This window comes from Pimephales promelas, chromosome 20 (genome assembly GCF_988280905.1).
Source record: "Pimephales promelas chromosome 20, fPimPro1.hap1.1, whole genome shotgun sequence".
In the NCBI taxonomy this organism is placed as follows: Eukaryota; Metazoa; Chordata; class Actinopteri; order Cypriniformes; family Leuciscidae; genus Pimephales; species Pimephales promelas.
The window spans coordinates 12,043,949-12,188,127 of record NC_142788.1 but is presented as its reverse complement, the minus strand read 5'-3'; the positions used below and the strand labels follow the sequence as shown (position 1 = coordinate 12,188,127).

The 144,179-nt window shown below is 39.0% G+C and overlaps 4 protein-coding genes across 14 annotated transcripts in view; all 4 read left to right on the top strand.

The window, feature by feature from the left end:
- The window catches only part of arhgap46b (Rho GTPase activating protein 46b), a 92,938-nt gene extending 70,743 nt beyond the window's left edge, over positions 1–22,195 (top strand). For all 4 annotated transcript variants that reach the window (XM_039658335.2, XM_089124171.1, XM_089124170.1 and 1 more), the window contains 7 exons: positions 689–1,319; positions 3,860–3,958; positions 11,658–11,731; positions 15,067–15,266; positions 16,257–16,348; positions 17,834–18,003; positions 18,091–22,195. In XM_039658335.2, coding sequence (XP_039514269.2) covers positions 689–1,319; positions 3,860–3,958; positions 11,658–11,731; positions 15,067–15,266; positions 16,257–16,348; positions 17,834–18,003; positions 18,091–18,285 — 1,461 coding nt within the window. In that variant the 3' untranslated portion in view covers positions 18,286–22,195. The remainder of the gene's footprint in view (positions 1–688; positions 1,320–3,859; positions 3,959–11,657; positions 11,732–15,066; positions 15,267–16,256; positions 16,349–17,833; positions 18,004–18,090) is intronic.
- Positions 22,196–26,714: 4,519 nt separating this feature from the next.
- phf20b (PHD finger protein 20, b) lies at positions 26,715–47,646 on the top strand. Of its 2 annotated transcripts, XM_039658317.2 has the most exons (19): positions 26,715–26,871; positions 31,355–31,460; positions 31,902–32,073; positions 32,182–32,266; positions 35,000–35,076; positions 35,165–35,636; positions 36,435–36,536; positions 36,980–37,114; positions 37,362–37,421; positions 37,516–37,764; positions 39,170–39,340; positions 39,460–39,555; positions 40,270–40,401; positions 40,651–40,829; positions 43,208–43,307; positions 43,489–43,684; positions 43,795–44,203; positions 45,668–45,887; positions 45,972–47,646. In XM_039658317.2, exons 2-19 carry the CDS (start codon positions 31,378–31,380, stop codon positions 46,115–46,117), a joined length of 3,084 nt encoding a protein of 1,027 aa, XP_039514251.2. In that variant the 5' UTR covers positions 26,715–26,871; positions 31,355–31,377; the 3' UTR covers positions 46,118–47,646. The 2 variants fall into 2 exon arrangements, with proteins under 2 accessions (XP_039514251.2, XP_039514260.2); XM_039658326.2 differs by lacking the exon at positions 40,270–40,401.
- A 659-nt stretch (positions 47,647–48,305) lies between these two features.
- Positions 48,306–107,759, top strand: ndrg3b (ndrg family member 3b). 6 transcript variants are annotated; one of them, XM_089124708.1, is made up of 18 exons: positions 48,306–48,503; positions 71,272–71,353; positions 73,188–73,220; positions 88,524–88,629; positions 89,418–89,538; positions 90,007–90,069; positions 90,202–90,262; positions 95,263–95,349; positions 96,027–96,083; positions 96,167–96,270; positions 96,368–96,433; positions 96,523–96,574; positions 97,038–97,085; positions 98,426–98,461; positions 98,554–98,605; positions 99,002–99,019; positions 103,307–103,345; positions 106,985–107,210. In XM_089124708.1, exons 2-18 carry the CDS (start codon positions 71,297–71,299, stop codon positions 107,158–107,160), a joined length of 1,176 nt encoding a protein of 391 aa, XP_088980834.1. In that variant the 5' UTR covers positions 48,306–48,503; positions 71,272–71,296; the 3' UTR covers positions 107,161–107,210. The 6 variants fall into 6 exon arrangements, with proteins under 6 accessions (XP_088980834.1, XP_039514215.1, XP_088980835.1 ...); XM_039658281.2 differs by lacking the exon at positions 99,002–99,019; XM_089124709.1 differs by lacking the exon at positions 103,307–103,345.
- A 3,486-nt stretch (positions 107,760–111,245) lies between these two features.
- On the top strand, positions 111,246–123,616 carry sla2b (Src like adaptor 2b). Of its 2 annotated transcripts, none has more exons than XM_039658264.2 (8): positions 111,246–112,183; positions 114,242–114,375; positions 119,089–119,191; positions 119,281–119,367; positions 119,640–119,743; positions 119,872–120,021; positions 122,119–122,251; positions 122,629–123,616. In XM_039658264.2, the coding sequence occupies exons 2-8, from the start codon at positions 114,288–114,290 to the stop codon at positions 122,759–122,761; spliced, it is 798 nt and encodes a 265-aa protein (XP_039514198.1). In that variant the 5' UTR covers positions 111,246–112,183; positions 114,242–114,287; the 3' UTR covers positions 122,762–123,616. The 2 variants fall into 2 exon arrangements, with proteins under 2 accessions (XP_039514198.1, XP_039514205.1); XM_039658271.2 differs by having other exon boundaries at positions 111,448–112,183; positions 122,122–122,251.
- The last annotated feature ends 20,563 nt before the right edge of the window (positions 123,617–144,179 follow it).

The following is a 144,179-nucleotide window of genomic DNA, read 5'->3' as shown; positions in this document are numbered from 1 at the left end:
TGTCCTAACCAGGGACAACAGAACAAGTGCCCCGTGACAAACAATTGTGCCAAAGTGACTGTAAAACTGCAGCGCAATGTGATATGATCACATTCACAATCTTTCGCAGTCAGCCATGATCAGTTTATTTAGTATCCCATTATTGGTCGGATATCAGTTATCACGATTTATTGAGTAGTATTTGGCCCTGTCCCAAAGCACTTGCGGTCTTCTTATGAGTCCACACTTCTACAAAATCCTTTACACTTGGATGTACTTAATATGGAAGAAAAGATCTGTCGCTACTTCCGTTTCATCTTGACTTTAAAGACATTTTGAAATGAGAGAAAAATACTTAGTCGTTCGTTAAAATCATTTTCTTCAGTGTAGGGGATGGCTTTTTGGAGCATTAATGAGTTAGGAGAGAGGGAGAAAAGAAGAGAGAGAAGAGGGGAGGCAGTCATTTTTTTGATGTTTGGATGTGATTTCCATATTGGGTCACCTATTTAGGGAGCGAGCGTAATCCATGACAAAAAGCGTTTCCAGGTTTCTGCAGGGGAGAGTGAGTAAGCCAATCGGCTTCTGCCTACGCAACACATGCACTCAGATTCAAGTTCCTGCGGCAGTCGTGATGATACAAATAAGTGCCAGAACAGCTGCATCCGTGCTGATATCTTCTTGTTTCTCAATCTCTTATTTTTGTCTCCAGACAGGAACACTGGAATCCAAAACTCAGCAGGACGTCTCGCCCCAGGATGACCATGACGGAGAGGGTCGTGGAACTGCCCACCTCACCTATAAAAACAACAACAACAATCCCCCTCCTCCTCATGCCAGCACGGGTTCGGGTTACCAGTACCCGTACACCACCCTCTGCAAACCTACTCCCGACGCCAACATGGAGGACTGGGCCAGCAAGAACCTTAACCAACACACTCAAGGCCTGTTTCGCCGGCGCGTCTCCATCGCTAATATGCTGTCGTGGAACCGAGGCTCCATTAAGAAACCAATGCTGATCACCAGCGACCGCACTGTCAAGAAGGAAGCCTGCGAGATGTTCAAGCTAGTCCAGGCCTACATGGGCGACAGGCCGGCCAGATTGGACAAACGCCACGTGGCCCTTCAGGTGGTCACGAAGTGCTGGGGGATGCAAGGGTTGAGGGACGAGCTGTACGTGCAGCTGGTGCGACAGACCACCGATAACTTGAGCTTGAGGAGCTTGGAGGCAGGCTGGGAGTTGATGGCCATCAGCTTAGCGTTCTTCTCGCCATCCCCCAAATTTAGACGCTATTTGGAAGGGTACATCCAACGACACCTTGAACCCAGTAACGATAAGAAAAGTAAGTTTCAAATATTTAGTTTTTAGATAAATCCCACTTTTTGAGATTGTGTATCTAATGTAATGAAATTCGTACAAGTGTGGCTTAAAGGTGCATTGCGCAACATTTCATTTTAAAAATAGCCGTTTTTCTAACCCATACATGCTTAAACAATCGCCTGATGGGCTGAATGAGCCCTTCTCTGATCACTGCGATTGCTTCTATAATTCTGTACAGTAAAATAAATAAGAGGGATTCGGGGCGGAGTTTGAGACTGGGCGTGACCTCATGCATGTTCACACTCGTCTGGCTATGTCTGGCAGTTTTGTGTATTCGCCGTCATTCTCCGTATCAGCAATGACAACTCGAGCGAAAAAACTTTAGTCAACTTTCGAAAAAAGTAGAAGACGGATTCAAAGAGACCGGCTTGTAGTTCATTCCAAACCCCAACGCAAACTCCACGTTAGACATTTTTTCTAGTGCCAGGCGACGGAATAAGATGAGAGTCAACATCGGGAAGGCTTTCAACGAATGGAGAGATCTCCGGTCGGCTCTAGGGCTCAAACAGGATCCTATACAACGTAATAACTTATATTGTTCATGAACGTGTTTCCATAATAGTACAATCATAAGTGGATACAGTAAACACATAAAACAGTTCAACATGGAGATAGATGGAAAGAAATACCGAACTTTTCTACTTCCGCCGTTTCCGCTAAAGCCAGACCATGTATCATTGAGAATGAGACGTGGTCTGGAAACTGCATGTTCATTTTTTCGTATTTGAGGCGTGGTTTACGAATGCCCAGAGCCGTATAATTGGGTGCTACGAATGTCTATCAAATGCGCCTGTATGTAGCTCATAGCCAATCGGTTCAATAATGCCAGATGACGGATGGAAAGCGACAGAAAATTAGACGACGAAGACGCCGATGGGTCAGAGATTTAGGAGATTTATGTATACACAAAACGTGTTTCTCAATGTCTAGGATACTTACTTGGCAGGACGGATCTTTCCAAGTACTTTTCTTCAGAGGCTAGACGAGGCTCCTCTTTAGCATTCGGAAAACACGTAAATGGAACCGTCTAGCAAGCGCACGTCATTGTGGCATTACATCAGTGAAAGCTCAGTTTCGGAGCTGCAAAAATGGTAGCGCTACTGGTTTGGTTGCTGTATCGCACTGTTTAAACACACTTGACAGTGCTTATTTCGTCTTGTCAGCCGTCATAGAAATAAATAAATAAATAAAAGTAAGGGATAATGTATAGCGAGGCGGTTGTTATAGCGAATACAACCCTGCGAACTCTTAACGCGAAGCGGAGGGGTTTTGAATAAGCCTGGGGTGCGTTTCCCGAAAGCATCGTTAGCCAACTGTGGTCGCAAGTTCCGTCGTTTTCAAATAGAGTTCAATGGAAATTGCGACCAACTTGCGACCATAGTTGGCTAACGATGCTTTCAGGAAACGCACCCCTGAAGGGGTTGTATTCGCTGTAACAACCGCCTCGCTATACATTTTCCCACTTATAACATGGCTACCTCCCAAAAAATCAATAATTTGACACAAAATATTGATTTAAAAAGGAGTTTATAAATTTAAAAACGATTATATTGCCGGAGTGAACAGAACTACCTCCATAGCAACATAATCTAGCTATTAAAACACGAAAAGGTAAAATATGTTATCAACAAAAAAGGCTAACGCTATTTGAAGTAAAAATTTAAAAAGTGAATCACCAGGGAACAGTTTTAAATCCCCCCTCTGCAAATCAGTTGAGCTGACATGTTTAATGTCAAACATTAGGCTGTATCAAAAGTTAACTTTGCGTCCGCTGCCATGATGGGTCCATAGATATAAACAAACTGCTTCGGTGTGTTGCATATACGTCATCATCGTCTTGCTGCTCCCTCCCCGTTCTGTGTTTTGTTCCCTATCACAGGGGGAAATATGGTTCATGGTGTCCAGGCTGCCTAGCAGCTTGAATAAATTCGCGCTGTGGCAAAGCACCATGGGGAAACCCAGGCTACCTGAAGACATTATGACTGTAACAAAAGATTTGTGCGGCTGATGCTCCTTTGGTTATGAACACCTCGTGCAAGCGTGCGTGTGTTTGTGGTCCATGAGCGTGGTCGCCAGAGGGGGCATAGTTGTGCAAAAACTTAGAGACTTGCGCAATGCACCTTTAAGTGTCCAAATACTTATTTGGACATACTTTTTGGGGCCAGTGTATGTCTTGGATAGTCCAGTGTTTTTGTTTATAGGACAGGGAAAGGACACACACAGGGGAGTGTTTATGTTTTAGGATGTCCCATATGGATTCAAACCTGAAACACTCATATACATACAAACAGAGCAGGCCAATATTGGTTACACTGCTAAAATTATTATGGCATTGTGCCTACCCAAACAGGATATAACGCTGTGGACGAGGGAAAAATAAAACGCTGGGGTTACAGCAGGTTAAACATCACACAGGTCATGGAACAATAAAGTCGAGTATTGTTCAGACAGACTGTTGGAGTGTATGAGTGTTCAACATTAACAGTTTGTTGTATCTGACAGTACTTCAGCACATCATGGATCAGCAGGACATAAAAAACAAGAAGATTTCCAAGTCCAGAAAAAAGAGGAGACAGAACAATGAAGAAGAAGATGATGAAGGTGAGTTCATGGGGAAATTAGTCATTTTGCACACACACAAGCATACACATGAAATTATATTTTGACGGATTGGGCAACATTTTTAAATTTAGAACCTTTTTCATAATTTGGATTTTTGATTTTAAGTTGAATGGGCAATACCAAACAGGAACTTGAACATCCATCCATCCATCCATCCATCAAACGTTCTATCAATATCTATTTCCAGGGTTTGAAATTAGCTCCTGCCAATCCGCCAAATGCTGGAGAAAATTCAGTGTGGCGGGTAACACACTAGCCAATTTGCCGGGCTATAATTAATAAATGATGTTTTATCACTTTGCATGGCATCGTTATCAGAGTTCTTCCTCTAAAAGGAGCCTCAAACATAAGCAGAACAATTTGTAAAGAGGGTCACACAAAGTCTGAGAGAAATGCCACATCTTTGAAATTCGAACACATTGTTTTCTATGACTCAAGCTGTTCAAAATCATGCCACTCCACACTCACATAGTTTTACATCAAAATACAATGCTAGTAGAAGTTCTGTAAGGCTGGTAACTTGGCTGGTGAGTAAAAAGTTGATTACAAACCCGGTCTATATCAGACACATATACCTTCAAACATGACTATATATTTACAACAATGCATAGCCACATATATCTACTGTAGCTGATTAAATGGGTTGGGTTGGGTTAGGGTTGGGTTAGGTTGGGTTGGATTGGGTTATTTTGGCTTAGGTTGGATTGGATGGGTTAGGTTAAGTTGGGTTAGGTTGGACTAGGTTGGTTTGAGTTAAGTTGGGTTGGGTTAGGTTAGTTTAGGTTAGGTTGGGTTGGGATAGGTTGGGCTAGGTTGGCTTAGGTTGGGTTGGGTTAGGTTAGGTTGGGTTGAGTTAGATTAGGTTGGCTTAGGTTGGGTAGGTTGGGTTGGGTTAGGTTGGGTTGAGTTAGGTTGGGTTGAGTTAGATTAATTTGGGTTAGGTTGGGTTAGGTTGGACTAGTTTGGGTTGGGTTAGGTTGGGTTGAGTTAGGTTGGGTTGGGTTAGGTTGGCTTAGGTTGGGTTAGGTTGGGTTAGATTAGATTAGTTTGGGTTGGGTTAGGTTAGTTTGGATTAGGTTGGGTTGGGTTGGGTTAGGTTAGGTTGAGTTGGGTTGGGTTGGGTTAGGTTGGCTTAGGTTAGGTTGGGTTGGGTTGGGTTAGGTTGGGTTATATTGGGTTAGGTTGGGTTGGGTTTGGTTAGGTTAAGTTAGGTTAGGTTATTAATGCATAAACCCTGATGGATGAGTTACAATACATTACAGAAGTTATGTTGTGAATGACGTTGGATGTTGTTTTTCATGTGCTGTAAGGGAAGCCAAAGCATTTTTATCTTTAACGGAAAGACAGGCTCCCAAACACACCCACTCGCATACAGTGTCAAGGGGATTTGGCGTACAATAAGGGAATCTTCCTGGTAACAGGTTTGGCTGAGGGAGAGTGTTAATGATGCTTTGGGTCCGCTAGCGGAGGAGGACGACTCAGAGAAAGAGCAGCTGGCCCGGCACAGAAGAGGAGTTTCCCCCTCCTCTCTCCCATTCTCACTCTCTCTTTTAGAGGCAAGATTAAAGCTTTAAGCAACAAGACATACTACAACTCCCACGCTTCCCTGGCCCGCTTCCAGACTTCTCAGGCAGAGAGAGAGAGAGAGTTTGATGCTGGAAAGGCAACAAAGATCCTGAGAATGTCTTTCAGTCTTGAAGCGAGTGTGATAGGAGATGGAAAGAGAAAGAGGAACAGACAAAAAGCGGAGAGTGGGACATTTTTATCAGGTTACACCCTCAGTGGCTGGCATCCAACTTAACTCTGTTCTTTTATACCTCTTTTATACTCCTCACACACACACTCCAAAACAAAGACAGCTCTGCGTGGGCTTTTAATGGTGCAGATCCAGCCCGGCCTTGGTTAATTACACTGTGTGTTGTCTTCACGGGGCAGTGCTACACGAGACAAGTGCTCATTGCTAGTAATGGCCACTGTCATTGTTTGAGGTGGGAGTGCAAGGCTAAAATATAATCATTACCAAGATATTATTTAGTTCTGAACGCCTATTATAGGGACAATCCACCAGGAGCAACATGAAGTATCTTGCTTCATGAGATAGTGATGAGTTCATGGATCAACTTTTGGTGGATTTGAACAAACTTTGCCACCAGAACAGCTCTGTTCTCTAGTTCTTTAACTTTTGTTTCACATGTGACTCTTTAGCGCTGGACTTTTCTTTCCAGTCTATTTCGTCATTTTTTTGCTACTCTAAAACTGACTTTCAAATCATTGCACTGCCTGATGCATGACAGTGTGAAACTCAGCGGGGAGTTCAGAAACACTCATTGGTCGACAGTTAGCAGACTGCATTTTATATCTGGCTCTGGTGTCCACTTAAGTGATTTTAAAAGCAATTTTTAATCATTCAGGGACAGGGTATGTTATATCCAAACCACCATGGTTGATAATCGTTGACCCTTACTCAACATTTTATGACTTTCCTCTGTTTATGTCATTGTGTTATTTATAACATCACAAATTATAATGACTGATGAAGCTTTACTGTAGATCAGATATGCTAGAATATTCGATTGCACATGTCCCAGAGCTCATAACCTTAGCTTAAATGGTAAAGGAGTAGTTCACTTTTAAAAAAAAATAAAATTGCTGATAATTTACTCACCCCCATGTCATCCAAGATGTCCACGTCTTTCTTTCTTCAGTCGAAAAGAAATTAAGGTTTTTGATGAAAACATCCCAGGATTTTCTCCATATAATGGACTTCATTGGGAACCAAATGGTTCAAGGTCCAAATGAGAGTTTCAGTGCAGCTTCAAAGGGCTTTAAACGACAGCAGACGATGAATAAGGGTCTTATCTAGGACCCTTCGAGTCATGACTCGAAAAAAATATTTGTTCATTTTGATGAACGAGTTCATTTTGATGAACAGGAAAGTCACGAACGGTCGTCACAGAACAGAGCAAGGCGTGCATTTGTGCTTTTAAACTTAAACTTTGTTATTTATTTTTTAAATGACCGATCATTTTGCTTGATAATTCATCGTCTGGAATCGTTTAAAGCCCTTTGAAGCTGCACTGAAACTCTCATTTGGACTTTGAACCGTTTGGTTCCCAATGAAGTCCATTGGTTGTCCTTTGGTTTCAATGTTGGTTTTCTGTTGGTTTGCAACAGACTTGGTTTTATGTGTCACTGCCCTACAATAAACAAGATCACAGTCTTTCACAAGGATACAGGATTTGTGGGAGGACTTATGGTGGCATCAGTGAATGTAAGAGTGATAAGCTACGATTAAGCCAGAAAACAATGGATTTTCTAATTCCTGTAGAGTTTAGCTCCAACTCCAATTAAACACACCTGAACCAGCTAATCTAGGTCTTTTTAGAAATTTCCAGACAAGTATTTCGAGTCAAGTTGGAGATAAACCATACAGAACAGTAGCCCTCCACGGCCGAATTTGGACGCCCCTGTTCTGGTGTATGGAAAGAACATAGGAAACAACTATGGAAAGTACAAAGGAAACAACTTAACACTTCTCACGAACTGACTAATGTGTTGTTGCCGGTTTACTTTAGTAATCCGAAGAATTGTTTCGGCTGGATTGGAACATTCCAAGTGACACCTTTGCACCTTCCTGCTCTCGGACTGTGGCTCGCTCAGATGCATGCTGGGAATGTTATAGTGTGGCAGAAAGAATATATAACATTCATGGAACCTTTTCACTGCTCTAAAGGTTCTTTATATTGGGGATAAAATGGTTCTTTTAAGAACCGTTCACTGAGTGGTTCTTCTGTGGCAAAACCCTTTTATTTTTGAGAGCGTTGCAGGGCCTCACCAGCTATGTACCAGCACCGTGTCCCCCAGGAGATGGCATTGTGGGAAGGGCCGTAGTTCAGGGGCCCTTTTGAAAGAGAATAGACACTCTCAGAGGACTTTATTATATGATGTGGCACTGTTTTTCTATTTTAGTAATGCCCTTTTACCCTCTCACTGTTGTTTCAGGATGTGGGGTGTGGCCTCCTCCTGCCTCTTGTGGGAAGGGGGAAAAAAACGCCCTTTATTTGCTCAAAGAAGCGCCGTTGCAACATTGGCACTGTTCGTATGCAAAACAGTCCTCATATCAGCACGTTTCCTTTCTAATGGGTTTTGTTGAAGTGTTCAAACTGCCGTTCTTTATCTACACGAGGCTGATGATAAAAGTGTGTTTAACTGAAGGATTAGATGCAGTACACATTCACAAAATGACACTCATAATGGAGAGAATGAGAGGATGTGAAGAGCAGAGTGATCAAAAGAAAGAGGAATAACCCTGACAAATAGAGATCCGGCTGTATATACCTTAGGAGTATATATGATGAGGCAGGTTATCTTTATGTTATTTACACAAGTATGACAAAGAAACATGGAGGAATGTGAAAATATACTGTGGGACGTGTCCCAAACAAGAGGAAGAACTTGTTATTAAGAGTGTTGTAGGGCTCAACGTAAGACGTTAGCTGTTAGTACTTCCCACATTAATATGTTCTTTTTTTATTGCATTTTATTAAAAAATATTAAATGTGGCTCATCCAATCAGAATTTAAAGTCAGAACTATGTGTATATATACTTTTCAAAGTTTGGGGTCATTTGTTTTTATTTAAAAAGTGGCAGTATTCAAATTTATAATGTTACAAAAAAAATGCTATTTATAACTAACTTTCTTTCTATTCATCAAAAGATCCTGAAGTTTTTTTTATTTATTTATTTTTTTGTATCTGTTAAAGGAGCTGTATGTAAGATTGTGGCCAAAACTGGTACTGCAATCAGTTTCAAATTGCTGTAGAGCGGTGTATCCCCTCCCCCTCCCCCCTGACTCGAGGTTGCCAGATAGTCTGCAGGATCCAACATTTTTTTTTTATCCCACACGTTTCTATCGGCAGCTGTGGTAAACTAGAGCAGAGCTGGCAACCCGAATGCTGCAACACTACTGACTTCGTGATTGGTAGATCGGCGGAGGGTGGAGCATCAGACTAAAACCCAACATGACAGTTGAGGCCTGCAACTTCACTTTTTAAATGAAAATATCCTGGCTGGACTACTGTTGTCAGTGATATAAGTATTTGAAATGAACATGATTTCTAAATGTCTAGTGACATATCAGGGCCATTTTTTTGATTATTTGAAATAAATTTCTTACATACAGCTCCTTTAACATTAGCCTACAAGTTCGAATAAACCATCAAAATAAGGAATATATATATATATATATATATATATATTAGAGCTATCAAACGATTAATCGCGATTAATCGCATCCAGAATAAAAGTTTGTGTTTACATAATATGTGTGGGTGCACTGCACTGTGTATAATTATTTAAAATAAATAAATACACACACATGCTTGTATATATTTAAGAAATATTTTCATGTATATACTGTATATAGATTGAAATATTATTTATGTTATATACAAATATACATATTTTATATATAAATAATATTAGTTTCTTAAATATACATGCATGTGTGTGTATTTATATATATACAAAATAATTATACACGGTGCACCAACATATATTATGTAAACACAAACTTTTATTTTGGATGCGATTAATCGCGATTATTCGCGATTATTCGACAGCTCTAATAGATATATATATATATATATTAGAGCTGTTGAATAATCGCGATTATATATCTATAAAAAATATGAGGGAACAACAAAACACTAAGATTAAGGTATTTATCTGAGAAAATAATTTTGTAAAAATAGCTATGTTTTATTTTACTATGCAAAGGAAAATGCATTGAAAACAAAAAGTTCACAAGAAAAAGCCTACACTGACAAAAATTACACATTTTTAAGTCTTCTGAATGAGTACTGAATCTCCAGGGTAATAAGCAGCAGAAACAAGCGATAGAAGCACTGCTGATTACGCACATGTAAAATAATATGATCATCAGACATTAAACATCATATAAATCAAAACTGCCTAACATCACCGACTGAAATGTCGACCCAGGAAGAGGATAGGACTGAGAAACTTTGGCGGTGTTGATGGACTCGATCTACTCCATGCTTTGATCACCGTTCTAAATGTGATTCGGATGTCGTCTTTTACAAGAATGCAGGTTTTTGTTCAAAATGTTGCTTAAAAAAAACAATATGAAAGAATAAAAATTGTTGAAGGTGGAGAAGGGTCACAGAGAGGTGAGACAGATTCTTGACCTGCTTGTTTAACATGAGTTTACAGCTTCATACACACACACACGAGTCAAGAGCTGTAAATCTCACCGTCTTTGTGATTCACAGGTTGTGCATGATGGCAGACCCACCTGCTCCTGTCAAGTCTGATATCAGGAAACGTTGACTTTTACAACATTCTCACACGTTTTGTGAAGAAGCCTCTTTCCCCTTAAACCTCAAGATTTTAGTAAAAAGTGCTAAAAACCTTATTTTCTCCATGTTTGATGATGAGTTTGGACAAGACGCGTTCAGACCGTTTCTCCTGCACACATGCAAATATTATATCTTTCCTTGTTTCATTTGACAGCATAATCCATCAACTGTCCTATCACAGGGCATGTCAAATGTGTGAGTGTTAAACTTTGCATAGAGGTCATAGTTATTACGTTATTTCAGCTGATAACTTGAACATAGAATGCACGTTTTGTTTTCATATAACGAGCATTTTGTCTTTTTCCCATATACAACTGTTTCTCCCTTGTCTCCTCTGTGTGTTTCTGTGAGTAATGGCTGTGAAGAGCCCTGAAGCCTCTCTGCGTCTACCGTCAGCACAGGCAAACCTCAGTCACCTGTTCGCTGTAAATCTTTTTCAGACCCACATAACCTCCTAAGGTTGTTCAGCCAAAGAATGAGTCACGTTCCAAGGAGAAACAAGGGAGGGAACCGCGGTGTGAGAGTTTAATGAAACCGATAGCACCTAACTCTGTTGTGTAAATCATAAAGATCAGTACATATTAGCCAGCATCACTAGTAGCTGTATCGGTTTCACGTTAATATCAGTGTGAGTGATATTTCATCTGGCTTGGCGTGGATGGCAGATTCCATTAGTACATTAAAGGCCGGTTTCCTGTAACAGTTAAACTTCACGCCTCATGTACCTTGTAGCTGCGAGGAAACGTTCTTATCTCACTCAAAACGTTCACAGTCATGTTTAGCCAGAATGAGGGTTTCAGTTTTTAGCTGCTGGAAAACACTTATCTGCATATGAGTCACTGAAGCTGATCTTCACTGTTAGACTCCGTCAGGTTCTGGATCGACTAGCTGACACTTGCACGGCACTTATGCCTCATTCGTTGTCTCTGTCTCTCTTTGTCAAGTCACCTTTATCTATATAGCGCTTAATAGAATAGAGATTGTTTCAAAGCAGCATTACGGGGTTAAGCTGGAAAACGGTCCTAGTACCGAGCCTTGTGGTACTCTATATTGAACTTGTGATTAATATGATACCTCTTCATTTACTGCTACAAAAACCTATAATGGTCAGATAATTTGATGATTTCATGATTGAAAAGCCATATGAAAGCCTTTCTCGGCCTTTTGGAAAGAATTTTATGCTCAGGACTTTGATACAAGTCTTACAAGAGGATTCGTTCACAAGCCAAACTGCACAAAAACAACAACTTGCATTTGTCACTGGTCAGTAATATTGTATATTGATTTTCTTTGACAGGTCTTCCTATCAGCATTTACGCCAAGTACTGCTACCGTAAGCTGCAAAAGGTGGCCATTACTGGGGGCAAGAAGGTAAGAGGTTTTTTTTATTATTATTATTAGTTAGTTTTTTAATTAATGAATTATTTTATTGATATCAATAGATGTTGGATTTATTTGCTCATTTCCCTATTTTTAGATTTAAATGACCATAAATTTATACATTTTTCATTCAATACATTATAATGTTGTGATGCTTACATTCACTTTTATAATGATTGATTTTTAGTGTTTTGTTTTAACTTTATATTTAGACAAAATAGTATTGAATTTTAATATTAGCCATGCTATCGCTTATCGACCACATGATCAGTTAGGAGTAGTTTACTTTAAAAAAAAAAACTTTTGCTGATAATTTACTCACCCCCATGTCATCCAAGATGTCCATGTCTTTCTTTCTTCAGTCGAAAAGAAATTAAGGTTTTTGATGAAAACATTCCAGGATTTTTTTTCCATATAATGGACTTCATTGGGAACCAAACGGTTCAAGGTCCAAATGAGAGTTTCGGTGCAGCTTCAAAGGGCTTTAAACGACAGCAGGCGATGAATAAGGGTCTTATCAAGCGAAACGATCAGTCAATTTTTAAAAAAAATATCAAAGTTTAATTTTTATAAGCTCAAATGCTCGCCTTGCTCTGCTCTGTGATGCTCGTTCGTGACTCTCCTGTTCGAACTCGTTCATCAAAATGAACAAATCTTTTTCCGAGTCATTTCATTCATTTTGTTCGTTGAATGAACCAAATGACTCGAAAAAAGATTTGTTCATTTTGATGAACGAGTTCGAACAGGACACAGATCACAGAACAGAGCAAGGTGAGCATTTGAGCTTATAAAACTTAAACTTTGATATTTTTTTAAAAAAATGACTGATCGTTTCGCTAGATAAGACCCTTATTCATCGTCTGGAATCATTTAAAGCCCTCTGAAGCTCCACTGAAACTCTCATTTGGACCTTGAACCGTTTGGTTCCCATTGAAGTCCATTATATGGAGAAAATCCTGGAATGCTTTCATCAAAAACCTTAATTTCTTTTCGACTGAAGAAAGAAAGACATGGAGATCTTGGATGAAATGGGGGTGAGTAAATTATCAGCAAAAGTTTTTTTAAAAGTGAACTACTCCTTTAACATAACGGCCCAAATTGTAAATCTACCAAAAATTGCCATCCGCCCTGATCTGCATCCAACGTCAAACATAATTTCAATAGGCAGGCAATGGTTCTTAATCAGTTCTTGATTGCAGCTTTGACTCACTGACTTCTAATATGGTCACACCAGACACATGTGATGTCGAATGATAATTGCAAACAGTTTTTCCTGGGAGTTTTGTTTATTTGTAGATGCCAGCACTGCTGTTAGATCGAAACCATGAGTCTCCAAGTGGTCAAAAGAAGCAGTATATGGCACAGCCGTCTAAAATTGGTCACATCTGTGAGCAATCAAATCACCCGGCCTTAAGGAGCACACCATGAGAATTACTAATCCACTAACCCAAACTACGAAGAAAAGGTTACAACAACCCCCCCAGGCCCTGCTGTAAGCCTCGTCCACGCACACGTTTCACTGGTACTGGCACTAGCAGAAGTTGTTTCCTCCTTGGCCTATTTGTCCTTTCACCAGTCCCACCCTGTAATCAGCCGTCCCACCTCAGTCTCCAACGCTTTTACTGGGTGGGCTATTTTTAACACCGCTACACATTATCCCACTCGCCGCTGTTGTTCCATATTGTGTTACGGTTGAGATAGTGTCCGTCTGTCCCACATAGTCATGAGGGAAACACACAGTCTGATCCACAGATGCTTTGTGTCAGTGGCTGGTTGACATTCAAAACCTGATGCTGTTTTGTACTGGAATAATTCAGCCAGTAAGGAAGATTCAGTCATCATTAATCCCCATGCTGTTTCCCACACTTTCTTCCTTTTTTTTTTCATGCAGTGAAAGCTTATAGTGACCACAGACTGCCAAGTTCCAAAAATTACACAAAAGTACAGCAAAAGCACTATAAATTAGTTTATATTAAGGATGCACTGATATTGAAATTTTACCCATGTCCAATAACCAATAAATTACCTATATTAAAATGATGAGATGTCGTAAATAAATAAAAAAAATACAAAATATTTAAATCGTTTGATTTTATTTTTTTTTCAAATAAAAATGATATTAAAATTATTAAAAAAAAAAAAAAACATTTAATGCATTAAAAAAAAATGAGATGTACTAAAGATTACATTTAATGGTGTTATTAAATTATCACTGTTTTCAGAGATTAACTTTAAGTGAGAATTAGATGATGGATTTAAAAAATACAAAATATTTAAATCGCTTGATTTTTTTTTTTTCAAATAAAAATGATATTAAAAAGTCGTAAAAACATTTAATGCATAGAAAAATTGAGATGTAATAAAGATTATATTTAACGGTGTAATTAAATTATCGCTGTTTTCAGAGATTAGAATTAGATGATGTATTTCAAAAATACAAAATATTTAAATCATTTGATCATTTTTTTCAGAATAAAAATGATATTAAAATTATAAAAAAAACATTTAATGCATTAAAAAAATTGTGATGTACTAAAGATTACATTTTAATGGTGTAATTAAATTATTACTGTTTTCAGAGATTAACTTTAAGTGAGAATTAGATGATGGATTTAAAAAAAATACAAAATATTTAAATCGTTTGATTTTTTTTTTTTCAAATAAAAATGATATTAAAAAGTCGTAAAAAAACATTTAATGCATAAAAATGGAGATGTAATAAAGATTACATTTAACGGTGTAATTAAATTATCACTGTTTACAGAGATTAATTTGAAGTGAGAATTAGATGATGGATTTAAAAAAATACAAAATATTTAAATCATTTGATATTTTTTTTCAAATAAAAATGATATTAAAAAGTCATAAAAACATTTAATACATAAAAAAATTGAGATGTAATAAAGATTTTTACATTTTACATGTAATAAAGTGATAATTAAATTATCACTGTTTTCAGAGATTAACTTGAAGTGAGAATTAGATGATGTATTTAGATTTAAATGGAAAAAATGAGCATTAAGATTAAATATACAGTATTGGCTGATAATTAGAATATTGTTTTAAATCTCTAATATCTGTACTCCAGTTCAAAAGTTTGGGGTCAGTAAGTTTTTTTTAAGCAAGAAATTGTTATTTTTATTCAGCAAGGATGCAAACTGATCAAATGTGACAAGACTTTTACGTGGTTACAACAAAAAAAATCCCATTTCAAATAAATGCTGTTCTTTTGAACTATTTATTAATCAGAGAAGACTGATTTCAATTTAGTCAGATTGCAATATATTGTACCTGTGATTGAAGCGTGTGCCTTGTTCTGTCTGTAGGGTCTGAGGAAGCCCACTCTGGAGGAGCTCGACCACGGCCGGAACGCCATCGTGACCCCGTCTCTTTTCGGCAGCGCTCTGGAGGAGATCATGGAGAGGCAGAGCGAGCTGTTCCCCGACAGGAGACTGCCCTGGGTGCAGGTCCAGCTCTCCCAGTATGTGCTGGCCCTGAGTGGAGCCCAGACCGAGGGCATCTTTAGGTGAGACCAGGAAACGGGGCTTATCATGCTCTCAGGTGTCTCGTATATTGCAAAGTCCGTTCTTCTTGGTCTAATTACTAAACTACATGGCCATATCTCATTCCTTCAATATCCCTCTTCATCAGTGATGGAAGTCTATTCCTGATGTTTTTCTTTTCTTCCCCCTGTAGCCATTATGTGTTCCTTGTTCAATAGGGCTTTCTTCTTATGAATATGAGACCTCTACTGTGCACACTTCAATTGTCTTATTCCCTATCAAGTGCGAGGGTACTTCAGAGGAAAAGTGTGTGCACAGTACACACTCACTGTAATGGGGACATGCTTTCATTAAAGGAGTAGTTCACTTTTAAAAAAAACCTTTGCTGATAATTTACTCACCCCAATGTCATCCAAGATGTCCATGTCTTTCTTTCATCAGTCGAAAAAAAAAATTAAGGTTTTTGATGAAAACATTCCAGGATTTTTCTCCATATAATGGACTTCAATGGGAACCAAACGGTTCAAGGTCCAAATGAGAATTTCAGTGCAAACTGCAAACTGTTGAAAGGGCTTTAAACAAGTCCAGACGATGAATAAGGGTCTTATCAAGCGAAATGATCACTCATTTAAAAAACAACAACAAAAAACTAAGTTTAAGTTTTATAAGCTCAAATGGTCCCTTTGGCTGACATTGGGGTGAGTAAATTATCAGCAAAAGTTTTTTTTTAAAGTGACCTACTCCTTTAAATCCTGTATGTGACAGCACTGTTATAAAATCATAAGTGTCAAATTGGCTCCACCTTGTGGTCTAGTGTTACAAGTTACTCAAACAACCTGGTCCCTGATGGTTCACTTGATGCGTCTTTTATTGTGTGCGTGTCCATAAGGTCCTCAGGATTTGAGGCTGTTCCATTTGTCATATATATGATTTAGAAGGTCACATGGCAGAATTTAGGGTAATATTAAGATGAATAAGTGTATCAATCAGCTGTTGTGGTCTTCATCTTGTAGAGTTCCTGGGGATATTGATGAGGTGAACGCTCTCAAGCTGCAGGTGGAGCAGTGGAGAATTCCCGAAAGCCTCTCAGATCCCAATGTCCCAGGTGAGAACATATGGAAACGTTCACATGTGTGTGTCAATAACTCAGCATTTACTTGGAGAAAGTGAGTCTGTCCAACTCGTTCTCATCCTAGGGCACTTTTGAAATTTCTTCTAAATCCAACGCGCATGGCACCCTTTAGCTTTGTTCGGTTATGGGTAGGTTTAGGTCTGGGGTAGTGTTAGGGTTAGACCACTAGGAGGCGCCTTCTGGCCCATATATATCTGTGTCTCATATTGATGCTAAAGGGTGCAATCAATGTGCGTTGGATGTAGACGAAATGTCAAAAGCGTCAGTATATGAAGCCTTGGGATGAGAATGGGGCTGGTCTGTCAGACCTTTATAATGATATATTGAATTAATTAGCCATGATTCATTTGGTGATTCCATTGGGTCAAAACAAAACAAAATACCCTGTTAGAGAGAGAATAGACACAATATTCAATGTGTTTATTTTGGTTAGTTTTCGATTTTCAGTTTCTGTCAGACTGTTGTCACTGGGAAATTCAGCCTACAAAAAGTATGTCTTTCGGCACACTTTTAGTCGATAATACACTATCGGCTGTTTAGTCCTTAGTAGAGCCCAACCGATAAAGGATTTTGAAGGCTGATACTGATACAAATATTTGTTGGTTTTAAAATCCGATATTCCGATATATCGGCCGATATTTTTTTTTTAAACATTTTTTCGAGAAACGCGCAAAAAAATACTAGCAGATTTCACTAACATTAGTTATTTAATGTAGTTATTTATGAGTTTTAACTGAAATAATATGATAATGCATTTTAAAAAGAAACTTGTTTCTTTTATTGTCACAACAGAACATCAAAATATATTAAAGTTCTGATAAATAAAATAATAATTAGTCCCTACATTGCTATACATGTGTGGCGCGTTACCAACAGGGACCAGCAGTGTTGCCAACAGGGACGGTGTAGAGTGCCCTCTGGTGGACAAACTATACAACTCCAACACTCATGACATGGTTGAAGTGTTTCGTCCGTTTTTAATTTCTTTTTGAAATAGTCATTTATCGGCCATTATAACTGCCGATACCGATAGATTGGAAAATGCCTAATATCGGCCGATAATATCGGCCGTCCGATAAATTGGTCTGGCTCTAGTCCTTAGTATCTACTGTAAATGCTAATGTTCTGCTAAAAGTTGTCTAAATACATTTTTTGTAGATAAAAAAAATTGAGTTATCTCGAAAAACAAACCAAAAATATTAAACAAATTTTTGTCCAATGAAACAAGTGTTGGGAGTAATGGGCAGGACGAACTAGCAATTAGCAAATTATGTTTCTGTAACAGTTAGGAAATCAAATCGTTCCTCATTTCATTGTGTTTTAAAGGCAGGCCAACATGTCCAGTAACCCGCTTGTTAACTGAATGGTCTATCCACTATAAAATTGCGCATGTGTTTTAATGTGAGTGTGAATATGTCTGAAGGCAGCACATAGATGTTAAATCTCTCCCTCTGCCAGCGTCTCTGCTGAAGTTGTGGTACAGGGAGCTGGAGGAGCCGGTGATTCCTCAGAGCTTCTATAAGCAGTGCATCAGTCACTATGAAGACCCCGATGCAGCCATCCGTGTGGTTCAGTCCCTCCCAGAGCTCAACAGACTCGTGCTCTGCTACTTCATCAACTTCTTACAGGTACCGTCCTGCTACATGAGCACACCCCCGTCCTGTTCTGCACAATAACAGTAGATGTTTCAACGCCACGTCTTTCTCTCGTCGCAGGTCTTCGCTCAGCCGGTGAATGTGAGTAGGACTAAGATGGATGTGAATAACCTGGCGATGGTCATGGCTCCAAACTGCCTGCGCTGCCAGTCTGACGATCCTCGAATCATCTTTGAAAACACGCGGAAAGAGATGTCCTTCCTCCGCATACTCATCGTCCACTTGGACACCAGCTTCATCAAGGGCTTAATCTGACACTCACTATTGTGGCATTGCTCAGAATTGAGTGGATCATCCGGGAGATATCAGGACGTCCTTCTGCTAAGAGATCGCTCTCATCTTCAAACGTCACAATCACAAAAATCACAGCTTTGGTTCAATGTGAATCATCCGACTCTTCTTGAAGCCAGACTCACTTTAAACTGAATTTGATGCCACGTCACAAAGTTCACAAACAGGGTTGTGTTGTCACACGTTGAAACTAAACAAATGCATGATCATCGTCTTCTCGGGTTTGATATTTCTTCTATATTGATTAGCGGAGGAATGCATCCTTTGGACAATCTTAATCGTAATAACACACAAGCAATATGATCTGCAGTGTATTTTCTTAATTTAATATGGTATGAGTGTTCTGATTATTTAATATCATACAATTGTAAGCTCAAGTATGAGCGCAGGGAGAATTGCTGGCTTCGGTTTTGTGTTTAAGGCTAAGCGCTAGCAAGAAGAGGTCAATTAATATTGCCGAGCTGAGGACCACAAAGACAGCTCTTAAATACTTTGCAACTCTTGAGGTCTGGTGCCTTAAATGGAGAATGTTCACTGATGGATAAGATGCACAAGTGCCCATGGACAAAAACACACCCTTCATCCTTCAGCGTTATCAGAGGCTCCAAATCAATGGGTTTCTCAGTAGTTTTCCCAGTTGTGAAAATAGAAAAATATATATATCCAGATGTGGGTTGGCTACATCAGTGATGATTAAGGAAAACTAAACCATAGCAAACTCAACCAGGAACCAGATCTAATGCAGGTCTGGCAACTCTCACAAAATAACTGCTGCTCATTGGTTTCACTTGATCCAGCCGCTCCAAAATCATCGGATGGCCAGAAATATTGAGTTCAGAATTGGATTGCCCAGGTTGAATAAATGGTTTTCTAAGAGGTTTAGGTCAGGATCATACTCTCGGGAAGCATGGTCAACACCAGTCATGTCCTTCACGCAGTTCTTAAAGCTGAAGTGCCACTAACATCACCAAATGCAGTTAGAAAAATACGTATAACTGTATTATCAGTCACTTTTCCCATAAACACTTCTCAGAATCAGAAAGAGCTTCATTTACACATACAAGGAACCTATCTGCCATTGGTCAAACTAACAGATAGATAGTAGTCATAATGTTTACACTTTTCAGGAGAATCCATCTACAAATGGCTGAGGAGCGCCATATTTCATTTTTGGACAGGAATGAAAACAAGGTTGTGAGGCATGGAAGTAAAGTTAAATAGACAAAATCTTACATACACTACTACCTTTACAGTAAGGTATACTGTAAGTCTTTAAATTCAACATGGCGCCTACCCTTGACTAAGGTCTCTGCTCTCATTCTCCCTACATTAGTCCACTTAAAGGAGTGAATGGAAAAATTTAGCAAAGTACTGAACAAAGTACTACAGATTCCATCTTCTGGTGAAACGCGAGAAATCATTTGGTGCGACACTCGTGTCTATGGTTTCAGGCTATGTTTACACGGAAACGATTCTGAAGAGAAAACGCAAAAGTGGCGTCGCGTTATCACTTTTTATTCTGCGTTTAGACGAGCGTTTTTGGTAAGAAATCCGCGTGCATATGGTGATGCAAAAGAGTGTGAAATTCAATGTAGTATGCACTCCAGACAGCTAGGTGGCAACGTGAAGCACTGCCACACAACAACACCAAGTCCGCGCGCCTGTGTACAACCTTCACTGTCACGCAGACTTTTGTGTTTTTACCGTTTACCGTTTACACGGGAACGCGGTGGTGGAGCGTTTTTAAGGCCACGTTTACACAAAGCCGGCTATTTAGCGAAACGAATATTTTCCCCCTCTCCGTTTTCAAAAATGACATCGTTCACACACCCGCATAAATACACCGTCGAGCGCCATCATAACTATGCCAAACCTATTGGCGGCAGTGTAGGGAGAAGGATAAAGCCATGCATGCCAATCAGAATCCTCAGAATCGACAACAGAGAACCTAAAACGCCGTTTCTCCCAGTTCACACGACAACACATAATCGGCGTTTTCAGAAATCTCCACTTTGGCCGGAGTTTTTCGAAATAATCGTTTTCTGTGATTAAAAACGGTGTTTTCGTGTAAACGAGAGGCCAATCCGCAGGGAAATATCTGCGTTTTCTCTCCGTGTAAACAGGGCCTCAGACACCACTGCAAATGCTGTCCCCTCAAATATGTACACTACAAGGATAAAGAGGGCGATTCCGGACACAGCCAGATGCCACCTTTATGTACGCAGCCTTCACCTTATGCTATTAAACTGAGATACTCAGAATCTCCTCAAACTTTCTGCCATAACTTTTGTTTACCTGACAGAGAAAACTGACCATAGAAGAAGACAGTTAATGCACATTTTGGCTATAGCCTGTAGTGCCCCTTGTGGCAACGCTGAGAATGCAACGAGTATTTGTGTGAAATAAAAATCAAGCTTGCTTAGATAGCAGCATTTATGTACGTTTTAGGCCTTGGCGTCATCTCTGGTAAAGCCTAGTTCACACACTACATGATTTTAAAACGTCGGGCTGAACTGTGCGGTTCACACTACATGCCTTTCTCTCAGTGAAATCAGGAGTGTTCAAGTTGTTGAGCTGTTCACTCCACGCGACACAACGTGATTGATCCGCAACAGGAGGTAACGCACTACACCAGTTGACAACAACTCACCCAATGATTCTATCTTGTCTAAAAACCACGTTTTGTCACGAAAAATTGCGCGATAACTGTAAATGACGCAAAACAAGAAAACTGACCTCAACCCATGCCTTGCTCTGATTGGCTGTAGCTCATGACATCACTGAGGTTGAATCATGTGAGTTTTGGATATCTAGCATGCTAGATATTTTTCTGCGCTCAGCGACGCGTCTGTGAGACGTCTGCGAGCGACTTTGATGCGTTGTTGGCTCTTTCATACTTAAAGATTGGCGAGTGTTCATCGCCCACTAATCCCCCCGCGATTTGCATGCGATAACACCCTGATCTGTCGGCGAGCTCAACTATTTTCAAATCGGGCTTAAAATCATGTAGTGTGAACTAGGTTTAACATCTAAACGTGCAAATTGCAGTCCGTTCTTGATCGTTTACTTAAAATTGGAGTTCCATGATTCATCTCCGATTTACGAAAAACAATCACATTTGTTATTGATATAATGTGGAATCTGCCATCAACTTTGCCTGTGCTTATATAGACCCTTCATCTGATGAATAGTTTTATAAAGCTGAATAGTGAAAGTAAGTGATCCCCTGACTTGTTGCACTTCCCCCTCAGTTCATGTCCCGTGGGTCTGGGAGAACCCGGAAACTCATCCTGCACTCTACTCGCTCCTTAAAGCTACACTGTGTAACTCTTTTAGTTTATTCTTAGATAAAAACACTTAGTTCTTTCAAAAATATATGTGCTCATTAATGTATATTTACTTCGTTCAAGTGATAAAGTATTCTCGTGAGTGAATAATATGCCATTGAAAATACATACGGGTAAGGGGTTCTAATGTCGGTCTCCATGTTGCCCCTCCATCTTGAAAGTACATTAACCAAAGAGGGACATACCCGTTAATTCAAGCTTCGCCTTTCGCGTTTACGTTTGAGTTAACACTCATGGACGAGGTCGAACTGGAAGCCATGCTAATCTTGGACTACATTGGCCACCGTAGGAATTAAAACGAAATCGAAATATTCACTGGATGGTCATATACCTTTTCACCACTAGATGGGGGTAAAAATCACACAGTGTAGCTTTAAGGATTTGTGTCTTCTTTTGTTCTATCTGTGTGAGGGTGTGTGTAAGAGACAGCAGTGAATAATGACATGGATGATGTGTGTTTAAATTTGCGTAGTTTCATAAAGAACTCCGAAATAAAATTTGTAAATTTGTATAATTGTACAAAAATGGCTCTCTGAGTTTCACTTCCTTGATTTGTCTCTGGCTCTCCAAAGCAATATAGGCCTTGAGAATTCTGTGCCGTCAAGATCTTTTTTTCAGGTCAACCCCAAATCAACGATTGGCTCATCTGCCGCTCAGTTTTGAGTATAATAAAAATGGAGGGATATGCACTAGTTTTACCTACACTGTCACTTTATTACACAAAAAAATAATTAGATGAATAATACATTCAAGAACATTTATAAACCTTTCAAACAAAGGTATAGAAAAAAACTCTCTCTCATGACCAGGAGTCAGGTTAATCGACTATTCGGAGGCGGCATTCGAAGGTTGAATGCTTCACAGCGGTGTGACTAAGGTTGTCCCAATTCGAAGGCTCCTTGTGTCCTACAAATGCGTCCTTCGTTTCCCAAGGATAGAATGAGCGGATCCTTTGCAGTCACCTATCCCAAGATTCATTGCGCACCAGTGAACAATCCTCTGTATGCTAGATCGTCACAGATTTAACAACGCTGTCTGACCTTCACAGACTGCATCTGAGTTGGGACACAGCTTATGAGTGCACTTTTGGCCTCGTCCCAAATGGCGCCATAAACACATGCAGTCTTCCTTCTATTCCGCAATTGTGTGACAATGGCGCTATGACTGTGGGGTCAAAGTCTTGAGTGAGGGCTAGGCTAAAGTATGTATTGATATGGCGCACATCGACTTCAAATGGGGCATTCATGACATGAGACAACTTCGACACCCTGGGTGCTTCTCATTTCTTATTTGTGCATCCTGGTTTCCTACCCTTGTTTCCTTTCCTTGTGTCTTAGGAGGACTCCCTTAGGGTGTGAGGGAAGGACATGTGCACCTCACTCATGATTCCTCAGGAAGCTTCCTCTCTCCTCACAGTGCAAATAGAGAATTGAGATGACCTTCGAATTGAGAAGAGGCCATTGGAGACCATTGTACAGTAAGTCCACAAGGACAGCAAGTGTATATTACTATAAAGTGTGCCATTTGGGACAGGGCCTTAGTTATGTTGATATGGCAGGTGTCTTATGACATCTAGTGGTGTAAATGCACCCCCACAGGCAGCAAAAGTTTGAGTTACTGTCTGATGCCTTTGCAGATATGCTCTATTCTCAGTCCGTGTAGGTCATGAGTGAAAGTGTCCAATAATGGGGATTATTGGGATAAAGTGATTAGTATTTAGCTGATCATTGATCTCAAAATGTCTTAACATGATGACTGGCTTTATAAGAATAATTAAAACTGAACCCAGAGGAGCTAGTGAGTTAATGCAGTTAATCATAAAAATGTGAAATTATGTCAATTAAAAACTTTCAGAATAAAACAGCCTAAGTTTGTTATGTATATATATATATATATATATACACCACTCACCTAAAGGATTATTAGGAACACCATACTAATCCGAGCCCGTTCTCATCCTTTAGCGTCAAATGTGACGCTATATGACAAAACGGCGAAATACTATGCACATGGCACCCTTTATCGTTAATATAACACTTAATTAAAAAAATGAGGAAAATTACAGCTTTTAAGGACACCAATTTTTTTTATGAATGAATAATGTATCATAAATAAATAAATGTTATTCCTTAAAATACAGAGGGCATACAGTAAGTCAGGACACCCCTATATGTTAAATTCCCATAGAGCAAGCAGATTTTTATTTTTTATTTTCTATTTTACATATTTCATGGATCCAGGGCACTCTGCATCCTGATAAAGTTCCCTTGGCATGTTCTTTTTGTTTATTAGAGGTTGAATTCATATCAAAATCAGCCAAACTTCCCTCACTACTTCTGAATAGGATGTCTATTTCATAAATTGTGGAATTAATGGTTCAGATCACTCAAACCACATATGGAAATGGAGCAGACCTTATATGGGAAGTAATAGAGTCTGGTTGTCATCTAGTGAAAAAGTTTGGTACTGCGCCCAAACAAAATGAAAGCTTCTTTCTTTCTTTCTTTCTTTCTAGATTTTTTTTTTTTAATTCCTTTTTTTAGTCAACTTTAGCATGGGTGTGTTCATTTATGCTAAGCACTGTATAAGCTTAACATATGTATGTATGTATGTGTGTATGGATCTTGTAATTTTCATTTTTTAAAAATAAGGTAATAATTATAAATAGTGTGCATATTTTCATATATTCAGTGTTGTATAGAAAATATTGAGTAGGCTACATTTCACTAATAAAACCAAGAGATACAGTTTCCTTTTCTTTTTTTAAGGAAACTTATGTTTTGAGGCTTGAATTGATGAACCGATTAAGCTGATAAAATGACCTGTTTATTTTAAAAGAAATAGTTCAATTATTTGGTTTTATTTAGACACCCATTCCCATGCTTTGCAAAGCCCCAGTTTGCCATTGACCACACTAATGAACAAATTGGATATTCACATCCACCAAGTGTAAATAAGAAGTGAGAATAAGAGGGGAGCTCAAAGAGGACATGAAGGAGGTAGAGGAGGAGGAAGAGGATGAGGCGAAGGGGGTAGAGGATGAAGAACAGGAGAAGGAGGTAGAGGAAGAGGTAGAGATTGAAAGAAGACAAGGACCAAATCTGACTCAAGAAGTCCACGCAACATGACCCTGTTATTATGTTATCAACAATGGACTGACACTGATGGAAGCTGGACAAAGAGATCAACCAAATCTCTGGTTGATACTGTAACTGAATAGTTACAATATTCTTGTTACTTTTACAGTAGTTTTTCTTCAGAGTCAAACTGTATGTACTTCATGCAGTAATTGTAATTCGTCTACAGATTTTATTTGTTACATTGATTTTATTGTTGGTTGATTGCTGTAACTGATTATGGTAAGAAATACTGTAAGTATTGAAATACTGTAAATACTTGAAATATTCAGTCTGCAGCATCAGTGTTGTGCAGTGCTTGGTAAGTTTATATATTTGTGTACATTCTCCCTATATATCTCAAACTAATCATGATGAATTTTTTATTTTTTTTTTCATCTATTTATCCCTTACCAATATTTGGCCCAATAGCCTATCTGGCCAAAAATCTAGCACATGCTATTTCCTAAGAAAAAAAAAAAGATATATATATATATATATATATATATATATATATATATATATATATATATATATAATATATATTTACAAATGTGTTTTTATTTATCACAGCAGTGTGAAACTGGCTGCAATAGTGTCTGATCATTGAGGACTGTGTTGGTTAAATGAAAACTAATAGCGTCTTCACAAATATGTGTATATCGTTTGACTGAAGTGTGTATGTGTTGACAGAAGTGTGTCATTTTGCAAATTATGCAAATTGAGTGTGGTGTCTGGATAATTGTCATTATATTTTGAAAAAAATAACCTGATTTTCAAAATAGCGTGTAAACAATTGGAAAAAAAAACTGTAAGGGTATTTTTTTTCTAATGACAGTCAGTTTAAACATGAGCTCTATGAATGTGTTATAATGTCATTTGAGTTTAATTTCCCTTTAAATTTCTTAAAATTGCACAAAGAATCAGATCCTCCATTTAAGTAAATGGAAAGACTTATGTTTAATGTTCAGTATTATTTTTACTCCGAGATGTCCATGTGAAAAAATGTCCATGCCAAAAAACTGTCAACAAAATTTGAAGATTATGTTTGGTCTCATTTCAAAGAAGACCCTTGGCTGATTTCTGGTTAAAGTAAAAAACGGTGGTTTATGATTTATATTATTTTATATAAAACATATAATTAATAAAACATGTTGAATTTAAAAACTGCTAGTAAATCAAATCTATTAGGCCAAACCTGAGAAAATTGCACCATCTGGTAAAAATAAATAAATAAATAAATAAATAAAATTAAAATTTTGAAGCCTTGCCAACAGAATGAACATTCTTCAGTTTTTAGTTAAATGTCCCTGGGGATAAAAATTACAGCTTTAATTCATTTCAATAGGGACATTTTTGTGGAACTATTTTGTGTATCTATAGTGCAAAATAAACGTATTAAGGGAGGTAATAAAATTCCAATAAAAACTTGTTGGGCAAAATGTATGCAGTTGCCATAAACAGAGGCAAAATTATTTTTTTTTAAAAACCCTGAAAAAGGTAAAAACATGTCCATAAGAGTAAGCAAGGGAGATATAGTCTTTTTCAGTATGTAGACCTTTTACATTGCGTTTTTAAGCAATTTACTACTTTTATTGGCTATGTTCCATCTCCACTATTTAAAAAACCCGTAGTTTCTTGAATTTCGTACACTATAATTCATAATCAGTGTTACAAACAAATGAATCGCATCATTCACTCGTTGAGTCAGGGAGGACTCCTGCTTCTGTCTAGTCTAATAATTACATAAATATAGCGCTAAAATGCTCTGAACTAAACATCACTAACAATAATGCGCCTTGTGTGCTGCAGGCTTAAACAATTACAGTCGTTTACAGATGGGAAGCGTGAGAAACGAAATGAAGGCGCAAAAAAATAAATCTCCACGAAATGAGGAAACAAACAGCAGGAATAATTCGCTTCGCGCATGCGCACACAGGCTCCACCTCGCGGACACCGGCCTTGCTGCTCGTGCCGGAGAAAACAAACTGCGTGGATGCGCTCGCTCTCGAAGCATGCGACTTACAGCACTCCATGCATTTGGACTTGCTTTCTTTGCTGTCGGAGTACATTTATCAGCAATTAAGGTAAACGGCACTGTGGTTATTTATCGCAAAACAATGAGCAGCTGTCTTGGTCGTTTATTCGATGTAATTGTATATTTTATCATTTGTATGCGGTGGTGATGATGCTGTTGTGTTAAAACGAAACTTGCCTCCATGCAATGCATGTTCCCCTGTTTGATGCTTATGGGACCCATGGAATTGATTTTGTCAAATAGTGCATTGATAAACATTGTCGGCGGTTACAGTCACAGTCGTTATGTAGATTGGGATAAATGTACATTTAGGGCTTCTTAAATAGCTGGAAGACTTTTGTTCGACTCATACTTGAGGTAGTCCCATGCTGCAAGGAAGGAGTAGGCCGAGCGGAGGCCGCTGAGCGTAAGCGTTTGAATGACAGATGTGCGGTCCAATCAGAACGCCGGAGTCCGCGTCAGTCAGCGCTCCCAACCAATCAAATGGATTGCTGTTGTTGCGCATCATTCTAAACAACGGAACAATGTAATGTCAATATAGCCATTTAAAATGCTAAGGTAAATACTTAAACTTTATTTTGAGGGCTTGACTCGTTTTTGTGACGCGCAGATAACACCGCAGAGCATTTTCTGTTCGCCTGCTATCTTAAACTAACGTTACACACAGCAGAGAGCGTCAAGTTCGCAGACAACGTTGCACCCACGTTTTCCTCGAATGAGAAGTAGAGGAAGAGTCAAATGCATGAATCATCTGATATTTCCGTTCATGTTTACCTATTTCTACCATAAAAACGTTTATCTTCCGTCTCTATCGTTTGAGGTACTGATTGCGACTTGTTATGACAGGCGTGTAAAGACGAGCCGCTTGTCTGACAATGTAAACAACGTGGAGGAAAGGTTTTGCGCGCCATATGCGTCACGCGCCTCTCGATGTTAGCGGCCGTTCACTGGGAGAGCTTAGGAGTTTGTGAAAGCATTTGATTTAACATAAAGTGCCGGTTTCCCGCGATTATGACGTATTGAAAATGTATGCAATCTGTTGGAACGTGTCTGTCCACGAGGACGGGCACGAGCCCGGCGGTTGCGCGCGCAGCACTGGCGGGTTGGATAAGCACGCGAGTCAGTTACGAAACTTATCCGAAACCTTTGATGACGCGCTTTCATGTGATTTATGATGATGATGATGATGATGATGATGATGATGATGAAGAGCTTTTTTGATAAAGGACGGTGGGTTTCAGTGTGAATGATGTCAGTCTTTCCTATTTGATTTAATAAGGCTAATAATGCATGGTGCTCAATGTTTTCTTTCCTTTCCCACTCTTCATCCCTTTGAAAATATATCTCAAATTTTAATGTTTCCCTACACTCTAACTTACCAGCCTAGGGACACCCACAAATGAGAATTATGTCATAATTTTACCACAGTTTTTCCCCTGTGTATAAACCATAACCATCAATGTCCAGTACACTGCACATATGATCTGATGTTATTTTCATACATCTTTATCTTGCATTGTAAGATGAGCACAGGGCAAGCACACGTCCCTGTGTTTTATCAGACACATTAATAAAATATTATGCAGGGGTTTTTGTACATTAATGTTGTTGTAGAATTATGTAATTACTTTTTTGAGCTGTTTGTACGTTATTCTAATTTAGGGGTTGGACAATGAAATTTTAAAACCGCAATCATTTATTAGTATGGTGTGGTAGGGCCTCCTTTTGTGGCCAATCCATCATCAACGTGTCCTGGGAACAACAGATACAAGTCCTTCACAGTGGCCAGAGGGATTTTGAGCCATTCCTTTTCCAGAACATGCTGGTGGAGGAAAACATTTCGCTCCTCCAAAACACCCCAAAGTGACTCAAACATACTTAGATCTGGTGACTGTGCTGGCCATGGGCGATGTTCAACTTTGATGTTCAAATCATTCTGCTTTCAAGTCTTGCTGTGTGAATTATTGCATTGTCATGACTCATGCTGACAGACACACGGCAGGGCTAGGGTTGGCTATCATTTCCAATTCTGCAATATCAATTCTGATTCTTATCAATTCCTAATTTCAATTCCAATGAGGTAAAAAAACAACAACAACAACCTAGATATCATTCACATTCATTCTAAGTCTTATTGTAAAATAATATTTCATTGTAGCTGAAGGCCACAAACAAAAATCAACAGAACACTTAACAAGGAACTTTAGCATATGGTTTAAAAATACCATTGCAAAAACAGCTAGCCTAACTAATATAAATTAAGCATTATTAAAGACAAGTAAACAAATTAGTAATCGCTTAAATAAATACACCTGAACAGAGATGCTGTTGAAATAAACAGTATTTTAAGATTCTCAAGAATTCCGGTACAGACACTGATGAAATGTAACGTAACACTGCACTTTTTAAATAAAATATACATTACAAATATAATTACAAAAGTTATTCAGTCAAGGACAGCGAGTATAGTTTCTCTTTGTCTTGTTTTTTGATTAATGTTACTATAGAGATGGCAGCATTAGGCTGATGATTTTTAGGTTGATGTCACTTTAAGAGCTGCACAGATCCATATTGATACACACATGTCCAGTCAAATCAAATATATTTTATATAGCGCTTTTTCACAATACAGATTGTATCAAAGCTTGACTTGACTTGACTTGACTTGACATGATTATGCTTTGTCAACTGTTTACGCTCACTTAAAGGGATAGTTCACTTTGAAATTAATTTTTGATATGTTTTAGCTTACCTCAAGGGTATCAAAGATGTAGGTGTTTTTCTTTCCTCAGTATTTTCAATTTTGATATTTTTAGGTCAAACCGTTCTTGTCTGTCAGTCATATAATGCAGGTATAGGGGGTCCACCTCAAAGAGTATGCACAGAGAAGTCCAAATTAAACACGATTTAATGACTCGTAAACGTAAGTACACATTGATGGCCTAAGACACGAAACGAGCGGTTTGTGTGAGAAAACTAACAGTATTTATATTGTTTTTACCTCTTGTAATCACAGCCATGTCCAAGTGATCTGAGGGCGAGGGTCGCTTCGGTCTGCGCAAGCGCGCCGGAAAACGATCTTGCACGCGTGTACGTCACTCACTGTTTACACAGAGATTTCGGAAGTGTTATATTTCCTGTGAAAGTCTAAACATATTTAAATATACAGGAAATTGCAATGGAAGATGATTTCAAAATATATCAACGGACAAAAGTTATATCATTTTATAACTTTAAATTTCAAGAGTTTCTTTAACGCTTACTTTTTATCTTAATATAAGAAATAAAGATATTTTTGTTTACATTTTATTTCTGACTGCTAAAACGGATATAATTTGTTGTTTGCCTAAATAAAAACTGTGGTTTAAATTCACACTTTTCTACTACATTGCACATCCCTAATTTGTCCTAAAAAATGCAGTAGAGAACTGTTCAGTATCACACACTATATAGTATGACATGCGTCTTTCTGTGCGCATGTTTTGATGTGTGCGCAACACAGAAAACAGCACTCGTCGAGTTAGGGCTGCATGATGGCCGATACCGTCGAAACATTGTGATGTCTCATCCAACCCTAACTGATAATCATGATTATTTTTCTCAAATTTCAAATTAGCTGCAATTCGGGGGCAATTTTTGCTTGAATAGTGGGTTTATTAATATTCTTAATGAAAAACAACTAACCCTTTGCAGGTTCCCTTTTAGCATTGGAGTTAAATATAAAATAATGCCAAATAGGTGCTTTTGCATTATGCTTTGAAACAAAATCTTGTCGTCTTGTCAGTCAGTTAGTTCCTAACTATTTTTTTTTCTAACTTTAAAAAAATAGTTAGCTATTATGGGACCAAGCACAAAAGAAGTAATACGAGGATCGAAACAATCATGGCAGGGAGCAATAGAACATGGTCATGACTTGGCAGTAAGCAGTAGAGTTGCATTTAAGACATTTGCTTAAAATATCTGACTCCTTTAAATGAAATGTAAGGATTAGCCCAGCGCTAATAATAAAGGATTAAATATTTTAGTCTTTATCAAGATATTGGTTGATTCATCTGTATCGGCTGTAAAAGCATAAATAATAAAACTCATCAATTAGAGAATAATAAAGCTCTGCCTAGTATGCAACTAGGAAATTCGATATCAATTACAATGACCAATTTTTCAATCAATTGACAAATGAGCCAATATCTATTACAATGACCAATATAATTGATACCAATATCACTAAACTGTGCTGTCTTTTACTGTTATACCAACCTTTTGGAAATGACAGCACCAATCATCCAAAAGTTTAGTAAATCACTGAAATTGCATTTTTAGGACATTAGAAAAGATTTAATAACCACTGGACAACCAAAATGGAAATATTGGAGAACATATAAGCCCTGATATTGTAGCAAATCGTTTAAAAAGTGCTATTTGATATGTTGTAGTAATGCTGTTCGTTTATGAGCACCTTGATTCAGTTGTGCCACCCATGACTGAAACATCCATTACCTCTGACCTCATGATATGTTTTTCTGGTTTCATAGGTTGGTGACTGTGTGTGACCAGCATGACAAAGAGCCCTCCTCACAGGCGTGGGATTGCATTCGAGGTGGGAGCGCAGCTGGAGGCGAGGGACAGTCTGAAGAACTGGTCAGTGTCTCCCCTCTGCTTCCGTTCTTACATCCGTTCATTCACTCGGCCTGATTGAAATTCAGATGCTTCACTGGTGCTGATGCCACTAGTTCTGTTGCGTTCAAAGGTTTTTTAAAAAAAATGCTAAATTTGCCAACTGGAGAATCTAAAAATAAGTATTTTAAGTCATAGTGCACACATATTGAGCTGTACTATTTGAGATAGGAAGACACTAGGAAGCCAGGGGTTGCTACTACTATAAATCACAAACTGAGGATCTCAAACTCTTCCATGCATTATATTTAAAAGGTGCTATATTAAAAGGTGCTATATAACTTGCTTATTGACCCTAAAAATAAAACCCATTCAAACGTCTTTTTCAACCTTTATAAACCCACATGTAATCGGTCAGCAATCTGAAGTAGGTCATTTAAAGTGAACATGTTTGTGTGTTCACAGGTATGCAGCTAGCATTGAGAAGATCGACTATGAGGACGAGAAGGTTCTGATCCACTACAGACAGTGGAGTCATCGTTATGATGAATGGTTTGACTGGAGCAGTCCGTACCTTAGACCTGTGGAACGAATCCAGCTTAGGAAACAAGGTCTCAATGAACGGCAGAGCGCTCCAGTGAGTACTTCCTGTCAAACTGCTGAATCACTCAGGGTCTGCATGGGCAAAGTTACACTCTGACTCATAATGTTGCATCATTATATATAGATGTGTTTCTTTTCTCAGGGCTTTCATGTCAACCAGAAAGTTCTCGCCAGCTGGTCAGACTGCCGGTACTACCCTGCTAAGATCCTGTCCCGGGACAAAGATGGTGTGTACTCAAACCTTCCCAATGTTAATCCTCAGCACATCATCTGACTGGTCCAGGTTCAAACACTATCTTAGTTAGGTTTTTACCAACTGAGAAATGAAACCGTATTGTACCATATAATGTGGCTGATATGAAGTTTAAAAAAAATAACAATAAAAATTTATAAATGTTTAGTATTTGTTCATGTAATTATTAAAAAGTTGTTAGAAATCGATTGATGTTGTGATATCTAAATTCACATAGTGTTTAAAACGATTGATGTATTTAGACAGAATATTATCCATTTTTGGGTCCATACCAGATCTCAGAGAATGGTCGACTAGGTACCGTTGTTTTAAGGTACCAAAAGTTCATTTTGCACCGGGGTTCTCCTTTAACCCCTAGTGTGTGACCTCTGACATACTGTATATAGCAATTGTTGCTATATAAGTTGGATGAGCAGGCTCATTCTAGCCCAATGGCAGGACACTTGGGGAAGGAAAGACGATAGCACATCTCACGGCCTGATTTATTTGGCCGGGCATTCACAACAACTTCCGCCGATGGTGTGTGGCTTGTCGTATCACCACTCATGGAGGTCCCCTTCCATTGAATTGGTATGGACCTCATCCGACCAAAAGAACGTCCAGCACATGGCCATCGTTAGCATTAGTTCTGGTGGACTATGCAACACGATATCCGGAAGCGGTGTCGTTATGCACCATCTCTGGGAAGAGTGGTGGACGAGCGGTTTCGTATGATCTCCCGTGTGGGAATCCCCAAAGAGATTCTCACTGATTAAGACACGGGTATTTATGTCAAGCACATTTAACAAACTGTACAAAATTTTTGCCATTGAATCCATTCGCACTATTTATCACCCAAAAATGGATGGACTGGTGAAACAGTTTAAAAAACGTGGGACAAATTGGGATAAATAGATCAAGCCCCTGTTATTCACGTTGCTGGATGTCCCACAAGGCTTCACAGGGTTTTCCCCATTCAAGCTTCTCTATGGACGGCAGCCCTGTGGGGTGCTTGACGCCATTAGAGAGACTTTGGAGGAGCCTTCAAACAGCTGCAGTGAAATTCAGTATGTCCTGGACCTCAACACGTTTGGGTGGCTCTCCATGGAGAATTTTCTCCAGACTCAGGACAAACAAAGTCGGTTTTACAACAGGGGTATGCGGCAGCATCAATTTACACCGGGAGATAAAGCACTTTTATTATTTACAACACCCAGTTCTAAATTACAAGTGGCAATGAGCTGTTGTGGTTACACGCCGTGTCGGGACCTTGATTATGAGGTATGGCAAACAGTCAACCCGCTTGCCCTGGTCCCTGAGGGAGATCACCTCGGCTGACTTCGCTCACCGCTGTAGCCAAATTGCTGTCAGATTTTGTAGTTGTGTCCTCGCCCCTGCCTGGTCGCACGGACCTCGCACAGCACCATATTGAAACGATCAAAGGGGTGGTGGTGCGCAGCCGACCCTATCGTTTACTTTAACACAAGAAAAAGGTGGTACAGGATGAGTTAAAGCAATGCTAGAGTTGGGAGTACTCTGTGGAACAGAAGACTGGGCGAGCCGGATAGGTTTGGTCCGTTTCTGTGTCTATTACAGAAAGGTGAAGGCCTAAGGTGTCCAAGTTCGACACTTATCCAATGCCTCGAGTTGACGGGCTGCATGATTGGTTAAGTTCGGCTCACGTTTATTCCACACTGGATTTAACAAAAGCTTATTGGCAGATCCCCTTGTCACCATAACCCAAAGAAAAAAACAGCCTTCACAGTGCCGCTCGGATTACACCAATTTATTACCCTTCCATTTGGGTTGTTTGGGCTCCCGGTACCTTCCAGCTTCATCCAGACTAAATCCTCTGGCCACATTCCACACATGTCGCTGCCTATCTGGATGCCATCATTATCCAATTGGGCGTGTGGAGCTATGTTATCTAGGCTTCCACTTAGGACAATTCGTGACTGCAACCTTTCCTAAGTCCTAAAACCAAAAAGAAGGTGAGACGGTTCCTGGTATTGTGCCTAATTATTCTGAGCTCACCAGCTCACTGACTAATCTCACTAAAAAAGGAAGCTCTAGATCCGGTTCAGATCGTCTGGTCGGAGCTGTGTCAAGTGAAGGCTGCCCTGTGTGGGGGGGCCGCTCTTGCAATTTCCTAAATACATCAACTGTCTTTATAAAGTATCTTCTTATTAAACGGTCTGTACACTTACAAAGTTCTCAATGCTTTGTTTTGCATGTATGGACCCTCATTATGTTACTGTGTTAGTGTTGGGCTATTTTGAGCCTTGTTAGTGGTATAAACTAGCAATTTCTTTTTACTTACTCAATGCCCCCATTACGAGCATTATATGCTAAACAGTTTTTAGAGATAAAACGCCTACATTCGATTATCATGAAAAAAAATCTCAGAGAACGGTTGACTAGGTATCGATGTTTTATTAGACCAAAGCTTCATTTTGCGCTGGAGTTCTCCTTTAAATGTCTTACTCAGGGACACATTGGTGTCTCACAGTGGATTCGAACCAGGGTTTCTCACACCAAAGGCATGTGTCACCACCCCTGTTAGTCAACATGCACTTGGTCTACTTCTTACCATTCATCTCTACACTCGCTCTCCAGTTGCAGAGTTCGCTTTACCACGCCCCCTCACCACAGATATTGTTAGATTATGAAAGTGTTGGGCTTTACATTATGATAGGTTCATTATGAAACCTGTTCTTCTGTGTCTCAGGTGTCTACACAGTTAAGTTTTTTGATGGAGTCATAAAGACAGTGAAGGGGATTAAGGTGAAGCCGTTCCACAAGCAGGTGAGAAGTTTCTCCCTCAGCTCTAATATGTATTAAAGCAGGCCATTCATGAAAGAAACCACTTTAATGAGTTGGTCTTTATCTACAGAGCTCTGATGACAAGACCAATCGGCAAGCTCGAAAGCGGAGAGATCAGAACGGGAAAGAATGGAAGACTAAGGAGAACAGCAGAAGTAACAGCTCGAGACACAGCACTTCTGACCAGGACGAAGAGAGCGGTTCAGAGGGGGATGAAGAAGACGCCACCGTGATGGATGAGTCCAGAGATCTCCAGAATGGTGGAGAGAGCGAAAGCACAGCAACCAAGATAGTTGACGAATCAGAGCCGAGACCTGCTGAGCACAGCGATAAACAGCCCAGCGAAGACGACAAGACAGAAATGCTTGAGAATGAAGAAGGAGCGAACAAACCTGACGAAAAAGAGATGAATGGAGAACAGGAGGAGACCAAAGAACTTCAAAATGGCATTGAAAAGAACAAAGAGGACAATAAAGAGAAGGAAGAAGCGTCAGATGAAAGTCCCATCCTGCCCAGAAGGACACGGAGTAGGATGGCAGATGGTGAGTTTGGTTTGGGGGAACATGCTTGTGTTACATCTGAATATTTGATTTGATTATGATTCAGTTCCAAGAGCCAGATTCAGCCTCACACACCCGCCAATCAGCATTTGTTAAGTTGCAAAGAGAGAGAAACATTATAAGGAGAGAAGACAAACCACTCAAATAAAAATGAATGGAAGAAATTGTAATGCTCAAAATGGCATATGTGGGACAGGAAGTCCTGCATTTCAGTTAAAAGAGCCAATTGCGTTTTTTTGATATATATTGTCATTTATTTACTCTAGAACCGGCATGTCTTTTAGTTGGAACAATGACTTGAGCTACAAAAGCACTTTTCTGTTTATCAAAGATTCCTGAAAAATGATTACAGTTTTCACAAAAATATTAAGCAGCACTAAGAAGAAATGTTTCCTGAGCAGCAAATCAACATATAAGAATGGTTTTTGAAGAATCATGTGACCCTGACGACTGAAGTACTGATACTGAAAATCCGTCTTTGTCATCATAGGAATAAATTACATTTTAAAATACATTCAAATTATAATAATATTTACAATATTCACAATGTTACTGTATTTTTGATCAGATAAATGCAGCCTTGGTAAGTAGCCTTTAATGTTTCAAAAACGGGAGTAGAAATAACAGAGAAAATACCTCCAAGATGGTCGCCGAGTGAAGTCATTTAGGGAATATTACTGATCGTGATGCAATTTTAACCATGTCTAGTGATTGTTGGGTGATTTACTAATATATTTTACTCAGGCTTGATGATTGAAATTATTGGCTTGTCATTTTCAGCAAAAGATGTGGAAAGGCCCAATGGACCAGAACTGAGGAAGAGACGTGCCTCAACAGGACAGATACCACCGTCCAAAAGAAGCAGAGCCAATTCAAGCACAGGTTAGGTCTTCATCTCATATCACAAGGGCTTTCAACCGGAGAAACAATTTCATAGTTCCTATAACTATTGTTCCTATTACTATTAGTGGAAGTACCTGCATTTTGGTGTGTTCGCACTACAGGAATGGTTATGATTTTACTTATAGGAACTCCTTTTGAGTGATCTAAATTAGCTCCCACTTCAGAGTAGGGTTTAACCCAGCACTATTAGGAACTACCAGTGACCAAAGTGTATGCTGATTGGCCGAAAGCATGCTATACAAAACGTTGACCAATGCCATTTTTTTTAAAACACACAGTTTACTTCTTAACTCCACAAAGCTAATGTTAACTGCATTTACCTGTCATGATGTTGTGTTATGTAACCCTGCAAGTTGTCATAGGAGTTAGATTAGATTAATTAAACCATCTGACACCACATTGTGTCTCTGATCCCCTCATAGATAAAAACAGTCCATCTCAAATCAAACCGATTAAAACAGACTCTGTCCCAGAGACTTCAGAGAGTAAGGATGACCCAACCAGTCCTGCAGGAAATGCAGCATCCGCAGAAGAGGCAGGATCTACACCTGAGCATGGTATACATCCTTCAGAGCTGTTTGTTAAGACTGCATCATTAATACTATTTATGATAAAATAATAAAATCTTACTGACCCCAAACACCCTTATTGGTTTTAAGAAAATGATGATACCCTGGCTATTGCAGGAGTGAATTTTGCACAAACAGACACCTCTCACATTGTCTTCAGAATATGCACACAAATGTTGTTGACTAAACGTATGAAGGTATATGATGTGCTAACTGACACATTTCACTTCCTCAGCTGCAGCGCTCAAACGGCAAGTCCACCTTCCAACCACAAACAAGTACAGCAGAGAACCATGTGAGTACCCAACCCCTCAGTTTCACTCTCTCTCTCTCCCCAGTCCAATATAAACCTGTTCTTATGTGACCCCATTGCCCTTTTCCTCCCTCAGTGTACAGGGTCATCAAAAACCAGCCTCCTCCTATCCTGTCCATTGAGCTGGACCATAACCTCTTCAAATGCAAGATCGCAGGCTGCCTGAAGTCTTTCCGCAAGGCGTCTCTGCTGCACTACCACATGAAGTATTATCACGCACAGAGCGACCCAAGCCCCCCTAGCGGCGTCCAGAAGCGCTCCTCAGACAAGCAGAGCCACAGCCAGGAGACCCCTCGCAGGCGCCGCACGGTCTCCGCCTCCCACCGTTAGTGCACACTTTGTCTATTAGCTGTTTGTTTGGGTTGATTTGTTCAGATGCGTGTGCGTTTGGCCTCGTGATATTTAAAACATTATTGAAGTGCCATATGACATCATAATTCTTTCTTCAAGAATACATTTACTTGATTTAAAGTTCAAAAAAACATTTTTCTTATATTGCGCGTTTCTTCAGCACTTCTTTTTACCCGCTGCCTGTTTTATTTCCTTCTTTAAAACACGCTTTTATGATAAGCCCAGTCTCCGGCTGATTGATCAGATGCCCAGTTTGTTGTGGTTGGTCTATTCTGCTCTGATTGGTCAGATGCCCCATTCTGTTGTGATTGGTCAACTGCTTAGAGCATATGTCGGAAATGTAATGCCTCTTATCGTAATTGTGTTTTCGTTCCCGGTGCCTAATGAGCCGTTGTAAGAATCTATGGTAGCTATGGCGTCTGTATAGATTGCAACATTTCTCGACAACTTTTTGGAGCACTGGTTCCAAAAGTGTTTATTTTTCCTATATGGATTTGAAGATCACCCCTTGACTTCCATAGTATTTTAGTAGTATTTTCCGTACTATGGAAGTCAATGGAGCCCATTAACTGTTTGTTTACCCATAAACAGTAAATGATGACGGAATTTTAATTTCTGGGTGGATTATCCCTTTAATGGTTTTAGTGAGGGAAAGAACTACAATCCCATGATGCATTGTGAACAGCATAATCAAATTTAAAATGATGTTGAAGTCAAGAACATAGAGAGATTAGTTCATTTGCAGTGCTTCATGGGAGTGGGTGGAAAGAGGGTTGGTTGTAATTTGATGTAATTGTCGTAATTCTTTCCGCACAGCATCGTGGGTAATGTAGTTTATCACCAGGAATTCCACTGTTAAACACTATTATTTTATTTTACTATTGCATGTTTGTTATTTTAGCATGAAAACATGCTGAAATGACGTGGACTGGCGGCTTTAGCAGATGCAAATACCATAGATTAACAACCTCGTAGCTCACAGTATGTCTTTAAAGGTTTATAAGTTATTTAAAAACTATTTCCTTAAGGAGAAAATGTAGTTTTTACTTCCAGAACTGACTGTTGCACTCTATTAGAAGTCTTAAAAATGTTGTACCAAAAACAGCGTCTCTTCAAGACAGCGAAATCACTTACCCAACTGTTCTTTGAGGATGGGACAAAGAAGCCAGATTATGTGTCACATGGTGACATGGCTAAGTAACAGAAATAATAGCAGGACTACAAACGAGGTGTTTTCTGTTCAAGAGATTCACTCCCTTTGGCGTGGATTTGTGCTTTGTAACTTAACAGATTGTTAACATGCACAAACAGCTAATATTAAATACTAAAGAAAAGGTCAAATCAAAAAGCATAATAGGTGCCCTTTAAATCTCCCACAGATACTCCCTCTCCTCTGAGCGACAGTAAGTCGGGTCACACTCTGTCGCCCCCTGCGGTTGGCAGCATGCACCGGCAGCGCTCGGCCACACTGGGCGCAGAAAGGAGCAAAGAGAACCAACACATCAACCGCTCGCTGCATGACGACAGAGACTGGGTTGCCAAGGAAACAGGTATTTGAGAGCATCGTGATCATTCCGTCTATTTCTGTCATCATGCTCTCGCTGATTCCTCTGCATATGACCACAATCAGGCCATGACAGTAACGGAGATGTATTTTTCTCATCTGAAGGGGTGAAAGAACGGGAAAGGCTGAGAGAGAAGCGGCAGAGGGATTTCTTCCGCATCAAACTGAAGAAAAGGAAGAAGAAAAGGAAGTCTAAGTCAGGTGAGACGTCCGTTTTAGTGCAGCGGTGGCTCGCTCTTCGGCTCTCTGCTGTCCCCTCTGTGTGTCTGCTGTTGCTACAACTTTTCTCTAAATAGGCAGTTTCACTAAACTAAGCATATTAAATTAGTTTGGACCCGGCGATATATTTTAGCAGGATATGATGTCACGATTGCATAATAAATCATGCAAATCCATACATAATCTATATAGAGTTATACATTTAAAATGTGAAAATTAGGTGAGTTTCATTCTCAGTTGGGTACGTTTAGATCTTCATAAAATTCATATATCTTGAGACAGTTGATAAACAGTGCTGTCATGGGGTGGGCGATATGGCAAAAATATCAGATCACATTTTTTTTTTCCAGGAAAATTACGATTTTATCACGATTCTTTGAAGTGGTTGCAAGATGATGGTACAAATTGTCTTTTAAATGATATAAGCGTTCAATTCACTTATTGCTAGATTTTGAATACTGAAATTCTCAACCATTTTCTTTCTGCATTGGGACACCAAGTCTATGTGTCATTCGTCTCGAGTTATTAATAGACTCTGAAAGTGCACAGCCACCCACAAAAGGAGCGTTTCAGTTGCCAGTTCCTCTTGACAGCTTGAAGAACCCACTGAATCAGATCTACAAGCCGCCTCGTCGGCGAGGAACTGCTCGGTCTGTGTTTAACCCTGTGTGGCGTCTGCTCTTCCTCCTCTGACAGACTGTTACAGCACTGAGGAGAGCATTGGCCTAAAGCCTTTCCCCTGCAATCTGAACTCAGCCCACAAATTGCCCCTCTCCCTCACACACCGATCCTACACGGGACACTGCCCCGAAAAGATGCTCAGCCAGGGTGGGTACCAGAGAACGCAGGTCCTCCGAACTCACAGCTGCCTGCTTTGTGTTCCTCTTCTGCATTGTTGTCTTTCAGTGTCTTGGCTAGCTGTGTTTAGTCACTGCCGCTGTGTAGATGTATCTCTAGAACTGTTTTGAACGTGCGTGTGCATGTGTGATTGGAGTAGCTGATTATCGTGCATGGATGACTAGTATAAACGTGGAGATTAAGTCTTCTGCTTAATTGTGTGGGCCTTGTTTCCGCCAGGTGAAGACAGCAGCAGTGATTTGTCTTCAGACAGTCCTGTATGGAGTGAGGACGAGTCCGAGGCTGAGCTGGATCTGAACATGCCCCTCTCAGAGCAGGGGGTGGAAACCGTCTCTCACGGCTCGGAGATCGTACGCTGTATTTGTGAAGTGCAGGAGGAGAACGACTTCATGATACAGGTACACTACCACCCTCTGAAACTGCTTCTGACAAGCCTCTGAATTTTATTTTATTTTATTTATTTTATCGAATGAAAGCAACGCGCTGCTCCATAGAAAAGGTGGTCTATTATTTTATTTATTTATTTAGCATTAACACTCAGACTAAGGCACAAAAATGGTTATCACTGTCAGTCGGATTCAATCGCACATTCAGACACTTGGCAATGTGTAGTTAGCAGCATTAAAAAAATGATGTCTCTTCTCTTATTATATTTTATTGACAACATTGTTTATACATTGTTGGTTCTAATAAAAATATTTGTTGCTTGGATTCTGACTTACTTGAACACATCTGATTGGGCGTTGCGTTCACACACTCAACAGATATTTCGGTAACACTTAATTTTACATGTCGTTGTTGTTGTTGAGTCCTTGTTACATGTATGTTATATGTATGCATAATTACATGCAACAAACTAGGGCTGAAGGATTATGGAAAATAATCAATTTTTTTTTTTTTAACCAGTATTGCGATTTAATATGCAAGTTCTTTACCTTCTGTATTAGTCGACAAAGACAAGCAATAAATCATTGTACAGTAGGGATGGGAGTCTTTAGGCAGCTCATGATCTGATTTACTTTTTTTAACCCTATAACCGTATTCTGGACAAATGTGGGCAAAATAGTTTTGATTTATTTTTAAAAAATACTTCCCTTGATCTGAGCGGTACAAGACTTGGCTATTTTTCCTAAGTTTGCCTCCTGAACACACAATTTTTTTTGATTCAATTCTACAATGTTAAGTGGGTGAAAAATAAAAACTTCTTAATCTTGTATTTGGGTCAAAAATGGGCACCCATAGAAATGAATGGGAAAAACTGTAATTTAGAGCACTCTAAAATAAGCCAAAATAAGACACCAGGTGACAGCAAAGTCACTTCATCTTTAGGTTTTAGCTCTAAATAACTTATTGGAATGATATTTTAATGTAGTTAAAAAATTTAAAAAATAAAGCACAAAAATAAGCATAATTTACGTAGAAAATATGGTACTTTTTGAAGTAAATCAATTCAGAAATACCCCCAAAATAAAAAATAAAAAAAACACCATAAATGGATAGACAAAACTTTATCAAAGACAGTGATGTAACATTTATAAGAAATAAAAATTAGGATCACACCTGAGTCCCCTGTGCCCACATTGGTCCACAATTACAGGATTAAGGGCTTCAAGTTTCAAGTTTATTGTATTTATAAAGCACATTTAAAACAACCTAGGTTGACCAACGTGCTGTACAAAATATATCTATTAAAATCCATATAAAATAAGAAAACAAAAACATAAATCAAACACATAAAAACAACTTTCACAAAACATTGAACGCACAGGAATACAGATAGGTTTTTTAAGGGCTATAAAGTTAATACGGTTTGAGGGTTAATAACACTTAAAATATGTATGTACGTAATTACATGTTTAAAAATATATTCTCTCTCTCTCTCTCTCTGTCTCTATATATATATATATATATATATATAGAATGTATATCACGCATCAGTGTTTAAAAACTAAGCTCAGATTCGATTATGAAATTCTCTGAATCGATCCAGAATTGTAGAAGAGAGAATAAATAACACAATATCACATACATTAAAGATAAACTGTTCTTTGCTGTATGCCAGACCTATATGCGTAGCGTGCAAAGTTGATGCTTGGTCTTGCAGACTGCTTATCTCTCACGTGCCAAGTGAACAGTGTAATTGCAGCTTTTGCGGTTACAAAATCACGTTTCATCATATCGCGATATTATCGCAAATGCGTTTAATCGTTCAGCCCTACAACAAACGCTAATCCTCTTAACTCAGTACTTAAATGTAGTAAAATTACACTGAAACATGGACGCCTTAAAGTAAAGTGTAACAGATATATCTGTGATTGGCTACTACAAAGCCAAGAGTGTTTGAAAGCAGCCGGCTATCCGTGGGTACCGTTACTGCAGAACGCCCGGTATCGTCACATTAACTGATCAAGTAAATCTTTGGCGGGACAAAGAGTCATTTTGACGGCTACCAAAACAATTTCAATGCAGGAAAAACCCTGATCATAAATCATTTATTTATAGTGGAGTAAATATTTATTGTAAAATTGATGCAAATAATTATATATCTATAAAATCAGCTATAAAAATATGAGTATATCTGACATACTTCAAGTTGTTTTTTTTAAAATAAAATTGGAACGAGGAATTTGAACAATTGAACAAATTATGCACTGGCACATTTACTTGAATTGTTTTATGAATGATTTGTTTTTGTGAAACAATGATTATTAAACATTTATATGCATGTTCAGTAATTTTCTGAGAGAATGAAGGATGTTTCCTGCGCTCTCTGCAGTGTGATGAGTGTTTGTGCTGGCAGCATGGGACGTGTATGGGTCTGTACGAGGACAGTGTCCCAGACAGCTACAGCTGCTACGTCTGCAGAGACCCACCAGGTGAGAGACTTGAACTTCCCCCAAAATCACCTCAGTTTAGTGTTTATTAACTTTCATTTTGAAATTGGTCTTTCTGGACTGTGTGTGTTGGTAAAACAAGGATTACGATCAAAATATAACAACTACATCAATACATTTTGTCGTCTTGCTTTTTTGTACATGTGCTTTTGTGTGTATGCAGCCCAGAGACAGAGTCAAAGGTTCTGGTATGATAAAGACTGGCTGAGCAGCGGTCACATGTATGGCTTGTCTTTCCTGGAGGAGAACTACTCCCACCAGAACAGTAAGAAAGTGACAGCCGCCCATCAGCTTCTAGGGGACGTCCACCGTGTGTTTGAGGTCCTGAACGGCCTTCAGCTCAAGATGAGCATCCTACAGTAAGTAATTCCTTCTGTCTAATGCTCTTAATGTGTAAACGACTATTAGGTAAATCTGTGAAAGTGCAGTAGGAGCTTCAGTTATAAATCAAAGCTGCCCTCTGTTTTAGGACACAAGCCCATCCAGACCTGAAACTCTGGCAGCAGCCTTGGAAAACTGTAGACGGCCTACGGAGGAAGGCGGCAGGTGATTCTGGCATTACTACTCCTTTCCCCCCCTCACCTCCTGAAATGGGATTGAGCGAATTTGAGACAATGAAAAGCGAAGTCCCGTCGCCTGTGGAGACGCATGTCTCTTTCCAAGACTCGTACATTAGCAGCGAGCACTGCTACCAGAAGCCCCGTACGTACTACCCAGCGGTGGAGAGAAGGCTTGTGGTGGAGACGCGGGGCGGTTCTGAGCTGGAGGACAGTCTCAGGAGCACTGAGGACCTACTAGAGATGGCCGAGCAGAGGTACAGCATGCCTCTGGACCACGACCAGCACAAGCTTCAGCTGGCCGACCGCTCTTTTAGTAAGGTAAGTTGCAAGCAACTTATTACCTATTTGGCCAAGTGCACACTATAAGACCAAAAGCTTGTCGGCCAATGCACATTTGACATGGCACATCGGTTTCCAAACCAGTTTGAGATCGGTTTCCAAACCAGTTTTAAATCTGTTTCCAAACCAGTTTTAAATCTGTTTCCAAACCAGTTTGAGATCTGTTTCCAAACCAGTTTGAGATCTGTTTCCAAACCAGTTTAAGATCTGTTTCCAAACCTGTTTGAGACCAGTTCCCAAACCCGTTTAAGATCAGTTCCCAAACCCGTTTGAGATCAGTTCCCAAACCCGTTTGAGATCAGTTCCCAAACCCGTTTGAGATCAGTTCCCAAACCCGTTTGAAATCAGTTCCCAAACCCTTTTGAGATCTGTTTCCAAACCCGTTTGAGATCTGTTTCCAAACCCGTTTGAGATCTGTTTCCCAACCAGTTTGAGATCTGTTTCCCAACCAGTTTCATATTTGTTTCCGTACCAGTTTGAGATCTGTTTCCAAACCCGTTTGAGATCAGTTTCCAAACCCGTTTGAGATCAGTTTCCAAACCCGTTTGAGATCAGTTTCCAAACCCGTTTGAGATCAGTTTCCAAACCCGTTTGAGATCAGTTTCCAAACCCGTTTGAGATCAGTTTCCAAACCCGTTTGAGATCAGTTTCCAAACCCGTTTGAGATCAGTTTCCAAACCCGTTTGAGATCGGTTCTGTTTCCAAACCAGTTTGAGATCTGTTCTGTTTCCAAACCAGTTTCATATTTGTTTCCAAACCAGTTTCATATTTTTTTCCAAACCAGTTCCATATTTGTTTCCGAACCCGTTTGAGATCTGTTTACAAACCCGTTTGAGATCTGTTTACAAACAAGTTTGAGATGTTTCCAAACCAGTTCGAGATCTGTTTCCTGTTTCCAAACCAGTTCGAGATTTGTTTCCGAACCAGTTTGAGATCTGTTTACAAACCCGTTTGAGATCTGTTTCCAAACCTGTTTGAGATCTTAGATCTGTTCTGTTTCCAAACCAGTTTGAGATCTGTTCTGTTTCCAAACCAGTTCGATGTCTTTTGCCAAACCAGTTCAAAGTCTTGTTTTATGAAACGGTTCACTTCACAATCTATTTCCAAACCAGTTTGAGATCTGTTATTTAAACCAGTTTATCTGTTGTCAAATCAGTTCAAACAGGTCAGAATTAGTTTTCAAACTAATTTGAAATCTGTTTTCAAATCAGTTCTATCTGCAAATAGTCACAGCATGTCTTACATTTGCGTACACTTGAAATCATCACTGGATACCATGCATTTTGTTATGCTGTGCAATGTGCATAAAACCTGAACTAATTAGATTGGCGGTGAGAGATTTGGGATGCTAGGATGAGCAATCATCTGATTTATTTCACATTATTAATAATGAGAGAGAACCAGTACACGCCAAAGATGCGACTCATTGGTTTCTGTTTTCAGGAGCTGGAGTGCCGTATGAAGCGGCTGGTTTCCGCTGAGCAGGAAAAGAGCTGTGTGGTGGAAATCAAGGAAGAGGAGCCTGACCCTGTGACCCCTGAGCCTAAGCCTGACCCTGATCTTGTGCTGCACCAGCAGTGGCAGCTGAACCTGCTGGAGCACATCGAAGCAGTGCAGGACGAAGTCACACACAGAATGGACCTTATTGAGAGAGAACTAGACGGTGAGGCTCTACAATATCTTTTTAAACAATTAATGTCATTTCAGATGGGTGTGGTTAATTTAACATGTTGAAATCACTATGCAGTGCTGGAGAGTTGGCTAGACTTCACAGGTGAGCTGGAGCCTCCAGATCCGCTGGCGCGCCTCCCTCAGCTGAAACATCGCATCAGACAACTCCTGACTGACCTGGGAACAGTCCAGCAGATCGCACTCTGCTCCTCGTCCTCTTGAGGGCGCCAGAGGACACACAAATGGCTCAAACTGATCCAATGCACAATGGAGTCCCTTAAAGTCTGGAAAGAAACTGCGGAAATGATTATGTGTGCTGGTTTTTGAGAGAAAACCCCTAAACGAATCAAGCTAACGTTGATGTGACGGATTCTGTGGCACATGCATGTTGGAGTGACTGGTTTGGTCAACGGTTAGAAAAGACTGAGACGAAAGATATTGATGCAAACAACAGTTTATTATTATTTTTTTTTTTGTATTTGTGGAATTTAATGCTTCATCGTAGCACTTGGCTGTGTCTGTCATAGACTTAGGATTTTTTTTTTTTTTAATGTAATTTCCTCTGTATTCTTGACATGCTAAAAGTCAGTTTATGTTAATTCATAAGTGATCGTTTTGGACTCTCACGGCGCTCGTTGCTCTGTGTAAAGAGCTTAAGGACTTGGATGGTATTTTGCTGTAGTTAAAAGAGAAAATGTTAAATATGACTATAACAATATGAAAATATATTTTAATCTGAAAATACTTGCATTTTACTTCTATATTTGTACTTAAAAGTCAAGTAATCTTGTAAATAACCCAAACACTTGCTTATTCATTTTTTTTTCTTTTTTTTTCTGATTTAAACTTGTATTTACAGTAAAGACTTTCTGTAATCTTTCATCTGTTGTGGATACTGTAGTTTTGGGCTTTCTGCCTATAACCTTTTGGTTTTTGACACAATTGATGTTGCTTTCATTTCACAACAGTGGGTCTTTGTTTCCACTGGTACATTAAACAAGCACAGAATGTCGAAATCTTGCATACGGAATTTTTGTATGTATATACATCTTTATTTGTATTTCTTGTTTTCCCAATGATTCTGAACTTGTTTCTGATTCTGTTTTTTTTTTTTTCCGTCTGTTGCTTTCAAGTCTACAAGATTGTTTTTGATTAAGACATTAGATGCCTTTAAGTTATTGTAATTGTTAATTTAAGTTATTGATTCTGCCACCTTTTTACTTCTGTCCATTGGTTTTCTTTTATACAGTGCGAGGCTGAGTATTGAATGGTCAGAGAGAGAACGAGTGAAAAGCTGGGGTCTTTTTAGTGTTCTTGCCCTTTGGTGTTAGTTTTTTTTTCCCCCCATAGACCCTAAAAAAAACTGCCTGATATATTATTTCAGGCCAATGTGAGTGTCATTTACCCTCAAATACACAAACTACATTTGATATAAATCTGAATTTATAAAATCCTGCCGTTGGGTATTTGAAGGGTTTGTGTTTCTCTGTACAGTTGGTGAGCAGTCTATTGACTGTTACTCAGTATTGTCTCTTGTATTTTATATATATCTGTCCTGTTGCTTTCAAGGCACTGGAAATTTAGTTACGGATTAAGTATTGCATTTTTTTTTTTTTTTTTTTACATAATAATTTTCCGTTGTTGCCATCTTTTTTTGCATTGGGGTGTCCCCTGGGAATCTGTAAATTCTACAAAATATTGACACATAATCCAAAGGCCAGAAAATAAATGCAAACATTTAAACTTAAAAAGTTTGTTTTCACTTTGTCTAAAATTCCTGGAAGATGATGGAAATATTTCTTAAATGTTGTTTTGTTGCAAGATGGTAAAGAACTTACCAAATGTTTAATGTTAATAGTTTTGATAGCACTTTACAATACGGTTTTATTGTAGTTAACTAACTTATTTAACATAAGTTAGTTAACTACATTGAACAATACTACATTAATCTTACTTAATGTTGATTTCAACATTTGCTAATACATAATTAAAATGAAATGTATTTGTTAACATAAGTTAATGCCCTTAACTAACATTAGTAAAGATTAATAAATACTGTAGGAAATGTGTTGCTCATTATAAGTTTGTTAGTTAACAGAATAAACGATTGAACCTTATTGTAAAGCGGTACTATTATTTTAAACACTATACTCTCTAAAATACATGGTTAGATTTAATCAAATCCAGCCAATGTTAAATATTTGGATATGGATTTATTTTATTCAAATAAATTGAAAATAAATGAAATTTATTTAGGCTCTTTATCCCACGTTTGATGATTACTGGTGTGTGTGGTAGAAGAATATTTTTCAATTTCTTTAATGTTTTAGCAACACACTTCTATATATTTTTAAAAAATTTGTATAAAGTAAGTCAAATGTGGGCTTTTGAAGTCATGACGACACCTGTCCTGTCCAGAGTGTGCGCGCGCGTGTTTGACTGGTGTGTCTCGTGAGCTCCTCCTCCGTCAGCGCGAGGAAGCAACTAACGTTAGATCATCGATTTGCCTCACTCTCTTTCTCTTTCACGCACACATACACACTCCAGTGACTACAACCACAGCAACTCGTTAAGGTTTCATCCAGCACGTTTTGATCTTCGTGAACGGGTGAGCAGTGATCTTTTCAATTTTTAAGTCCTGGCTTGAGTTGGTCAGTTTGCGCGAGCACGCGAGCTAACAGTAGGCTAGCGCTAGACATCGAAAGAAGGAGACATAACGGCTTTATTAAGGGACGCTCAGTCAATAATACTTAATAATAGAGCTGTTTTGTCAATAATAGGTATGGAAGAAGCCAACGGTATCATTTTCGCCTCTTTCCTCGTTACTGCTTGAAGCCTGGATGTGTAAAGACTGATTGACACCAGCTAACGTTAGTCCTGTCATATCTTGACAGTAACGTTACGTATTTGTTGTAAAATCAGACTTATCGATGAAATTGGGTACATTTGAGTCATGATTTGATTGTTCTTTTTATTTAGTGTTTGTTTGAACGTGTTTAGCACTCTGAACTGTTGAGTTTAACTTCTTCAAAGGACTTCCAGGATGAAATTTGTTTGGACTTTAGTCTCTTCGGGGTGGGTGGGAGACTGTAGCGTTACGATTTGTTTTGTTTTTTGGCGAAATATTTTTGTTTTGTTTTAGCAGCAGAGAGTGTTAAAAAAATGGAGTCGTTGTTGCTGAAGTCAGTCCGTGTGCGTCATTCTATAATATTCTTTCTCAAATGTGTTCTACAACTTAAAATACAACTTATGCCCTGGGATCCGTTGTAAATTGATCAATACTGTATTGCCTTAGATACCCCAGGGCAGATTGTGGGGCATCTCTGCCTGTGTTTTATAAAAGTGCTGCTAACCTAGTTACCCAAAATACTGCAAGATAAACAACACAGCTCCAGCAAAGCTGTTTGATTAGTGCCAGCAGTCCAGATGCTCTAGTACAGGGCTGTTCACTAACAAGTGGGCCAAATATAATTTGACCTAGACACATTATTTTGCCAACCGAAGGATCCTAGCTATGGCTTGCAGTTGTATTATATATGTAACCTCTTTCAGTCGGCCCCATTTTTGGGGCCATAGACCCCTAAATGACATTTCCAACTTTCATTTCAGACATTCACTGTAAGCTGTTGACCAGAGCAGAGTATACCAATCACAACAGAATGAACCATTTGACCAATCAGAGCAAAGTAGACCAATCACAACAGACTGGGCCATCTGACCAATCAGAGCAGTGATCAATCAAAATAGACTGGGCCATCTGGCTAATTAGACCAGAGATCAGTCACAATAAACTGGGCCAGCTGACCAATCAGAGCAAAGTAGACCAATCACAACAGACTGGGTCATCTGACCAATCAGAGAAGAGATCAATCACAATAAACTGTGTCAGCTGACCAATCAGAGCAAAGTAGACCAATCACAACAGACAGGGCCATCTGACCAATCAGAGTAGAGTAGGCCAATCACAACAGACTGGGCCATCTGGCCAATCAGAGCAGAGATCAATCACAACAGACTGGGGCATCTGACCAATCAGAGCAGAGTAGACCAATCACAACAGTTTGGGCCATCTGACCAATCAGAGTAGAGGACAATCACAACAGACTGGGTCATCTGACCAATCAGAGCAGAGTAGGCCAATCACAACAGACTGGGCCATCTGGCCAATCAGAGCAGAGATCAATCACAACAGACTGGGCCATCTGACCAATCAGAGCACAGACTGGGTCATCTGACCACTCAGAGCAGAGTAGACCAATCACAACAGTTTGGGCCATCTGGCCAATCAGAGCAGAGATCAATCACAACAGACTGGGCCATCTGACCAATCAGAGCAGAGTAGACTACTCAGAACAAAGTGTGCTCTTGAAAAAGAGAGACTGGATCCTTGATTGATCTTTTTTAGACACTGTGAGAAAAGAGGTAAAGCTGCAATGTATATTATGACAAAAATAAAGTGATGGTGTTTTTTTTTTTCTTGGATGCATATAAACCCTATTGTAGGAGACCTCATAAACAAAATTGGTTTTAAGGAACCACTTTAAGTTGTGGGGTCCTCTGCAAAAATTAATAACATTTAGGTTGATGGACATTTCTAAACATGTTTGTTATAGCTTACATTGTACTTTAAACAGTCACTGTCTCATGAAATATATGCATCCCATCATTCCAAATCAGTGTGAGCTGTTATTCGGCATTCACCATACGTGCTGAAACGGCACCAGCGCACCTTCAAGGACGTGTTTTAAAGAGCCCCATGGGGACGAGTCTCAGGAGGACTTGTTTTATCTGCCTAATGTCACTCTGCAGTGGAGATGATTTACTGCCAGGGATACAGGAGATGACATCACATGGATCTGTTTAGGGCTGCCCCTGACGAAAGATTTTCTAGTCGACTGTTCATTTAAACCAATAGTCAGTTACATGCATGTTTATGATATTAATTTTCATTATTAAAATATATTGTGTGTGGGAAGCGCTGGGACAATAAATTAAGGCATCGTGCTTCTTCAAACTATTCTGAATCGAATTTGAGATTCTCAGTATGCATTGAGATTCTCTCTCCAATCGATGTAATGTAGGCTATTTCACATTACAACAATTGTCTTAATTAATTTTAAAGCGTTAAACCATCAAACTTTTATTTTGATGGAAAACAGGGAGCTTTAAGTAGCGTAGGTCTTCGGTCTTTTTGCTGTGAATCTTTGGACCTTGTTTTGTTTATTAAAGGAGCCGTAGTTTCTCGGACTGTTTGGATGTTTTAACGTTATTTGATTTTATAGATGGCACAAAGGAAGAGATACATTTCACATTGCTGGACAGATCGCACTTGTTTTAACTGTTGTTCTATTGATTGATTACTCTCCTCCCATTGCTATGCCAACGACCTCCCCGGGTGACAGCTGGTGTGTGTTTACTCTGGTTCCTTAATTTCCATTGGCTGTGCTCCTCACAGTCCTCCATCAATCCATCAATCCACGCCTGCTTCTATTTCTGGTGGCGTCCCCCATGGGAGGACTGGAGCGCATGGCCTCCGCTGGATTCCTGGAGAGGTGGACTGGTGCATCCGAGGCTCCTCACGGGCAGAGCTGTTGTTTATCTGTCGCCACCTATCTGATCACTTCCAGGGGGGAAAAACAGCTGTCAGATCGCAATCCAGCTCGAAGTGGAAGTATTTGGTGGAGATTTCTTTCATAACCCTAATTTGATTATTAGGTTAGGTTATGTTTTTTTTTTTTTTTAGAGAAACCCCCATGGTTTCATTGTCAGAATGTTTTGGTCTTTTAATTGACTTCAAAATCCTTTTTTGTATAGACGTACTCGGAGCTAACAACTCAACCCAGCTGGCACGACAGGCCTGTGGATCAGGGTCTGTTTGTAGCAGCATATCGTTTCAGACACGATTGAGTGTGTCACTAAGCCCTGTTTTGATCTGGGAACATCTGACTAGGTGGCACAGCGTCAAGCAGACAAATCTGTTCTCTCGCACCATTAGGACATATTATAGGTGTTGCTTAATTGGAGACACTTATGTTCAACAACATTATTGATCTGCCTGCATTAACACCATTGAATGAGAACTGAACTGAGCTGGATGATGACATCACTGTTTTTGTCTAGAGTTTCTGTACAGCCAAAACAAACTTTGTTGCATCATTTTCCTGTTATCACTGTAAAGCTGCTTTGAAACAATCTGAATTGTCAAAAGCGCTACATAAATAAAGGTGACTTGACTAAATGAGAACCCCCACTGAACGCCTTGCAATAACAATAACTTTGTATTGTCAACAGTTGGATTTCCTTAATATTGACACATGCTATGCCACCCTTCATTTAGCACCAGTAAACATGTGCTTTAAGCTTTATGTAGAAAGAAAGAGCAATACTGATTGCCTAATTGTCCTATATTTCTCCTTTTTGACTCAATAATAACAAATGATCATTAGACTTAAACTATACATTATTAGCAATATCTAAATGGCTGAATATATATTTATATATATATTTTAATATTTTTAGGGGTTCTGGCAATGCAATAAATATATGAAATAAGTTACTTTACAGTCTATGATATGGTCCTGTTTGTCAGTAAAAGCAGTATTAACTATTTTAACTATTTACCCAGTAACAGTCAAAAGTTTGGAAACATTACTAATTTTAAAGTTTTTGAAAGAAGTCTCTTCTGGTCAGTAAGCTTGCATTTATTTGATAAAAAAAATACAACAAAAAACATAATATTGTGAAATATTATTACAATTTAAAATAGTGGCTTTAAAATATCAATATAACTGCCTACTTCAGTCTTCAGTTTTAACTATTAACCCAGTTACCGTTATTAACTATTAACCCAGTATTAACTGATTAGGTCAAAGTAATAACATTTAAAAAAAAAAAAAAAATCCAGTCCCAGCCATTGTCAATCTGTCTGTACTTTTATGGTTAAAATAATTATCCACCTTTTGTTTTTGTTAATGTGTAACCTATAACTTGGAAACACAGGCAAAAATGAATGCTTGAATAAAACTGGTATTTTGAGTGAAATGACATCCGAAGTAGTGGTCGACCGATATGGGTTTTTTGATGGCCGATGCTGAGATCTGACTTGTCAAAGCACATCTTTTCTTAATAACTGAAACTTTCAGTTATTCTTGTTCTGCTGGCTGACTGTACAGATATTCATATGGTGTGGAGAGAAATTACATATGAAAATGTACCTTTTGTTAAAAAACTGAGTCTGCACATGTGCATAACCAGTAAGTAGCAAATCTCAATGGGTAGCATGAATTGACAGAACACCGGCTAGATACCACACCTGGATTCGATTAAATCTGCAAGGTTTGTGAAATGAAATGTTTATTAGATATTCAGAGATTTGTTTAAATGATGTAGATGGGCATTTGTTGAATGTTGATGGTAAATGAGAAAGTATTTTAGGCTGATTGTTTGCCTTTTCTGTGACAAATAATATAAAAGCAAACACAGTACTTTTTCACATACCATTTACTTTATTTGCTTACCAGTTCTGAATTCCCCAGTTCTGTCAAACAAAGTATTAGATATGACTGACCGAGATCGTAAACGAATGAAGACGGAGAATGTGTGATCGCAGGTGCCCGTCAAAATAAAAGTCTGCAGCGCCGTCAAAATAGAATTCCAACACATCGGCCAATCAGAAAAGCTTATCGGCCGATGCCGATATTTAAAAAATGCCAAATATCGGCCGATATATCGGCCATGGCGATATATCGGTCGACCGCTAATCTGAAGGAAATGGTTTATTGAAAAAAAAAATGCTGAATGGGGTTTTTCAATTCATCTGTTGCTGATTGGATGGAGGCTGGTCTGGTTATGAACTTGCAGTCGTTTGTAAGAAAGAGTTTAAGCAGACTAAATGTTTGGAGAAGTCCTGCATACATTATCAGAGAGAAATTTGTTTTACCAGAAGATTGAGAAAAAAAGATGAAATGTATACATGGATGAATCGTTCACAATAAGATTAATTACATGCATTTAGAAAATGGAATAATTGTCTGCTTTTGTTAAACTCATGATTACAAATCTGAAACTGCAAATTGCTTTAGCTTTGCCGGAATGGGACCCCTCAGGACTGGGTCCCTTGACACTTTAGCTGTAATTACAGTTAATGATAAAGTTAGTCAGGCACTAGCACACAGGCAGAGTATAAAAAATGGATCATAAAAAAGCATGTGGGAGTTTGTTTTTCTCATATGCCCTATAACTAGTCTCCCATTCAGTAAATGTGACTGTCAATCCTTTCTTTGAGTGGAAGAGTGGAGCTCTTATATAAGTGGATATGAGAAGATTCCCGAATTCTCTCTTATCTGAAAAATGACAGCTGGACCGCTGTCTTGCCTTCCGATATCCATTTGGGAGGCAATACTGTGGTTAACCAGATTACAACTGTACAGAGCTCATTTCTCAACAAAAGGCTTCTGCCACAGCTGTAATGTTCTCATAATCTTTAGAGGCCATTTTGTTTGTGCATTGCAACTAGTCAATTCTAACTAGTATAACATGCAGTCCTTTTGTCCTACCCAGTCCTTATGCCTCCCTCTGTGTGTGTGTGTGTGTGTGTGTGTGTGTGTGTGTCTCTGTCTTTCAGCTTGGCTGTAATTGTAGAGCCTGCTGTACTGTTTTGAAAGGGCTGGTTTTCTGAGATCCAGTTACCTGATCCTGGAAGAAAGTAGACACTCACTGTCTAAGGGAGAGCTACTGTTATATTATGCTGCTGCACGTATTACAGAAGTGTCATTTCCTCTTCATTTATACCCTGTAAACATTGATTTCCCATACCAGAGAAAAGTATACTCATACAAAAATAATGCCTCAGTCTCAATCGTTTCTTATGATCCACTAGAAATGTGTGGTGATTTTCGCCTGCAGAGACACTGCCCTGTGCCTGTATGTTCTGTGTTTTATTCTTCTATTGAGGTTTTTGAGCTGCCTTTGGCCAGGAAGTGTGTCATCCCAGCCAAAAAAGATGCGTGGCACTAGGCTTGGGCGGTATTACGGTAATATCGTATACCGCGGGATCTAAAAATAGCAACGGTATCAGTTTCAATATCGTCATACCGTCAGAAAAAAAACAATGCACTTAAATAGGATATACGTATCCTATATAAATCCTTAAATAGGATATAATATCCTATATAAATGCAATGTTTAAAATACAATTTATTTAATGGCTAAAATGCCTATATCTGGTTCTCATGACGTGACAGTGTGGTGACGAGAGAGTCGGGAAGAGAGGGCTAGATTGCAAGTTGCGCACCGAGTGACTTGGTCTTGAAGAAGAACACAACTTCTGCAGTTTGGCAGGGATGGGCATTTCAAGCAAAAATAATATTTAAAGATTGCCTGGTATTATTCAATTATTATTTGAAAATTGTGCTCCACCACCACATGCACGCACACATGCATGTAGTCTACAGCGGTCCAGACCGTGTAACGCTTAAATATAAGCTAAAAAAAAGTATTCCTTTCATATTTTTTTTTAATAATATGATGTTTTTCTATGTATGTTGATTTTATGAAAAGGGAACTTCATGAGATGAATAAGATAAGATCATAAAATGCGCAATATCGGAAAACTTTTGGAATGGGTCAGTCAGACATGATTATGACCACTTATTACGTTTTGTTTTGTAGAAATCCTTTCTTTAAAACGAATTTCGTTTTGAATAAATTGCATCTTCATTTTAATGTTTTTTTCATCAACGAATTGCCTGGATTAATTAATAAAAAGCAAATAGCCTATAGTGATCAGGACACGCGCCGACGCGTGACTGGAGCGCGACTCATACATGAACTGAACCTCGCATATAAGAAATGAGAATGCGTTGGAGAAGTGTAGCTATATATAAGCTTGAAATGTCTACTTTTAAACAAAACAAACAATCTAAAAGAAATTGGCTGCTCTCTGCTTATGTTTAGGCTAATTCATATGAAGTGTGCATTACTCTTTATTCGCGTTCACAACCGTGAAGATGCGAGTTTGCATCGTCAATGCAGTCTTTATTTTTGCAGCAACTGACAGTCAGTCAGACATGATTATGACCACTTATTACGTTTTGTTTTGTACAAAGCCTTTCTTTAAAACGAATTTCGTTTTGAATAAATTGCATCTTCATTTATTTATTTTTTCATCAACGAATTGCCTGGATTAATAAATAAAAAGCAAAGATAGTAATCAGGACACGCGCCGACGCGTGACTGGAGCGCGATTCATACATGAACTGAAACTCAGCATATAAGATACATGTCTTAATGATCTGAGAAGTGTATATATATATAGTAAGCTTGAAATGTCTATACTTTTAAATAAAACAATTACAAGCTAAAAGAAATGGGCTGCTCTCTGCTATAGGCTTATTCATATGAAGTGCATTAGGCTACTCTTTATTCGTGTTCACTACCGTGAAGATGCCAGTTTGCATCGTCAATGCAATCTTTATCTTTGCAGCAACTGACATAGAAAACACTTGTTTATTAATAAATAATTGTATCTCGGCTCCACTCGGCTCGCGTCGCCGAGTGGACAGAGCTCGTGGCGCGTGATCTCCATAAATGCGCTCCCCTCTCTGGAGGAAATATCACCACTCTGCTCACATTCTCTGGTGTGAGAAAATGTGCATCTCCTGTTTTCTAATAGTTGATTGACAGCTTTTAGATGCATTATTGTAACCGACACTCTCTGGTTGAACGTGTCATCATGTGTGATCTGAGCCTTATCTGGTAATTTTTAATTAGTCACGCGGTAATACCGTATACCGCGGTAAAATAGGGAGGAGGTTTGACGGTATGAAAATTTGGATACCGCCCATGCCTACGTGGCACAGGTGAAGGCTGGAGTTTGAAGATTGTGATTTCTGCATAGTGCACCTTTAAGTCTCACTTGTCCTACTGTAGTTCAAGGACGACACATTTGAAATGTCTCAGGTTTTTTTGTCCATACAGTTGTAGCAAATCACCTCTAAAGAAATATTAATAATCAACCAACTTGTTATAATGAATATTTGGATCAGTTAATAGTTTGGATCTGTTTGTGCCGTGATTAATTGTTTATTAATTCTAATAAATCTACTTTTTCGGGGTATGGGAAATGTTTCTTACTGCCCACTCCTAAGTGGGTGGCAGTGGCTCATGTAGTTTGTCTACAAACCGGATGGTTGGTGGTTCAATCCCCGGTTCCACCTGACCAAGTGTCGAGTTGTCCATGAGCAAGTCATCTAACCCCAGCTGCTCCCGACGAGCTGGATGGCTGACACTCCCGTCGATGTATGAATGAGTGAGTGAATGGGTGAATTACATACAAAATGTAAAGTGGCCGTTGGGTGTGTGAAAGCACTATATAAATGCAGTCCATTTACCATTGACTAAGAGCAAGTAGTCAAAATCTGCTTGATTAGGGACTCCAGTACATATAAGCTTGAAACATGGACCACTTTATGTGTGACATGAACAAGATTTTAACTAGACTAAACACTTAAGCTACACTAACATATACATAAATGCATACAGTTTACCAATGGAAATACAGGAATGCAAGAAGTGGCATTGAATGAAACTGAGCAGATCAACAGCCTGAGCAAACCATCAGTTTAGTTCTAACATGACCTTCTTAAAAAGGGTTAAGGATACTTAATGTATCAAATAATGAGACTAACTTTGATACTTGCATGTCTCGCCCATTTCAGTTAAACTGTCCTGATGCAATTTGCTGAGGCTCCAGTTGATTATTGCTGATGTGGTCTTGATGAGAGAGAACCGGTGTAAGTCAGAGGATCTTTGGTGAATGGAAAGACAATGCTGCTGCCTGGCACAAGCTTGGGAGTCCTAAAAAAACTTCTAGTTCAGTATCATCTTCACATCAGGATTTCAGAGGTGTGATCTTGTGATCAGAGTTTTAAAGCGTGAAGATGTCACACCCTCTGGAGGGTTGTCAGCCGATAAGAAGTTGTTACCTTTGGATGGAATTCTTTACAACCTTTTGTTCAAGCAAGCATTTGTACTTGTAATTTGATTGGGTGTTACTGTTTAACAAAAGAATCTTCAATATTTGTGTAATATGAATGTGTCACAAAGTTAGCAAAATGTCATTTAAATTAACAAATGAGGGATGAAGATTGGAGGCTATAGAGACTTGGTTAACCATAGATTGCTAGTCTGAAACATTAATCCAACATAGTTTAAAAGAAAGAATAAATACATAGGCCAAACCACATAAAAGGAAAATCATGAGATGGGAAAATTAGATGCATTTTCACATTTCTCATGTGGTTATACATATATTATGGATTAAAAGAGTTTATTTCTCCTTCTCAGCAATAATTAAGTGAGAGTCACAACTCTGCAAATTCCTTTTGGGGTCATAAAGTATTATCAGTCTTAATGTGTCCTGGAATAGGAGACTGGGTTCTGCCAGTGTGTTTGCTTCATTGCTGGGGATGTTAGTTTTGGGGGAAAGTTTTATAGACCTTTGTTTTGGAGAGTGTGTTTGCTTATAATTAATAATTTGTGTGTGTCTGATTGGTGCAGATGCTACACAGTGGAAGACAATTGTAAACAAAACTGTTTAGTTACTACTAACATTCTTCAAAATATATTTTTATCTTCTACAGAAGAAAGTCACACGCGTTTGGAACAATATGAGGGCGAGTTGGCTAAATAATGACAGAATTTTCTTCTTTTTTTGATCCAAGATTTAGTCATTGTAGCATTCCTGGCACAAGTGAACATGACAAGAGTGCTGAAAGCTAATCACAGCTTAAGTGTTTTCGCACTGTCAGCTCTGTTTACAGCCAGGTGCCTGCAGAATGAGTAATACTGAATCCACCCAACAGCCAGGGATGTAACCACCTATCTTTAACATTGTTTTACGAGGTTTCACACTGAACGCCTTAACAGAGCGGAGGCAGCGCAGAAGCAGTGCGTAGGGTGTGTGGGACCAGCACACGCCCATTTTGCTTTCACACTGGCTTTTGAGGTTGTTGTCAAGTACTTTGACAGATTTTGTATATTTTTTTCGATGAAATAAATATTGATAGGTAATTGATATGTATTATTATATATTATCTGCATATTTATTACATATTAGCACTCATCGCCATGAAAAGCATTCAGCAAAAGAGAAAAAGCTGAAATCATTTAGATTGTTGAAATACACATCTAATTTACAAACATTACCCATCATAAACATCTTAAAAATAATTAATAAATGTCTTTAAACAGCAAAGTTCGTAATAGAGTTGTTTAGTAAAAAAAAGCAAATTCTCAAAAATAAAGTCAAAGATTCAACAAAATCATGCACATCATAGATGTCTATGCTGTATGTGTGCTATTTAGCTGTCTATTCAATTTTCCCTTTCTATATTGAGTTGAGTTGTTCGCTCATGGGCCAGGGAAAGGTTGTCCAAAACACGTTTAAATGACTTTCCATCAGCACCAACAGTCACTGCAGCTTCATCCCATGCTTTTTCCTTTGCCTGCAAGTCTTTATAAAGCACATTATGTGGATCATTAATAATTTTATGTTATATATCTGTAACTTGAGTTAAACTGGCAGTATAAATTGTTTAAACTTGTTTTTGTAGTTCGGGCAAAAAGTTCCGCTCTGCTAACGCGTGCAGTGTGGCATTGCACTCTTTGCTAATAGCTTATTTCTTTTTGTCATTTTAAAGCTTGACAGCCTTAGTCTTAATTTACTTTATCAAATTGAAAGAAGCAGCAAGTATATTTGAATTGGATGCGGAAAGCAGAGTTCGTCTGTCAGTGGACATGCACTAAACTACTTCTGCTGAACACAAAGAAAGATATTTTGGAGAACGTCTGTAACCAAACTAGAGCCAGACCGATATATCGGCAGACCGATATTAGGCATTTTCCAAACTATCGGTATCGGCAGTTAAAATGGCCGATAAATTAATATTTCAAAAATAAAATAAAAACGGACAAAACACGCTTGAACCGTGTCATGAGTGTTGGAGTTGTATAGTTTGTCCACCAGAGGGCACTCTACACCGTTCCTGTTGGCAACACTCGTTGAGTTGGGCACGATACATACATTGCTTGAATAACAATTAAAAGAACATCCCCATCAGTTCTCTTAACTCAAATAAGCATGACAAAATTTGTGACTATCATGTCCAGTTTAAAAAAAAAAAAAATAAATAAAATAAAATATCGGCCGATATATCGGAATATCGGATTTTAAAACCCAAAAATATTTGTATCGTATCGGCCTTCAAAATCCTTTATCGGTCGGGCTCTAAACCAAACAGTTGATTGATCCCATTGACTTGCAGAAATACTATGGAAGTCAATGGGATCCATCAACTGTTTGGTGAACTATCCCTTTAAAGAGCCTAAGAGACCAATCAATGTATGAGAGATAAAAATAGAAATGTGTAGAGTGGTCAATATTTCGTCTGCAATAAAACTTGATTGGTTGCTTTGGCAAAGCCGTGAACCATTTGTTGAGAGGGTCTGTAATCAAAGGTTGCGGGCTAACCTCAATCTGTGGTCTCACCACTAATGCTGTAGAGTCTCACTCTCTGAGTAATAATTCAGAGGCTTTCTCTTCATGAAATCATGGGTAATAATTAGCATCACTGCAGTGTCTCTTTTGTCTCTAATCTCAAGCAGTAACGCAACAGAATTTCCAGCATCGTTTCTGTCGATCGATTGTAATAAGTGCCCTAAATCGACCCAAGTGGCCCAGTTTATGCAGGTGTCAGGAGACAGCCAGCCGCTCTGCTTCGAAGGTTTGGTAAGTCCACAGGGCGTCACATCTGCTTGTTCTCGGTCCATGTTGTCTCTGGTTATAGGGGCAGGCCGTTTCACAGCAGCTGCTCCGTTCTGCCTCTGGCAGGAAGCCACTAATGAGATCGCTAACAGAATGACGCCAGAGACCTTAATGAACAACAACATGCACAGGAGACAAATAAAGGGGCAGTTGTAGAGGAACTTTACTTTAGTTTGGAGTCGAGCACAATGAGACTGCAGTCTTAAAACATGACTTTGTGTTCCCCAACATTTCTATTCCTCGCAGTCTTAACTAAATGCCAGTACATGAGGAAACTCTTGACAGGCAGTGATGCTTTATGAAATATTGAGTAGATGGGAGTAGATATTGACACATTTTCAGAAGCTTTGCAGTCATCATTTAAGGCCAGCGTGAGTTAAGGACTTTCCTGGTTAATTTCTGCACCATAGTCTGCTTGTCCCTACCAGTTTTGTGAAGTCAATTGTACTGTCTCTGTGTGTGTCCAGTGCTGAAGGCAGTGTGGATGCTGGGACGTCTCCATGTCCTGGCGAAGGGATTGCTTGGCTGACAAACCTTTTGCCTGGTTTGCCACTGTAATAAAATAGTTGTTGTTTTGTTTCTTTCTGAAGATGCTGTTTGTTCTTGGATGTTTGAAAACCTTTTTTTCTTTGCTGAACAATCTATGGCTCTGTCTTGGGGTCTGGCAATACTGCTGCAACCACCTGCAACAAACTCTTTAAACCCCCGTTAATGCAAGGCTCCAGTCTAACTTTTCCAGTGGTTGAACTGGTGCTACCAACTTTCTCAGTTGGTCGCACTAGTGTTTGATTTGGTCGCACCTTTTCTGGGTTGCAGTATAAACACCTGTAATATATTAATTATCAGTGCCAAATTTCAGGATTTTCATCGATTTTGGACAGTAATTTTAATCTGTAATTTTATGCATTTTACATTTGAATTATATACAATCTGTCTATTTACATTGGAATCATAATCTTCTACATCTGTCTATCTATCTATCTATCTATCTATCTATCTATCTATCTATCTATCTATCTATCTATCTATCTATCTATCTATCTGTCTGTCTGTCTGTCTGTCTGTCTGTCTGTCTGTCTGTCTGTCTGTCTGTCTGTCTATCTATCTATCTATCTATCTCTTATCATTTTTCTATCAGCATCATCTTTCTATCTTTTAAAAAATCATTAAACATTCAAATGTATGCATTACATTTTAAAATATTAGAGTATTATAATAAGCCAATACAGATTTATTTGTTATCAAAGTTCATAGTTGTAACAAAAATCAGAAATCTCCCACTCCTTACCTTCTGCATTTTATAATAATTTCCTTTTCCTTAGTCGAGCGATTACTCTTATCTTACCGATGAAAAGACGTAAGAAGGGGCACGCTGTTTCGTGAGACATTTTCATTTTTATATGCCTTATTTCGTGAATTCATAATATTGGCGCCTTTCACCATCAGTGTGCAATGCGCGTGACGTCTACGTTCGTCAATACATAAACTGCACGTGTCTCGCGGAAGAACACCGTAGCCGGAGCTACTTCTCTCCATTAATGTCTATGGCGAGTCACGCAGGCACTGGGCAACTCCGCTTCCGAGTCGACCCGGGATAAAATAGTCTGAATATAAACACTTATTATAGGCGTACGGTAGTGATTCAGGATAAGTCAAAAACACGTTTTGGAAAATGGATTTATGATGTAGCCTACTCGTTCATTTTGAACATTAGTTACGGACTGCAGCAGCTGATACAACGGCGTTCTGTTGCGCGAGCGTCCACTCGCACATATGCGACCACATAATTTTAAATTGCGCACATTCTCAAAAAATGGTCGCAGTCTGGAACCCTGAGTTAATGGCATTTCTGTAAATGGGGAAGAGATTTGAAGTTTCAAGTTTTGGTTGCGACATATTTTGGCAAAATATATTTTGATATGTCAACAGATTTCCCATTCATCCGATTTCCTACAATGCTAAGCAGCATAATGTAATCCTCCTTAAATCAATAGAGCTCTATTTTGTGGTCCTGATCACCCTTTCAAAGTATGATTTATGTTAATAGCACACTCTCTACCATTATACCTTGTGTTTCATATTGAGGTTGAAATTGTAATTGTTCTGATGTGGGCTGATTTTCAGCAGTGAGACAAATCTAGTTGACATGACTTTCATGATGTTTTACGGAGAAAATCTCCATAAAACATTTGCGGGCAAAATAGCTACTTGTGACGAGATATCGTGCTACAAGATCTCGCGAGACTAAAATGTGATGAGATTTCTCGTCGAGTGAAAAGCAGTCCCGTGGAATGGCATTAACCCTATAACTGCCAGGGCAAAACAAATCCGCAATTTCACAACAATTATAAAGAGTCTGTGCGCTACAGTAGGCCTACTTTGATTATGGTTGCACTTGCAATTAATGTTTGCACTTAGTTAGACTTACGAGAAAACTGTTTGATTTATTATCTCTGTTTTTATTTCTCTGTTTAATTTGTGGAAAGGAGTTTAATCAGGAGGTCACACAGCCTCAATCAGAAGTGCTGGAAGCTCATAAATGTACAGTAAGGTCTGAAGAGAATCATGTGAAATCATACAGGAGAAAAGCCAGTCAGTTTAGTTTGTGGCAAAACCTTTTACAGTGCTTGTATATTATTGTCTTTCGATGCTAATTCATATTCACCAAGTAGAACTGAAATGACATTCATTAGAAGATTAATAGCTAAAACATTTCAAAATGCACAGTCTGCAGACTATTTTTCCAGTCATGAACTTTGTCATTGAGGATTTCTATAAAATATTGTGCAAAAATCTTACCTTGTCTCGTTCTCGTGAACCCACTCTCGTGTTTCGTCTCATCTCGTGAGATAAGTGTCTCATTACACCTTTACTACATACTAAAATATCCTTTGTGGAGAATTAAATCCCAGAATCCACTTTGCAAGAATGCAAGATGGCAACCGATGCAAGAAATGTTGAATGCAAATATCATTAATTTAGTACAGAAAAGCATTGATTACGATTTACGAAGTTTAAAATAATGAAAAATAAATTGACTATTTAACCCAGAATTTGTCATGTATATTTATGCTTACATTTTGTGTTTATTCTTGAGTCACTTGTATTAAAACTAATCGTGATTTGATTCTCCTGTGTGGAGCACGTTTTGTACTGTATGTATTCCTGCCTTTGTAGAACATTTTAACAGTTCAAATCACGCCTCTCTGAATAAATCACGTAATCAGCAGGAAGCAAAAAATATCCTTCCTCTCGGTTTCATTCAAGAGAGACCTTCCAGGACTCCGTAAGCTTCCTTTATTATTAGTAATGGTGCATTGGCTTGTGAAGTAGAAAGATAATTGCAGATTTGAGAGTAGCTTCAAAGAGATAGTGGGTAGTTCAAATAAGGGAGGATGAAAAAACGGCTTCAGTGAATAGTGATAGTTAAGAGAAGTCGTGAAGTTGAATGTTATGAGGTTTCTAATTTAAAATGTTTTCCCATTGATAAAATAAGCTACATGATCTAAAAAGTAATTGGCCCCAATTATTACATTTTAATTATTCTGTTAAAACACCAAATAATTATCGCTTCTTTGAGATTCGTGAAACCTCTCTTATGATCAAAGAGCCCACTCTCCAGTCTGAAGTCAATATGAGCATGTGATATAAACTTTACTTTGGAGATTTTACATTTTTAAACCGAGTTTGAGACTTTGAGGTCGTGGGTTATGATTCACGTCATTCCATCCATATAAGGTGCGCTGTGATTATGTCCTGATGTCGTAGGGTCCAGATCGATGTAATATGTTATTTATGATATTTACACTGTGTGCTGTGAGTGTGCACTGTGCGTTTTAGAGTGAAGCTCATGATTTGGTATTTTACAGAAATTGACCGTACTAGAGCTCCACTCTGACAATTGCACTGAAAAAAAATGCATCATGAGTTGTTCGTGTGTAATACTATTTTTATTTTTTTTTACTTTTTTTTAAAGAACAAGAGTATTACAATATATGTGTTAATTTGTTTAATATTCTTTTTGCTAATAATCAAAAAAAAAACAACAATTATTATTTTATATTATTCACAAACGAAGTTTGAGTTGGTGCTTTTAAAGAGAAAAAACAAGTGTGAATACCCAAGTTTTCAGGTTTTCTCCAAAATCGTTCAGCCCTAAAAAAGAGAAATTACTCTTAAAACAGTGGTAAAAATGTATTTAGCATATTTTTAATAGCTTTATCTATGCAGATGCACTCCCCCAACAAAATCACCACAATGCAATACAGAGAAGCGAAACCACACAAGGAGGCTGTGGCGTACGAGTAGTATTGATGGCTGTTCATAAACGATTCATCGTTGTCTGCGTTCACTCAGAGTTTTAAAACACGGACTAAAGGTTGCTACGCAGTATGCACTTGATTATACATAAAAAAAGCTCTCTACAATTTGTGTTGTGTATAACTTTACCCAAATCAGATCCTTCTAGATAATAAAAATAGGGATGTCCGAACGACTGATTTTATTACAGTTTGAATTGGAAATTTTGCATTTTTTGAGATGGCCTGTATGCGATTCATTTGAAATAGACTACTTAAATCCTATATTGAATACCACTAAAATAAGTCATTTTTGTATATAATAATGGGTCATTATTTTGTTTAGTCTCTTGACTGTTCAGAATCGCATCTCTATTAAAAATAAATAAATTCATTTCATTTCTTTTTTTATTCTCTTTTCATGGTAATGCAACACGAAATGCCACAACAATTTAACAAATCCAACAAACACAACAAAAGTAAATTCCATGACGAAAAGAACAGGAGTAGGATGAAGAAAAAAATCTTATAAACTCCTACCCCATTCTTACAATAAAAAAACTCGCAAATTACTATAGATGGCTTCACCGACTAAAAAAAAAAGCCCATAAGATATAATTAATAAATTCATGATTCTCAATTTATCCAGAATCTACAGCTCTACTACAAATGTTTCACATCAACAAGTGAGCCGAGGTTATTCATGGGCAGAATCAGATACAAATGAGCAGCTTCAAAACATGAATAAACTTATGCAAGAGATCCATTTAAAAGCAAGTGCTAAGCATCCGGTAATTAATTCAGCTGGTTTGGTAATAAACAGCAGCTCATGGAACAAAGACATAAAAGAATGTGTTGACCCATATTCTACATAGTATGATGCTGAGAAATGCAAAGCCTGATTAATGCATCCAAATAAACTAAAGAAAACAAAACTCACTAACCAGCAGCGCACTAATCTGTCTGTGCTCTAATCAGCTCATGGGACAAACGGAAATCTAACCCTTCAACAGTGGATTTGAGTTGATGGGAGTTTAACATGCTTTGGGATTTTAAGCAAGATTTGAATTTAAATGGACCTGACTCCGTTTTAATTTGAGCCAGCTTAATCAGAAAGAAAAGCATTTCACCCACTCTCTCCACAGTAGGAAAGGAATAGACCTAGTTCACACACACACAAATTTAAATTAAGTACTAAATTAATGATTTAGTCTCATGTCGTTTCAAATTTGCATGACTTTCTGTATGACTGACTTAACCCCAGTTGTACAGAATAAGTAGCCAGAATACTCTTCAAATAAATTAAAATGAAAAATCACATCATTCCAGAGTAAAGAAAGGGGGGATGAAATCTTGGGGATGAGAGAGAAAATTGGTTTGAACATCTGCCTTTTTTCTCAAGTCCATGTCCATCAGCTCCACCCATTTGATTATTAGGCACAACCAGCTGATAATTCATCAAGAGGAGAGAGAATGCCAGTAATTACCCCATCCTTCTGCCAAAGTATCTCCAAACACACCAACATTATCATTATGACTATCACTGTGATCCGTCATTGCAAAAATGAGCATCACCACTATCCACCACATTTATAAAGGAGGCTTGCCGTGAGTCACGTCAACACGGTCTTCATTAGAAAAACTGAGCCCCGTTTCTAGTTGTTTACTGGATGCAAAAAAAAAAGCTGACCTAGATTTGACATGTAAAGGTCAGTTTCATATAAATTAGATGAGGGTTGAGATATGAATCAGTTATTTCATTTTAGTAAACTGCAGCTCAGTTTTAAAATCTACAGAGTTGCTTTGCAGCACCGCTCTCTTCGGCCCGGCGGTGAAGGGGTTCGCAGAGAGGTACACGAAGGCACAGAAGGCGTCCCAGGCCATGGGACACTACCTGCCTAAGGCCGTGTGTCCACCAAAGCGTTTTTAGCAAACTAAAAAGCTGAAGACGCCGTGCTTTGGGCACTTGAGAGCGTTTTGGCAGCGCAGCGTTTTTTCCGTTGAGACGTTTCGTTGCTATGATGCAGAATATCCGCAGCAGTTGAATGTTGTGACAGTTGGTCGGTGTGGTATTAGTCCCGCCCCTCCTCCACTGTGATTGGACGGCTGGGTAAAAAGTGACCGTGAAGAGCGCTGTGTTTTATCCAAAGTTGAACATTTTTCAACTCCCAGCGACCAGTAAAAAACGCTGGGTGCTCGGCGCTTCAGCGTGAAAAAAACACGCTCAGCGCCTCGGTACGCTCATGGCGTTTAAAAAACACGGCGCTCCCATTGAAAACAATTGAAAACATACGCCAGGCGCGTGGAAAAACGTTTTGGTGGACACACGGCCTAAACGCTCTAGCTCTGAATCGAGCAAACCAAAGCCAACCCCGTCTATGCCTCAGCCAGCAAAGCCGATGTTTATCACATTATTTGTGATAAACAGCCCTTCTTGTTCATGTGATATTACAAAACTAGCCTATATAATTTGATATGAGAACTTTGTGAGGGGAAAATGACCCTCTACATTTTGAATTTCAGAGCATTCTTTTGGCATTGAACTAGGCTACGTCACACATTGAAAGCAGGCTTTCTCATTGCGTGTTTTTGTTTGTTTTTGTGTGAAGTGTGTGACATTTTGACTTTTGGTCAACATTTAGAAACTTATGAATAAGCAAAAACCTGTATCTCTTGTCTCTTAGGCCCCGTCCACACTACTGCGTTTTCGTTTAAAAACGGAGACCTTTTGCTACGTTTGCACCTCCTGTCCAGACTAAAACGGGAAAAATGAAGACCTAAAACGGAGAAGTTTAGAAACGCTGCAGCTCCGTTTTGCATTTTGAATCTCTGGAGGGCGTTTTAGTGTGGACGAGACAAAACGTTGGACTTCAGAAACGCTGATGCAGAGGCTGACGCTTGTCTCCATGATTATCAGTCAGACTGATCTCATGAAGTAGCGTGTGTATGACACGCCAATTCGTATTTCCATTTTTGGCGTGCTTTCAAGACGCATAATCGCTTTTCAGCGTGTTTATGAACTCTGTTGACTTAAAGTTATTACTGTATATATATGACTTACCTCAACCCCGTCCCTAAACCGTCACTGGGGTTAATGGCATTTATGACTGTTCCCTTACCATCCTAGGAAAGAAAAAGATCGTGTACGGCGTGTACAGACACACGGAATGACGCGGACGTTAATGGCGTAGACATACACGCGGATAGCTCAAAATGCGTCGAGATAACACGCCACTTGACTCGAAATTGGCGTGTATGTTTACACAAAAATCATGATGTCATGTTGTATCAGTCATGACGTATCCTTCCCTGATTCGTCAACCACTGTTTACACCGGCACGCGCATGCCCAGTGTTGGTGAATGGTCACGTGATCCGCGTTTTCAGTCGTTTTAATGTGGATGGAGATCATTTCTAATACGCAGATAAACCGCTGGTGTGGACGGAGATCGTATTCGTTTTAATTCTTCGTTTTTTAACGAAAACGCAGTAGTGTAGCAGGGCTTCAAGCTGTCTCTTTTGACGGATCACTGACCCTACACTCTGTGACAGATCGACATTTTCCCTCTGAGTGACTCCAGTAATCCATCTAACACACACACACATACACACAGCTTTCTGTCTCTGACTGTGACCTTGTCGACACTTGTCAGCCCTCCTGTGGATGCCATCCGAAGCCCCTTGTTCACCTTGGATCCTTTTGTTCATCTCCTTTCGCATCCTCACCACGATAGATAACCAGTCAAGGTCCAAGGGAACTTACTCAAGCCAATAATTAACGTGACCTGGCATATGTGTGATTTAAGACAACCGAGAGATTTGACTAAATGCCAAGTCATTATTACGTATGTGGATAAAGCCTTTAAACACGGAAACGGAGACCTGGACATAGTAGCGCAAGGTGTACAGAACAGTAGTGTTGGGACAGCAATTCCATCCTTTTGTATCAAACAGTTTAAGTGTTTCAGATCAGAAACTATAGAAAAGCATACAGCAAACATATGAGTGCAAGCATTATTGCATGTGTCGTTCGTTGTCTTCCAGAATGTGTGCATTGGGTTTTTCAGGCTTAATGTGCAATATACAACCGTTCGACTGTTTGGGGTCAGTACGATTATTTAATTAATTAATTATATTCAGCAAGGACACATTAAATTGATCAAAAGTGTCAAAGAAATTTATCATATTAAAAATATTTCTGTTTCAAATAGGAATGCAGTTCTTTGACATTTCTATTCATCAAAGAACCTTGAAAAGAGTGTCTCTGTTTCAATGAAATATTAAGCAGCATAACCATTTAAACATTGATAATAATAAATGTATTATTGTAGTGTTTATGTTTTTATTAGGAGATATTTATTTATCAGAATTGGGAATGGTCCTCAAGCCTGGACTGGAACTTGGGTTGCCCGAAGCACAAAGTGCACTACATCGAAGACCTGCCTTCGAGGCTATCGGCTCCGACAATAAGACGTTTTTCTTTTTATGAAGTTATAGTTCTTAATTGATAGCTATGAAGGAAATTTCCTTCAAATTGTTTACGAATTTCAGGTTAAAGCCCCGCCCACTTCCGGTTTCATCCAAATACGGATATGATCAAATTGGAGATTGTTTGTTACAAATACAGATTCAAATATTGGCTTCGCTGCACACCCCTTGTAATGATGCTGAACATTCAGCTTTGCCATCACAGGAATAAATTACATTTTAAAATGTTTAAACAGAAAACATATAATTTGTAATAATATTTCATAATATTCCTGTTTTTGCTGAATTTTTTTTTTCAATTGTCTTTTTATTGATTTTAACATTTTATTAACATAAAAAAAGAAAAATAATATAAATAATAAACAAAAATACGAAATACGGCAAATTATATCAAATCAGTCCATGGTCACGGTTCATCCTTTGTGAATGTTATGTAAACATGCCAAACCCTGTCATGACATATGGTGGTGTCAGAAGTCCATAAGCGGTTCCCATATCCTTCGGAAGGCATCCCCCTTATTTTTTAAGATGTATGTGCGTTGTTCCAGTCTTAAAGTTTCATTTTGGATTTGTTTAAACAGATTGAACGATGGGGGTCTTTGTTGATTCCAATTGAGCAAGATGCATTTCTTTGCGATAATAAAGACGCTATGATAATCCTCTTCCTGCATGTGGTGTCAACAGTGTTTTGTCCAATTCCGTACCGAAAAGGTACCGTGTTGGCGTAATGTCCAGCGGGGTTTTCACAATCTTAACAGTTAGATCATGTACCGCCTTCCAGAACTTTTTTAATTTCTTGCATTCCCAAAAAACATGCTTAATTGACCCTTTACATGTTTTACAACGATGACACCTGGGGGATGTCGAGTTAGGAAACATTTTACTTAAGCGAAGCGGAGTAAGGTACATCCTGTGCATGAATTTATCATTTTGTCCGATAATTTTATTACAGGACGGAAAAAACATTCTGACATACTGTTTCCCACTGTTCTTCATCAAAAGCACGCCCCAAATCCTTCTGCCATACATTCCTAAGTGGAGTCAAGGAAGATTTTTGCTGAATTTTTGATCAAATAAATGCTGCCTTGGTGAACATAAGAGACTTATTTCTCAAAGTTTTGAATGGTATATGCTGTGATGGCCTCTACTTAATTCCCGATGGATAATATAGTCACCCAACATGTTTTTTGTTTTTTTTTCTCATTAAATATATGAGTGTGACTAAGAAATGAGTCACGCTACAGTAGTAAAATCAGTTGCCAATGCAGTTTCATCTTTTCCAGTTTGCCCAAAGGGTCCATGTGCTTTTAATGCATTGGCCAAGAATTCACATAATTTGCATGCTTGCTTTCTGCAGCAGCACATTTTATCCCTGATGGAGAAGAATATAAATCCTTTATTTCACCCCAGCGTCATTGTAAGATTGACATAAGCCTACATAATGCCCAGACAGTAGCAAGCATTGACCTTCAGGACTGCCACAGAGAATTACACCAAAAATTCAACACGAGCTCATCTGAATTCTGCTAGCAAGGACAATGGGGGGTTTTGTGGTGGTTATTAGGCGGGATGCTCTCGCCCTCTCTCTCTCTCTCTCTCTCTCTCTCTCTCTCTCTCTCTCTCTCTCTCTCTGTGCCCTCTTTACTGTAATTCTTTATTCATGAGCATTTGGCATGCTGAGCCCTTGTTCACTGTTGGTCAATAAGTCATTGCTGGCTGTAATGATGTACTAATCCATTTCTATCCTGTCTCTCTCTCTCTCTGTAGTGACGGGCAGCTGTCAGGATTGAGGATGGATGAGTTACAGGATGTGCAGTTGACTGAGATCAAACCCCTCCTGACAGACAAGGTATGTTCATTCACACACACACACGTTGATACAAATGTCTAATTGTGAATGTCAGCGCATCCCCTCTTTATCTTTAACTAAATCTCACCCTACAACTCACTCTAAATAGCACAACTCGATCCCAAGCTCCTCGAGGCGCTCTTCTAAGGGCCGGTTTCCCTTGGATACCGAGCTTTACCGGAGCAATGAGATCAGAGAGATGATGTATGAATTTCATCGGATCCTGATCTCACAGCCTCTGAAATCACCAGCTTCAAATAGAGCCAGAAATGAGCTGGTGTTGTATGTATGTGTACTATCTAAAGGATGCATACTACTTTTTGTTTTCTCCGTATGGCTCTCTGAACTGTCTCGGATTAACCCTGTAAAGCCTGACATATGAAGTAATAGTCCAAATAAAATCTTTATTTAACAGAAAGGACTACAACAAACGGCTTGTTGCTATTTTCAGGGTCTTACAATGTCACAATCACAATGTTACACATTTAAATCTCCACCCACGAAATACACACAAGAGGGGATGAGGCTTGGATGAGCTGCATTAGAGAAGACGGTGTTGTCGCTATGTCAAAGAGATGCTTTTTTTCCACACCCCAGTTCCCAAACCTCTTTTGTTTGGTGGATAACATTGTATCCATAATGTGTAAGAAAATTACTAAAAACACACTTTGAAACTTCCTGTGAAATCCGTTCTGCATGCGCCTCTTCTTCGATAACATTGTCAGGGTCTGAATCGGGCTCGAATTCGTTTGAAAATGACGCCATCCTTAATATTTACAGTAGAGTAAAACTTATGCCTGATTCAGATTACACGATTTTTTTGTCTGTTACGATAGTCACTGTGTCAGATTACACGATTTGGGCTCCTAAAATCTTCTCGTGTCGTGGACCAGACGCATGTCAGACTACACGTTACTTCCTGACCATTCATTGCATGCCGTCTTTAACGGCGCGTGTGATGTCATCGAGAAGGCGAAACTCGTAGCGAGTGACTTCCTGGATTGCTCGGCATTGCCTTTTCAGCATGAGAAATACACGGTGTGGCGTGTGTGAGTGTGTGAACTGGTTGAATTGCGTGTGTCTCACGGCCATTGCGTGAGACTTGAGACCCTGCTCGAAGAGGACAGTATGGGCTGTCAATCCTCCAAAGAGAACTTGAGGTAAAATATTGTTTTCTTATATATTTTTACTTCTAGTTTTAACGTTAGCACTATCGTCTCTTTTTAGTTTCGCCATTTTTGAAAGTTGTTTACGGAAAATCTTGTGCTCCTATTGGTCAACCTCATACATGTGACGGAACCGTCGTGGACGACTGTTAAATAAATTGAACATGCTAGTCTTTTTGTCGTGAAGCATCGCAGACGCAACGTAGGTTGTCGCCCACTATGACACTCTTCTTGCGTCCCGACGCCCGTTGTCGTTTACGAATCCCCACGACACCCTGCGTCAAACGGGTCGTGCCAAAATGGGTCTAAAATCATGTAATCTGAACCAGGCATTACAGTTATAGAGGGGCGGGACATTTCCCAAACATGCACTAAGCGCTGCCAATCACATCACACTGACCCAACTAACCAATCACAGCACATTTCGATGGAATGGCTTCATCAAAACAAGAAATTAACAACGCGTTCGAGACAGACCGGGGAAAGAGTTGTGAAAAAAGCCGTGTCTGTGGTTTGCTTGTGTTCTGTGACTGATGTTAATGCCAGGTGTAACATGGGACATTGTGTCTTACATGATCTGACGTTTTAACGTCACATGCTTAACCCTTTTGACGAGCACAGCTGATCTCTTTCTCTCTCTTCTTTTCTCTGTTGCTCTTTCCACACAGAATGGACAGAACTTCCAGGACTTTGATTGTCAGGTAAGAGTCTCTTGTGATCATTAGGCCTTCATGTACTCCATAAGCATTCACCCACAATCATTAATCTACTCCTCTTGCACTATTGCTTAATTTCCTATCACTGTGATGGTGAAAGATTCTTGACCTGTACTTCACTGTAGAGCAGTGAAATTCACTCTTGTGTTTCTTTGTTTTTCTATGGGTGTGTGGGAGGGTTTGTGGGTGGCGAGTTGAGCATCTGTGTGTTATCAGCTGAAGAGCAGGATTTGATCTTAGCACGACTCATTATTAGTGATGCACCGATGTGAAAATTTGTGGCCGATATCGATAACCGATATTAACATTGCTGTTATGACCGATACCGATATTTACCGATGTCGATATCCCTGTATAGAAAACACATAGCGAGGATTAGGGCTGCACGATATTGGTAAAAAAATGACATTGTGATATTTTATTTTTCTGCGATATATATTGTGATATAAAAACAATTTCATCAGATTACTTGAATTGCTCTATTTGGAAAGAATGAATCATTCTAGAATGACTGGGGTAGTTTTGTCATGGAGTAAATCTGCATAGAAACTAATTAATAGAATGTTAACAAAATTTGTTAACATTCTATTAATCTATTAACCTTACACTTTACAATAAGGTTCCATTTATTAAAGTGTACATTTAATGTACACTTTAATAAATGGAACCTTATTGTAAAGTGTTTCCGATTTATGTCTCTTGAGCTCGTGTTGGACAGATCAGTTGTTTTAACCATTCATTAAAGTGAATCGGTTCAAAGGAGTCATTAGTTCGCGAATCGGATGTGTCATTAACGGAACCACGGCACACGGTGTGATTATCCAGGCAGTTTAGAACATCGCACAAGATTTGTCTCGACCTATTTTTACAGTCTATGGTCTCGACAGTCGACACAGAAAACATTTCATCAACAGATAGATTTTTTTGGTTTATTGAAAGTGTGGTTTCACAATTCACAACCAGTAGTTCAGAAGAAAAAAAAACTTCGGTCTTCCGACCTTTTACCGTCGTGTATTCTCAAAGATATTCAGTCAACTCAATTCATAAACATGCGGGAGGGAGGGAGGGAGGGAGAGAGAGAGAGAGCAAGACATTTTGAAGACGGCGCGCGTGACCGGTGCTTTCACTCTCTCTTGTTCCCTAGCTCAGTTAAACAAGCGCAGCAGTCACTCATCTACATCACTTACCGGTCAAATATGGCTTTGGCGGGACAAAAATACGCATTAGGAAGGCTGGCAGAAAACAGCTTACCAGTTCCAGTCTTCGTGGCTTGATGTTTAAACGCACTTGCGCTTTTAATACGCGTGCAAAAACAAAGATCCCCGCCCCCACACTCACACCTACACGCACGTCAAATACACAGGGAATGATCATCGGCCTGTTCACATCGGCCCTATTTTGACATCGGAACGATACCGATGTGTAAAAAATTGACCAAATCGGCCGATATTATATCGGCGGCCGATATATCGTGCACCACTACTCATTATCATATGCTTATTCCACTCAACATTTTTTTTTTTAATTATTATTTTCTGCAGTGGCAATCATTCAGTATACACAAAATGTTACCTATAGAAAGTAACAATTTTCAGATTTTAACGCAATGTACAAAAGCAGTGGAAATTTCCATGTTATCTACACAATTTAAAATGAGTCATTACTAAAAACTATAATAAAACCATAAAAAAACATAACATAACATTGTTTGCAAATTAGTTCAAACAAATCAGTAGTTAAGTAGTTAAATTATAATCAGTTGATAAACAACAAAACATTCCTAAATAAAAGTAGCATGCTCTTTTTTTATTGATCTGTGTCTGTCTGTATTTTTAATTATTATATAATTTTATGAGGATTAAGCAAATGTGTTTTGTGTTTGGTTTGTGAATAGCATGTTTTTACTACTTCTTGTTACCGGTTCACTTACTATTACATCTAAATATTGAGTCTTTAAGGGAAGCCCGGCAGTGCAGAACACCATTTACTCAGAATCGTTTTGCTTCAAGACTCCAGCCTTCCCTTGTCTTCATATTTAATTTTTTTTTATGGTTTTGTCACAATTGAGTGTTCATTTCGGTTGTGTTTATTCTTCTTGCCTAGTCTCTGTCTTTTCCAGATAGCAGCACATTGCTGTCAGTGCTGCTCACCAGCTCTTCATTATTCATTGTCCTCTGCATTCTCCATTGTCTTAAACCTGATTAGATTGACATTTGAGCCCTAGCAGGTGCAGGGCAGTTGTAGTCCAATTTCACCCAGGAAAAAGAAAGTCCTAAAGGCTGTGATAGACCAAGCTAACGACAAATAACCACTGGCTAGGAAAGCCGACTTTGTCACCTCGTGTCAGCTGCATCTGGCAAAAACCTGCTCTTGAACAAACCAAAAGCACTACAGCTGACTGTCAACTAGTTCTGCGCCTGCGTGTAAGGAAATAACTGTCTATAGCAGCAGGTGTCGGTAGTCTATTATTACCATTCAAAAATGGAAACTGAAATTAGCACTGCAGGAGTGCAAACCCTAAACAAACCAGCGCTTGCTTACCATTTGAATATCAATCATGCTGATCACTTTCGTTGTTATGAAATATTTGAATCTTCTAGTAAGATGCCATCAAATTAAAAAAGCCTTCTGTCTGTGCCATCTTGACTTTGCTCGCTTTCATCACTTTTGCTTTTATTTTCGTGTACTGACTCTTTCGCTAAACTGTGAACAGCCAATCAGAGTGATCTCTCGTACATGTTTGCTGAATGGGGTGAACTAACCCTGACGTGAGTCGCCGTGTGGAACACACTGCAAAACCAGCCCGACAGATGCTTGGTGTGTCACGGCTCTAAATGACATGTGACCTTTTCTGTAAAAGTGTTCTCCGTCCCCCTTTTAAGAGGGGACACCATATCAATTTTAGCTAGATTTAACCATATTGGCTTTACACAGCATTTTGCAAATTTCTGAAAATGACCACACCTTTCCAGATTATCTAAAATAATAGCCACCAATGTATTTTTGTTTAATTTTTATGGTTTTTACATAGTAAATTAGCTTAAGTTGTATTTTAATGCCCATTTTCTTGAAGTGATGTTTTGCTAATGAAACAATGATTATTTTCTCAAAGATTGAATGATTATTTTTCAGTGAATACACATTCCCAAGTTTCTTTATATTTAATTGTTCTGGTTGTTTGTTTTTTTTTATTATTATTTTACAGGATTTTTTTTATATATATAATTTCTTAGTTTTTATAATGCATGATTTGCATATTTTATTAACTAAAAATGGGTGAGGCCACCTATATATAAAAAAAAATATTTTTAGATTTTCAAGTTAATTTGTGCATTTTTAAATGGATTTTTTATTTATTTATTTTAGCCTAAACCCCTAGTATTATAGAACTTCCCCTTATCCATTGACTATCAGAATCTCAGGTCTTTCAGCTCCTTGAAAAGAGACTCATTTATCTGAGGTTCAGCACTCGTAGTGAGTCTCATTTGGAGTATTTTTAGAGTGTGGTGAATTACACCGTAATTTGTCATATTGTGCACCAGCGAGGATCATGCCAGCATTCACAGGTTTAATTTTAACCTCGCCAGGTACATTAGATCCTCATCTCAGAGTCAGACGAGAATTACATCATCATCACACATTCACAAACCTGAGAGGACGATGAGTGATTAACTATACATACAACTACATACGAATGAATATAAACAAGGACGATGAGGAGAGATGAGTACATAGAGTCGTAAACCATAGTGTTTCTACATGTGCTCTTCCATGTTGCAATGTAAAAGTTTGATCTTTTTTCCATCGGGTTTCTACTAGAGCTGGTAACTATGCAACCAGAGGTCTTGAACTATTACATAACCAACTGTCTCTGAACTCCTCCGAAGGGAGAAAGAGGAAACTACTATAAAAATGAACCAAAGTAAATCGTTAGCATCCAAACTCTGCCTGAAGAGTGCAGGCCGAACGGTTCCCTGAAGCCCCATAATGCCTGATCTTTTCCTTAGCTTTTATAGTTGCCAGCGTTATGAAGGGCAGTTGCCATGGTGACGGTGTGGTGGTTGAGTGTGAGATGTGAATGGGTCTCTGTGGATGATGTAAGCTGACACCTGTTGGGCTTCTCCAGAAGAGGGCAGTGTAAATACATGAAACAGACAAGCTGTTCTCACACAACGTCTGGGTCTGTGCTTGATTTGTACAGTATGTTTCAGATTGTTTTTAAACAAATTACTTAAATGACATCTGTTTTGATAATGCCGTTTGGTCTTCAAGCCAAACAAATAGCAAACAGCATCAGTAGCTATGCGAGCTTTCTCTCCCAGTGACTAGCTGATAACACAGCATTGGTTCTGTAGGGCTGTGGCTTCGGGTCAGATGGCACACAGGCAGCGGATGTGTTTAGTCAGGCGTGACGCTCACTCTACCGGAAACGGACAGGCACAAGAGATGACCGTTTATTCTCATTATTACCATCGTATCTGCTATATGCTGCCGTTTTTTCTTTCTATTGCTCTTAAAAACAAAAACATGTGCACGGGTTATGAGTTTAATCTCTAGCAGCAATTATGTAATTCACAAAGCTGGTGATATAAGGTACGTGAGATTTCACGCTATGCAATTTCCCTCCACAACAACAATCTCGAGTGCCTTATTGCTTTTGTTACAACTATACAGGTGAATATGGTAAAACAATATCACCATACTTCCAGTTGATTGATTACATTAAGAATTGCAAACATTTGGCAAAACGAGGCATTATCTAATTAAATTTGCATTCATGAGCATACATTTCTAAAACAAAATTTTGAACATTAGATAAAGTTAGGTTCAAAATTTTTGTTTGTTTATTTTTTGACATATTGGATTCACAGGTTTTTTAAAGAAGGGAGATTGGATATCTCTTTATCCCTCCATAACTCAGAAATACTGTCTGAAAGAGCCTGAATAAATTTGAATAACAATTTTTAGCTGATTTACAAACCATTTAGTAAAAATACGAGTTTATACCACTCAGCGATATAAATACACCACTCAGTAAAAACACTCAGAATATAGATATGAATAATACTGTAAAGCTTGGTGTATACGTGTTACTGAAACTCATTTTGAGAAAACGGCCTTTAAAGGTATGGACTCTAATTGAAATCTACAGACGCAAATAGATACTTAAAAGTATCCTTTCCACTAGTCTGAAAATACACTCAATGTAAAGCTAAAATCTCAAAATTGACAGATGCATAAAAAAGTGTTTTTGCCTGTAGTGTGTCTCGCATAAAACATTTTTATAAAGTTCAAAAAATACATTAAGTTAATGAGTAATTGTTTTAAGTAACCATGAACTCGCGTGAATTAAGATCATCCGTACTCCTTCAAAAGATATAATGAGTAATTAAACTACAGTTAATAAGTGACAAGGTATTTCAATACTGTGTATTTTAGCCTGATATTTCCGTGTTTCCATATGTTTTGGCCAGAGCATAGCAAAAAGTATTTTTTAGTCTTAGTTCATGATACTTAATCCATTAGTGAATATTAACTACATTTGTGTTGCCAAGTATGCTTGCCACAATAGACATTTGGCGTGTGGTGATGCGTGCTGCCCTCTGTGGGTCATAAAGAGTGTTGCATTCTCTTTTAACATCAGTCGTCAGACACTGAAGAGACAGAGCTGACATTTTAATGTCTGAGATCAAACCCCTCTGGCTCTCTCATCTCTTGTCTGACAGCATGTCAGATTTGGAGCATCCTCAACTGCTGCTGTGGCAGGATACACCTGCTGCTTGATGTGGCCGCTCTCAAGCACACACTCCTGCGTACAGTTGCGCTGATCAGGGGTGTGTTCCAGCGCTGGGGTGTACACGCGTGGGCCGCTGCACGGGGGGCTTTCTTTGCACTTCGGAATCGGAGGGAAATCCTTGTTCCTCATCCATCAGAGCCTCAGGTGCATCCTGGGACAAGGTTACACCGTCTGAAATGTCAAGGGTTAACCCATCTTTTTGGGTTATGTTCATATGTTCACATTCACGTTCATGATCATTATGCAGGTTTTATTCCTCATGGCCTTTGTTGCAGCTCACAGGCTTTTTGTTGGGAGTTTTTATTATTCAAAAACACGGTTGGAGTGATTCGAAATTTGCATCACAGAATGTTGATGTGATTTCATTACAGGAACAAAAGGACTGATGATGTAATATTTACTCATGGTGGTTTGTGTTTGACTCTTCAAGGTCTGTTTCCATCAGAGATCATGGTAATTTCAGTGCATTCAGAACGTATTCGGACCTATTCATTATGTCAGTTTCTTTGTTGCAGAATTATGCTAAAATTATTTTATGCTAAAATTCTTTTGTCATAATTTGTATTAGGCATCTTCTTTAACTACTATGTAGATACATAACAAATGATGTACAATACTCATTGTGTTCATTGTGTTCATGTTATATTGCAAAAACACTTGTGTTGTTATTGAGGTTAGGGACAGGTTGGGTCATTAGTTAGGTTTCAGGGTGGGTTAAGGGATCAGGAAAAGGTTAACAGTTAATTTCTAAATGTAATTACTGAAATTAATATACAGTATGTTATCTTAAAATATAAGTACAGTGTAATAATATACAGTATATTCTTGCCTTGTGCACATTTTTAACCACCGATTTTCAACCTGCTTTGTATTGTTCATCCCTAGTTAGTACATGATAGTTAAAGACACTTAACATAAATTGTGAGCAATTATTTTTTCACATCAATCTACACTCCATATTCCATAATGACAAAGTAAAGGATAACTGCAAAAAAGAAAAAAAAAAACTGAAATACCACATTGGCACAAGTATTCAGGCTCTTTTTAAACATTTCTTTATGTTTATGAAATCCCATTTCTCCGGATCATCAGTTGCTTATCTCAGAGTAGCTGAGTTGTTGCATGACACTAATGATTATTCATCTAAACGACCTATTTTACCAACCGTTTATTTTGTTATTGAATTGCAAGGTACACCATCTGATGTAATCTAGGTCAACTATGCCTTCCTTGGAGGTTGACTTTTGCAGCATGATGCTGTGAACACTCCAGTATTTCCACATCAGGTTATATCGAACGGTAAATATGTGAATGACAATAGCATTTGTTCATACTATGACAATATTTAAATGTGCCTATATGTGTTTATTGAATTCAAGGTCTGTTTTCTGGCCCTAATCAGACCATCAGCAGTAGCAGACATGGTTGCAGAAGTTTATCTAACGCAGATGACTAGGATTGAATCCATTGTTGAATTATAAGAGCAGCATCATTCTGTGAGGGCTGGGAATGAGATTACACCCTTCACACTTACTTGTACATCTGTCATCTCCTCTCCCTCTTTCTTATTTAATACTTGGCTGTCCTCTGGTTCATTGACCTATTATACCCTGCTTGATGATCTCCTCTGTCTCAATGCTTCCGTTCACGTCAGTCGAGTAGAGCACGCTGGAGATTAGCGAAACTACATGGCTTACTGAGCCAAACTCATGCCCTTTTTACTCTACCTTCTACCCTTTTTACTTGAATTTAAACCAGAGTTTAATTGCTTTTACACCATGCTGATATTCTGATCTACAGTATGTTTGCAGAATGTTTTTGTCATTGATGTGAAAGTCAACAAAGCGTACAATCTGACCGCTGAATATGGAAGAAAGTGTTTGTTTGGTAGAAACATAAAGGAAACTAAATCAAACAACGACACAAATTGCTGGAATATCTTTCTAGGGTCATGAAGTATTTATTTTTTTTGTTCTTGAGGTACCTGAAATCAAGTGAAATATATAAATATTTGTATGTTCTGATTAATTTCTGTAATTTGTCTGAAATAAGCTGCACTCATCAATTTTGGACAGACAATATTGAATGGTAGTATGCCATTCAAGCGACAGCTTTGCTGTTATTTAAAAGCACTTTTTTTTTTTGCTTGACAGTCTATTGTACTTTTTTTTTCTGTTTTAGATTTACCCATAAACTACTCATAATAACAGGAAATAAACTGAATGGTCAATTTCTAGTTTGGAAGTTCTTGTTGTAGCTTTTTTTTCTGGCCAAAACAAGTCTTAACGCCAGGTTTGCATATATATAATAGTATATAATATTGCATATATAATATTAAAAGCAGGACAAAAGATTATTAAATATGCGTTAAAATGTACTTTAAAACTTACAAAGTGCACTTAAAGTATTTAAAGGGAACATAACACATGCAGTTTCTGCCAATCTTATGTTAATCTTGAGTACCATACTTAATATCTCTGAAGAGTCTTTAGTTTGATCAGATTTGCAAAAGACAGATACGCTGTACCGAGTCTTTCCGAAAACAGCCACGTGTGTGTACTCTAAATACTCTTAATTACCTGTGAGAAGTTTCTTTTTATTTATTTATTTTTATATTTTTTTGCAGACGCTTTGCAGACTCTACTATGTGCGTTTATGTGTTTCCAGGAGGCGTGGCTTTGGAGACTCTCTGAAGGGAGAGTGTGTTCTAGAGCCCGACCGATAAAGGATTTTGAAGGCCGATATCGATACAAATATTTTTTGGTTTTAAAATCCGATATGCCGATATATCGGCCGACATTTATTTATTTTTTTTATTTCAGAAAGGCGCAACAAAACATTAATAGATTTCCCTAACATTAGTTATTTGTAGTTATTTATGAGTTTTAACCAAAATAATATGATAATGCATTTTAAAAAGAAACTTTCTAAAAGTTTCTTTTATTGTCACAACAGAACAGACTGATGATAGTGGTATTAGCTAGCTTTATGGTTAGCTAGTCTATGATGAACCATAATTTAGCAATGGATTTCGTCATACTGCAAATTATAAAACATACATTTTCAATATAACTGGCCAAGAAAACTTACGCCGGCCTCAAATTTTGTCATGCTTATTTGAGTTAATAGAACTGATGGGGATGTTCTTTTAATTGTTATTCAAGCAATGTATGTATCGTGACCAACTCAACGAGTGTTGCCAACAGGAACCGTGTAGAGTGCCCTCTGGTGGACAAACTACACAACACTCATGACACGGTTGAAGCGTGTTTTGTACGTTTTTATTTTATTTTTGAAATATTCATTTATCGGCCATTATAACTGCCGATACCGGTAGTTTGGAAAATGCCTAATATCGGCCGATAATATCGGCCTGCAGATATATATATCGGTCTGGCTCTAGTGTGTTCTCATGATTTCAAAGTTAGCTTGCTATTGCTAGCCTCAATGAAATTGCCTACCGTACCTTTAACTTTTTGCTCTCCTAAATGTGTAGGGAACTTCGACATTGTAGGGAGTGATATAGTGCCTAAAAATGTCTTTGTAACTTCTTGATGCAATCCAGAAATGGTGTTGTATCCTAATGCTAAACTTCTGACATGATCAAACAGCAGAACGGATCTGTTTAAAAAACCTCATACCTTTAAGAAACTGTCTTACAACTGAAAATTGCAATTGGAAACACCGCCTCCTCATTGCTCAGCACAGTTCCCCAGCACTGCAGCCAGGCTGCGCTCTCCGGACAGGAAACCCAGAGGAGGTTAAGCTCAGGATTAACCAACTCTGCACTGTGGAAGACAAACACATTTCCCACACCAGTACCTTTAATATATTCTCCTTTCTTGGTACACAATAGTGTAGACATTTGGAGATATTCGTGCATGTATTCTCGCCATATGGAGTTGTCCATTCCTGTCACTATGGCAACAGCAGCTTGGATGTTACCACGTGTTCTGTTCACGTGGCGTTTTTACTTTTGGACGGATTTATCCTCCTCTATTAATTACATTTCCCAATAATCACCCTTATCAACTTGCACACTGAAACAGAAGCTGAGATTTACACAGCCCACCCCCTCCACCTGACCCTGTAAATCCAATTAGAGCCGCTTGAGTGCCACTCATCGCTCTCAAACACACTCTCCAGGCATTTATACGTCTGCTTTGCTTCGGATCCCTCCCTTGTCCAGCAACGTCGGCTGCTATCGAGGGGGAAAAGACCTTTTATTTGTTATCGGTGGGTGTTGGAAGCAACGGGCTGCCCTGTTGTCTTGTTCCCATCTCTCTTGTTTCTCTTAATCGCGACTGTTCGCTCCCTAACCTCCTGCCACCGCCCCTCTCTCTGAGAAGAGTGAGAAGAGGGAACAGGAGAAAGCGTCTGTTCTGTAATCGCTGGATGAAACATGACGGCAGAGCTGGACATCGACCAGGTTTCCTGTGCTGTGACTGACGTGGTGAGTGTTAACAGAAAGAGTGTGTTTTGTCTCGGGGTAGCCTGTTGCTTTCCCTCTGAGGCTCCAGCGGGAACTTTGCCGATATGAACAGTTCAAGTTTGAGTCGTGTGTGTCGTAGGTAGTGTGTGGGTGAATGATGGGCGTTATCTGCCTTTTGTCTGACGGTTGTTTACGTGTGATGTCTGTTTTATCTTGTGCTTTCATGTGTCTGCAGTGTCAAAGGGAGGCCTTTGGTTGTGACTGTGTGTGTGATGCTGTAGTGTTACTTAAACCCTGTGGAGCATGGTGATGGCAATGGGTTCAATTGTCAGGGAATGCAACTGATAAAAATGTATTGAGTCGCTGTGGATAAAAGCATCTGCCAAATGCTTACATTTAAAGAAGTGTATATGCTATGTGAAGAGTATAATATAATTAATTGATTTACTTAACACGTTCCAGGTGTTATAATGCACGTACTGTATACACCATTATTCATTTTCTGTAAATAATTGTAATCATTTGTTCTACCTTTTCAAAGCAACTTTTTGTCAGCCGTTATCACCAATCCTCTTCTTCCTTTCAAAAAACCTGATTTTAATTATGCGCTGCTTATTAGCTGCATACTGTCACTTGAGATGCAGCATGGGTAATCAAATAATGACACCAACTTAACTCTGAATGGAATTAAATTGAACTATGAATTGTTCTCCAGTGTCAATGTAATGCATTTTCCATCAGGATAACGCATGATGCTGAACTAAGTAGTAGCATTGGGATTGTCAGTTTGCCCATTTAGATCACATTCTTATGCCGCGTTCATGTGCTATGGTAATTATGGTAAATATCAAAAGCCGACGTGAACACCCCCTCATGTGGTATTTTCCACTGGGCAACTCGTAGAATATTTTGATGGATGAGTTGCTGAGATGAGATAACCTTTGAACTTTTCAAAATGGCGGAGAGCACCGCGAGAGTCGTGAATGGTAAAAATTAGGGCTGTGCAAAAGTTAATTGCGATTAATCGCATCCAAAATAAAAGTCTGTTTTACATAATATATTTGTGTGTGCTGTATATAATTATTTTGTATATATAAATACCTATGCATGCATGCATATATTTAAGAATTATTTGCTCTTAAATTCTGTATATATATATAAATACATAATCTATATTATATAAATATAAATATTTTATATAGGAATAACACATTTTCTTAAACATATACATGCATGTGTGTGTATTTATATATACAAAATAATTATATACAGCACACACAAATATATATGTAAACACAGACTTTTATTTTGGATGCGATTAATCGCAATTAACTTTTGCACAGCCCTAGTAAAAATATATACTATTCATGATCTAGAAAATATATAGCATATTTACCTTTTGAGTTTTGATAAATCATTTTCTTGCTGTTGCAGATGACTTAAGCAATCTAAAATAGTTTTAGCTAAATAACAGGTCTGGATCTCCATCTTTTTACCACATTACGACAACAAAAGCACCTCTTGACCAATGATTTGTAGTTAAAACAATTAAAAGCTTAGTGTTTAGCCATTTTTTGTACCTTCAGCTTCATCCAAACCGCTTATTTTTCCATTTCTGCGCTGCTGCTTGTGGTTGCCTATTGTGGTGTAATGTTGTAAGTAGCTCAGAAGTGATCTGTTGTTGCTGGTTGAATTACTTATGACTTGTAATGCCAGTATCCATTAATTAAAAACAAATTTAAGCAGTGTTTCTATTACATTTATATATTTTTTAAAATACATTTATTCAGCAAGGATGCAATGCATAGTTCAAGTAAAGACATTTATAATGTTACAAAAGATTCTATTTAAAATGAATGCTGTTCTTTTGGACTTTCCATTCATCAAAAAATCTTGGAAAAAAATGTATCACTGTTTCCAGTAAAATAAGTTGCACAACTGTTTTTAAACATTAATAATAATTGTCAGAAGGGTTTCTTTCTGAAAATTCCTTACCATCTTTACCATTACAGGAATAAATTACATTTTAAAATATACTAAAATACAAAATTGTTGTTGCAAATTGTAATTATATTTCACAATATTACCGTTTTTGCAGGTTTTTAATCAAATACGCATAAGAGACTTCATTGAGACGTAAAGAAAAATCATACCAACCCCACACTTTTGAATAATCATTCAGTGAACCACTCGACACTGTTGTAAGCATACAAAATGCATAGTGTAGCAATCAATTCAGACTTGCTTTCTCTTGCTCAGCACGTCAAAAATAAACGTGTCCGCCAACTTTTGGCACACTGCAACAGCCGTTTCCATTGTGCGCAGTTTTGATTATAAAAGGGAGTGACCACGTTTTGTCACGTCACAACGGGCTGGGGCTGCTCACGTCCAGTGTAGAAATGGTGCCGCTGTAGAAACACCTGTTTCTGAAGACGTTTGAATGATACATCAAGAGATCACCGAACATGAGATGTCATGGAGAGCAATATGTGTGTGTGCACACACAAACATAACCGCCTTGTCTATTTTTAAACATGCTGCCTTCACTCTACGCTGCTGTGGTTTGCTTCAGGTGTCAGCTGCTAGCATGATTTCTAGATTAAGACATCTCCATCAGAGACAATACCTGTGTCTGTTAACATCAACTATGAGATAAATAATTTCGCTTTCTCTTCAATGCGACTGTGCATAATGACCGTCAGTTAAGGTCATTAAGGTCTTGTGTGTTTCTTTAAGTGTGTGTGCAGTCTGCAGGTTTCCATCAAAACAATGTCAGTCTCCTATGGCGCGTTTCAGAGCTGCTTTTGGTGAACCTGCAGGCAGGCATATCCAGAAAAATAAAACCTCACGCTGTGTGTGGAATGAGATTTGAGCCGGACCTGCTGCTCTTCTGTTCTTAGGAGTCTACATTGTGCTGCTAGCCTCTCACCTTCTTGTGGTTCAGACCTCATCCTGTTTGTGTGATCTTGTAGCTGAGGTGTCCATTTTGTCCGAGGCGGCAGGGTTTTTTTTTTTTGTTACTTTGACGTATAATGCAGTGGTGGCTGTGGTGATGTGCAACAACAAACAACATCAACGGTGGGCCGAAACCTACACCACAATGAAACACAAGAGGGTGACTGACGTTGACGTTCATTTGTTTGGAAACAGGCTAAACAAACATTTAGGAGTTAATTGTGAGCTTGCGCCTGATGTGGTAGATTGTGTTACTCAGTATTCCTCTGTGTTCAGCCATACACCGATTACATTTACATGTATTCATTTAGCTGACTCTTTTATCCAAATCGACTTACAATTGCTATATATGTCAGAGGTCGCATGCCTCTAGAGTAACTAGGGGTTAAGTGTCCTGCTCAGGAACACTTTGGTGTCTCACAGTGGATTGGAACCCGGGTCTCTCACACCAAAGGCATGTGTCTTATCCACTGCGCCACCACCACCCCATTTTACATTACTAAGCCACCAAGGCACTGTTTTTTTGTAGAAATAAAAAAAACATTTAGTTCAGTTGGCCAACGGATGTAACAATTATAAACTGTTAGTCTTTGGTCTGCTCCATACAGCACGAGCTGTCAGCTTTCACTTATCACGTGACGAGATTAAAAGCCCAGGTATACTTAATTTTCCGTCTCTCACACTCTTGATTTTGTTTAAATGCGCTCAAGTCACTCGCACTCTTCGCAAAAAATGGGCTGCACACAGATAGGCCGAAATATACTTTGGGCTTAAAGGGAGATGGCGGAAGATTGGGTGCGCATCAGATCCTAAGCATAATGGACAATTAACTTATCTTGTCAAATGTGTGGCCAGTACCTCTGCTCCCTATACTAGGGCCCTATGATTTCCGCGATAATGAAATCGCGGACGGAATCGCGGAATTTGGCCAATTAACGCGGAATCTAGTGTTAACGCGGAATTTCGTGGATTTTTACATATTTGGTTTGAAATTCTGTTTTTGTGTGGGAGATGAACGCATATCTGGTGAAAATGCAGAGCGGGGGAAGCAAATCTGGGCGACGCAAACCCCTCAACCCGTTATTTCAGCTCCGATGACGAAATCAAAACAATGAAAGCATGGCGAAGCAGCTCTCCACGGCTCTGCTTTCGTCGGCTAAAAGTTAAGAAACTCGACGCTATAAGCCGTCAGTGCCGAGCAGTTCGCACGTCAGCAGTGTTTCCCACACCGCCACATACTGCGTTTCGGATTTTAACACTATTTAAAACACGCAGCGTATTCTTTCACTTGTATTTCCCCGCTCTCCCTCCGTCTCTCTCTCACACACACACAAGACGTGCACACCGCGTCTGTCTATGAGGCGCCAGACTGGACAAAAGCGAAGCAAACTCCATGAGAGACAAGAGTGTGACTATTTAAACTTATATAAACTAATATAATTTATATTACTGGACAGTTTAAAGCTCATAACCATTTTACTTGAAGAGTGCAGTGTTATGTTGCATCATGCAGTATTTGTCCTGAAAAGGCTACTGAGTAAATGTCTGTTTTACCTCAATAAATTTAAGGTCATTCCTAATTTATTTGTATTTTTTAATACATTTTAATCATTAACTTTAAAAGCATATTATTTTTACAACTAAAACAACAGTCAAGGGTAAAAAAAACCTAATTCCCAAAAATTAAAACGGAAAAAAACGGAATTTGGGAAAAAAATAAAACGGAATTTGGGAAAAAATAAAACGGATTTCTTAGGGCCCTACTATACACAAAGTACGAGTGAAATTATATACAGTATATATACAATACCGTCCACCCCCCGCCCCAGGATTAGCGGTAATACCGGTGTTGTTTCATGTTTATTTACCAGTGGGAATATGTCGTCACTGTGACAGCACTAGCGCCTGATTTGGAGATTAATTTTGACTGGCTGGGAAGATATTTCCTTGCAAAGAATAAGTTTACCGGCCATTTGTGTAAACCTTTCTATTTGTATATTCATGCAGACATCGTTGGAATGACCTCCTTCACCTCCATGCTGAAACAGTTGATGTTTTTGTACTTTTATTGGTAATTCACATGTCATCATCTGATTGGTTGCAGGAGCATGACATTGAGACTCCTCACGGTGTCCTTCACGTGACTTTGAGAGGGACCCCCAAAGGCAACCGGCCGGTCATTCTCACCTATCATGACATCGGACTCAACCGTAAGTTGTCACTTGTATCCAATTTTCCTGTGTTTCCAATCTCAGAATGTGTCATTAGAGTTCACCTACTTGATGAATATGGGGACGGGTGGTCTAGATCAGTGTTTGTCAAACATGCCTACTTCCCTTTTATATAGTAGGTGAAAAACAGTACTTGAAATTAATAGGGTCAAATTCCTAGTATTCATAAAACAGTAGGCTTAAAATACCCGGATGACCCTCCTACCACCGAAAGTGCACATAACTTTTGACCACGAGAGGAGTCGTGAAGGGTCATAAAGGGACGCAGCTGGCATATACAGTACATGACAAATCAGGACATCTAGATTTCACACTATATAGAACATACTTTGGTAACACTTTTTTTACGGTGTCCTTGTTAAATATGTTACATGTACTTACCATAGTAATAAAAGTGCATTATGCATAATCACATGCAACTAACCCTCAACCAAATCCTAATCCTACCCTAACTCTATAGTAAGTACATGTAGTTGCTTAATATTACTCAGTACTTGTTTACCATATATATACCAAATATAGTGTAATCCATACCTTTTTAATGGTAAATAATTCCTCATATAGTAAATCTAGCCAACATTTTCAAACTCTTCAGATTTATACAGGTTACATACAACTATACATATTATTTGCCATTATAATGCTGTATATACAACATTAAGCCAGGAGACAAAGCCAAAAGCCAACAATGTCTTGTTGATTATTGAAAAACGTGTTTGAGAAGTGTCTGTGATAATAAAGAAGTGTTTTGTTCTCTTGCGACGCAGACAAGTCATGTTTCAACACACTCTTTAACTTCGAGGACATGCAGGAGATCACCCAGCACTTTGCTGTGGTCCATGTTGATGCTCCAGGCCAGCAAGAATCTGCACCTCCTTTCCCCACCGGGTAAGACAGACTACCAAAGAAACAACTCTGGCTCAAAACCATAATATATCGAAGCCTAACGCCACAAAACTGGTCTGTGCTAATGCATGCAAATCAGTGTACTGATGAGGAACCATGTTCCACCATGAAAACTCACTCATCTGTTGTACCAATTGCTTTTATGACCAGTGTATGCAACCTGAAAGTCGCACCCAGGCAGTGTCGGCCCAACTCCATGTTAGTTTTTAAGGCAGATGATTTTCTTGTGGAGATTTCGCAATACTGCTTGGTTTATGTGTTCTGTGTGAGCTCTTCTTCATACAAATAGACAATAGACAATATATTGCTATAGACAATAGGCAGATTTTTATGCCCCCTAAAGTTTGCTACTGTAACCACACCTTAACTGCTGATACAGTACTTTCACATTCACTTGAAAACAATTAAAGCAGGACTAATTTCCATTGTTGCCTCTATTGTTGCCCTCAGGTACCAGTACCCCACCATGGATGAGCTTGCTGAAATGCTGCCCTCAGTTCTGACTCAGCTAAAGTGAGTCCGAATCTCCCATCCCCCATATCATTCACAAAATCCTGATGGCCATACCTTCTATTAAAGTCTCAAATCATTTGTGTGTTTTTAGTGATATATGCCAGTTAATGAGTGATTTAAATGCCTTAACAGAATCAACAGTGTGATTGGTATCGGTGTGGGCGCTGGAGCTTATATCCTCTCTAGACTCGCTGTAAGTAAAATATCTTCCATTTTATTTTGTTATAAAGACCAACTAGTCATTGTATGTTGTAATAACCAGCCGTTGGGAGTAGCTTGTGGTAACGAGCCATTAGATGTGTAATTGAGCAGCTGAATGAAGTTGAGTTCATCAGAGGTGAAGATCATTGAAGTAAAACCATCTGTCCTCAGGCTTTAATAAGAGACTCACATGCATTTACACTCTTACCTTACACAAAGCCCTCATTCACCATCTATGCAGAAACATACACGCTGGAGATGGATACCCTCAGAAACGCATTCATTACGACGTCATACACACTCGCTCATGTTTCCTGCTGGTTAGTATCAACCAAGCGTGCCGCACAAGCCCTCAAAAGTGAAGCCAAAACGTCTCGATCGCCCCCCCTGTGACCGGACCTAGTATAGCTCAAAACCCCCGCCTCCCCATGTTATTCAATGGGACGCAAGACCAACTAAACAATTAAATTACACTTCACATATCCTTTTTCCGAAAATAGTTTCTGTCATTTACTGTAGTTTCTATCACGTTGATGTAATTTTAAGTGTTCGTTTTTAAAATAAGTTTTTAGTTAGTTATGTGATGATAAAATAACGGCGCTATGACATCATGATTGACAGCTGTGATTGACAGGTTCTCTGTGCGAGGTAGTCACTGAAGCACCAGCGGACTTTTTATAATAATGTTGATTATGCGGTTAGTAGTTGTATTTGCCTTATTTTAACGAGGTTCTGCAATCAGCAGACATCATTGGAGAAGAACGAAGCAGACAGAGGACACTTTTGAAAGTGCGGGGCGTGTGCTAGCGTTTGATTCAGCGAGAATGAGGGCGCGGCCTTGATTTCGTGGCTTTATGCTGCGTTCCAGGCAGGTTTTTGAGCACGTAAATCACGACTTCAACCACGACTTACGACTTTGTAGCATTCCAGGTCATTCACGCCAAACTACCTAGATGTAAACAAACCAGCATGGCGGACCTTACGGAGCTCACGCGCATTTGTAATAATTTCTAATTTATTGCTGTTAATTTATCCTTGCACTCAATGGACTGAAAACTAGTTAACGTTATATGGTTCTAAAGTGTATTCTCACCGTGTACCGCCTGCAGAAACACTGCATCCGTAGGGGCTGTCGGGCTATGTGACGTCAGAACTCGTAACTGGGAGTACATCGGTCTAGTACGAGTTCACGGGTGGGAAGTCACGGGTTTGACTGCCGTTCCAGTGCACTTTCACGGGTATAAGGTTGGAAAAACACGAGTTACATGACTTCCTGCTCACGACTGCGCATGACTGGTCCCGAAACACGCAAGATGTCAGCGTCAAATCAAGACACTGGCGGCTTCAGTTCTCTCTGATGGAAAAGAGCGAAGGGGCGTCGTCCATCTTTTTTTACAGTCTATGGTATCAACGTGTAGAGAGATTTTTGTATATTTTTCTAAAATTATCTTATCCATGGCCTTCATACTACTACATTATTTCAGCCCAGCATATCACACTCTCATACTTCTAACAGCTTGCAATGCACATTTTCGTATTTCTGCTTCATGTACGCGCTTGCATGTCAAGCCCTGTGAAATCAGACTGCCAATTTTAACTAACACACCTACGCAGTTCAGCAGATTAACTGCAGCACGTGTAAACTATTTAAAATCATTGGAATTACACCTTGGTTATCACATGTTTGTCTGTAGACATGTGGTCCTGCATGAGAACCGCCTAGAATGCTTGCGTTTCTCGGCATGTCTTTCTAGCCCCAGTGATTGGGCTTATTCAGACACGAAGAAACTAAGAGGTGTGAAACCTGAACCATTTTCCATCACGGTCACAAGAGGTTTGATATATTTCAGCTTCCCATAGCTGAAGTTCTTCTTAAAAACCACTGTGAGCCCTTGCAGTACATCAGGACTCTGACATACTGAGAACTTGGTTAAGGTGTTGATGTCGATAGCAGGTTAGGTCACGTCAATCACGTCAGTTTTGCTTGGTCACTGCTGAGATTAAAGCTGCACGGCTTTGCTTTGTTGCATTCTCAAGCCATCTTATTTCTGTAATGTGATGTATTTTGGGTTGAAACAGAATATTAACAAGACAATATAGGCCAGAACATCATCAGCACACACTTCTTAGTCTACTGGCTGATTTAATGCCTGAGAGGATCTATATGTATCCTAATTACCTCAATACCAGTCCTGTGATATTTTTTTAAATTAAGGTTAAGGCTAGGGCTGCGACGGTGGCATTTTTTTTACCACCGCGGTGATAATAGACCAACTACCAGTCGTGGCGCTTGGTTGGGGGTTGTTTTAAAATAAAAATATAATAATAAACGAGGCTCAAACATCCATTTTGTAACAGAATGCGTGTTTATTTGAGCAATTCCGTCAAAGAAACTGATAGTGTGCTTGTAAAGCATTGACAAAATATCAGTAAATAATGGTTTACTGAATATAATAAGGTTAAATATAAAAAAAACCATTTGTTTTGTATTTCCACACAACGACGTCAGACCACTCTGTGCTTTGAGAGGGATCATCGATTTCTTTTCTGATTTCTTTATGTTTTCTTCTTGTTGTAGAAGGTCTGAAGAGCAAATTTTATCTTCCATAAGGGCAAGACATTTAAGCCCCGTTCACACCGCTAGTGACACGCATCGACAAAGCGGCATGATCCCTTTCATTTCAATGGAGTGCTGGCGACACAAGCGACAGTGATCGTTCGCGACAGAATGTGGGCTTGTCAAGCGACGAGACAAGCGACAAAAGTTGAGAAATTTCAACTTTGTGCAAATGAGAAGCGATTTTCGCGAGCGACAACCAATAGGACAGAAGACTTTCAGTGGAGCTCACGCGTCACTGTCTCGAGGTTATGTTTGATTTTGCGCTGCGAGAGAAAGCAAACTTACACGCCTCACCATATCTAATAAGCACAAACTTAAAAAGAATTTGAAGTGCAAGTAAATAGGTAGGCTAGTAAGGCTACTTTACCACAGTAAAGAATACAAATTTAATAGACCTAATTAAAAGCAGACCCAGGAAGAAAACGTTTATAATCCCCTTCAAAAATGGGTGACGCTTGATTTGGGAAAGTTTTCATGTCCAGTGGAATAACTAATTAAATATTGTTAAAGGGATACTCCACTTTTTTTTGGAAATAGGCTCATTTTACCACTCCCCCAGAGTTAAACAGTTGAGTTTCACCGTTTTCAAATCCATTCAGCCGATTTTCTGATATTTAGAAGAATATCAGTAACCAGACAGTTTCTGGTCTCATTGACTTCCATAGTAGGAAAAAAATATACTATGGAAGTCAATGAGACCAGAAACTGTCTGGTTACTGATATTCTTTAAAATATCAGAAAATCGGCTGAATACAATCGAAAACATTAAAACTCGACTGTTTAACTCTGGGGGAGTGGTAAAATGAGCCTATTTCCAAAAAAAAGTGGAGTATCCCTTTAAATTCACTGATAACCGGGTGACCAGATCGCAAACCAATATACGAAACTCAAATGTGTGGGCTCACGCACAACTCTCTCATTCGTCACAGGGCTCCAGACTAACTTTTCCACTGGTTGAACTGGTCGCACCAGCATTTGATTTGGTCGCACCTTTTTTTTTTTTTTTTTGCTACATGCCATGTGATTAATCAATGCATGCTGATGAATAGTGGTTTTAACGGACCAAAGCTAGCAAAGGCTTTCTGGGCTGCAGCATAAACACCTGTAATATATTAAATTATCCTTGCCAAATTTCAGGATTTTCATTTATATATATATATTCGTGAATTCATAATATTGGCGCCTTTCACCATCAGTGTACAATGCGCGTGACGTCTACGTTCGTCTTCGTCTATAAATAAACTGCACGAGTCTTGCGGAAAACCACCGTAGCCGGAGCTACTTCTCTCCATTAATGTCTATGGTGAGTCACGTAGGCACTGGGCAACTCCGCTTCCGAGTCGACCCCGGGATAAAATAGTCTGAATATAAACACTTATTATAGGCGTACCGTAGTGATTCAGGATAAGTCAAAAACACGTTTTGGAAAATAGATTCATGATGTAGCCTACTCGTTCATTTTGAACATAAGTTACGGACTGCAGCAGCTGATACAACGGCGTTCTGTTGCGCGAGCGTCCACTCGCACTTATAAGACCACATAAAATTTTAACTCAACTTAACGCAAATGCGACCAATTTGGTCACAGTCTGGAACCCTGCGTTACTCGTGTCATAATATTCATGTAAAATAGCATTCACATACCAAAAATGTGTTTTGGCGGACCACCGCCAGTGCTAATCAGCCACCGCGACGGTGCAGTTCTCAAGTTTACCGGTACAGCCCTAAAGGCCAATTCACACTGCGCCGACAGTCAACAGATTACAGCCCGTCACTTCTGAGACTTCTAACACCGATTCAGCGATTGGCAAAAACAAGCTCCGACAGATAGCAACAGACTCGCACCAATTCGACACATAAAAAAAGGGTGACAATGATGACAAAATGTACATCTCTTCAAACAACTACTTGGCTAGTAACATTATTCAACATTAACCATTAACCAGCAGAATTGGTCAAAAAGAAAACATGTTGCAGTTTGTTTATCATCTCGTTTGATGATCATTCTTGAAGACAAACCTTTATTACCCTTTAGATTAATGAGCATTAATGCACAATAAGAGCGTGAAAGAGTATTCAGGATGTAAATAGAGTCAGTTTTGATTTTATGTTAACTATTGACATCTTTTTAAAATAAAAAGTTTCCTGTGATACTTTTGTGCTCCCAGTCAGGTCAATAGCAATGTGTTTGAGTTAGACCCAGACAAGTCTATAGGTAGCAAAGCAATGCCACAAAAAAGTCAAAAGTATCTGCCTCATTAGTCTGCTCAGTCATGCACCTAATCCTCTCAGTCAGTGGATGCCCTGAGGGTTAAAATCAGTGTTAGCATTAGCAGCAATGATGGACTGATCCATGTGTTGTCATTCTCTAGCTGAATGAGCCTGCTCTGGTGGAGGGATTGGTTCTCATCAATGTGGACCCCTGTGCTAAGGGCTGGATCGACTGGGCTGCCTCTAAGGTAAAATTATGAATGCGCTGTCAAATTAGTTTAGTGCAGATTATTATTAAATTAACTTGTTAGTTTAGTGGGGATAGTTATTAAATTAATAATTATAAAATGATACAAAAAATTATACAGCTATTATCCCAATGACAAGCTGCAAACTGTGGAGTATAGGCCAATAATATGGAAATAAAGCACATAAAATATTGGTACATATTGGGTTACCCATCTGCCACAGTAGACTTTGTATTTTCTTCTTTTATGTATTTATTTATTTATTTATTTATTTTTTTCAAAAAATAATGTTGAGACTGGTGGTTATTTGTATTTTAATTTAATCAAAATGTAATGCAATTGTTTGTTTGTTTTTTTTGTCTTTTATTTATTTGACTATTGTGCACATTTATTTCCAGTAAAAAATACTTTATATATTATACTTCCATTATTAGCTACAAGCCAACTCTAATAATTCCTCCATACTTAAGATTTCTCAACAGATTAGTGTGCTTGATCTTCTTAAGATTTGCCCTGTTGTAAAGCGCATAATAACCTTACAGGTCAGATTGCTACAATGATGAAAAGTGCTCAAGTCAGTGGATGTGAACATTGCTGGGAACAAGATTTGTATGATCTTCTCAAACATCTCTTTTAAGGGTTGTGCTTTTCACTGTGTCTGTGTGTTTCTGCTTTAGCTGTCTGGATGGACCAGCAATCTAATAGACATCGTGATGGCACACCATTTCAGCACGGTAGGTCTCAAATACGATATTCACCACAGCATCTGTGATATTATTCTCTCTGAACATCTCGTTCATGAGTTTTTGTACCTCAGGACGAGCTGACAGAGAACCAGGAGATCATTCAAACATACCGTCTGCACATCGCTCAAGACATCAATCAGGACAACCTGGCTCTTTTCTGCCAATCCTACAACAGGTGACATCATCAAAACCCGGATCAATGACCAGTTCACACACTGATCCTTGTCATATGAGCTGATCTTAAAGTTTTTTTTTTTCTGTTATTATTACAGTCGGCAAGATCTGGAGATTGAGAGGCCCGTCCCGGGACTTAATGAAAATACAGTCAAAACACTGAAGTATGTTGATTGGTTGTCTATTTTATGGCTATTAAATCATGGTGTCATGATCACGTTCACTTTTATATGTCTCTTCTCTTGCTGTTTAGATGTCCTTCCCTGCTAATAGTTGGTGACACATCACCAGCGGTAGACGCTGTGGTGAGTGACTTATCAAAAACACTGTTATTGCAAGAACACAGTGTGCTTCCTAAACGGCTCAGTGTGTTTTTTTTTTATCATTGCGCCGTTTTTCTGTTCAGACTCTAACAGTGTCATCACATCCTATATGGGGCTAATCATCATAACATCTTATGCACTTGTGCTTGTTGTAAAGCACCTCTGAATTACTGATTGACTTGTCTTGACTTGTCCATACATGTGCAGAAAGGGAATAATATTCGTACTTCTGGTATTTGACACAGATTGGCCAATACAGCAATTCCATCTGTGCTAAAATCCTTAAGTAACAGCTTTTGTACTTAAAGTTTTGGCACCTGCTGAGTTTGCTTATTAAATAACACAACACTTTAAACAGTTTGGATTAGAGCAGAGTTGTTCATTGTATCTGTCTATTCCTTGTATTCTGTTTCTGAACTGACCATTTTATCTTCTTTTTTCACAGGTTGAATGCAACTCGAGGTTAAATCCAACCAAGACTACTTTACTCAAGGCACGACAGCTTTTCCCCTTCTAGAACAATGTTTTGATTGAGGGATGCAAACTTTTTGGCAAACATTTATATCATCAATCAGGCACCGGCAGTTTGATAAAAAAAACAATTCTAATTTGTATTTAAATTAGGGCTGTCAGTTAAACACGTTATTAACGGCGTTAACGCAAACCCATTTTAATAGCGTCAATTTTTTATCGCGCAATTAACAGTGTTTTTGGCCTAGCAAACTTTGCAGTTTGCTTTCACATGTTTTGCAACAGAATGTGGCAACACAGTATACGCTAATGTTGTTTTCAATAAAAAACATTTGCACAAAGCCAGCCGATCCACTTTTCCATGTTGATAAGAGCATTAAAATGAGAAAAAATAATGTGAGAAAAAGAAATCAAGAGACATTTAGAATAGATAAAAATGTGCGAATAATTGCGATTAATCGTGAGTTAGCTATGACATTAATGCGATTAATCGCGATTAAATATTTTAATCGTTTGACAGCACAAATTAAATACCTACATTTAGTGTTTTTGTATTTTTTTAGATACATAAAGTACTTTGTGCCAGTCAACCTCTTTATTAGGCTGCTGATTTCCTGTATCAACTAGTTCAGGCCCCCAAACCCAACTTCCATGCTGTACGACTACAACTATCTGAATAAAGGGATTCACATAAAGAGATGTTACTCACATTTTCATCCAAAAAATGACATTTTTGCCATTTATTTACTCATGCTCATGTTGTTCCAAATCTGTATGAGTTTCTTTCTTCTGCTGTACACAAAAGAAATGGTGATAACTTGTTCATTTATGGGTGAACTATTCTATAATGAATATAAGTAAAGGTATATAACCTTATTCGGAGCGGGTCGAGTTGGACCCGGGTGGAGGGGTTACATATGTATTTGAAAACCCAAACTATTTTCACAAATTTGTATATGAATCGTTTATAAATGTGTTGTCTCCTTGCAGTTTTCCATCTAAATTAAATCTCTAAGATACTTTACTTCTATTAAATGAAATTATTATTTTAACTTTACAGTACAATAGTATTATAACTATTGTAATATATTGTTTTTTTTGCTTTTAATAACATAATACATTTATTATTATTATTATTATTATTTAGTGATATTGAATGGTTTCCATAAAAAACAATAGTGTCACTGTGGCCTGAGAGTTTTTCCCTATATCCACATGACTGTAAATCCACATTTTAATTATAGCTAATAATTTTCTTTTCACCCCTGATGAGTTTGCATCCCTGTTTTTTTTTTTTTATTATTTATTTTTTTTATTTCAGTATGACAGAATGTATTTATTATTGTATCCTTCTTTCTTCAGATGGCAGATTGTGGTGGACTTCCCCAAGTTGTCCAAGTAAGAATAAAATACAACACCATTACATCTGCCACTTCATCCGTTTGATGTAGTTTTGACTTGTATTAAATGTGGATGTTTTCTGTTTTTAGCCGGGCAAACTCGCTGAGGCCTTCAAGTACTTTGTCCAGGGAATGGGCTACAGTAAGTGTCTGTCCTCTTTCTCTTCTCATAGGCCACTTTAATGTTGAGCGTTTGATCGGATCGTCTTTCTCAGTCTATATTTATATTTACTGTTTGTATGAAATTTGTCTGTTGTTTGCATTTCGTGTCTAAAAGCATCTTGTTGTTATAGAGATGTCAGCATCATACTGTTTGTCCCCAGTGCTTTAAGTCATAAATATAACAACGTCTAAAACAGCAGCAGGAAAATGATGCACGCAAATCAGACGTTATGAACATGATAATTACCATAATCTGCCTCAGTGGATCATTTATCCACTGCTGATCTGAGTCCAGTCAGTATTCTTGAGTAAAGCAGGTCTCAGATCAGCCCTCGGATGCACTAACACTTGACTTGTCTTCCGTGTGGCCGTTCAGTGATGCGCTCTTCATCGTGTAAGTACACTAGTCTTCCTCTAAGAGCATGATGTGTGGCATGAGCCTTGTGTGACTTCTCTGATCTTCAGGTTTAAGATCTTCAGTGCCCTAAAAGATCCTTTGACTGATTTGCATAGCATGGGAACTTTATTGCTTTAAAACCTCAAGCGTTCAGAGTCAGACCTCAGCTTCATTCAGCTCTGTCTGATGTTTATATGGTTATGTTTAGACTAGATTTCAATTCAGTGATATAAACATGAAATACTTTTTTTTGTGTGTGTGTAGTGGTATTTAAAGGTGAAGTGTGAGATTTCTGAATCACTTGCAGCACTGAACTGATGGAAATGTAATGGTTTGTTGACACAGAGGTTTTGGCAAGCCTATAAAGAATGTAGATGGATATTATGATTTACGTACAGTTATGCGAATCACACCTGAAATACCTAGAAAATGAAATGCCCTCGAATTTCCATAAGCTCAAAGAGATATTTTCATGAATGCATTCACTTTCAGGGGTTTGCAAGTGTTATTCACAACTACTAGCATTACTGTGAACCGTGGTTTTCAATTAGAGCCTGTCAACAGTATCAATATTTTAGGCTTCGCTTGCCATTATCATTATGCCAATAGATAATAATAAGGTTTTAATATTGTTGAAAAAAGTCTCATGTTCATCAAGGCTGTGTTTATTTGATCAAACATACTGTACAGCAGCAACAATAATATTACAACTAATTATAATAGATTTTTAATTCATTTCTATTTTGATATATTTTATAATGTCATTTATTCAGTCTTCAGTGTCACATGATCCTTCAGAAATCATTATAATATGCCGATTTGCTGCTGTTAGTAGTATCAGCGACAGCGTAATATTTTTATGGAATTTTTTTTTTAGGATTCTTTGAGTAGAAAGTTTGAAAGAACAGCATTTATTCATTCAACTCTAACATGTATATGTCACTTCTTGTTGATTTCATGATCACTTTTGATGAATTAATGTATCCTTGCTTAATGAAAGTAATTATCAACCCAAACCTTTGAGCTCTCATGCAAACCTGGTAAGCTTTTGGTTGGACCGTCCAGAGACTGTTTCTGTCTGACACGACTAGCAACAGTTATTAGTGATTGGGTGTTCTGAGAGTGTGAGGAACGTGATCGCAAGCGGCCTGACTCATTTGAAAATGCGCACATTTTGACACGATTAGTCACTGTTCTCCTTCATAATCACTAATCTGATCCTGAGATCGGTTGACCTTTTTGTAAGTCTATTTTTGTGCTTCTACTGAGAAACACAGCCCTCCTTTAGGAAACTAGCACACTGTGAGAGATTTGTGCCTCTTTGACCCCGTTTGTGTACAACTTGCTCTGACTTCATCATTATCAGTGATTATGAAATTTGGTCAGTTTATTTATGATACTATTGATCAATTAAATAGATAATTTCATAAATTGTTGGAAAAAATTCACTGAATATTTACTATGAAACACCAGAGCAGCAGTTACAGCATACAGTTCATGAATATTAGATTTAAAAATTAAATAATAATAATAGAGTGCCGAAGTGATGACCCTCGATCGAAAAGCAATGCATTTTCCCCATAGACTTTTGGAAAATCGCAAAAAAAAAAAACAAGATCTGTGTTTTGTCAATCAATATAATCTTTACAAGTTAATCCAAAATGTATACATTTTGAAGCCTATATAATGTTTAAAAAAAACACAAGCAGGTTATAACTGTGTGTTCTTTGTCACAGATCAAAACGTGAAAATATTTAGAGGCTCTGTTCACCACAGACCTTATTTCAGGCGATTTAGCAAAAACCCATTCAAAAATCCCATAGACTTTAGAGCGAGGGAACCGGGAGTGCTAAATGCTAACTCACTTCCGCGTTTTGGCCTACAGAGTGACATCGTAACTTCGGCACTTTATATATGCAATACAAAAAAATGATTACAGTAATTGTCAACTATTAAAATCCATAATCAAAGCATGGCATTTTCTTTGTTGAATATGATGCATCGCAAAACATCAGTGCATTTTTACACCCCAGATGTTTGAAATGTCACTTTTATGCAAAAACCCTGCATACACCTGTTCCTACTCGTTGACAAGGCGTTTTAAGATCATTTGCTTTGTTCCGAAACGGCATCAAAATTGGTACAGTGTTGCATCTTTTTTCTTAGTTTGGTTGGCTTTTACAAGGCAGCATTTCCATAATTTGATAATACAAGTCATGTGCGAAATTGACTGTCGATTAGGTTTATGTTCTGAAATTAAATCAGACGATTAAAGCCCATCTCTTTGAGATGCTAACTAAACACCTTGTAAACTTCGATATATTTTTGTGTTTTGGACAGTTGATCTGTACAGAGGCGTATTGCATTCACTTGAAGAAAAAAAATCTACTCTGTTTTTCTGAATTAACGAGTTAATTTTTCATGAGAAAAAAAAAATTTGCTCTGTTTTTCTGAATTAACGAGTTAATTTTTCATGAGAAACATTTTTTTTTGCTCTTTTTCTGAATTAATGAGTTAATTTTTCATGAGAAAAAAAAAATTTGCTCTGTTTTTCTGAATTAATGAGTTAATTTTTCATGAGAATTTTTTTTGCTCTGTTTTTCTGAATTAATGAGTTAATTTAGAAAAACGGCAAAAATAAATTTTCTCATGAAAAATTAACTCATTCATTCAGAAAAACAAAAACAGAGTTAATTTTTTTTTCTTCAAGTGAATGCAATACGCCTCTGTAGATCTGAAATATCAACGCATTCTCACCCCAAGGTGTCACCTTTGACCATGCTTCAATATTTGACGTTTTAGGCGCCCTTTAGCGTCACTTACATGACGCGATCCTACGGCGTCATCTAACTGACGCTAAAGGAAAGCGTCAGTTAGAGGACGCGGTTAGGTTTAGGTGTGGGGTGGGGGAAGGGTACACGCAATCCTAGGGCGTCATCTAACTGACGCTAAAGGGCGCCTAAAGCGTCAGATATTGAAGCATGGTCAAATGCTTCCCAAGGCGTCAGTTAGGTGACGCCTTGGGAGTGAGAATGGGCTGGAAATATTTGTCCAAATTTAAATTAGGCGTTTCACTTCGTCTTTGCTCCAGGTAAACCCACGAATTTGAGAAGCTTTAGCAAAACAAACACTGCTGCTTTTCATGCAACATACGTAATTGCCCATTATACATTGCTATACAGCGTGGTTCATTGGTCCTTTGGGTCGGATTGCTTTCTCCCCACAAGCAAACCTCTCCAGAGTTTTCCAAGCAGGCCGAGACCACCTCGTTCAGGCGATCTCGTGCGGATTGTTCTGGTGTGGATCCGAGTGTGATATGTTCATATACCTGTACGGACTGAACTAAGGGAGAAAGCCTGCCAGGTTTCAAAACAAACACTCCAAACAAGTGAGGTGTGAAAATGCCAACGACACACTATTATACGCATTTGACCCTTGATTAAAAACGTAATTTTAACTCCTAATCACTTTTTCTAAATTCTTATAGTGATCTTTGACTCTTCGTACACATGTAAGCTTTTGATTCAGACAGGAAAAGTACCTAATATACATCTATCTGTATGGGTGTAACTCTTCTTTTGTCTTGTGGAAATATTAGTGTATGCAGAATGAGTCATTAAGAAAGCCTAATATATTCATTGGCTGATTCTGTCATTGTGTGGCAGTAGAGGGAGGGTATCACTGGTAATTTCCACTTTGTGTTTTGAGTCTGTTAAGTGTGTTTTTGTTCTTTTCTTGGTTGCTGTTTCGGGTGTGATATTTATTTAGTGCAAACCCGCACTCATGAGGGACTATCCCAGCAGAAGACCGTTTCCCTTCTACAGAGCTACTCTTACTTTCTCTTTTCACACTTTCAATGTTTGACAATATTTTCTTGTGTTTTTAGGTTTAAGTGTTGTATGAATGATACAGTAATAGTCTTATCTCATCTCATTTAGTTTTTCGTTCAATTTGTAGTGAATATCCTTGACACCTGAAAGCCTTGACAATTGGATATGTGTAAAAGGGAATCATAACCATTCAGAAATAAATCCTTTGCCTCTGGCTGTCACTCTTCTTGCATTTGAAATTTTAACAGTCAAGGCTATTCCCATCACCCAGTCTAACGTCCCCTACTTTCCTCGCGTCTGCTCCTTAATCTTTCCTTTTCTCAATCCTCTCTCTTTCAAAAAGTACTACTAAATAATCTCTCCCTTTCCTCTGTCCCATCTTTTTCCTCCTCCTCCTCCTCTTGCGTTCCCTTTCCCAATCTTCTTTCTTGACCCCTACAACCAATGCCAACAGTCCCTCATGTGCTACTCAGCCACCTGAACAGCGAATCAGGTACCAGGAGATCAGCCAACACCTTTAGCTGCACCTAAGCCTGTCACCCTAACCTCCCGTGCCTCCTGTCCTCACTGTCTATCCGTCCATGTCCCAATCACCTGCATACAAATGTCTTTGTGGCTCTGCATCATGACGTTTGAAGCATGGTAAATAGACATATGTGTTAATGTTTGTTTGTTGTCATGAGCTGTCTGAGAGAATGTTTGTTCACACTGTCCACAATCAACAGGCATCTTATGTTCTTTTATGATTCTCCTAGAAACATGCCTTTACTTTGCATGCCACATTCTGCATTGACTGAAGTTGACTATTCATTTTGCTGCAGTGGTTTTGCAAAATGAATCTGAGCTTGATCCTGACACGAGATCTCTCTTTCCTTCATGGGAGAATAATGAATGCAGTGTCTAAACAGTGGTCGCGTCGCCTCAAGATTCGGATATTTATGCATAGAGTGCTGCAGGAGTGAGTCCTAAAACCTGGAAACAGTGTACAATTATTGAGCTTACATTTCCATCGTCCCAAAGTCAATGGGTTTTTTTAAATGGATTTTTGGTTAAATGCTTGGAATGAGATCTGTAGTTATTTTCGCATTTAATTAAATGACACAAAGTACATCAGTAACAGCCCATGTGGTTCTCTCACACTTTTAAGTGCTTGGAAAAAAGGCAGTGGCTGAACTGTAATGCCTGGTTCAGATTACACGATTTTAGCCCGATTTTGGCATGATCCGTTTGACGTAGGGTGTCGTGGGGATTCGTAAACAACAACGGCCGTCGGGACGCAAGATTCGATCGCATCATCTCGTATAGTGTGTCATAGTGGGCGACACCCTACGTTGCGTCTGCGATGCTTCACGACAAAAAGACTGGCATGTTTAATTTTTTAACGGTCATCCACGATGGTTCCGTCACATGTATGAGGTTGGCCAATAGGAGCACAGAAGCTTTTCCGTACACAACTTTCAAAAATGGCGAAACGAAAGAGAGACGATGGTGCTATCGTTAAAACTAAAAGCTAACTTTAAAACTAGAAGTAAAAATATATAAGAAAACAATATTTTACCTCAGGTTCTCTTTGGAGGAATGACAACCCATACTGTCCTCTTCGAGCAATCCAGGAACGTGTCCATTGTTGGGTTTTCGTTCTTTTTTTCTTCTTTTCTTCTGAACACAGGACAGCCAATACAACACTCACCGCTTCATCCATTGTTTGTTTACATTCGTTTCCAGAAGTCACTCGCTACTAGTTTCGCCTTCTCGATGACATCACGCGCGCTGTTAAAGACGGCATGCAATGACTGGTCAGGAAGGAACGTGTAGTCTGACGTGTGTCTTGTCCACGACACGACAAGATTTTAGGAGTCAAAATCGTGCAATCTGACCTAGTGACTATCGTAACAGACAAACAAAAAAATCGTGTAATCTGAACCAGGCATAAGTGGGACTACCGAGATTGTTGGGCACGTCATCACAAGAAAAACTCATCTACTCACTTTTACAGCCTTGTAGTGTTAATACTCGCACACTTTCATTCTATTCCCACTCTTTCCAACTTGTAAATTTTGAAGAACGATTGAGCTACAGTTGTGATGTTGAAGTCATGCGACCGTGGTTTATTTCGTTTATAGTTTACTTCGGGGGATTATATTTAGTCTTCAAAATCAATAAAAGTTGTGTTCGTCTGTGAAGATTATATTGATGGTCGGGTCACAGAGCCTATTTTCTGTAATGATCCAAAAACCAATGGAAAAATCCTAGTTGAGGGAACGACTGATTCGAAGTTCCAGACTAGCCTTAAAAATGCATCATCCTTGCAGCACTCTATTTTACACCATGTTTTCAGAAGAGACTTTGTTCTAAGGGTATCTAGGTCTGAATCCCAAATTTGCATACTATCCATCCTGCATAATATTAAAGTTACTTTGTTCTGAATCGTAGTGGATTTAAAAAGTAGTAAGTCAAAGTGTTACTGATGGGTTTTTGAGATTTTCAGTTTTTCACAGGCCCCCAAAAGGTGTGTTTGCACATGCTCACTTCAAGCTTTTTCTGTGATCGGATAGCTGATCGTGAAAAGACCAGGTGTAAATGCCCCTCGAAACTCTTTCGAGATGTTAAATCCGATCAATAAAGCCATTCAGGGGGTGGTATGAGACACATTTCTGACGAAACTGGAAAACTCGAAACTGAAATTAGCTGATGATGAATAAAATACAGCTCATATCTTGCTTTTTTTATGTGAATGGTTTATGCACGAAAATTGAAGATCAGATTTATGTTTGTTGTGCGGAGACACATCTATGTGTAAAGTGAACCATTTTAACAAATCAGATGCATGAAGTGACCAGGTGTAAACGGCCCAAACACACAATGTAAATACTGTAGTCCGATTCATTTTTATTTATTGTTGCCCAATTCCCAAAACAAAATGACTCTTTTGAGCTCTTTGAATAGTTCCTGGTTTAAAGGGATAGTTCACCCTAAAATGAAAATTCTGTCAGTATTTGTCCTCATGTTGTTCCAACCCCGTAAGACCTTCGTTCATCTTCGGAACACAAATTAAGATGTTTTTGATGAAATCTGAGAGCTGGATCACTCCTCGATACTAGTCCATAGGCTTCTTGAGGGATTGAAACTTGCCGGCCTCGAAAAGTAATTAAAGACATCGTTAAAACAGTCCAAGTGACTACAGTGGCTCAATCTTAAGTTTATCAAACGACGAGAATACTTTTTGTGCGCAAAGAAAAAATTCAACTATTTCAACTATTAATTTCCTTCTCTCTGGGCGATCTGTCGTACGTCACACGCATACACACATGACCAGCGTCAGCCAATAGTGAGCCTACATGTGACGTTTAACCGACTAGAGGCCCAAAGAGAAGGACATTAATAGTTGAAACAAAGTCGTTTGCTTTTGTGCACAGAAAGTATTCTCGTCGTTTGATAAAGTTAAGATTGACTGTATTCACTTGGACTATTTTAACGATGTCTTTAATAACTTTTCGAGGCCGGCAAGTTTCAATCCCTCAAGAAGCCTATGGACTACTATGCAGGAGTGATCCAGCTCTCAGATTTAATCACAAATATCTTAATTCGTGTTCTGAAGATGAACGAAGGTCTTACGGGGTTGAAACAACATGAGGGTGAGTAAATACTGACAGAATTTTCATTTTTGTGTGAACTATTCCTTTAAACCGGTTTGAAACTCTGCCACAGAGAGATAATTTGTTTCATTCTGTATTTAATCAAAAGGCACATTAATAAATGAAATATACCCAATTCGAAACCCAGTCCTGCTCCAATTTAGCTTTCCTGTTGCAAATCTCCATCAATGGTGTATAAGAAGTATATGAATTGGGATTCAGCTTACTATTCTTATCAACCATAGTTTGAGATTGTCGTAGTATCTCAATCAGTTCAGCGTTAGTTAAGCAGTCAGCAATGTGTAGATGTGTTCATTCACTCTGAGGAGACTCATTATTCTCCCCTTCCTGGATCTCCATATGTTTGGATCCGGGTGCGAAACTGACTTTCCTGTGAAGCACAAGGCCTTCACTCAGGATCCTCCAACTGTCATGCAGCATCATTAGTCTGTACATGTTTTCAGCTCTGTCCGATTTCTCTCTTCTCTCTCTCTCAGTGCCCACTGCCGGCATGACCCGATTGTCCCGGTCCCGCACTCACTCGTCCTCCAGCATGGGCTCAGCGGACGGCACACGCAGCCGCGCTCATACCAGTTCACAGGTGGAGGGCGCCACTGGCGGCTCAGTCCTCGACAACCAGACCAGACCGCAAACCATGGAGGTGTCCTGCTAAAGCACCCAGAACCAAGCCACCATTTCACCCGGGATCATACGCGTGTTACCCTTCTGCACCTCAGACCGCTTTCTGTCCGATTTGGTTTTTTTTCCCCCCACTCTGGCTTTGTCTTTCATTCTTTGTCTACTTGTTCCCTTGTGGCCAGAGAGCAAGTATACAAAAACTAAAGCGGCTCTAATGAAGGGATGCACTGTTTGATGTCTAGTAATCCATGTATTTAAACATATTGTAATATTTCTCCACTGCATGGACGCACACTAACTATGTTTTTACCTTGATCTTGATTGGCGTACTGCTTTATTTCTCCATTATTGTTATTTTTGTCATCCTTCCAAGATTCATTTTCCCACTGGATATGCTTCTTGTGTGTATATTTAGCTGGTGGCTGTTGTATATTGAATATTCAGAGGGTATTCTCGTCTGTAGCAGGAGAGGTTTCGTTCCCTCTCTTGCCCTCTCTAAGGTCTTCCTGCCCCTTGTGTTCACTATAGAGACGACCGAACCACTTCACTTCCTCTTTGTTGACTGATTTCTTGCTTTTAGACGGCTTCTACTTCTGTCACCATATTTGGTTTTGTTTGACGGTCTGCTATTTGTTTCGAAAAAGCTACTGATTAGCATGCCCCTATTTAAAGTGTACAATAGATATTTATATTAGTATTAATTATGTTTAGATCTTCAATGGTTAATTGAATTCTCTTTGGTTGAATGTAATCAATCTGATTCTGTTTACATGGAGAACTGTACTGAGTTGTAGACTAGAAGCCCCTTAATAGTGAAGACTTTGCTTAGGTTTTGTACAATATTTTTCACAATCTTTGCTTTGGAGATCAGCTGCACCAAAACAAGCCAATAGCTGAAGAGAAGATCTGAACAGGTATATGTACCATAAGGGGCATCTAGAGGTGTGAAAACAGCATGGTTCCTCTGAATGCACTAGTAACCTGTAGGCTTTTGGTAAAAACCCTCCATTCCTTCTGTACAGTGGACTGATATCCCAATAACCTCATATTGTTTTGACTACTCTGTTAGCTTCTGAAGTGTTGTTGTTATTGGTCTTTGTTCTTTATTCTTTCAGTGGATGTCAGTTGTTGATCGCTGATTGTACCGCTGCCTTGATGCGTCGTGCTTTGTCCTCCAGGCATTTAGGGGGTGCTGTACTGCATACTGCCCGCTGAGTATATCAATTTGTACGAATATTGAAATAAAGTAGTTGTACATAAAACTTGTATGTTTCTTTATTTGATTTATTGCTTTTATCCGTTGCTAGGACACAATTCTCAGTACTTGGGTCACTTTTTCTCTTCACACAATTCCCCTTGCCAACTTTCAGCTTGGCACAGCAGTAAATCTCACATTCAAGATGAAGTAAAACTACCAAAACACACCATACATGTCTCAACTCAGCTTATGCTTTCAGAGCACAATAGCAACTGGTAACTAAACTAATGGTTTTCCCATCGTATGTCTAAGAAATATGAAAATGACATTCATTAGGCCGGGTCAATAATAAATAAATAGTTTTCATTGATAATATATTTCAAAATTAGCAGCACACTGTAAAAAAAACAATGAGTAAAATTTACTTAATTTTTTTAGGGAAAGTTTTTGACTGATATTTTTTGAGTAAATTTCACACATAGAATTAAGTAAACCATATTTAAAGGTTCTCTGAGCGATCCTGGGTGTTGTTGACGTTTGGAATATTTTAAAACAAATCGGAGGCTAGCTAGACCCTCCCTCCGCCGCATCTCATCTCCTTCCCCTCCCTTCCGTGCTTCCTGAAATAATTGTGAACGTGCATAGTTCTAGCTAATTATATCCTTGTGTGGGTTTGGCGAACATAAAACGTCAATTTAGAAGAAAAAAAAACAATGTAACGTTACCCACCTGTCCAGCAAAAACAGAGCAACCTGAATGTCGGACTGGAAGCCCTTCTGCCGCCGGAGTTCTCGACATCGTTCAAAAGCTTTGCTAGCGATGTAAATTCTGAACCTCGCACGTTCTTTATCCGACTCCTTCTTCTTTTTAATTTGTTCTTCAGAACGACGTCTATTTGGTCGTGTGTCGGCCATTTTTCAAACGTCCCTGTAGACACCACAGGCTCCACAAACGGCAACAAAAACAATCATGTCTCACCCGGACCACGAAACCTAACAAACAGTGTTCCAGCCAATCACTGGCAAGAAGGTATACGAGGGTGGGTCTGGGGGGTTAGTGCACGTGCACATGAAGGGTGTGTGTATGTGAAGGAGATAGAAGCATCGGTCCCACTTTATATTAAGTGGCTTTAAGTACTATGTACTTACATTAAAAAATAAGTACAATGTACTTATTGTGCTCATGTTGTATTGTAAATCACTTTTGGTGCTATTGAGGTGTGATATGGGTAAGGTTAGGGACAGGTGTGGTGGTATGGGTAGGTTTAAGGGTAGGTTTAAGTGTAAGGGATGGGTCAGCTGTGTAATTACAGTTGTAATTACATAAATTAATTACGGCTGTAACTACATGCTGGTATTTTTTAAATATAAGTACAATGTAAAAACATTTATGTACACAATAAGTACATTGTATCAAATTATTAATTTCAATGTAAGTACATGGTACTTAAAGCCACTTAATATAAAGTGGGACCCCGCGTTTTTTTACAGTGTGTTTAGGGGACAGGCAGCTAGCCGATAGTGAGGAGACGTTTGATGTATGTGACAAAAAATGTTTTTGCCCAGCATCGCTTAGAGAACCTTTAACTAAGTTAAGTGAAAGTAACGTAAGAAATTAAGTAATATTTAAATAGCTAATTAAAGGTTAAGTAATATGTATTTCATTGATTTTTTTCTTTGCACTACATTTCACTCAAACAATATAACATTGAATTAGACTACACTTTTTTAGTATATGATTGAAAGTATATGATTTACTCAGAAAGGTTTATCGTCGATGCATATAGCGTGTGTGTCACCACATCTTCATTTCTGAAAATACATGTGTGAACGCAGACCTCAAAACTTGGTAGACAATACACAATGACGGTATGGATCATATACACAAATATTGATGGATCGTTTTTGTGTTTGAATGTGTCATTTTAAGTAGAAAATGAACTCCAAATGTCACAAAATGGCAAGTTACTAATCCTAACAACAAAAGCAATGATAAAAAAGAGCAACAAACTGTGAAAACAGTGAAAAATAAACCTCATTAATTATTCAAGGCCCAGTGCATGATGGGAAGACCAGTATCAGAAAAGTTGAGTAGTTTTACTTAATTTTATAAAGTTGATATTTACGCTTACATTTCTACACGATTGAATTGAGTACTACTATAGAATTTACCTTTTTTTTAAATTCTTGCCTGAACTAACTTTTTTCATGTAAATTACATTGTTTTTTTCTGTAGTATTTACTTCACCACAAAATCATTTTTATCAGTGTACATTTCTAGGGTTTGTCTTTTTTTTTTTAATTGACCATAGAGCTTTGGCAGTATTTGTGTTTAAGTTATTAAGTTCGAATATGGACAAACCCTGCCATTGGGTTATATTTTTAAATTACATTTTTAACCCAATGTTTGAGTTCCATATTTGACCCAAAATGGGGTTAAAACATCCCAGCATTTTTTAGAGTGGTCATTGAATGCATTTTTGTATAAGTGATCCACAGTTTAGACCACATTGACCACTATGTGAAGAGTTTTGGAAAAGTGAATATATTTCCTCGTGTGCTCTTCAGAAGAAATAAAGTCATACAAGTTTGAAACAACCTGAGGATAAGTACAACAAAGTACAGAATTTACATTTTGGGCTACCTTTAAGGAGCTGAGTGTTGAAAATGGTCAAGGAAAACAATGTTTTGGGCAATTCGACCTTAACTAACACTATATTTAGAGTTCAGGGAAAAACAAAGTGTGATGTGACCCAAATCACTTAAAAGCACAACTTCATGCACTAATAGCACTCAATATGCACTACATTGCACCTCAGTCATCTCAGCCTGCTGAGAAAGTTTCCGATCACAAGCAAGTTTTATTGATTGCATGTGGTCAAAATTGACACACATAGAAGCTATTTTTAGAAACTGTGGCATGCACACTTCAAGTACTTCAAGTACAACTTTTGACCACAGCCGAAAGGATCAGTCGAAAACAGATCTGTGCTGAGTCTTCTTTCCATCTGATATGCATGATCACTCAGCTAGAGGAGATTAGGCCTTTATGTTTGTCATTTTCATTTACCGTATAGATTTGCTGATCCGCTTCTCAATGATGAACTCATTCACTTTAATGAAATCGCTCCATTTGTCATGGGAACTAGGTTTGCAACATCTTCAGTATAAGTTTAACAGGTCATGAGTACAGATAATGCAATGCACATATTCAGAATTCACAGAATAGTGATACGTGCTAAAATCCATCACCTTATGAATCCCAATGCAAATTGTGCATCCATTATCATCTTTTTTTTCAGCTGGGGTTTAAAATGTGTAAATGAGCAGTAATTTGTAGCAAGACTTGTTTTGCATCTGATCTGATCATTTAGTTTCCATGGCAGTTATTGCCATGGCAATTGATTTTGGTGCATTTGGGAGATATTGAAATTAATATGCGCAAAAAGTATCATCAGAGAATATCTGAACCTTTTCAATATTCCGTAAGCCGTAAACATTGTTGCATCAATTAGCCCATGACATCATGACATTCAAAAGCTTTCTGTGCTGTTGAAGATTAAACATGATCAAACCACCTTCTTCTAGTCTGTTCTCTCTGTCAGACATCTGTGCGTCAGCAAAGGAGTGACAGTTAGACCTGTTCGTCACAGGAAACTACAAGTGTGTAGTAAATAAGCCTCCGTTTGCTGAGACACTGAGACGACCGCAGCAGCATCCCGCAGTAACACAGTGAGCTCAACTGGCCTCTGATCTGTGCCGAAATCACTCCAGATAGTCTCCCAAATCCACTGTGTCCTGGTGAGGAGGTCTGTTTGCTCCAAAAGGATTGTCATCAAAGCTAGCTTCAAGACCATGAGGTGAGTACGAAACTTTATGCTCGCATTTGAATCTGTTTAAGGTTGTTTTTGCCGACCGCTTTGACCTTTTTATTCATTTAGCAGGTTCATCCAAAGCGCCTTACATGAATTTAGATTTATAGTAATTAAAATTGTTTTTGGTTGGGAGAAAATCTGGGCATTTTAACACTTATTTTTTTATTTTTTTAAGGTAAACATTTGAGAATAATGTATCTAAAAGAATGTCTATGTTCATAATGTAAACACAAGAAGCTCAGACTTTAAAGTTATAATCTTCGATCTTGAATCAAAGTCAGAATCATCTTGAAAAGACGCCTTGGCGTTTCAAAGAAATGTGCGGGTTTGTGTGCCATTTTGAAGTTGTTTGATACTTTCCAGTTCAGACTTGAGAACTCTTAAAGGAGTAGTTGCTGATAATTTACTCACCCCCATGTCATCCAAGATGTCCATGTCTTTCTTTCTTCAGTCGAAAAGAAATTAAGGTTTTTGATGAAAACATTCCAGGATTTTCTCCATATAGTGGACTTCAATGGGAACCAAACGGTCCAAATGAGAGTTTCAGTGCAGCTTTAAAGGGCTTTAAACGACACCAGACGATGAATAAGGGTCTTATCAAGCGAAACGAGCGCTCATTTAAAAAATTACTCGAAAAAAAGATTTGTTAATTTTGATAAAGGAGTTCGAACTGGAGAGTCATGAATGTGCATCACAGAACAGAGCAAGGCGAGCAATTGTGCTTATAAAACTTCAACTTTTTTATTTATTTTTGAAATGACCGATTGTTTTGCTAGATAAGACCCTTATTCAACGTCTGGTGTCGTTTGAAACAGCAATAAACTCTCATTTTGACCATGAACCGTTTGGTTCCCACTGAAGTCCATTATATGGAGAAAAATCCTGGAATGTTTTCATCAAAAATCGACTGAAGAAAGAAAGACATGGACATCTTGGATGACATGTTGGTGAGTAAATTATCAGCAAAAACATTTTTTTAAAGTGAACTACTCCTTTAAAGTCATCTTAAACGGCTTAAATGTCGTCTGTATTGCCTCAACAGGAAGTTAGTATCCCTGTTCTAATCTCTGACTAAATGTTATAAAGAAATGTAGAATACGACACACTGCCGTTAGTTGTCGGTTGGTTGGTTTGTGTGTGATATTTGTGTTGGTATGTAGCACATGTAATCAGTTATGCATGTGTTATTTCGGTGGCCAGGGTATGAGGTCTGTAATTTGGACCTGGAGACCCTGATGACCTAGTGAGACCCATCTGTGGTACCAGGTGACCATCTGCTCGCTAATGTGGGACCAGTGCCACTGCATTACAATATGATACAGAAGAATAGCCCTCAAAGATCACGAATGCTACAGTAGCGCTTTGAGGGTGTTGAAATCAGTGACAGTGAATGAGGGATTAAACTAGGTTATTACAATGTAATAAGACTGTAGGATGTTGAAATGCTGGAAATTTCTGTTTTCCAAGTCCTGATTCAAGACCATCCGATTAATTTCCTTCAATCGATTTATTTTTCACACCAACCTTGTGGGGAGGCAGTGGAAAATTGTACCTCAGCACTTTACTGTCGCCTTTATCATTATATAAGAGTCATAATATAGAGAATGAGTCACGTTATATTATGATTTTATCTCAGAGTGTGATATCTTACCTGGTAGTGGCATATGCATACTGAATCATTTGAATCTGTTGGGTCCGCTGTATATGTTTCACATTGTATAAATAAATGCATCGCGTGCCGTTGTGATGTAACTGAGTATGAGAATCTTCTCAACATGCACCAGATCTATTTTTAGAATGGCAACCCTTTTTTTTGTCCAAGTTAAAAAAGTGTGTGATAGTGAAAGTGCTGATGGAAAGTTTTTTTTTTTATCAAAGTACACCAGTGGTTTGTCAACATCCTTCCTCCTTACATTCAAATTCCATGGTCGAGCTAAACTGATTTGTTGGTTTATTCGTGTATGTTGTTTTTATGCTTTTTTTTTTAATGAATATCAAGAATCAATCGGTGCTAAATAAAATCTCGCCCTCTTCTGTCCTTAGATTTTGGTTGCTGTCAGCATTGTGCACCTAAACACTCCGGAGGAGCATGGGCAGTCGGCCCAGTAAAGACCGGCGCGGATCCAGCGCACATGCTGTTCTCCTGGACACGGAGGAAAGAGCTGAACTCTCCATGGGTGAGTTCAGCACTGCAATACACACTTCATATGTGCATATGTGCATCATATCTCAGGAAGGGAGCACTACATGTCGAACAGAAGCGTAGATATACATGTGGTGTTGTGGTAAATGTTGCAGCTACAGCTTTCAGTGGCGCTTTCAAGCACTCGTGTATAAGTTGAGGATTTTCTGTGCGTAACTTTTCCCACAGCGTTATCAATGATAGAATACACATTAAAAAGTGATCAGTTGACTTAACCTAATTTTAAGGCAACTGGTTTCCTCGCTTTTTTTTAAAGTAAATAAACTATGTAATTGAAAAAACTTAAGTTTATGTGAACTTAAACTTAATGGGTAATTGAAAAAAATTAGGTTATGTGAATTTAAACTGTATGGGTAATTGGAAAAAATTAGGTTATGTGAACTTAAACTTTATGGGTAATTGAAAAAATTAAGTTAGGTGAAATTTTTTATGATTGATTAATGAAATATTCAGCTGTAATAACTGAAACAACCTTTTTTTTGCAACCTTAGCCCCAGTTTATTACCATAACATTAACAAGATTTTATTTTTTTAAATACACAGTAAAAAGTGATCAGTTGACTTCATAAATTTAAGGCAACCTCACTTTTTTAAGGTTTCATCACTTTCAAGTAAATAAACTAATGTAATTGAAAAAAAAAAGTTATGTGAACTTAAACTTTATGGGTAATTGAAAAAAATAAGTTATGGGAAATTATTTACTTAATTTTAAGGCTTCCTCACTTTTTTTAAGTAAATAATTTCACATAACTTATTTTTTTCAATTGACCATAAAGTATAAGTTCACATAACTTAATTTTTTCAATTACATAGCTTATTTACTTTAAAGTGAGGAAACCTTAAAATTATGAAGTCAACGGATCACCTTTTACTGTGTTTAAAAAAACATCTTGTTAATGTTATGGTAATAAACTGGGGCTGAGGTTGCAAAAAAAATCACAGTAAAAAATACATTGACAATTTTTCAGGTATTACAGCTGTATATTTCATTAATCAATGTAACATTAATATATTAGTCTACCTGAACTACCAAAATATGATTTGTACATACTGATAACTGCCATATTAATACATGGGGGGACAAATAAATAGCCACAAGATGAATCAGAGTTTATCATAAGTGTCCTGTCCATAAATCACGACCAATACTTGTATATAGATAGTCATGAAAACAATATAAAATGTAGCACAAATGTTCCATCTAGTGATGGAAATAAAAACCAATGCTATATAAATAAAATATAATCAAATGTGATGCACTGGTTTATTATTATTAGGTAAAACTGAAACCATAAAAACATTTTCATTACTTATTCATAAAATAGTAAAAGACTTGCTTATTTTATTTCAGATAGTTTAAAGTTCATTTAAAGTTGAAGTACCAAAATAAGTCAACTAAAAAAACTAAAACTTAATAAAAACTATACAGACAGAAAAAAGAAAGAAAAAAAAGCTAAATCTTCAACTGAATTTAAAATGAAACCCTATATATATATATATATATATATATATATATATATATATATATATATATGAAGAGTTCAGATGCAAAAGCCTCTAAGTGCCATTTGAAATTTTCTTCTAGAATGATCATTTTTATCAAGCTTGTATATTTAAGTTCAGAGATTTCACTTAAATGGCAATGATAATTACCTATTAATTGTTATTTAAGTGAAATTACTGAACTTCAATATACAAGTTTGATAAAAATCATCATTAAAAAAGAAAATTTCAAATGGCATTTAGAGGCTTTTGCATCTGAACTCTTCATATATATATATATATATATATATATATACAGTACATATGAAGAGCTCTTTTCCAAAATGCTATAAATCCATTTCAATAGTTTTCAGGAAAACTACATTTTTTACCTAGACCCACACATTTTGTGAATATTCAAATTATCCTGTTTAAATGTTTTATTGGTTCAGTCTGAACATTTTGAACTATAATTATTAAATCAAACAACAATATTGTTAATGATAATTTAAAAGTTAATTTTATTTTTTTCCAAAACGCTATAAATCGAAATAAACCTCAAACAAATAGTACCAATTTCAACATATGCATGAAAAAAACAAATTATTAATACCAATTTCAACATATGCATGAAAAAAACGAATTATTAAAAATGATCAATATATGATAACGATATTCAAAAAAGGGATGGGCACCCCTCCAGCACATGCACACACACACAGGCTACATAACATGTGAGCAAAGCGGAGCAGCATGACGCTTAAATATAAGTAAAAAAAAACAAAAAAACAAAATAAACATTTCACATTTGTTTTTAATAATATTACATTACTTATTTTTATTATTTCATCTATGTTGAGTAGGCTATGAAAAGGGAACCGCATGAGATGAGTAAGATAGGATCAAAATTAAAAAGCTGCCCAATATCGGAAAATATTTGGAGTGCGTCAGACATGATTTTGACCACTTATTAAGTTTTGTTTTGTAGAAAGCTTGTAAATTTCATTTCATATAAATTGTATCTTCATTTTAATAAATGTTTCATCGACAAATTGACTGGATTAATACATTAGAAGTAAATATCAGACAATATAATCAGGACACAGAGGCGCGCAGGTGAACCGGAGCGCGTCTCATATTATGAACCGAAACACCGCGATGCTTGCCTCACACAGGCCTGAGAACTAAGCTACAGAAAGCTTTAAATATCTACTTTTAAACAAAACCATTAAAAACTAAAATAAATTGGCAACTCTCTGCGTATGTAGGCTAATTCGAAGTATGCGTTTCTCTATGCGCGTTCACTGCGAAGATGGCGAGTAAGCATCATCAACTTTATCTTTGTTGCTGACACTGACAGAAAACACTAGTTTATGTAAGGGTTAATGCCCGACGAGGTGTCCATTGTCAGGTTTTAATGGACGACGGCGAGGCGTGAACCGGCCGACGCGCAGCGGAGGACGGTTGCCTCCGCCGAAGTCCATTAAAACCTGACAATGGACACCTCGAAGGGCATTAACCCGCTTATACCATGGTCACTTGCCAAATAACACATTTTTAAAACATTAGCTGTTAGTTTATATTTTAATTAGGCTAAATCTAGTTTTTACAAATAATAACTCGCCTGGTTTATTTAGCAACCGGAGATATTTATAGTCCGCTCAGCTTGTAGATCCCTTCAGGTTCAAAAATGCATTTTTTTTTTCATGAAACACAAAGGTGGGCATAGTTATTTTTTTTTAATTACACATAAAACAATTAATCAAACAGGCTTCTTAGGCTTGAAACGCTGTACTCTCCTGCCTTGGTTGTCCGGACTGCTGCGTAAAACTCCCGCAGGGTCTCATTCAGAGCAGCAGAGTTGTAACGTTAATTTTCTTTGCGACGTTTCTCCGTTTTATTTACATTTTTTCTTTCTTCAGCAGCATCCCAGTCGTCAAAGTTGTCATACTCTCCATAAATGTTAAAAGAAATAACGAAGTCGCCGCTCATTGTTCTATTAGTAGGCTATGTATCTAACTAACGTTAGATGTTTGTTTTGATAGAGCAAATTGTTAACGGATACTTTGACTGCCTGTTGCTATGGTTACTCACAGCTGTTGTGGGCAGCGCATTTATTTCTTCATTTCGAATGGTAAACAGGCAGTTTCACCAGAACTACTTTACTAGGTGTCCTCTATCACTTTTTAACGGACACCCTGCAGCCAATCAGAATCGAGTATTCACCCAGACCATGGTATAATAATAAACAATTCAAATGTTTCATGCATAATCATTACTTTTGCCGGTTCTTTGTGGCAAGCTTTATGCATACGTTGAGATGCGGAATATGCAATTAAAAACGCTCATATGGTTTCTCTCCCATTTAATTAAATCAATATATGTGATTACTGATAATACAAATGGCTTAAATGATCTACTACTAGTCGACTAGAAAACTAGGACTCATTTTGAGGAATGAATGAACATAATAAACCTCTGTTCAGAGTGCCGCCGTGCTGGATTGTGTAGAGCGCTCATTGAATTTGAGGATTTATCGTGTTTAGGCTAAAAACAGGGCTGGTGCTTATCGCGGCTTGGGAAGAAACTGTATCTTGCAGTACATTTTAAACAAGGAAATATAGCGATTCGGCATGAAACGTTGATAGAGCAGTGAAAGGGTTCTGTCCACAGCAGAATGACACGACAAACTCATTTTTTTTAAAAATGTCGTTTAACGCGTTTTGGAAAAGAGCTCTTCATATATATATATACATATATATATATATATATATATATATATAAAATAAGTCTAATTTAAAATATTAACAAAAACTATATTAGTATTAAAATGATACTAAACTAACACGGGTGATGCATCACGCAGGGACTTCTGGGAAAGCTGTTAAATTATTTACATTTTTGGCTCATAATTTTACTCACACACACACACAAAAAAAACATTTTATAATGATATGCTGATTTAAATGTAGTATTATATATATACTGTATATATATATATATATAAAATAAATTATGGTAATTTACTTCCAAAAACCAGGAAAGATTACATATAATACGATGTTTAACAATTTATAATTTGTCACTATAAATATTAGGGTAACTTTAACTTAGGGTCGTTTTTAATCATGTGTTTTTTCGGAGGTGCTCTTATAATATGAGTACAGCAACAGGCCTAAAGGTGTTTCGTGTGTGTGTGTGTTAGGAGACACGGGCAGATTCGTGGTGGTGTCCCTGTACGACTATCCGTCCAGAGGTCCAGGAGACTGTGCCATCAGAGTGGGAGAGAGGCTCAACATTTTGTCAGAGTAAGTGTGCTGTTGCACGACGGCGCATCATTACAGACGAGTGCCTCAATCCTCAGTGCGAGTGTCTGACGCGCTAATGTGTGTTACAGTGAAGGAGAGTGGTGGAAAGTGAGTTCGTCAGCCACAGGAAAAGAGAGCTACATCCCCAGCAACTACACTGCCAAAGTGTACAACAGGTGAGCCGAACTCAATCTCCTGTGGGTGCATGCAGTGCATGCCTCATGACATCATCATCAGGTGGTCTGGGAGAGGCGGTGGTGATGATGTCAGCTGTAGTTTCTATAGTGGGGTTATCTTTGAGTGGGGTGTAGAGTGGGCACAGCTGATCTGATCGTCATGTTGGGGACGAACTGTACTCGCTTACTCACATGACGAATGATCTACCTACTGCTTTTTCCTTCTGTTGATTTTGTCCTCACACTCGTCGCTCATCTGTGTGTTGGTGTAGGTGGCAGTTTTTGGGTCTCAGCAAACAGAAAGCAGAGGAACTTCTGATGCTCCCCCATAATCAGCCCGGCTCCTTCCTCATCAGAGAGAGCGAGACCTACCCAGGTACAAACACACTAGCTGGATTATTACCCGACTGATTCACCTTCCCAGCGACAAAACAAAAGATGTTTGTTTGCTCATCGTGTATAATGAAGTGCATCAAACGAACTGATCATGTTTGTGTTCCCCAGGTCATCACTCCCTGTCAGTGCGTAAGAGCAGCTCTCAGGAGCGCGCCTCTGTCAGACACTACCGGATCAGCTGCATCGAGAACGGCTGGGTCTACATCTCACCCAGTCTCACCTTCAGGAGCCTCGCAGACCTGGTCGCACACTATTCAGGTACGCACACTCACAGATACAGCCGTCGAAGCCGCGTGTCCACCAAAGACTAGCATATGTGTCCAATTGGCCCTTCGCAGGGAGTTTGATTGACAGGTGATCTGACCAATCATACTTCGCCGTCCGCCATTTTGTCCGACAAGGCAGTCAGGAGAGTTAGTAGATTATCATGGGGGGATTTGCACTTGAAAAACGGAATATACTGACACCTTTCCGCAGTTAAAACAACATTCCTTATGTTCGTTCATGCCATAAATAAACTAGAAGGAACTAGCTTTAACTGATGCTCTAAAGGGATCTGTCACGACACATTAAAGAGCCACAAAACGGTATTTATTGTTTACATTTATTTTTAAAAATTACCAAATTTGAAAGGTGAGACTTTGTTTAATATGTTTCATATCAAAAGTAACCGAAAAGTAGCGTGGTCTGTCCTGTCTGTCAGCTTGTTGTCATAGGTCTCCTCTAGAGCCCGACCGATAACGGATTTCAACAAATATTTGTTGGTTTTAAAATCCGATATTCCGATATATCGGCCGATATTAAAAAAAAAAAAAAAAAATTCGAGAAACGTGCAAAAAAACACTAGCAGATTTCCCTAACATTAGTTATTTGTAATTATGAGTTTTAACTAAAATAATATGATAGTGCATTTCAAAAAGAAACTTGTTTCTTTTATTGTCACAACAGAACAGAGGAACATAAAAATATATTAAAGTTCTGATAAATAAAATAATAATTAGTCCCTACATTGCCTTATAATCTACCTGCAACCTGGATCAGCAGGATGTGTGGCGCGTTATACACAAGCGTTGCCAACAGGGAGGGTATAGAGTGCCCTCTGGTGGACAAACTATACAACTCCAACACTCATCAACACCGATTTTTTTGAAATATTCATTAATCGGCCATTATAACTGCTGATGCCAATAGTTTGGAAAATGACTAATGTCTGCTGATAAATCGGTCTGGCTTTAGTCTCCTCTCTGCTGCGCGATGTATTTTTCACTGCGTGAGAACATGATGACGGCGTGAGAGCGGCGTAGCTTGTCGGACATAGCGACAGTAACTAAGAGGGGCGGGTCTTTGCGAACAGTCAATTGTTTTCAATAGAAGCACTGCAGGTTTTTTTTTTTGTTGGTTTTTTTTGGGTTTTTTTTACCAGTCGCAGAAAGTTGAAGATTGGTCAGCGCTCATCACTGTCACTTTTAACTCAGCTGTCCAATCACAGTGGAGGAGGGGCGGGACAAACACTACCCCGACCAGCCGCCGCTTTCTGCTTATACAACGACAACGAACGTCAAAAAGCACATCAGTTTTGAGAAGTGTGTAGCTGCGGTATTGGGCTACTTTTACACTGTTGGGTTGCGTAACTCACCTCGTAACTCAATTTTATCCTATGGAACGATTTTTTACCGGCAAACCTCCAACCATGGTTTTACAACAAATAGAACAAACAAAAAAAAAACATGGTCATTGTGGTTAAACCATGAGAACCACAAATTAACCATGGTTTTACTACACTAACCATGGTATTTGTTGTTAAAACTGCAGTTATTCAAATGTGAATCAGTCTGACAAAAAAAACATGGTTACTACGCTTTTACTATAAACAACCATGGTAAATTTTTGTAAGGCTTGGGCTACTTTTAGCCTTTGTTAGGTAAGTACGTTACGTTGTGTCGACGTATAAGATACTAAGAGTCGTTCCGCCAATATTTTGTTTCAGCTGTTTTGATTCATATTTTGATTTTATTTGAATTTTATTTTTGATTTTATTTGAATATTTTGATTCAAATAAAATCAAAACACTGCGAGATCTCAAGCTCCCACAGCTCGGTGTTTTCAGCTAGCTAAGAACGCTTCGGTGGACACACGGCCTAACTCGTTATTCTGTGTGGGATTGCTAGGTTTATGGTTGACACATGATTTGGTTATGCACTAATAGTTCTGAACACGTTCTATAGACATCATATATTACCCAGTTACACTATAATAAGTACATAGTATGTACATGGGGAACAGGACTGTTAAATAAAGTGCTACCCACTTTTGTGTAAGTGTGTGGCCAGAGTCTAAATGTGAACTGTCCCTCAGAAGTATCGGACGGGTTATGCTGTACTCTCGGGGAGCCGTGCTTTATCCTTGGATCTAACAATGTTCCCGTTGTAACCGGCGCACCTCCGATTGCCATAAAGAGGCCCACGATAAACTGGAAAGATGTGGACAGGTGAGGCAAACACATCCTAATCAGTCCTTCAATGACACACTAGGAATATCATCTTAAATGGATAGTTCATTCTGCCATCATTCCCTCAAGTTGTTTCAACCCTGTACGAGTTTCTTTCTTCCGTTGAACATGAAGATATTTAGAAGAATGTTGGTAACCAGACCGTGACAGGAGAAAAATACTATAGAAGTCAATGGGGTCCAACAACATTCTTCAAAATATCTTCCTTTGTGTTCAACAGAAGAAAGAAACTCACACACAGGTTTGAAACAACTTCAGGTAGAGTAAATAATGACAGAATTATCATTTTGAAGTGAACTATCACTATGAGCCACGAAAACCTAGTAGAGCAGTTTGTAACCGAGCTCTCTTCACAGCTCCATGATCTTCGGGCAGAGTAAAGAGGGTGCGGAGGAGTCTCTGGTGAGCGAAGGACTGAAGGAGGCCATCAACTCGTACCTCTACATGACGGAGGAATGCGAGGACTGTTGTGAGCTCTGGAAAACATGAGGAGGACGAGCGTTAGAATGACTGTGGATTATTGATGCTGGGATTTGGGATACATAAAGAAAACTGACCCAGAAATGAAATATAACCCCAAAAATGCATCTAAGCGTCTGTTTTCATTCGTGTATTTCTTTGAAGAGATGCGTAAAAATAGTTTAAGAGCGAAAGCGGCGTCGGATGAAGCTCCCGGCCCATGAAGCACACTGACTCATTGCTGTTCTTCCAGAGTGGGTGATGCTGGAGACAAAGCTGTCACAGTTTCCTGTGTGCACTCGTTCCTGGCGGACATGAAAGAGAGCATGACTGAAGGAAAGAACGACAGAGGAGAGTGGGAGGGGGGAACACAGCTGGGTGGCGTACACATCCATTTCCACGCCTCTCACACTTTCTGGAACTTTATCATGACATAAATGTAACGTATTTGTTACAAATATCATCGCAATCATAGACTGGCGAGGTGCATAACGAGACCTCCAGAGAAGCTTGATCCGTGATCTCAAAGATATTGTGATATCGCGATGTTTGTGGAAAATCCCAAACAAAATACTTATTTATGGCATAAATGTAAATGTATACAGTGCCTTAAAGGGAACCAGTTTTGTCATAATTCACCCTCATGTCTTTCTTCTGAAAAATATATTTTAAAAAAAAGTTTTGGTTCCCATTAACTTTCTTGATATTTTTGACCATACAATGGAACCAAAACTGTCAAAAAACTACTACTACAAAAAAAGAAAGTGATTCTGCTTTTGAACGAGGGTGAGTAAATGATGACCATTTTAATTTCTTGCTGAACTATCCCTTTAATGGACTTAACATCAGTTATGCTCATTTAAATAAACAGATTTATTCTTTTGAGTTGATCTAATCTTTGTATTTGTTGAAGCTGAGAAAGGCATCTTGAATGATGCGTTTCCTGTCAATGTTTACACCTATTGTTCAAAAGCTCACCGCCGTCTTGCACGGCAGGAAGTGAAGGTTTGTGCATGCGGTCTGCAGGGGAATATTTATACCAGATATGCTCATTAAAAATGTTACTGAATACTTCTGATGAGAACAATCTTTAGCAATTAAAGGGGAAATTTGTTGACTTTTTTTTATCTTGTTACATCACACCAGTTTCTCCTTCACATCACTGATGACAGAAGCATTTATAAGTTCACCTAAAGATTTCCATTTTATGAGGCAACCTTGACTGCGTTTCCCAAAAGCATGGTTGGCCTGAGTAGATAGCAGAACTATTGCCAACAATGGCCTCTATGATCAACTAAGGCTTACAAAACTTTTGAGAGAAACAGCCCTCGACAGGCAGGCTAGTGAATGTTTGGCATGGTAACACACATGATGAGACAGGTAGAGCTCAAGCCTCAATTACATTGCAGTGCCACCTGGAGGAGGTAGTGTGTATTGGCACTAAATATGTACAGTGGCCATAAGAGTTGTGAATATTATTGTGTTGGATATCAAACCAAGCAGTTTATTATAAAGAAAGTGTTACACATTACAGATGTCCTTGTTGCAGTGCAGTTGTACGTACGGAGTAATATTAACTGCATGCAGTGACTATGGGGTTAGTTGTGTGTAAAGTTATTACTGTAATTCAGTAGCACCTCATTGCAGCACACAAGATCCAGGGAGCGGAGTTGGATCCAGCTAAAAGGGGTGGAGCTGGGTAGGGTTAGGGATCAGGGGGTGGAGATGGTTTCAGATATAACGGGTGGAGATGGGTATGGTTAAGAATCGGGGGTGGAGATGGGTAGGATTAGGGGTGGGGTTTAGGGATCAGGGGGCAGAGATGGATCTAGATATAAGGGGTGGAGCTGGGTAGGGTTAGGGATCGGGTTGGAGATGGTAGAATTAGGGGTGGGGTTGGGCATCAGGGGGTGGAGATGGATCCAGATATAAGGGGTGGAGATGGGTAGGGTTAGGGATCAGTGGCCCGTTCTTCATACGTCGCTAACTCAGTTAGCTGGATTTGAATGTTGGCGATTTGCCATGATCTTGGATTGTTTGGTTCTTCAACGCTCATCCTGGACTTGCTGTCATAGCAACAGGTCCGTCAGCTTGAACCTGCTCGCGAGCAGGCTTATTTCATGTTAGCAGGATTGGATCGCGGCTTTAGCGCAGCGCGATAGTGTAGCCTAATTTCTGAGATTTATTTCTTTTTTTTTTTGTGAAACGATCATCGTGACTCGTGAAGGTGTCGTTTATACATTATTATTTTGTTGGAAATGCACATTAATGTTCGATTCGATGTCGGGCTTCAACAACAGCACAAAATGTTCAACCCGGTATCACAAAAGACATGAAATAATCACATTGGTCCACTTTGGAAAACGTGTAGAGGTCACCCCCTCAAAAGTGAAACTTACACGTTTCAGCAGTGGAGAGATACCCGGATGTTGACCTATTCTAAAAGTGTAACATTACAAATGCAGCGACGTAAGTACTAAGGTCCTAACCTATGGCACTGAACTAGTTACAGGAGTTTCTTCCCGTTGCTAAGCAACGGAACTAGGTCGAGTATTTAAAAGGTTATGGTTAACACGGTTAACGTGGTTTAACGTCGATGTAATACGTTGTTTTAGCGTACCTTTTGCTTAAACGAGGAGCTGGACGCTGGAAAAATAGACATTTTACTCATTAGGCTGCTTAAAAACGTGACATTTAGACGTTTTCTTTGGATTGGATCAAGGCAAATGAATCCTTTTCACCTTGAAAATAATAAATGTTTTTTTGCATTTAAAATAATAGACCATTTCTCAGTGATCCTAAATAAAACAAAATTCCATTTTTCTCGGTTTAATGAAAACCAATAGGTCGTTATGGCAGAGGCAATTTGCGTGTAGGTCAACATCCGGGTATCTCTCCACTGGAGCATGTTAACGCAGACGTGTAAGTTTCACGTTTGAGGGGCTTAAACCGTGACATCTACACGTTTTCCAAAGTGGACCATTTAGGCTGCTTCATTAAAAACGTGACATTTAGACGTTTTTTTTCGCCGTGGATCGAGGCAAATGAATCCTTTTCACCTTGAAAATAATAAAAAATTTGCATTTTAAATAATAGACAATTTCTCAGTGATCGTCAATAAAACAAAATTCCATTTTTCTCGGTTTAATGAAAACCAATAGGTCATTATGGTAAGTTTAAGTTTGAGGGGGTTAAACCGTGACATCTACATGTTTTCCAAAGTGGACCAGCGTGATTATTTCACGTCTTGTCGTGATACAGGGTTGGAGAAATGTTGTTTTGGCCACTTTGTTTGATATACAATTTAACGTAATCAAGAATGGGATTTGAACTCAGGTCTTCTTGACTAAAGCCCATCGCTTTATCAACTGAGCCACTGTCTGTTGAGTTCAAGGGTGGGTTTTGATTGTGGGACCGGGTTAGGTTTTATGTGTTGGACAAATAAATATAGAACTATAATTTGACACAGGTTACTATAGCCCTATTTATGGTTTTGAGTTTAAACTATCACTAACAGTTAAACCGTGACATCTACACGTTTTCCAAAGTGGACCAACGTGATTATTTCACGTCTTGTCGTGATACCGGGTTGGGCACTGAAGTTAAGCAACGGAACTAGGTCGAGTATTTAAAAGGTTATGGTTAACACGGATAACGTGGTTTAACGCGTACCTTTTGCTTAAATGAGGAGCTGGGGAACGCCGGGAAAAATAGACATTTTACTCATTAGCATAAATATCTCAATATCTCAGCTCAGCTTTTTTTTTGGGTCGAAATTTTGAGTTGCTCTGATCTTCTTGAAACTCTGGATTCTGATAGAGAGCCATGGGACTTAGACCTGAGTGCAAAAATGGAGGCTCTAGCCCCTTCTAGAGCTGAGATATTGAGATATTTATAATGACTCAATATCTCAGTATCTCATAAATATCTCAATATCTAAGCTCTGGAAGGGTCTAGAGCCTCCATTTTTGCACTCAGGTCTAAGTCCTATCAGAATCCAGAGTTTCAAGAAGATCAGAGAAACTCAAAATTTCGATCCAAAAAAAAAAACGTAAGGGGTACCACTGTCGTTTTTTTTTCGGGCCGAATTTTTGAGTTTCGATATCTCAGCTCTGGAAGGGGCTAGAGCCTCCATTTTTGCACTCAGGTCTAAGTCTCATGGCCCTCTATCAGAATCCAGAGTGTTGGGAAGATTAGAGAAACTTAATTTTTCGCCCCAAAAAAAAAACCCGTAAGGGGTACCACTGTCGGGTTTTTTTCGGGCCGAATTTTTGAGTTTCGATATCTCAGCTCTGGAAGGGGCTAGAGCCTCCATTTTTGCACTCAGGTCTAAGTCTCATGGCCCTCTATCAGAATCCAGAGTTTTGGGAAGATTGGAGAAACTTAATTTTTCGCCCAAAAAAAAAAAACGTAAGGGGTACCACTGTCGTTTTTTTTTTCGGGCCGAATTTTTGAGTTTCGATATCTCAGCTCTGGAAGGGTCTAGAGCCTCCATTTTTACACTCAGGTCTAAGTCTCATGGCCCTCTATCAGAATCCAGAGTTTTGGGAAGATTGGAGAAACTTAATTTTTCGCCCAAAAAAAAAACGTAAGGGGCACCACTGTCGTTTTTTTTTCGGGCCGAATTTTTGAGTTTCGATATCTCAGCTCTGGAAGGGGCTAGAGCCTCCATTTTTGCACTCAGGTCTAAGTCTCATGGCCCTCTATCAGAATCCAGAGTTTTGGGAAGATTGGAGAAACTTAATTTTTCGCCCAAAAAAAAAAACGTAAGGGGTACCACTGTCGTTTTTTTTTTTCGGGCCGAATTTTTGAGTTTCGATATCTCAGCTCTGGAAGGGGCTAGAGCCTCCATTTTTGCACTCAGGTCTAAGTCTCATGGCCCTCTATCAGAATCCAGAGTTTTGGGAAGATTGGAGAAACTTAATTTTTCGCCCAAAAAAAAAAAACGTAAGGGGTATCACTGTCATTTTTTTTTTCGGGCCGAATTTTTGAGTTTCGATATCTCAGCTCTGGAAGGGGCTAGAGCCTCCATTTTTGCACTCAGGTCTAAGTCTCATGGTCCTCTATCAGAATCCAGAGTTTTGGGAAGATTGGAGAAACTTAATTTTTCGCCCAAAAAAAAAAACGTAAGGGGTACCACTGTCGTTTTTTTTTCGGGCCGAATTTTTGAGTTTCGATATCTCAGCTCTGGAAGGGGCTAGAGCCTCCATTTTTGCACTCAGGTCTAAGTATAATGGCCCTCTATCAGAATCCAGAGTTTTGGGAAGATTGGAGAAACTTAATTTTTCGCCCAAAAAAAAACAAAAACATAAGGGGTACCACTGTCGTTTTTTTTTTCGGGTCGAATTTTTGAGTTTCGATATCTCAGCTCTGGAAGGGGCTAGAGCCTCCATTTTTGCACTCAGGTCTAAGTCTCATGGCCCTCTATCAGAATCCAGAGTTTTGGGAAGATTGGAGAAACTTAATTTTTCGCCCAAAAAAAAAAACGTAAGGGGTACCACTGTCGTTTTTTTTTCGGGCCGAATTTTTGAGTTTCGATATCTCAGCTCTGGAAGGGGCTAAAGCCTCCATTTTTGCACTCAGGTCTAAGTCTCATGGCCCTCTATCAGAATCCAGAGTGTTGGGAAGATTGGAGAAACTTAATTTTTCGCCCAAAAAAAAAAACGTAAGGGGTACCACTGTCGTTTTTTTTTCGGGCCGAATTTTTGAGTTTCGATATCTCAGCTCTGGAAGGGGCTAGAGCCTCCATTTTTGCACTCAGGTCTAAGTCTCATGGTCCTCTATCAGAATCCAGAGTTTTGGGAAGATTGGAGAAACTTAATTTTTCGCCCAAAAAAAAAACGCAAGGGGTACCACTGTCGTTTTTTTTTCGGGCCGAATTTTTGAGTTTCGATATCTCAGCTCTGGAAGGGGCTAGAGCCTCAATTTTTGCACTCAGGTCTAAGTCTCATGGCCCTCTATCAGAATCCAGAGTTTTGGGAAGATTGGAGAAACTTAATTTTTCGCCCAAAAAAAAAAAACGTAAGGGGTACCACTGTCGTTTTTTTTTTCGGGCCGAATTTTTGAGTTTCGATATCTCAGCTCTGGAAGGGGCTAGAGCCTCCATTTTTGCACTCAGGTCTAAGTCTCATGGCCCTCTATCAGAATCCAGAGTTTTGGGAAGATTGGAGAAACTTAATTTTTCGCCCAAAAAAAAAACGCAAGGGGTACCACTGTCGTTTTTTTTTCGGGCCGAATTTTTGAGTTTCGATATCTCAGCTCTGGAAGGGGCTAGAGCCTCAATTTTTGCACTCAGGTCTAAGTCTCATGGCCCTCTATCAGAATCCAGAGTTTTGGGAAGATTGGAGAAACTTAATTTTTCGCCCAAAAAAAAAAAATGTAAGGGGTACCACTGTCGTTTTTTTTTTCGGGCCGAATTTTTGAGTTTCGATATCTCAGCTCTGGAAGGGGCTAGAGCCTCCATTTTTGCACTCAGGTCTAAGTCTCATGGCCCTCTATCAGAATCCAGAGTTTTGGGAAGATTGGAGAAACTAAATTTTTCGCCCAAAAAAAAAAACGTAAGGGGTACCACTGTCGTTTTTTTTTTCGGGCCGAATTTTTGAGTTTCGATATATCAGCTCTGGAAGGGGCTAGAGCCTCCATTTTTGCACTCAGGTCTAAGTCTCATGGCCCTCTATCAGAATCCAGAGTTTTGGGAAGATTGGAGAAACTTAATTTTTCGCCCAAAAAAAAAAAACGTAAGGGGTACCACTGTCGTTTTTTTTTCGGGCCGAATTTTTGAGTTTCGATATCTCAGCTCTGGAAGGGACTAGAGCCTCCATTTTTGCACTCAGGTCTAAGTCTCATGGCCCTCTATCAGAATCCAGAGTTTTGGGAAGATTGGAGAAACTTAATTTTTCGCCCAAAAAAAAAACCGTAAGGGGTACCACTGTCGTTTTTTTTTCGGGCCGAATTTTTGAGTTTCGATATCTCAGCTCTGGAAGGGGCTAGAGCCTCCATTTTTGCACTCAGGTCTAAGTCTCATGGTCCTCTATCAGAATCCAGAGTTTTGGGAAGATTGGAGAAACTTAATTTTTCGCCCAAAAAAAAAACGTAAGGGGTACCACTGTCGTTTTTTTTTCGGGCCGAATTTTTGAGTTTCGATATCTCAGCTCTGGAAGGGGCTAGAGCCTCAATTTTTGCACTCAGGTCTAAGTATCATGGCCCTCTATCAGAATCCAGAGTTTTGGGAAGATTGGAGAAACTTAATTTTTCGCCCAAAAAAAAAAAACGTAAGGGGTACCACTGTCGTTTTTTTTTTTCGGGCCGAATTTTTGAGTGTCGATATATCAGCTCTGGAAGGGGCTAGAGCCTCCATTTTTGCACTCAGGTCTAAGTCTCATGGCCCTCTATCAGAATCCAGAGTTTTGGGAAGATTGGAGAAACTTAATTTTTCGCCCAAAAAAAAAAAACGTAAGGGGTACCACTGTCGTTTTTTTTTTCGGGCCGAATTTTTGAGTTTCGATATCTCAGCTCTGGAAGGGGCTAAAGCCTCCATTTTTGCACTCAGATCTAAGTCTCATGGCCCGTCTATCAGAATCCAGAGTGTTGGGAAGATTGGAGAAACTTAATTTTTCGCCCAAAAAAAAAAAACGTAAGGGGTACCACTGTCGTTTTTTTTTTCGGGACGAATTTTTGAGTTTCGATATCTCAGCTCTGAACATGAAGTCTATGTTTCAGGTTTACTGTGAGACCATTGTACCATGCACCACAAGCATAATCAAAAAATGGCTGAATTAAAGCTCCTGCCAAAACTAGCTTTGTTTTTTCATCCAATAACTTTGATATTCTGGCTAAAAAACGAACTCTTTGATTAACTTTGGTGATTACCTTTTGGGCCTGACCTACTCCAGATAAATTACAATCTAGCATACATCCAAGATAACTGATTGATTCCTTGGCATTAATTACAGTATCTCCAACCAGGACCAAAACATGAGGCTTTTTTTAACTTTATCTTTGTTCCAAACAATATGGATTCAGTTTTCCCTAAATGCAGTGATAATCTGTTTTCAGCCATCCACAACCTAACCTTTTGAAGTTCTGTGCTAAGTATGCTTTCAATCATATTCTTATCCTTGTGAGAAACAATCAGCGCAGAATCATCTGCATATAAAAAAAGACTGCATGAACAAGCAGACTTTAGATCATTTATATACAGTAAAAAGAAAAGTGGGCCCAAAACGCTTCCTTGAGGTACCCCACAGCCCATACCTTTTGGTTGGGACATTTTCCCCCCAATATCCACTACTTGCGTTCTATTTTCCAGGTAGGAGCCCACCCATTTCTGTGCTAATTCACTAAAGCCCATTGCTTTCAATTTATACATTAAAACACAATGGTCAACTGTATCAAAGGCTTTTTGTAAGTCTAACATAACCATACCACAGAAGTTTCCCTTATCTACCTCCCTTTTTATATAGTCAGTTAAAAACAGTAAACAGGAATCCGTAGAATGAGATTTACGAAAACCAGACTGGAACTCATAAAGTAGGTTTTGTGATTTTAAGTAATTATCAATCTGTTCAAAAATAATCCTTTCCATTACCTTTGACAGACAACCAAGAATTGAAACAGGTCTATAATTACCAGGATCTAGTTTACTCCCTTTCTTATATATTGGAATCACTCTGGCAATCTTGAGGTCATTGGGAAAGTATCCTTGTTCTATCGACCTGGAAGGGGCTAGAGCCTCCATTTTTGCACTCAGGTCTAAGTCTCATGGCCCTCTATCAGAATTTGGGAAGATTGGAGAAACTTAATTTTTCGCCCAAAAAAAAAAAACTTAAGGGGTTCCACTGTGGTTTTTTTTTCGGGCCGAATTTTTGAGTTTCGATATCTCAGCTCTGGAAGGGGCTAGAGCCTCCATTTTTGCACTCAGGTCTAAGTCTCATGGCCCTCTACCAGAATTTGGGAAGATTAGAGAAACTTAATTTATCGCCCAAAAAAAAAAACGTAAGGGGTACCACTGTCGTTTTTTTTTCGGGCCGAATTTTTGATTTTCGATATCTCAGCTCTGGAAGGGGCTAGAGCCTCCATTTTTGCACTCAGGTCTAAGTGTCATGGCCCTCTATCAGAATTTGGGAAGATTGGAGAAACTTAATTTTTCGCCCAAAAAAAAAAACGTAAGGGGTACCACTGTCGTTTTTTTTTCGGGCCGAATTTTTGAGTTTCGATATCTCAGCTCTGGAAGGGGCTAGAGCCTCCATTTTTGCACTCAGGTCTAAGTCTCATGGCCCTCTACCAGAATTTGGGAAGATTAGAGAAACTTAATTTTTCGCCCAAAAAAAAAACGTAAGGGGTACCACTGTCGTTTTTTTTTCGGGCCGAATTTTTGAGTTTCGATATCTCAGCTCTGGAAGGGGCTAGAGCCTCCATTTTTGCACTCAGGTCTAAGTCTCATGGCCCTCTATCAGAATTTGGGAAGATTGGAGAAACTTAATTTTTCGCCCCCCAAAAAAAAAACGTAAGGGGTACCACTGTCGTTTTTTTTTCGGGCCGAATTTTTGAGTTTCGATATCTCAGCTCTGGAAGGGGCTAGAGCCTCCATTTTTGCACTCAGGTCTAAGTCTCATGGCCCTCTATCAGAATTTGGGAAGATTGGAGAAACTTAATTTTTCGCCCCCCCAAAAAAAACGTAAGGGGTACCACTGTCGTTTTTTTTTCAGGCCGAATTTTTGAGTTTCGATATCTCAGCTCTGGAAGGGGCTAGAGCCTCCATTTTTGCACTCAGGTCTAAGTCTCATGGCCCTCTATCAGAATTTGGGAAGATTGGACAAACTTAATTTTTCGCCCCCCCCCCCAAAAAAAACGTAAGGGGTACCACTGTCGTTTTTTTTTTTTGGCCGAATTTTTGAGTTTCGATATCTCAGCTCTGGAAGGGGCTAGAGCCTCCATTTTTGCACTCAGGTCTAAGTCTCATGGCCCTCTATCAGAATTTGGGAAGATTGGAGAAACTTAATTTTTCGCCCCCAAAAAAAAAACGTAAGGGGTACCACTGTCGTTTTTTTTTCGGGCCGAATTTTTGAGTTTCGATATTTCAGCTCTGGAAGGGGCTAGAGCCTCAATTTTTGCACTCAGGTCTAAGTCTCATGGCCCTCTATCAGAATTTGGGAAGATTGGAGAAACTTAATTTTTCGCCCAAAAAAAAAAACGTAAGGGGTACCACTGTCGTTTTTTTTTCGGGCCGAATTTTTGAGTTTCGATATCTCAGCTCTGGAAGGGGCTAGAGCCTCAATTTTTGCACTCAGGTCTAAGTCTCATGGCCCTCTATCAGAATTTGGGAAGATTGGAGAAACTTAATTTTTCGCGCAAAAAAAAAAAGTAAGGGGTACCACTGTCGTTTTTTTTTCGGGCCGAATTTTTGAGTTTCGATATCTCAGCTCTGGAAGGGGCTAGAGCCTCCATTTTTGCACTCAGGTCTAAGTCTCATGGCCCTCTATCAGAATTTGGGAAGATTGGAGAAACTTAATTTTTCGCCAAAAAAAAAACGTAAGGGGTACCACTGTCGTTTTTTTTTTCGGGCCGAATTTTTGAGTTTCGATATCTCAGCTCTGGAAGGGGCTAGAGCCTCCATTTTTGCACTCAGGTCTAAGTCTCATGGCCCTCTATCAGAATTTGGGAAGATTGGAGAAACTTAATTTTTCGCCCAAAAAAAAAACGTAAGGGGTACCACTGTCGTTTTTTTTTTCGGGCCGAATTTTTGAGTTTCGATATCTCAGCTCTGGAAGGGGCTAGAGCCTCCATTTTTGCACTCAGGTCTAAGTCTCATGGCCCTCTACCAGAATTTGGGAAGATTAGAGAAACTTAATTTTTCGCCCAAAAAAAAAAACGTAAGGGGTACCACTGTCGTTTTTTTTTTCGGGCCGAATTTTTGAGTTTCGATATCTCAGCTCTGGAAGGGGCTAGAGCCTCCATTTTTGCACTCAGGTCTAAGTCTCATGGCCCTCTATCAGAATTTGGGAAGATTGGAGAAACTTAATTTTTCGCCCCCCCAAAAAAAACGTAAGGGGTACCACTGTCGTTTTTTTTTCGGGCCGAATTTTTGAGTTTCGATATCTCAGCTCTGGAAGGGGCTAGAGCCTCCATTTTTGCACTCAGGTCTAAGTCTCATGGCCCTCTATCAGAATTTGGGAAGATTGGAGAGACTTAATTTTTCGCCCCCCCAAAAAAAACGTAAGGGGTACCACTGTCGTTTTTTTTTCAGGCCGAATTTTTGAGTTTCGATATCTCAGCTCTGGAAGGGGCTAGAGCCTCCATTTTTGCACTCAGGTCTAAGTCTCATGGCCCTCTATCAGAATTTGGGAAGATTGGAGAAACTTAATTTTTCGCCCCCCCCCCCCCAAAAAAAACGTAAGGGGTACCACTGTCGTTTTTTTTTTTGGCCGAATTTTTGAGTTTCGATATCTCAGCTCTGGAAGGGGCTAGAGCCTCCATTTTTGCACTCAGGTCTAAGTCTCATGGCCCTCTATCAGAATTTGGGAAGATTGGAGAAACTTAATTTTTCGCCCCCCCAAAAAAAACGTAAGGGGTACCACTGTCGTTTTTTTTTCGGGCCGAATTTTTGAGTTTCGATATTTCAGCTCTGGAAGGGGCTAGAGCCTCAATTTTTGCACTCAGGTCTAAGTCTCATGGCCCTCTATCAGAATTTGGGAAGATTGGAGAAACTTAATTTTTCGCCCAAAAAAAAAAACGTAAGGGGTACCACTGTCGTTTTTTTTTCGGGCCGAATTTTTGAGTTTCGATATCTCAGCTCTGGAAGGGGCTAGAGCCTCAATTTTTGCACTCAGGTCTAAGTCTCATGGCCCTCTATCAGAATTTGGGAAGATTGGAGAAACTTAATTTTTCGCCCCCCCAAAAAAAACGTAAGGGGTACCACTGTCGTTTTTTTTTTCAGGCCGAATTTTTGAGTTTCGATATCTCAGCTCTGGAAGGGGCTAGAGCCTCCATTTTTGCACTCAGGTCTAAGTCTCATGGCCCTCTATCAGAATTTGGGAAGATTGGAGAAACGTAATTTTTCGCCCCCCCCAAAAAAAAAACGTAAGGGGTACCACTGTCGTTTTTTTTTTGGCCGAATTTTTGAGTTTCGATATCTCAGCTCTGGAAGGGGCTAGAGCCTCCATTTTTGCACTCAGGTCTAAGTCTCATGGCCCTCTATCAGAATTTGGGAAGATTGGAGAAACTTAATTTTTCGCCCCCAAAAAAAAAACGTAAGGGGTACCACTGTCGTTTTTTTTTCGGGCCGAATTTTTGAGTTTCGATATTTCAGCTCTGGAAGGGGCTAGAGCCTCAATTTTTGCACTCAGGTCTAAGTCTCATGGCCCTCTATCAGAATTTGGGAAGATTGGAGAAACTTAATTTTTCGCCCAAAAAAAAAAACGTAAGGGGTACCACTGTCGTTTTTTTTTCGGGCCGAATTTTTGAGTTTCGATATCTCAGCTCTGGAAGGGGCTAGAGCCTCCATTTTTGCACTCAGGTCTAAGTCTCATGGCCCTCTATCAGAATTTGGGAAGATTGGAGAAACTTAATTTTTCGCCCAAAAAAAAAAACGTAAGGGGTACCACTGTCGTTTTTTTTTCGGGCCGAATTTTTGAGTTTCGATATCTCAGCTCTGGAAGGGGCTAGAGCCTCCATTTTTGCACTCAGGTCTAAGTCTCATGGCCCTCTATCAGAATTTGGGAAGATTGGAGAAACTTAATTTTTCGCCCAAAAAAAAAACGTAAGGGGTACCACTGTCGTTTTTTTTTCGGGCCGAATTTTTGAGTTTCGATATCTCAGCTCTGGAAGGGGCTAGAGCCTCCATTTTTGCACTCAGGTCTAAGTCTCATGGCCCTCTACCAGAATTTGGGAAGATTAGAGAAACTTAATTTTTCGCCCAAAAAAAAAAACGTAAGGGGTACCACTGTCGTTTTTTTTTTGGCCGAATTTTTGAGTTTCGATATCTCAGCTCTGGAAGGGGCTAGAGCCTCCATTTTTGCACTCAGGTCTAAGTCTCATGGCCCTCTATCAGAATTTGGGAAGATTGGAGAAACTTAATTTTTCGCCCCCAAAAAAAAAACGTAAGGGGTACCACTGTCGTTTTTTTTTCGGGCCGAATTTTTGAGTTTCGATATTTCAGCTCTGGAAGGGGCTAGAGCCTCAATTTTTGCACTCAGGTCTAAGTCTCATGGCCCTCTATCAGAATTTGGGAAGATTGGAGAAACTTAATTTTTCGCCCAAAAAAAAAAACGTAAGGGGTACCACTGTCGTTTTTTTTTCGGGCCGAATTTTTGAGTTTCGATATCTCAGCTCTGGAAGGGGCTAGAGCCTCCATTTTTGCACTCAGGTCTAAGTCTCATGGCCCTCTATCAGAATTTGGGAAGATTGGAGAAACTTAATTTTTCGCCCAAAAAAAAAACGTAAGGGGTACCACTGTCGTTTTTTTTTCGGGCCGAATTTTTGAGTTTCGATATCTCAGCTCTGGAAGGGGCTAGAGCCTCCATTTTTGCACTCAGGTCTAAGTCTCATGGCCCTCTACCAGAATTTGGGAAGATTAGAGAAACTTAATTTTTCGCCCAAAAAAAAAAACGTAAGGGGTACCACTGTCGTTTTTTTTTTGGCCGAATTTTTGAGTTTCGATATCTCAGCTCTGGAAGGGGCTAGAGCCTCCATTTTTGCACTCAGGTCTAAGTCTCATGGCCCTCTATCAGAATTTGGGAAGATTGGAGAAACTTAATTTTTCGCCCCCAAAAAAAAAACGTAAGGGGTACCACTGTCGTTTTTTTTTCGGGCCGAATTTTTGAGTTTCGATATTTCAGCTCTGGAAGGGGCTAGAGCCTCAATTTTTGCACTCAGGTCTAAGTCTCATGGCCCTCTATCAGAATTTGGGAAGATTGGAGAAACTTAATTTTTCGCCCAAAAAAAAAAACGTAAGGGGTACCACTGTCGTTTTTTTTTCGGGCCGAATTTTTGAGTTTCGATATCTCAGCTCTGGAAGGGGCTAGAGCCTCCATTTTTGCACTCAGGTCTAAGTCTCATGGCCCTCTATCAGAATTTGGGAAGATTGGAGAAACTTAATTTTTCGCCCAAAAAAAAAAACGTAAGGGGTACCACTGTCGTTTTTTTTTCGGGCCGAATTTTTGAGTTTCGATATCTCAGCTCTGGAAGGGGCTAGAGCCTCCATTTTTGCACTCAGGTCTAAGTCTCATGGCCCTCTATCAGAATTTGGGAAGATTGGAGAAACTTAATTTTTCGCCCAAAAAAAAAACGTAAGGGGTACCACTGTCGTTTTTTTTTCGGGCCGAATTTTTGAGTTTCGATATCTCAGCTCTGGAAGGGGCTAGAGACTCCATTTTTGCACTCAGGTCTAAGTCTCATGGCCCTCTACCAGAATTTGGGAAGATTAGAGAAACTTAATTTTTCGCCCAAAAAAAAAAACGTAAGGGGTACCACTGTCGTTTTTTTTTTGGCCGAATTTTTGAGTTTCGATATCTCAGCTCTGGAAGGGGCTAGAGCCTCCATTTTTGCACTCAGGTCTAAGTCTCATGGCCCTCTATCAGAATTTGGGAAGATTGGAGAAACTTAATTTTTCACCCCCCCAAAAAAAACGTAAGGGGTACCACTGTCGTTTTTTTTTCGGGCCGAATTTTTGAGTTTCGATATCTCAGCTCTGGAAGGGGCTAGAGCCTCCATTTTTGCACTCAGGTCTAAGACTCATGGCCCTCTATCAGAATTTGGGAAGATTGGAGAGACTTAATTTTTCGCCCCCCCAAAAAAAACGTAAGGGGTACCACTGTCGTTTTTTTTTCAGGCCGAATTTTTGAGTTTCGATATCTCAGCTCTGGAAGGGGCTAGAGCCTCCATTTTTGCACTCAGGTCTAAGTCTCATGGCCCTCTATCAGAATTTGGGAAGATTGGAGAAACTTAATTTTTCGCCCCCCCCCCAAAAAAAACGTAAGGGGTACCACTGTCGTTTTTTTTTTTGGCCGAATTTTTGAGTTTCGATATCTCAGCTCTGGAAGGGGCTAGAGCCTCCATTTTTGCACTCAGGTCTAAGTCTCATGGCCCTCTATCAGAATTTGGGAAGATTGGAGAAACTTAATTTTTCGCCCCCCAAAAAAAAACGTAAGGGGTACCACTGTCGTTTTTTTTTCGGGCCGAATTTTTGAGTTTCGATATTTCAGCTCTGGAAGGGGCTAGAGCCTCAATTTTTGCACTCAGGTCTAAGTCTCATGGCCCTCTATCAGAATTTGGGAAGATTGGAGAAACTTAATTTTTCGCCCAAAAAAAAAACGTAAGGGGTACCACTGTCGTTTTTTTTTCGGGCCGAATTTTTGAGTTTCGATATCTCAGCTCTGGAAGGGGCTAGAGCCTCAATTTTTGCACTCAGGTCTAAGTCTCATGGCCCTCTATCAGAATTTGGGAAGATTGGAGAAACTTAATTTTTCGCCCAAAAAAAAAACGTAAGGGGTACCACTGTCGTTTTTTTTTCGGGCCGAATTTTCGAGTTTCGATATCTCAGCTCTGGAAGGGGCTAGAGCCTCCATTTTTGCACTCAGGTCTAAGTCTCATGGCCCTCTATCAGAATTTGGGAAGATTGGAGAAACTTAATTTTTCGCCCCCCAAAAAAAAACGTAAGGGGTACCACTGTCGTTTTTTTTTCAGGCCGAATTTTTGAGTTTCGATATCTCAGCTCTGGAAGGGGCTAGAGCCTCCATTTTTGCACTCAGGTCTAAGTCTCATGGCCCTCTATCAGAATTTGGGAAGATTGGAGAAACTTAATTTTTCGCCCCCCCCCCCAAAAAAAACGTAAGGGGTACCACTGTCGTTTTTTTTTTGGCCGAATTTTTGAGTTTCGATATCTCAGCTCTGGAAGGGGCTAGAGCCTCCATTTTTGCACTCAGGTCTAAGTCTCATGGCCCTCTATCAGAATTTGGGAAGATTGGAGAAACTTAATTTTTCGCCCCCAAAAAAAAACGTAAGGGGTACCACTGTCGTTTTTTTTTTCGGGCCGAATTTTTGAGTTTCGATATTTCAGCTCTGGAAGGGGCTAGAGCCTCAATTTTTGCACTCAGGTCTAAGTCTCATGGCCCTCTATCAGAATTTGGGAAGATTGGAGAAACTTAATTTTTCGCCCAAAAAAAAAACGTAAGGGGTACCACTGTCGTTTTTTTTTCGGGCCGAATTTTTGAGTTTCGATATCTCAGCTCTGGAAGGGGCTAGAGCCTCCATTTTTGCACTCAGGTCTAAGTCTCATGGCCCTCTATCAGAATTTGGGAAGATTGGAGAAACTTAATTTTTCGCCCCCCCCAAAAAAAAAACGTAAGGGGTACCACTGTCGTTTTTTTTTTGGCCGAATTTTTGAGTTTCGATATCTCAGCTCTGGAAGGGGCTAGAGCCTCCATTTTTGCACTCAGGTCTAAGTCTCATGGCCCTCTATCAGAATTTGGGAAGATTGGAGAAACTTAATTTTTCGCCCCCAAAAAAAAAACGTAAGGGGTACCACTGTCGTTTTTTTTTTCGGGCCGAATTTTTGAGTTTCGATATTTCAGCTCTGGAAGGGGCTAGAGCCTCCATTTTTGCACTCAGGTCTAAGTCTCATGGCCCTCTATCAGAATTTGGGAAGATTGGAGAAACTTAATTTTTCGCCCAAAAAAAAAAACGTAAGGGGTACCACTGTCGTTTTTTTTTCGGGCCGAATTTTTGAGTTTCGATATCTCAGCTCTGGAAGGGGCTAGAGCCTCCATTTTTGCACTCAGGTCTAAGTCTCATGGCCCTCTATCAGAATTTGGGAATATTGGAGAAACTTAATTTTTCGCCCAAAAAAAAAACGTAAGGGGTACCACTGTCGTTTTTTTTTCGGGCCGAATTTTTGAGTTTCGATATCTCAGCTCTGGAAGGGGCTAGAGCCTCCATTTTTGCACTCAGGTCTAAGTCTCATGGCCCTCTACCAGAATTTGGGAAGATTAGAGAAACTTAATTTTTCGCCCAAAAAAAAAAACGTAAGGGGTACCACTGTCGTTTTTTTTTCGGGCCGAATTTTTGAGTTTCGATATCTCAGCTCTGGAAGGGGCTAGAGCCTCCATTTTTGCACTCAGGTCTAAGTCTCATGGCCCTCTATCAGAATTTGGGAAGATTGGAGAAACTTAATTTTTCGCCCCCCCAAAAAAAACGTAAGGGGTACCACTGTCGTTTTTTTTTCGGGCCGAATTTTTGAGTTTCGATATCTCAGCTCTGGAAGGGGCTAGAGCCTCCATTTTTGCACTCAGGTCTAAGTCTCATGGCCCTCTATCAGAATTTGGGAAGATTGGAGAAACTTAATTTTTCGCCCCCCCAAAAAAAACGTAAGGGGTACCACTGTCGTTTTTTTTTCAGGCCGAATTTTTGAGTTTCGATATCTCAGCTCTGGAAGGGGCTAAAGCCTCAGGTCTAAGTCTCACCAGAATTTGGGAAGATTAGAGAAACTTAATTTTTCGCCCAAAAAAAAAAACGTAAGGGGTACCACTGTCGTTTTTTTTTCGGGCCGAATTTTTGAGTTTCGATATCTCAGCTCTGGAAGGGGCTAGAGCCTCCATTTTTGCACTCAGGTCTAAGTCTCATGGCCCTCTATCAGAATTTGGGAAGATTGGAGAAACTTAATTTTTCGCCCCCCCAAAAAAAACGTAAGGGGTACCACTGTCGTTTTTTTTTTTGGCCGAATTTTTTAGTTTCGATATCTCAGCTCTGGAAGGGGCTAGAGCCTCCATTTTTGCACTCAGGTCTAAGTCTCATGGCCCTCTATCAGAATTTGGGAAGATTGGAGAAACTTAATTTTTCGCCCCCCCAAAAAAAACGTAAGGGGTACCACTGTCGTTTTTTTTTCGGGCCGAATTTTTGAGTTTCGATATTTCAGCTCTGGAAGGGGCTAGAGCCTCAATTTTTGCACTCAGGTCTAAGTCTCATGGCCCTCTATCAGAATTTGGGAAGATTCGAGAAACTTAATTTTTCGCCCAAAAAAAAAAACGTAAGGGGTACCACTGTCGTTTTTTTTTCGGGCCGAATTTTTGAGTTTCGATATCTCAGCTCTGGAAGGGGCTAGAGCCTCAATTTTTGCACTCAGGTCTAAGTCTCATGGCCCTCTATCAGAATTTGGGAAGATTGGAGAAACTTAATTTTTCGCCCAAAAAAAAAACGTAAGGGGTACCACTGTCGTTTTTTTTCGGGCCGAATTTTTGAGTTTCGATATCTCAGCTCTGGAAGGGGCTAGAGCCTCCATTTTTTGCACTCAGGTCTAAGTCTCATGGCCCTCTATCAGAATTTGGGAAGATTTGAGAAACTTAATTTTTCGCCCCAAAAAAAAACGTAAGGGGTACCACTGTCGTTTTTTTTCGGGCCGAATTTTTGAGTTTCGATATCTCAGCTCTGGAAGGGGCTAGAGCCTCCATTTTTGCACTCAGGTCTAAGTCTCATGGCCCTCTACCAGAATTTGGGAAGATTAGAGAAACTTAATTTTTCGCCCCAAAAAAAAAACGTAAGGGGTACCACTGTCGTTTTTTTTTCGGGCCGAATTTTTGAGTTTCGATATCTCAGCTCTGGAAGGGGCTAGAGCCTCCATTTTTGCACTCAGGTCTAAGTCTCATGGCCCTCTATCAGAATTTGGGAAGATTGGAGAAACTTAATTTTTCGCCCCCCCAAAAAAAACGTAAGGGGTACCACTGTCGTTTTTTTTTCGGGCCGAATTTTTTAGTTTCGATATCTCAGCTCTGGAAGGGGCTAGAGCCTCCATTTTTGCACTCAGGTCTAAGTCTCATGGCCCTCTATCAGAATTTGGGAAGATTGGAGAAACTTAATTTTTCGCCCCCCCAAAAAAAACGTAAGGGGTACCACTGTCGTTTTTTTTTCGGGCCGAATTTTTGAGTTTCGATATCTCAGCTCTGGAAGGGGCTAGAGCCTCCATTTTTGCACTCAGGTCTAAGTCTCATGGCCCTCTATCAGAATTTGGGAAGATTCGAGAAACTTAATTTTTCGCCCAAAAAAAAAACGTAAGGGGTACCACTGTCGTTTTTTTTTCGGGCCGAATTTTTGAGTTTCGATATCTCAGCTCTGGAAGGGGCTAGAGCCTCAATTTTTGCACTCAGGTCTAAGTCTCATGGCCCTCTATCAGAATTTGGGAAGATTGGAGAAACTTAATTTTTCGCCCAAAAAAAAAACGTTAGGGGTACCACTGTCGTTTTTTTTTCGGGCCGAATTTTTGAGTTTCGATATCTTAGCTCTGGAAGGGGCTAGAGCCTCCATTTTTGCACTCAGGTCTAAGTCTCATGGCCCTCTACCAGAATTTGGGAAGATTAGAGAAACTTAATTTTTCGCCCAAAAAAAAAAACGTAAGGGGTACCACTGTTCTTTTTTTTTCGGGCCGAATTTTTGAGTTTCGATATCTCAGCTCTGGAAGGGGCTAGAGCCTCAATTTTTGCACTCAGGTCTAAGTCTCATGGCCCTCTATCAGAATTTGGGAAGATTGGAGAAACTTAATTTTTCGCCCCCCCAAAAAAAACGTAAGGGGTACCACTGTCGTTTTTTTTTCGGGCCGAATTTTTGAGTTTCGATATCTCATCTCTGGAAGGGGCTAGAGCCTCCATTTTTGCACTCAGGTCTAAGTCTCATGGCCCTCTATCAGAATTTGGGAAGATTGGAGAAACTTAATTTTTCGCCCAAAAAAAAAAACGTAAGGGGTACCACTGTCGTTTTTTTTTCGGGCCGAATTTTTGAGTTTCGATATCTCAGCTCTGGAAGGGGCTAGAGCCTCCATTTTTGCACTCAGGTCTAAGTCTCATGGCCCTCTATCAGAATTTGGGAAGATTGGAGAAACTTAATTTTTCGCCCCCCCAAAAAAAACGTAAGGGGTACCACTGTCGTTTTTTTTTCGGGCCGAATTTTTTAGTTTCGATATCTCAGCTCTGGAAGGGGCTAGAGCCTCCATTTTTGCACTCAGGTCTAAGTCTCATGGCCCTCTATCAGAATTTGGGAAGATTGGAGAAACTTAATTTTTCGCCCCCCAAAAAAAAACGTAAGGGGTACCACTGTCGTTTTTTTTTCGGGCCGAATTTTTGAGTTTCGATATCTCAGCTCTGGAAGGGGCTAGAGCCTCCATTTTTGCACTCAGGTCTAAGTCTCATGGCCCTCTATCAGAATTTGGGAAGATTCGAGAAACTTAATTTTTCGCCCAAAAAAAAAACGTAAGGGGTACCACTGTCGTTTTTTTTTCGGGCCGAATTTTTGAGTTTCGATATCTCAGCTCTGGAAGGGGCTAGAGCCTCAATTTTTGCACTCAGGTCTAAGTCTCATGGCCCTCTATCAGAATTTGGGAAGATTGGAGAAACTTAATTTTTCGCCCAAAAAAAAAACGTTAGGGGTACCACTGTCGTTTTTTTTTCGGGCCGAATTTTTGAGTTTCGATATCTTAGCTCTGGAAGGGGCTAGAGCCTCCATTTTTGCACTCAGGTCTAAGTCTCATGGCCCTCTACCAGAATTTGGGAAGATTAGAGAAACTTAATTTTTCGCCCAAAAAAAAAAACGTAAGGGGTACCACTGTCGTTTTTTTTTCGGGCCGAATTTTTGAGTTTCGATATCTCAGCTCTGGAAGGGGCTAGAGCCTCCATTTTTGCACTCAGGTCTAAGTCTCATGACCCTCTATCAGAATTTGGGAAGATTGGAGAAACTTAATTTTTCGCCCCCCCAAAAAAAACGTAAGGGGTACCACTGTCGTTTTTTTTTCGGGCCGAATTTTTGAGTTTCGATATCTCATCTCTGGAAGGGGCTAGAGCCTCCATTTTTGCACTCAGGTCTAAGTCTCATGGCCCTCTATCAGAATTTGGGAAGATTGGAGAAACTTAATTTTTCGCCCAAAAAAAAAAACGTAAGGGGTACCACTGTCGTTTTTTTTTCGGGCCGAATTTTTGAGTTTCGATATCTCAGCTCTGGAAGGGGCTAGAGCCTCAATTTTTGCACTCAGGTCTAAGTCTCATGGCCCTCTATCAGAATTTGGGAAGATTGGAGAAACTTAATTTTTCGCCCAAAAAAAAAACGTAAGGGGTACCACTGTCGTTTTTTTTTCGGGCCGAATTTTTGAGTTTCGATATCTCAGCTCTGGAAGGGGCTAGATCCTCCATTTTTGCACTCAGGTCTAAGTCTCATGGCCCTCTATCAGAATTTGGGAAGATTGGAGAAACTTAATTTTTCGCCCCCCCAAAAAAAACGTAAGGGGTACCACTGTCGTTTTTTTTTCGGGCCGAATTTTTGAGTTTCGATATTTCAGCTCTGGAAGGGGCTAGAGCCTCAATTTTTGCACTCAGGTCTAAGTCTCATGGCCCTCTATCAGAATTTGGGAAGATTCGAGAAACTTAATTTTTCGCCCAAAAAAAAAAACGTAAGGGGTACCACTGTCGTTTTTTTTTCG

Excerpts from the sequence above, each read along its gene's own strand:
- phf20b (XM_039658317.2), top strand. The coding sequence starts at position 31,378 with ATGACAAAGAGCCCTCCTCACAGGCGTGGGATTGCATTCGAGGTGGGA. Across the intron at positions 36,537-36,979 it reads CAGAGCCAATTCAAGCACAG|ATAAAAACAGTCCATCTCAA; the intron begins GTTAGGTCTTCA and ends ATCCCCTCATAG. Across the intron at positions 45,888-45,971 it reads TATTGAGAGAGAACTAGACG|TGCTGGAGAGTTGGCTAGAC; the intron begins GTGAGGCTCTAC and ends ATCACTATGCAG.
- ndrg3b (XM_089124708.1), top strand. The coding sequence starts at position 71,297 with ATGGATGAGTTACAGGATGTGCAGTTGACTGAGATCAAACCCCTCCTG. Across the intron at positions 73,221-88,523 it reads TCCAGGACTTTGATTGTCAG|GAGCATGACATTGAGACTCC; the intron begins GTAAGAGTCTCT and ends GATTGGTTGCAG. Across the intron at positions 103,346-106,984 it reads CCACCTGAACAGCGAATCAG|TGCCCACTGCCGGCATGACC; the intron begins GTACCAGGAGAT and ends TCTCTCTCTCAG.
- sla2b (XM_039658264.2), top strand. The coding sequence starts at position 114,288 with ATGGGCAGTCGGCCCAGTAAAGACCGGCGCGGATCCAGCGCACATGCT. Across the intron at positions 119,368-119,639 it reads ACTGCCAAAGTGTACAACAG|GTGGCAGTTTTTGGGTCTCA; the intron begins GTGAGCCGAACT and ends GTGTTGGTGTAG. Across the intron at positions 120,022-122,118 it reads CCTGGTCGCACACTATTCAG|AAGTATCGGACGGGTTATGC; the intron begins GTACGCACACTC and ends ACTGTCCCTCAG.